At 38.6% G+C, this 144,179-nt stretch overlaps 4 protein-coding genes and 2 pseudogenes across 4 annotated transcripts; 3 read left to right on the top strand and 3 right to left on the bottom strand.

Annotated features, from left to right (window-relative positions):
* Positions 1 to 11,961, top strand: part of LOC148742929 (adiponectin receptor protein 1-like) — a 12,563-nt pseudogene extending 602 nt beyond the window's left edge.
* Positions 11,962 to 28,518: 16,557 nt separating this feature from the next.
* On the bottom strand, positions 28,519 to 30,809 carry LOC111319583 (techylectin-5B). The gene is given in 4 exon segments (XM_088760764.1): positions 28,519 to 28,738; positions 29,015 to 29,429; positions 29,916 to 30,003; positions 30,489 to 30,809. Coding segments are annotated over 4 exon segments (1,044 nt in total).
* Positions 30,810 to 38,495: 7,686 nt separating this feature from the next.
* LOC148742925 (uncharacterized) lies at positions 38,496 to 104,438 on the bottom strand. The gene is made up of 21 exons (XM_088749145.1): positions 104,434 to 104,438; positions 103,940 to 104,011; positions 72,996 to 73,079; positions 70,717 to 70,785; positions 70,190 to 70,261; positions 69,084 to 69,155; positions 67,985 to 68,056; positions 66,950 to 67,021; positions 65,556 to 65,621; positions 55,689 to 55,760; positions 54,858 to 54,929; positions 54,001 to 54,075; positions 50,053 to 50,124; positions 48,846 to 49,866; positions 47,815 to 47,896; positions 47,187 to 47,225; positions 45,807 to 46,060; positions 44,953 to 45,220; positions 40,935 to 40,973; positions 39,338 to 40,177; positions 38,496 to 39,155 (listed from the first exon to the last, which is right to left on the bottom strand). The coding sequence occupies exons 1-21, from the start codon at positions 104,436 to 104,438 to the stop codon at positions 39,112 to 39,114; spliced, it is 3,462 nt and encodes a 1,153-aa protein (XP_088605271.1). The 3' UTR covers positions 38,496 to 39,111.
* LOC148742928 (uncharacterized) lies at positions 43,654 to 44,813 on the top strand (annotated as a pseudogene).
* On the top strand, positions 56,227 to 61,495 carry LOC148742927 (uncharacterized). The gene is made up of 2 exons (XM_088760738.1): positions 56,227 to 57,517; positions 58,229 to 61,495. Exons 1-2 carry the CDS (start codon positions 56,306 to 56,308, stop codon positions 60,050 to 60,052), a joined length of 3,036 nt encoding a protein of 1,011 aa, XP_088616864.1. The 5' UTR covers positions 56,227 to 56,305; the 3' UTR covers positions 60,053 to 61,495.
* On the bottom strand, positions 61,312 to 63,918 carry LOC148742926 (ATP-dependent DNA helicase Q1-like). Its single transcript, XM_088760753.1, has 2 exons — positions 63,344 to 63,918; positions 61,312 to 62,668 (listed from the first exon to the last, which is right to left on the bottom strand). Exons 1-2 carry the CDS (start codon positions 63,901 to 63,903, stop codon positions 61,537 to 61,539), a joined length of 1,692 nt encoding a protein of 563 aa, XP_088616879.1. The 5' UTR covers positions 63,904 to 63,918; the 3' UTR covers positions 61,312 to 61,536.
* Positions 104,439 to 144,179: the final 39,741 nt, after the last annotated feature.

The raw sequence follows: 144,179 nt of genomic DNA, 5'->3' as shown, positions 1-144,179 counted from the left end.
TAAAGGAAATGAGCGAAAAAAAAAAAGCCAGCGTGCAATAAAGTTAGTCACATAATTGTTACATTATTCAACCACTCATTCGGTTCGGTCAGTCAGTCAGTCAATCTCCGTCTGACAGCAGTTAGTCAGTCATTCAATCAGTTGACGAATCGGTCAAACAAAATCTCGCTTTCAGTCGGTCGGTGAGTCAGTCAGTAACATAGTCAGTCAGTCAATTAGTCAGTCAGTCAGTCAACCAGCGGTCAATCAGTCAGTCAATCAACCAGTTAGTCAGTCAGTCAGTCAGTCAGTCAGTCAGTCAGCCAGTCGGTCAATCAGTCAGTCAGTCAGTTAGTCGATCAATCAGTCCGTCAGTCAGTCAGCCAGTCAGTCAATTAGTCAGTAAGTCAGTAAGCCAGTCAGTCAGTCTTAAAGTCAGTCAGCTCTTTAGTCAGTAAGCAAGTCATACTATCATTTACTCAGCTTTTCAGCCAGGTGATCATTTAGCAAGCTACATAGTCAACCCGCTGTTTGACCCGTCTACAAATCAGTTGTTAGTTAGTTACCCTGTCTAGCTAGTGAGCCATTTCCTCCCTTAGTTTCTACGAGAAAGTCTAAGATGATGTAGTTACGAAATTACGTATATGCATACATACATTTTATTGAACACATCCAGGTCTGGGGCTTTTCAGTGAACAATTATATAATTTACATACTTGGTATTATACATACAAAACTAACTAATAACCCGTTATATACAACATAAATTACTTATAACTAAAAATAGAATGCTCATTTAAATAAAGAGTCATTCAGGAGATACCTTTTCAAAGCTCTCTTAAAAGAAGCTGGTTTTTCATATAGTTTCAATCTTAGGTCAAGTTTATTCCAGATGGCTACACTTCTATAATTAAAGGTCCTCTGACCTGTTGTAGTTTTAAAAAGGGGAATGTTAAGTTGTTGAAAGTTTCTAGTTATACGCCCAGATACGCTGCTTCTTGTTAAAAGCTCGGATGTCCAATATTCAAGCGCTTGGTCCGTTATACATTTAAATGATAAGGTAGCATCACGATAGTACAGGATAGTTTTTACCGGTAGCCAGCGTAGATTCCTTAAGGAGGCAGTTAACTCTAAATCAGTCTAATCAGATAAAAATTCATAATTTATTATAGAATTGACCAAACTTAATAAAACTTGGCATATGGAAGTTGCATCAACAGCAGCATCATAGAATCTACTTTTGATGTTGCAACAATCTGTCGTTTCCATACAAACTCCGATAAACAAATGAGAAGGTTGCGCCTTAAGACATGACTGGTACTCCTCAAGGGCATGAAAGAAAGCAAAACGCTGCAAAAGAAAATTGACAAGAGACTAGGAATGGTGTTACAGAGGAAGAAATCATTTCGCCATGAGTCAGAGTTGGTATCTCATAATGAAAAACACCTTCTATGAACTACCAGACTGGCCTTGCAGAAATTAATTTTCATCCAGTTTCCACAGACCACCAGTGCCATGTTTTAGATACTGCTTTAAAAGTATCTTAAAACTTCACAGTGAAACGGGCAATAAATATTTGGACTCATTTGATTGGTTTTATTGTGTTTGTGTGTATTACGTACATGGTACATGCTTGTGCGACCCGTCACTGTCGCGAATCCATTCCCTGGAGACCGGCTAGAAATACTTGTCTTTAGCTGCTTCTTTGTCGGCGCAATATTTTGTTTGGGAGTTTCCTGGATATTTCACACTGTTTACTGCCATTCAAAGACGGTCTCCAAGATCATATTTCGAAGGTAAGGTTGTCTGTATTTCTGTAACTTAACATGTTTTATTTTTCCACGCCGAGGAATGGCGCAGTCACTCGGAGGCTTGAACTGGGTTCATTCGTAAATCTTGTCTTATGGAGTCTTGTTTATATCACTTCTTTAATAAAACGAATGTTAAAAGAAATGAGCGAAAAAAAAAAGCCAGCGTGCAATAAAGTTAGTCACATAATTGTTACATTATTCAACTACTCATTAGGTTCGGTCAGTCAGTCAGTCAATCTCCGTCTGACAGCAGTTAGTCGGTTATTCAATCAGTTAACGAATCGGTCAAACAAAATCTCGTGATCAGTCGGTCGGTGAGTCAGTCAGTAACATATTCAGTCAGTCAGTCAGTCAGTCGGTCAGTCAGTCCGTCAGTCAGTCAGCCAGTCGGTCAATCAGTCAGTAAGTCAGCAAGCCAGTCAGTCAGTCTTAAAGTCGGTCTGCTCTTTAGTCAGTAAGCAAGTCATACTATCATTTACTCAGCTTTTCAGCCAGGTGATCATTTAGCAGGCTACATAGTCAACCCGCTGTTTGACCGGTCTACAAATCATTTGTTAGTTAGTTACCCTGTCCAGCTAGTGAGCCATTTCCTCCCTTAGTTTCTACGAGAAAGTCTGAGATGATGTAGTTACGAAATTACATATATGCATACATACATTTCATTGAACACATCCCGGTCTGGAGCTTTTCAGTGAACAATTATGTAATTTACATACTTGGTACTATACATACAAGACTAACTAATAACCCGTTATATACAACATAAATTACTTATAACTTAAAAATAGAATGCTTATTTAAATAAAGAGTCATTCAGGAGATACCTTTTCAAAGCTCTCTTAAAAGAATAAAGGCTCTCTTAAAAGAAGCTGGTTTTTCAAATAGTTTCAATCTTGGTTCAAGTTTATACCAGATGGCTACACTTCTATAATAAAAGGTCCTCTGACCTGTTGTACTTTTAAAAAGAGGAATGTTAAGAGAAGCCGCCAGGAAATTTCGAGATTCGAAAATCAGTGACCAAAAATCGAATTTTTTTCATTTTGCTAAAACATTCCTTTCTGTGTACTAGTGTCGAAAAAAATATTTTAAAGTTCCAGCGATTTTTTTTCCGGCTGAAATTTTAAAAAGTTTGAAAACTCGTTAAAAAAGCCGTTTTCGCCTTGCCTAAATGGTCAAATCGTCACGCAACTTTAGGAAGATGTTGGCAGCGCTAAGCAAGTCTATTCACCATCAAACTTTGCACAATAATTACAATATCCCTGCACAATAAAAGAATATATAAATTTTTCTGTAGTTTTCTTTGGTATGATTTTTATCGCCGTTTTTTTAGAGGCGTACTTTGTACGATGTTTTTTGGAGAAAAAATGAAGACTAACTTTGACCGGTTTAAACGACACCTGGTACCTAAAATTTCGACACTATAACCATACCAGACGAAAGCTCATTTATCAAAATATACACCAGGAAACTTTGGCCGTTGGAAATTAAGTCTTGTCTCGGTAGTTAAATAAAACGTGATGCCACCCAAGCGCCATGTAAGCGTGCAGAATTCGATGTTCATTTCAAACTAATTATAAAGTCAGTTTTTCGAAAATACACAGAAAAAAATAAATGACCATTGAAAGTAGTCAGTATCGTTGTTTCTTTTGTGCAGCTGTGCATGTTAACTAAAGTCGTTTTCAATTTTTCTTAATCACGCGTTAAGTGCCAGCATGTCTCTTAACGCGACTCAGTGAAGCCGTTTACGAACTTAAAAACATTCCGAAACATTTCTTGACAAAAACATCGCTTCTTATACTTGAAGAAATGATCTGTTGAGTTTATACTGCATATTCAAAAGTAAATTTCAACGTATTCCTAAAACTTAAACTTAGTAAAAGAGAAGTATTTTAGGTTTGGTGACATATATATGACCGAAAACGTAGATAACATTTGAAAATTCTCGTAAGTTGATCCTTAGCGTGACCGTTTTGCGTACGTGACCTAACCCTGATCCAAATTGGGTAATCAGTAAATTTGACCACTTAGTTAGGTTAAGCCTTTTTCAGCTTTTTGCTCACTTCGTCAAACTCTTATTAAAAATATTTGGTGCTACACTGAAAAATCCGCTAAGGAAAGTGCATTGGAAACACGACTGAGAATTTCCCTGGGAAAAGCAATTTGAGATGGGCCGTAAGTGGTCAAATTTAACAGCTGCCAAAACACAGTTGCATATAGTTTTAGAAACGCAAACTTAAACATAACCGAACGTGCAAATGACTAGCACCTTACTGCACTGTTAAAGCAAGTACATACCCGTTTTAGTGTAAAAAAAATATGTGGCCTTGGTCGACGCCGTGCAACATGTACAGCGTAGATAGCCATGAGATTATTCCAAAGAGGGAGCATCAAATTACTGTGAAATCACAATATGTATTTGATTTCTACACATGCACTCATGAAACGCATATGCAATGCGTGAGAAGCTTCCTGGCAACGCACAAAGTGTACCTTACATGCGTGTGACGGCTCGATAATTATTTCAGCTCGCTGCGTACCTGTCGATCGTGACATTCTTTGAACGCGACCATTTTTCCACTTCCCGGGAGGGTTAAGTCAACTTACATGTAATAAGCGCAGTATAATAACCTAAACGAGGGTAGACTTGTTCGGATCTCAAACACGTCTACTGAGAACTAAATAATGAAAGGACCATTGAGAACATTTACGGGGGAATTTTAAAATCGCGCGATTGTGTTCTTTTTGTCCATTGCTCGCTTTTTTCTAGAGTTACATTAAGTTATCCATTTACTCCATTGGCTGCATGTCTTTTTCAATCTTATCTCGTGCGTATATGTTTTTGTTTTTTTTTTGTTCAATTACCCTCTTGTCCTAATTAATTTGAAGTAGCCAAAACAGAAACTCCTAAACCACCTAAAATGCCAAAATTGCTGATTAAAATTTACTTATCTAAATAAAATATCATCGATTAGGCGGTCTGTTCAGCCACTACAGCCCTGGGTATTAACAACAAGCAAACGAGGTAACCGATCAGAATTAATATGGGATACTGGCGGATCTGGCATGTGCACTGGGAAACAGCTTCACCAAGCAAGGTAAGGTATGGTGCTTTTCGTCGAATGGCAGGTACAGGAACATTCAGCTCCAAGTTCTGGCAAATACTCTGCAGCATGCCAAGCTTTAGCTTCTTCAACGTGTCGTTTTTCATTATGGTACAAATATCGAACTGATCGAACAATGCAGTAAATGGCTTGAACCCGGGGGTAACATGCGAAAGTGTAGTGTGATCGTCCGGGTGAGTGTAGTCCTGATTGAGAAGGACTGTTGTCGGTGGTAGTGACTGACGTTTCGACAACCGGTGCGGAAGTCATCAGAGTCAAGTGAATAGTTTTTGTCAGTAGAATGTTCTTATTTCAGTTCGTGTAAAATGATTGGTCTTTTTTTACGTGATGTTATTGACTGTAAGACTCAAGTGGCGTAAGTGGGTGGTGATTGGTCTGTTTCGATCCGTCGGTAAAGTTAGGTCGTTCTGTAGGTTAAGCATTGCGCAGAGGAACTCTGCGCAATGCCTAACCTACAGCATTGACCACTTTCAACGGCTGGTTTACTAAGTTACAAAAGACTCCCCTAAACAGGTGTCAACTTCTACCGGCTCCATACAAACGACTTATTCACAACATAAACATTACAAACGAACCGAACAGAACGACCTAACTTTACACTCACCCGGACGATCACACTACACTTTCACATGATCGAGCAATATTGGGTGCTGAAGAGATATGGTTTCTAGGGCCAAATTCCTTGCCATCGTGAAGTTTGTTTCCTCTTCGATGGCCTGAACATCGCAATCATCCGGTCATGGTTGTTTCCGAACCTTAGCAGCAAGGCGGGAGAAGTAGGAGGAGATCTGCGGTGGGCTCAACGTTGAAAATTCGAGCACCGTCAGGTACTTGGGTACGTCTCATCTCTCTTGCAACTACTTCCCCCTCTAATTTTCTACCTGACGTTTGGCCAATATTGAATTTGGCATTAAGGTATGCCCTCTGCTTCTCACTAAGCCTGTAGGCCTTTTGGTTGACTTAAGAGCCCAGCCTTCCATATTACAGCAATCAAATCGACGTTAACGTCCTGGAACTGGTTGCAGAGTTGGTATAGTCCCCACATCTTCTTCCAATGCAGATTTATATGCGATCTTGGCCAGGTCTAGCAAAGATCTCTTCTCTAAAGACTTTGTGCATTTTTCTGAGGTCAGGTGTTTTTCTAAGGCAGAATACCTTTGAAAAACTCTTACGCACCCGTCTTGAGGGCAGGAAAATGCTGCTGTTTCATCACAAGCAATCACTTCATGCGTCTTAGAGACTTCAGGTTTCTCTGTAGTCTCCGACTCCGTCTGCGTGGGGTGTTTTCTGCTGAGTGATTTAAAACCACCTGCAGAAAATGTTGACCCCATCCAGCGATAACTACACTCTGAAAATGGAAGGATGCTATGGTCCTCAAAAGATTCCATAAAGAAGACGTTGTTAAATTGTGGTAATTTTTTATGCGATTTGGCAAAGAAAATTCGGTACAACATAGACCATGCCTGTAAAAAAAATATTGCTATGTTAATTGTAAATTCACTAAATGAGAATGGCTAACGGATCTGACCCACGGGGATAAAAAAAGAAGCGGTAAGCGGGATGGAAGCGATCAATTAGAAAACACATGATCGACAAGAGAAAGAAAAATCGATGGATGCACGGTCAGACGGTCGGGTGGACACACCCACGAACACGGTTGTGGTCGAGTATGGACAGGGGACTTGTGCGCGGACAGGGGGCAAAGGAGATTGCAACATATCAAAAATATGCTACTTGTCAACGCTGTATGTAGCTCACTAGCACTTACCGGAAGATTGCTTCTCTAATCTGATATCTTTCCCACTCCCGATTTCATAGGCACGCCAAGCTGTAATGCTTTCGGGGTTGAACTTAAAATTGTTGAGCTTGCTGATACCGGGAATCTTCCTTGCCTCTTCAATGACGAAATCCTCCATGCTGTCAGTTGCAACTACTTTCACTCCTTCGATGGCTTCGTGGGAAAGAAGAGCTTCTTGGAATTGACTTCCTTACACATGTCGTTGCCTTCGTTTATGTAGACCCTTGCATGGCCTTTACATTTTGCCGCAAGTCTGTCTGCGGCACCTTTACCTCCCTGCGGGTCAGAAAAGTCAATTCCTATAACCTGGACACTAGTAGCTACATTCTGCAATGGCTGGACACGCTAGGATCGTACATGATAAATGATAGCAACCGGCGTTTTCCTGCCTGAAATATGCTTTCGTTACTTCCCCGTGTTGCAGCTTTAGGGTGTTCAGAACATCCTGCATGATAGCCACCACTTCAGGACTTCTTTGACTGCACGCGCGACTGGATTTCATGAATGAATCCTTGCCATTCAAGAAGGCCATTTACGCGACGATAGATTTTCACACAAATAATTCTCGGAAAGTTCTTTAAAAAATATTATGATAGTTTTCTCGACGGACTTTTATATTGTTCTTTCATCCAAGATTATTAAAGCAGAAATAAAAGAATTTGAGGCCATTCTTTGTTCACCCGAACATGTTAAGCGTCACGGCTTAGGTCACGCACAGGTCAATAAATTTGATAAATTGCATTCGTTGTCTATACCGTGAATGCTGTGAATGATCCAAATAGCTTTCTTTTTCTTCATTTAAACATGAAGATTTTTAGTATATTTGGTAAGAAGCAACTCAACACATCATTAATTTAGTGTAAGTAGCGGCGTTTTAGCCAACACTGTGATTGTTTTCGAAATGTTCTGAAGTTTGTAAATCCCATCAGCCGTGTTAACATGTGTTAAGAGACACGCTGGCACTTAAAACGTAGTTAAGAAAGACTAAAAGATTAAAAACTACTTTGCTTTACATTCACAGCTTCACAGAAGAAACATAACGATGCTGACGTCATTTAATTTTTTCTGTGTATTTTCGACAAACTGACTCTATAATTAGCTTGAAATGAACATCGAATTCTGCACGCTCAAATGGCACTGGGGTGGCATCGCGTTTTATTTCACTACCAAGACGAGACTTAATTTCGAACGGCCAAACTCTCCAGGTGCATAGTTTGATAAATGAGCTCTCCTCTGATATGGTTTTAATGTCGAAACTTTAGGTACCAGATGTCGTTTAAACCGGTAAAACTTAGCCTTCATTTTGTCTCCTAAAAAGGCGTGCAAAATACACCTTTATAAAAACGGCGATAAAACCCATATCAAAGAGAATTACAAGAAACTTTTTATATGCTTTTACTGTGTAGTGATATCATAGTTACTGTGCAACGTTTGATGGTGAATGGACTTGTTTGGCGCTGCCAACATTTTTCTCGAGTTACATGACGATTTGACCGTTTAGGCAAGGCGATAACGGCTTTTTTAACGAATTTTCAAACTTTTTAATTTCAGCCGGAAAGAAAATCGCTGGAACTTTAAAATATGTTTTTCGAAACTAGTTCACAGAAAGGGATGTTTTAGCAAAATGAAAAAAAATTCGATTTTTCGTCACTGATTTTCGATTCTCGAAATACTCTGGCGGCCTCTCTTAAGTTGTTAAATTTCCTCTTTATACGCCCAGATACGCTGCCTCTTGTTACAAGCTCGGATGTCAAATATTCAGGCGCTTGGCCTGTTATACATTTAAATGATAAGGTAGCATCACGATAGTACAGGATTGTTTTTACCGGTAGCCAGCGTAGATTCCTTAATGTGGAAGAAATATGATCATACTTCTTTACATTGCAAATAATTCGGGCGGCAAAATTTTGAACATATTGTAGCTTATGAACATTACAAGCTGATGTGGACGACCATACTGACGAAGAGTAGTACATCTTACTAAAAACAACTGCGTTAATTATAGTTTCAAGCAGATCTTTGTTAGAAGCGAATCTAATGCGGCTTAGTTGGGATAGTTTCGATGTGCAAGATGGGACAGTCGCAGAGATATGATTGTCAAAGGATAGTGTGGGATCGAAAGTAACACCAAGGTCTCTGACTGTTTGAGCTGGGATGATTTCCTTTCCAAGCAGGGACAATTTAAAGTCTGGCATTTTAAGAGACATTCTTCGACTGCCAAAGACCATCAGTCTAGTCCTCTCAAGATTAAGCATTAAGCAATTGTCGAAACACCAATCGCGTATCCGTTGCAGAGCAGAGTTCACTCTCTCTATAGCTTGAATAGAATCATTCGCACTAAAGGATAATAGAAGCTTTGTGTCATCCACATAGCATACAGTTGAACCATCCTGACAGATGTTTGGCAGGTTGTTTAGATAAATGTTAATGATAAATAATAATGCTCCTAGTACAATCCCTTGCGGTACACCACTGACTACTGGTAATCTATCAGATAATACAGAGTTGATGCGGACTGCTTGTCTTCTTTGAGAAAGACAGCTTTCGACCATTGAAGTGCAGAAGATGATAAACCAATATCCTTTAGTTTCTTTAGAAGAATCACGTGGTTGATAGTGTCAAAGGCTTTACTCATATCAAGATATACGATTGCAGTGATTTTTTTCTGGTCGATAGCGCGAGGAATAAAATCAGTAATAGAGATCAGTGCTGTTTCAGTTCAATGCCATCTTTCGTTGCCGCTTTGTTTCGCTGATATTCTTTGATTAGTTGTTAAATATGAAGACAGCTTTTTTTAATGCCGCTCTTTCGCATATCTTAGAGAGTATTGGGAGCAGCGATATTGGTCTATAGTTGTTAGCTTCTCCATTCTTGAGAATTGGCTAAACTTCGGAAATTTTCCAAGAAGCTGGAAAAACACCACTTTCAAGAGAGGCATTAATGATGGAGGTGATACAAGGAGCGATGGTCTGCGGCAAACTCTCCTTAATTACACGAGGTGGTACTTTGTCAATTCCTGGAGCTTTGTTGTTAGGTATTGAATTAACAATGTTTGTAACCTGAGAGGATTCCACCGTGGTGAAAGAGAACTGTTCTGAAGTTGGATAGTTTCTCCGAATGAGGGTGTCCGGAGCGGGCGCGTAGTTAAATTTGTTAGCGAGAAGTTGATTTTTTTCTATCGTAGATTTCACAACCGAGTTAAAGAACTTGTTAAATTCGTTTGCTACGATTTGATCATCTTTAGTGAAACTCTTGACATTCACGGGCTGTTTTGGAATACATGACCTGATTGTTTTCCAAATGCTTCTTGTGCTGTTGGAATTCTGTCTTATTTGTTTAACAACGAATTCCCTCTGTCCGACCGGTATTTGTGCGAGCCGTATATAAATTCGTTTGATCAAATTTTGAAGTGCTTTGTTCCATTTGATTTTCAAGGCTCCATTACGCAGGGAGAGCAATATTCATCATGGGATCATTTCCACCTCCGTTATATTATGGTTTCTACCATTCAAGAGTTTTGAAGAGTGTATACATGTCAATGATCTGTTCTCTTGGTGTGATCTGCATCATTGTTTCCGTATGGGACAAATTCAGCGCGCTCCATTACCGAATATTTAGAGCAGGTAAATTTGTCGTTCAAAACTCAATTAATATAGCAGTTTTCAATTGAGTGTCCAAAAACAAAAGGATAAATAATAATAATCACAGCGACCAATCAAAACAAAGGCTTACATTATCAGTGGCCACTAAGAGTTCAAAGTAAATACCCACAAACTACTTAGAGCGCGGGAAAACGCCGCGTTTGTTTTAGTTTTCCATCTGATTGGATGAAGATTGAATAAAGCTATCAGGTCTTATCAATATAGACTGGTTGGCTATGCGACTGGTGCCTAATGTTCCACATTGCGGCAAGCTATTTCTTTTTCTTTTTTTTACAAAACATGTAAACTAATGAAATTCTTTCGAAAATCACTTTTAATTGGCAAACTTATTGTATTTATTTTAGAAGAGAGTGTCACAGCGACGGTAATATATAACAAAAATGATGATACATTCATAAAATATTTCTGGAGGCGCACGCGCACGCGATTGAGCACAGATACAGTGCCTGAAAAACAGCGAATAGAGCCTTAGTCATGCGCACTAGGTATGTACAACAGCAAATAGAGCCTCTTCTATGTAGGACTTGATCTTTCTCTGAAAATGAAACCTGCATTGAAAATCTTTGATATACAATGTTATGGAAACTAGAACTAGAAAGAAAAAAGTGTCCTTTGGCTCTTTTATACTATTGTTTCATATTCATTCTCACTTCAGTCTCAAATAAAACCATAATTTTGTATGCACCAGCAAGTACTCAATTACTGTTTTCGAAGATTTATTCCCGATTCTTATTCATATCTCTTTACAATAAAATGATAATCTGCATCACTGGAGAGCTCATCTCAGAAAGAATATTCCGCCAATTTGTTAAGCTGGATGCGCGCTAGTCATGCGCACTAGGTATGTAGAATGGAAACATAATGTGATTTCGCACGAAATTTTCGTTTCAGGTATAATGCTTTGATTTGGCTACTGTGGATTTATTCCTGTAATACATCTCATATGTTTGTATGGAGTAACTTTAGCGTACCGGCAAGCTGCGGGCGCCTGGGTCGCTCTGATGTGTCTATTCTACACTGCAAGTGCCGTTACGTATGCCACTCGAATTCCTGAGAGATTTTTTCCCGGCAAGTGTGACATCTGGGTAAGCAAGCCTTTGCGGCTCTTATCATCAGTTTTGTGAAATGTCTTTTGGGCTCTTTATCTTTCGTCAGGTTTAACTCAAACCGCGAACTGGAAGTTCGGTTGCTAAACATCACCAAGAAATCATATCTGTATTAGCATTATGTCTAGTAATTCTTCTAAAACAGATAGTTTAGATAATTCACCGAAGTCCTGCCCTTATGGCTTTAAGTCTACCTATTAATTCTTTAAATTCATTTTTATTGACTTACGCTCGAAATATAAGCTTTAAAAACGATGACTAATTCACATAATCAACTCAGCAGACCAAATCAAATCTTGTAATACCTCCTACCAATGCAGCGCCACAGTTTCTTTAGAAACCGTTACTCCTCTACTTTATATTCAGTTTCAGAGCCGCCAGATCTTCCATTTGCTTGTCCTGGCCGCAGCGTTTATTCATTTGTAAGGAATTTGTCAAATGGCACAGTACAGATTTGGAAAGGGACCTTCATGCGAAAGTTGAACTTTGTCAGAATCATTCTTTCCATTCAGAAGTGCACATATCTTGCTATGAGAGGACACGTATGAGTACTAGAATGCCTTTTTGTGGAGAACTCGTACGAGTACTAGGGTGCCTTGTTGTTTGAATATGAGGTCTGGGTCATAGTCGTAGAACGTCGGCTACAGGTCTCTTCAAACCGTCTTCACGCTAAGCGACCGCAAATACATTTTGAGCTCATTTAAGAGCAAATCAATGGAAAAGCGTTTGAGTGAAAAGTTCCAGTAACTATTAACATCAGGGAAGACACTGCACAACTCAGTTTGAAGTGATGCGTGCGAAAGAACAGCTTGAATAGAGAGTCGAGTTCAATTTTTGCATCTAAGTATTATTAATATAGTGTGAAGAGGATACAAAGGCGATTTTATATAACGCCATCATGGGGGCGTTATGCTTGCGCATTTCTCATGCGCAGGATCCTCAAGACTTTCGCGCTTGTATATATCTTCTCTCCCAATTGCTGGATTTCTCTGCTAAACTGACTTTACAATCGCCTAAGATACGTGGGGTAACATGTTGAAGTTGCTCTGGCTATTTATAGAGTGTTATTCATTCCTTTTTCGACGATTTGCGACAATTTCACATTGAATTCTTATTATGATAAAATAATCAAGCGAAGCTTTATTTTGAGCGAGTCTGTAGATCCTCGTAACGTTTTTGTATTTTAACTGGTCACTGTGGAAGTGGAACACATATGAAGCATGTCTATTTGATATCAAATTTATTGAATCTGTTTACATTGCTATTTAGAACTCTGCTTTTTAAGGTGAAGAATGTCTTTCTTCACATTTAGTTTACTTTTTATCCACCTATACGCACACACCGAAAAAAGAGAATGACAAGTTAAGTGTAACTCACGGTAAATCAAGGACGGCGGAGCCGAAGCGATGGGGCTCCGACTGTAACCTCCCCAATAACATGCAAAAATATGGTAAATTTTTGGGGAAAATTGCCCCCATATCCCTAGTCTGCGTCCACTTGCACCTGTTCAAGACTTTGTGCAGATGAGAAATCAAAATTTTTTGTATTGTTGTCCGTGTATGTACAACTTTGTGGTAGAAATGCAATGTTTTAGTGTAGTGCATTGGTTTCTTGCGCACGGACGCAAAATGTATTCGTTTTGGTACATTTCGTTCTGGACACATGTTGGGTGTGTGCGTAGTTTAGCCCTCTATGAACTACTTATCGCTTGATCTCTTTTGATAACTTCCCAAAAAGTAAACGATCTGTACACGAATTATTTAAATAATATTTTGCTTTCCTTATTGGTATGATCTGATTTTTAATAAAAGATTAATTGCAAGATGTTTGCGAAGAGGTGTAGGATGGAGGAAAGACCCAGAATGTTAGGGCATGACTTGGTGCCCATGGTTCTCCCATGGGTATAGGGGAATCCTTGTTTACAATATTTGCCTCATTAGCATAAGCAATTCAGTTTCTGATGGAGCTAAAAATAAATCAGTTGTGAATCTCGAAAGGTCAAAGTACGATTAACTCGGCCAATGAATACGAGCCTGATGCATTGAATATTTTTTTGTGCAACACTGGTTTGAAAACTCCAAATTTTACATAGAATGTATGAGCTCACTAGCGCTTTTGCCACCAAGAAATTTTGCAGTTTTTGATGGACTATTTCTCCTTGAATATTACACCCAAAGAGCTAAAAATTTCACTATGTACTAAGGTTTTCTAGCTCTTTGGCTGCCTGAAGTCAATTTATATCTCACATGCTTCCTTCTTTACGCAAAGCCGTATGCAAATGAGCAAAAATGTAGACAATGACGTCAGCATGAATCCGTTATACAGAAGTCTCGCGCAAGGTTTCTCCTCTGGCAATCATGTGGCTGTAAGGAATTTTTGCTCCGTCTTCCTTGTTCATGCATATTTCCTTGTCATCTTTAGCAAGTGCGCTAGCCCTGATTCTTATCGTTAAGTGGAGAGGTGTGCTTGTAATATTCCGTCAAAAGAGAGAATTTTTGGGAAAAAAATTTATCACGATATAAAAGTCGGCTAAATTCAAGTAAATAAACCATGCCGCAACATCCTAAACCATTGAAGTTTTTCCAGACATCAAAGTAGGCAATCTGCAAGTAGGGACCTTAAGCATCGATGACTTTGGGTGTCACGGACGTTCGCCGGAAGTGATTTTTCAGCTGTCGTTAGCCGTTGCTATGGATACACCGTCCGTCCCTGATGAAAGGTCATGTCGACAACGCAGGATCACTTAATTTGACGTCCTGGTGAAAACGCAGAAATACAGGTGGATTTGAGATTAAAATTGCCGTACTTCGAAGATGATTTGATGTCATTCACTCCGATAATCACATTAAACTTTCTCCGCTGTTGTACTTGTAGTCATGTCAAGCTTGCAAGTTCCCGGTGAAGGAGGAAATTACGCTGGTCGAAGCAGATCCTCGAGGTTAGTTGTCATGCAGCTTAATTTTTTTTGGACGAAAATCTCTGAAGTCTTGCAAGTAGCTTAGCGTAATGCGTACTTTGAGAAAAAAATTCTTAACCTCAGGTTAAAGTTAACTTCGCTACAACAGATAAATATCAAAAGTCGTCCGTTAGTTTTGTGCAACAAGCAGTCGGCAGTTCCTATTTTGTTTATCTTTTTTGTCCGGCCCGGCTCAAAGTGCGACATCTAGCTATACGAATGTACACACTTTTTTCTCTAGTAATCTTTCTTAAAGGACTATCTGAGATTGACGGAAATTAAAGAATATAGGTAGCCGTGATACCGCCCAAACTGGTTTGAAAATAAAATGTGTGTTGCAGCTATTAAACTTACTCTTACACGTAAAGCATATTATTTAAGCTTAAGTAATAGAGCACTTTTTCCATGTTTATATAGCCTCATCTAAACACGATTGCTTGACTAGCAATAATGTGAAATTGACTGCTTACATATTTTTTATGCTTAACATATTTTTTATTGCTTGTGATGTCTTCATGCTTTCTGTATTACATTTTATATAATTTGTTGATGACACAATCTACTCATACCAGCATATACATTGTAATTACTTATCCTCAAAAGGTATATTACTGATGAGAAACTAATGCCATGTATAGAACTTTAAAATTTACATGACTTGCTATAATATAAAACTGGTTTCATTACTTTGAAACAAAATTTTGATTAAAAACTCTATGAACTTTGCCATACAGTGTAATGAGCATTTATAACACAAGCCCTTATTTTTATTTTGGTACAGAAGATTAAGTGATTAGACAACCACAGTCCCCACAGTTATCATGTTATTTTTAAAAACTTGTAAGTACATAAAAAGCAAATTGATATTAGTTTTTTATTTGTCTGTCCTGTTATTAGCAATTCATTTCGTCCAAATCTGTGGATCATGTCACCCAAACGACATGGGTATGCAAATCTTTTTAGCAACAGTCCCTCTATGCGGTTGGCCTTAGTTCGTTGATGGCAGCACAGACTCGCAGGTAATCCAAGGGCATCAGCAAGTCTAACAATGTCTATTTTTCTTACTCGAAACTCCTGAAAACACTCTGCTTCTTCCATAGAATCGAGATCAAAACGATCGTTGTCGACGTGAGGAAATGATGGATTTTTAGAGAAACTAGCGTCATACAATAACAAAAATTCTTCTTCGGAAATAAAATGATGACTCCATGCTAGAGAAAGCATTTCTCGAGCTTCCTTTAAACTGGACATCGTCAAGATCGAGAGCACGCCAAGGATGTGTTTACATTTTCACGGTCGACCGACAACGTCTGTAAATTAGCGTAATTGTTTTGCTTAACGCAGTCATGTCACGAACTCTGTTGGCGACAACGTCGTTTCCAGGTTCCCCCTCCTGCAAACGATCGAACGTCCGTGACACCCAAAGTCATCGATGCTTAAGGTCCCTAGTGCTTCTGGGATCGTTTGCGCGTCAGTCAAAGTGGCGCCTGATCATGAACGTGTACGCTGTTATGGCCAGACATTGATAATCTCGGCTATTACAGCCCTTAAGTACCTTCTGACACTTCACTTTTTGAAGCTGCTTTGCGTCCAAAGCAGCGAGTGGGATAGCATGTCTACGAAGTCTTACCAAAAGAACGTGAAACGTACACGAAGGGTTACTTGGCGCTTCGCTCGCTTGTTAGGAAAAATTCAGCTTGTGTTGATGCGGGAAGCAGACAGCTTACGATCACAAGTAAGGCTCCTAACATGTATTTTAACCACACTTCAAGTAACATACGCAGTAATGGTAAAGTGTTGATTTCTAAAGATATATGCCTCTTGACATCACAGCAAAAGGTGTCAAAGATCGATCAATGCGTTACTTCTTTTATGGACGCGCTCTAGTGCCACGATCTTTTGCATTTAAAAGAAAGCTCCATGCGATTAAAACGATTAATTAGACGTTACTTAAGATGAGAGATTTAATTTTACTGGCTAGGACCTCCAGAGTGCAAGTTAACTTTGTCTGAAGCAAATAGTAACCCAATCAAGAAATTCAAGGGTGCGACATCTATTTATGGCGACCACCAATTAATCTTATATACGGCATGGCTTTAAAACCTTTTATTGTTTAGAACTTTTTAGTTGTGTTCAATTGACCTGAATTTACAGTGAATGGTTTGAACCAGGGAACAGCAGTCAGTGGTTTAGGACATTTGAAATAAGAGTCAACTGGCTCTTCCTTTCACTCAAATCTTTAAGGGCTTGGTTGCCATCACCCATAACAGTCTATTCCAGAGCCACCGTTATTCAGATGATAACACTTCATACTTTTATTATGCAACTGTCCAAAACTGTTATTTTGGATTTAATGTCTAGAACCTCGTCTGGCTCTTTGAGCACATTTGAGTCTCCACAAAATGACCATGCTAAGGTTTCCATGGATTAAAAATTACTAAGAATAGGAAGTTTGGGATTAGGGGGAAAAAAACAAATAAGACACCTTTTGATCAAACTGTGATATTCTTACTTTATTAAAACACAGGAATCTTTTGTAAATAATTGAATTGAAGGGAAAACATACCACAACATTTTAACTCAGTAAGAATGAAATTTTAACTTAAAGAGAACTGGAAAAAATATGTACTTAAGAACTTAGGTGCTAATTTCCTTTAAAGAATTGGAAACAGTATTGAAAAATTTACAACTAATGACTCAAAAAGTTTCAAATTGATGAAAAACACAGAAGTGAATTTGAGACAACTCAAACATTCCACCTTATTCCTAAATAGGAACCTTAACTCAGCCTCAAATCAATGCCTGCCTGCCTGCCTGGCCACCAAAACTCTAGCCAAACACTTACCCACCATCTCCAAACACCATAACAACCACCCTATTCCTCTTTACCCAAGTTAAAACCCTCACCCTAGCCTGTAACCCTCCCCGTCTCTAACCCAAACCCATTTAATCCCAACCCATCCCAACATTTTACCTCCCCAACCTCCCATGATCCTTTTCAGTCATAGCCGCATTTGTAAACCCCCGCCCACAATAGTAGCCCTCCCTCCGTCCCAATCTGTTTCTTAGTCCTTACCATCACCACCACTGCACTACCCATACCTTCCACCCAAAACATTTGAGTTATCTCAAAGCTACTTTGCTTTGACATCAGTCTGTTATATAGGAACAACATTCTAAATTTCCTCCTGAATGTCTGACAACCTCTAAATTAGTGTAATATGATATCATATATTCAAAAATATAGTTCTTTACTTAATATATGCTGTTTTGGATCTAACTACATGCAGAGTTGCTACAGAAGTCATTTATTAAAAGTTTTCAGCCATTTTTGGAGTTCAAATAATCTATATAACATGTTGATTGAGAAATCTGAACTTTAACCTCAGCTAAGTACTTCAAGAAAATTGTAATGTGCTAAGACTTGAATCATTTTCCAAAAAAAGAAAAAAGCCTTGTTAATTTTGGATTTTATCCCTTGACCTGAAACACTCAGATTTCTCCTTAAGTAATTAGTGGATTAAAAGGTTAGTTGTTAGATTATAAGCTTTAAAGAATATTATGGAGGGCTCAGAATGTTCCAAGTGCAAAATGCCCAAATTTTGGAAATGTCATGTTTTAATTTCCAACACCCCTGATTTTAATTCAAGTCTAAGCATGCTTTCTTGGACACAAAAATTTATTTTATACCAAGTAAAAGTTTTTGATATTTGTTGATTGTCATTCAGCAAGGTGAAATATGTATTACATCATACAAAATATTGAGAGCATCTAATTAGTTCTTGCAGTATCAATTTTGGCTCAAACATTAATTTTTGGCAAGGAAGCTTTTGGTTTTTATTCAAATTCTCCTGGTCAGTGCCTTTGGAAATCTCAAGAAAAAAGTATGGAGAATATGCATACTAATTTTAAGGTGTAAGAGGTGATTGCACCATGGCTGGACATGTAAACCCCAAAAAAACCCCACATGGGGAAAAAATGGGGACCATGTTCTCCAAACCTGTGCTATGGTGATTAAACCTTTGAAGGTTGCTTAACAATGTTTTACCCTAAAATGTTTTACTACTGTAATTGCACAGCCTTTGTTTGTTAGTGTCCTGTATGAAAATGCCTTATCTCCTTCTTAGGCACCAGTAGCTACATTTGTAGAGGCTGAAAAAAAAATAAGACAGCAGATAATTTTAATAATGTTGTGAAGAAAGTAGTGTTAGTTAATTATTGCTAAATTTTTGTAACCTATTTTGAATTATTTGGAATGTTAAAATTTTGCCAACGCTCAAAATTTTCACACACAGTTATATCTTTTAACTGTACATTTGCTGCTTGGGTTGTTGTACTCTATTCAGAAAATCTGCAGATTCTTTGAATTCAAAGTGGAAGAACACACTAACACTCTGTGAAGTGTATGCCAATAATAACAGTACCTCAAGGTACTGTGCCAAAATTCTTTTAAATGTTAAAATCACATTATCTAATTTTTTTCCTTAAAAATAACATAGCAGCAGTGTAAGGAATACATGATTTGTTTTGTTTGAAGATGTAGATTTTTGTTAAAGGATGTTACAAGAGTTAGATTTGAAAGTTAGTCCTAAGCAATGAACCTGTATGATTGCTGGATACTTTCTCTGAAATTATTTTGTCTCAAGAATAATGATTGTCTCTTCCTTATTCTTGTGGTGCAACTTACATGCTAAGAACTCAAAGAGAAAGGACCAACCTTTAAGTTTTCGTTTCCAGCATGGGGCTTTCTAGCTGCTAAGGACTGTTTGCTCATGACTGGTCTGATAGGCTGTCAAATGGGTATAACCAGAATAAGAATTATATGCCATTTTGGGATTCATGCAGTCTCTATATATTTCAAGAGTGTGATAAGTTTTTTTTTAAGTTCCTTTGCCTAACAACTTCTATCTGACAAGTTTGGGTACTCTCATTACCTGTTTGCTGGATATTGTAGTGATATTATTTGGGAGAGTTACATGTTAATAATCTCCTTGAGGTAAAGGGTTCAATGCTGACCTGGATAGGATCTATGAATTCCTTCTGGTTTATTTTGTTGCTTTCAAATGATCAGATTTCCTGGAAACTAATTAAAGCCTTCAGGCTGTTCTGCATACTGTATTTGTGACAGTTAAGCTTACTTACCTTTTGAATTGGCTGGGAATGAGTGTCTGAGCTGCAAAAATAATAAGAATTTGTTTGTTTGTTTGTCTGTAGTCTGAATTCCTTTTCCTGTTATTAATCTAGTTTGCCCTGGAAATAAGACTTCAAGCTCCCAATATAAAAATGTTACCATGACTAACCTTGTTTTGATGAGAAATAGACAGAAAAAAAGAGGCATAAGTAGCACTCACCTTTTTTACTGTTAAAAAAATGTTTGAGAAAATACTGGTTAGTAATGTGATGAGTTATAGAATATATGAGGTATTATTGATACTCACCTTTTTTGCTGTTAAAAAAAATGTTTGAGAACATACTGATTAGGAACATGATGGGTTATTAAGACTGATATAAGAAGTATTATTGATACTCACCTTTTTTGCTTTTTAAAAAAATGTTTGAGAACATACCGTATTTACCCGTGTATAATGCGAACTTATTTTTCCCGAAATGAACACCTAAATTCGAGATGCGTATTATACACGGAATCCTTTGTTTAGGCTGACGCGACATTAGAATAACAAAGACACATAAGCGTGCGATGTAATTGGTCTTTAATTTGAGGGTAAACTAACCTACCAATGACATGTTAACAATTTGGATCCTTGAATAAATTTAACTAAGTATTTAAGCGAACAGCTGATCAACAAAACAGTTACTGTAATCTTGAGCAATCAAACGTAAACATGACTACAAAACTCGCCGGAACCAAGCGTCAAAGTTACACAGTGTCAGATAAGTTACGAATCATCAATTTCGCCGAACAGCATGGAAATCTCGCTGCTGAAAGAGAGTTCGGAGTATCTGAAAGTAATGTTCGCTTATGGCGGAAGAGCAAGGAAAACTTGAAAAAGATGCCTCGGTTGAAACGAGCAAATCGTGGCAAAAAAGCTGCATGGCCAGAACTTGAGGTTGGTCTCCTCGAATGGATCACAGAGAAACGGAACAATGGTCTCGCCATTTTACCATCGCTGGTGAGGCTGAAGGCCCTCGACATGGCAAAGAACGAGAAATATGGGATTCCACAAGGGCAGTTTAAAGCAGGCAACCACTGGTGTCAGCGTTTCATGAAGCGTAATGGCTTGTCTCTTCGCCAAAAGACAACTCTTGCCCAGCGGCTTCCAGATGACTATGAGGAGAAAATCGTGCGATTCCACCGCTACATTATCGATCTTCGCAAAGAGCACAATTATCCTCTTCATGTTATTGCTAACATGGACATGCCTCTAACATTTGACATGCCTCTAACATTTGACATGCCTCTAACATTTGACATGCCTCTAACATTTGACATGCCGCCAAATCGAACCATCAACAACTGATTAGGAACATGATGGGTTATTAAGACTGATATAAGAAGTATTATTGATACTCACCTTTTTTGCTGTTTAAAAAATGTTTGACAACATACTGATTGGGAACATGATGGGTTATAGACTGATATAAGAAGTATTATTACACGACTCGGGCAGTCAGAGGGCCAATAACTAAAATCAACCAATCAAAATACTCTATTGCCAGTCAGTATTCTCTAAGTATTGGACCGGGCACTGTCCCGAATGGTCCCGAATGGTCCCGAATGATACCGCACTTGTGTCCCTTTGAACTTCAGTCTTATAATAAATCTCCTATTAACCAAGCTTGCTCAGGACTCTACTGGAAGAATATCGGCCCTTAGTCTTTTTTGTACGGACCTCGCTGCACTCGGTCCGTACTGTCAAGATCTCAGGCTGATATTCTCCCAGTACAACCCTCGCACTTGGTTAATAAGATATAATTACTGATACTCACCTTATTTGCTGTTTAAAAAAATGTTTGAGAACATACTGATTAGGAACATGATGGGTTATTAAGACTGATATAAGAAGTATTATTGATACTCACCTTTTTTGCTGTTTAAAAAAATGTTTGAGAGCATACTGATTAGGAACATGATGGGTTATTAAGACTGATATAAGAAGTATTATTGATACTCACCTTTTTTGCTGTTTAAAAAAATGTTTGACAACATACTGATTAGGAACATGATGGGTTATAGACTGATATAAGAAGTATTATTGATACTTACCTTTAATGCTGTTAAAAAAAATGTTTGAGAACATACTGATTAATAACTTGATGATTATCCACTGATATCTGCATGTACATGTAGGAGGCATTAGTAGCACTCACCTTTTTTGCTGTTTGAAGAAATTTTTGTTAACATAGTGATAAATAACAAGTAAAATGATGTATGTATTTGTAAGAGAATGATGGTGCAACCAAAATAGGCTAGTACACTTATTTTGTCCTGAAAAAAAAAATGCAGTAAATTAAGTGTCAGCCCCAAATAATGGCACTTACCTTGTTCCTGAAAAAAGTTAGTTGTTAGTAACTATGACTTTCTAAGAAAGTGACACACAGAGACAGTCTTTTTTTATTTAGTTTTTCTATGAACATTATTCTTAAGTTTTCAATGAATTTGCATGTGTATATTTTGGTGACACAATTTTTTGTTATGTTATGGAACCATCAATCTTCAGGTCTGCTCCCAAAAATGGGCTTGGAGCTGCAAGAATTAAATCCCTGAAAAGTAAATAAATTAGTAATCTTGTAGTTAAAGTCTGAAGGAAGGTTTCTGAAGAAGAATGACAGACACACAGGTTGTTTCTCTCTACTTTTTGAAAATATTACAATCAGTTGCTTGTTAAATTCTTGCTAAGGGTGGGATGCACTTTAAATTTCCTAAATGAAAAATTAAGCATCTGCAGAAACCTCAAGTGTTCCTGTGTCAGTAAATGTCAACACCCCGATTGGAAGACTCAGGGTGTCCCAGATCAGGTTTAAGAGGTTGGCTAGTAAACGAGTAAGGGTCGTTATCAAGCTCTTAGACAGTAAATTTGATGCCAATTGATGTTGAAATCGAAAGACGGAATGATAGCCATAGTGAATTTCAAACCGAAAGCCGAACTTGGAATAGAATAAAACATACCCACCTGGTGACAACTTGGAGACCTTGCCCTACCTTTGTAAGGGTTGGTTGCTGCACACATCAGGCCTCTGTGATCCAATTTGTCAAGAGAAGAGTATTCTATTCCCCAACATTTTGAAGACAGCATGGAAGCTGAGTTTTTAAGACAATTGCTTTAATGTATGAACCAAAAGCAATTATTTTAACTGGGCCAGTTAAGACTAATATGAGGTTTCCTCTCCATTGTGACTCATCATCTGCTCCATAATGTTAGTTGATGTGTTCTATTTTTGCCCAGAATTTTAACTGACAGCTGTTATGCTATCAAACAATCATACAAGTAGTTTATTGTCTGTCACCTAAGCTGGTGTGTGCAGTTCCCTATTTCCCACTAAATGAAGTCGTGTGTCCAAGTCTTGTTATTCTGCATTGGAGCTGATGTAGAGGTCTAAAAATTTGCAGTTCTTGCCTCGTAGCTTTAAGTGTTTTAGTCTTCCATAGAAGCTGTAAGGAGGGATAAAAGTTCCAGTTCCCCTCCTAGTCTTAAGTCTTGTTGGTCTTCTAAAGGGGAGACGGAAGGACTTATTATACTAGTTCTTGCCTCTTGGGCTCAATATTGTTACCTTCCACAGGGGTTGAAGTGAAGGACTAGGTGGTGCTTGATGGACTTCGCATAGTTGCAGTTGATCCAGAGAAGGGACATGGTGTTTTAAGGGCTGTAGGCTGGTTTATTCTGGGTAGTAAGCAGCTGTGTTGTTGTATTTCAAGTTAACCATTTTCTCTCTAGTTGCAAAGGGGCTAGTAAGATTAAAACTATTCAAAGGTTTAATAAGAGATTTCCTTCTACAGCATGCCAAGTGTACTTGAACTTTTTGCACGTGATTGACTAATTATATAATTTGTTTTTTTTTAAGCTAACTGTTGATAACTTAGTCACTGAATTTTCTCTAGTGGCTTAATGCCCCCAAAAGAGCTTTAATTATTTTTTTAAAATGAGACCAATACTCCGTCAATCTATTCTGAAAAACTGCCTTTAAATGCTTTGTTAATTAACTTGTTGCAAAATTTACCCCTTAAAAGTATTCAACTGTTTGAAATCTGAATTTTCTATTACCAGGTAAAATGGTTACAAATATCTTTATGCTTTTGTTATTTTTTACCTGATTTTCCATATCCTTGTGTTGATGATCTCACTAAAAAGACGACCTGAAAAAACCAAAGCAGGCATGCTGTTATGTACACACACAAAGCTACAGTCAACTGCAACTTACCATCTGCAGAAAGAGCTTGAGATGAATAGAGTTCTCTTCTTCATATCTATCTTAACTGGTCCATGAGATCAGCTACAGCATCATCTTTCCTGGAATTAGTAACGGTTAGTAATATCATCTTTTATCGAAGTGGAAATGTTAGCTCCCGAAAATGAGCTAGTCTGTAAAGTGCACTTAAAGTGGTTCCTAAGCAGAGCGAGGGTCATTGAACTGCCAAAAAGCACATTTGCCCCCGAAAATGGGCTTCTTCATGCTGCCCTAGAAGAAAAGTTGAGTGCAATTTTGCTTTTAAATGGGCCCAGAAATCCTGAAATAAAAGATGTTTGTAGCACTTACCTTCTTTCTGGAGAAAAATGTGGTATTAGTCAATGTTATGTTAATTGTACTTTGTAGCCAATTTATTTCAGAGTAAGACACAAAAACACAGAGTTTTGCAATTTTTTAATTTCGAAAATGTTACATGAATCGTTTAATTAGTTAATCGTCTAGAGTAGAATGTGCTTTCCTATATGAAAAATTTAGCGTCTGTGGAAACCTCAAGTGTTCTTGTGTCAGTAAATGTTGACATCCCGATTAGAACATTAATGGTGTCCCAGATGGTAGCTAGCTAACGAGTCAAGGTCGTTACCAAGCCTATATACGGTAAATTGGATGCCAATAGGTGTTGAAATCGAAAGCCAGAGTGATAGCCGAAGTGACTTTGAAGCTGAAAGCCGAACTCGGAATAAAAATAATAAAACCCACCCACCTGGTGACATCTGGCAGACCTTGCCCTACCTTTCTGTGGGTTGGTTGCTGTACACACGAGGCTGGGATGTTGAGTGAGGAGTTGATTTTGCAAAATTTGGTGACAGCCTGTAAGCTGACTTGTCAAACAATTGGCTTAATGTATGATTGAAAAGCAAATATTAATAATGGGCCATTTCTTAAAACTATATTATGTTGTGTCCTCTCCATTGTGATTCCTTTTCTGCTCCATGATGTTGCTTGATGTGTTGTATTTTCGACATTAATTGGCCCGCAATTTGGACTGACAGCTATTATGCTGTCAAAATACAGCATACAATTAGCCTAGTTTATTTTCTCTGTGACCTAAGCTGGTGTGTGCAGTTCCCTATTTCCCTTTAAATGAAGCCTTGACAAGCCGCTTCAACTGGAGTTAAACCACTCAACAAGAGAGAAGTGGCAAATGAGCAGACTTCCCAGTTGAATGGCCTAATTTATCCAGTTAAATACATAGTAACTAAATCGATGTCTGGTTGAACCTTTGGCCAAAATGGGTTGCTGCAATAATTTTTACCATATAATTTGGTTGAAAATGCTTCACTAGATTGCAGTCTATGGAATTGCTGCTATCAGGTGAAACATTATGAAATTGGTATTTGAGGCGCTACTAAGCAGGGTGCTCCAGCGCGGAAGAGTGGATGTTGATGTCCATGGTTGAAGAGCCATTGTAGTCCTGGAGGATATGTGCACAGTTGATGCAGTCGTGATGTAGAATCAAGGCCGAAATTGTCTAAAGAAGAATCTTAAGCCTAAACCTAGCCTAAGCCGAACGTACCTGAAAAGGAACCCTATTAAAATTAAGGGAAAAAAAAAGGGAGGCCCAGCCAACCCCAGGGGACCCAACTAACTTAGCTAACTACATTAAATTAAGCCGAATGAGAAGTTTCCAGACTTCTGTCTGAAATTTAAAATGAGGTTCAACCAGTGCTTTATATTATAGTCCCTCTCGTCCAACCCACAAGGAATTCTCTGACCTGTTGTTTTTGTCTTCCATCAGTGTCTTCTTACTGACTCATTCCCAGATGATCATCAGAGTAAATGCATGTAACACGATGTAGCAGACATTGGAAAGAAGTGAAGATAAACTCGAATTGTGGTCTCATCTTCCCAAACAGTCCATTTCCCCACATCTTTGTATTTTCTCCATCACAATCAATCTGGAAGGAGTCGGCCTTGACTTGTTATGTGTTAGCTGGGAAGCAGTGGAGTGGACTGGAGTGGACTGTTGGAGCTTGAAGTGGACCAATTTGTGAGGATCTAGTCAGGAACTGGAAGTTATGGGCAGTAGTCAATGGGAGCTGAAAATTGATTAATGAATACATAGAGTTAGCGATGTAAACTGTAGTACAGTTTTATTTTGATTGAAAGAAATTGTTTGAACATTGGCAATGGGAGGGAGAGCTTTAAAGATAGTTTCATGATAAGGATAGTCTCTAAGGTCCTTTACACATTAAAAAGAGCATGTCAATTTGACACTCAGGATAAGCAAGGACTGGTCTTTTTAGGAGTAAAAGTCACTCTGAAAACTACAAGAATGTTGTGAATATGAAAACTTAAAGTTGGGAAGAATTTCTTACGATTACTTTCATGTCCACTAGATCGCACGATACCACAAATAGCTATGAAAAGATGGCATGGCTCCTAGTTATTTAAGTAACCTGATCTGTGTTAGATCATCGTCTAGATATTCGTTACGCAATAATAATGCTATGATTTAGACTGCCCAAAAAGGGGTTATGCGCACAATTTTAGGTGCCCACTCGTTTCATGCCTCTGCGCCAGCGCTGTGGAACAGCTTGCCTGCGCATATCCGCACGATTGATTCGCTAGAGTTATTTAAGAAATCTCTTAAGATCTATCTTTTTAAGCTAGCGTTTTAGATTTGCACTACAATCTTATCGGTATTTTGAATTTATTTATTTACTTTTTATTCATTCATTCATTTATTGTAATTATATATTGTAAATAGTATCTTTATTGTAATTATTTACTGTAAATGTTAATTCTCCAGGATTGTAAAGCGCCTTTGATCATCCTATAATGCTAAAGGGCCCTATATAAGTAAATAAATTATTATTATTATTACTGTTATTATTATTATTATTATTATTATTATTATTATTAAAAGGCTTAAACGGTATTCGGACAGCAGCCTCCCTGATACTTATTGGGGGGTGCTACCAAAAGGAGATACGTAGCCACACGGTGCATATTAGACGGCGGAAGAATGGACGTCGAAAGTATTCACTAAGCCAGTCAGAAAAATTTTACTCGGAAAACTTGGATACTTCTCCGAAGCAGGAAAAAAACTAGCTTGGATTGCAAAAATAAAGACCAGACTCACTTTTTTTCGGAGGACACTTCCAGTCGCAGTTATGGCAACTTGCTCAAATGACGAAAAAGAAGACAGTTGTATATCACAGGCGGCCCAGGCTCTGTCGCAGGCTCTGTCACAGGCTCTTTCACAGTGGATTATTACAGAGTTTGTATAGTGGTTTAGCTGGACTTGCTTTTGAGCTCCGTAAATATAAAGTTGGGTGAAATAATCAAAGAAATAAAGTCTTACCTTCATGAGGAGTAATCTGTGCCGTTCTTGTCGCGATTTGAGGCTGTTTTGCCGTGTTTCAGCTTTAAGTCCTAGCACTACCAAGTAAAAGGGAAAGTAGGAAAGCTCTGTCTCACACACGCTCGCGAAAATCGTTCGAAAAACACTCTTAAATACTTCCCCTTGAATCGAAACTTGGTAGCACGAAAGCCAAATAGTTGCCCTTTAAGTTCACCAAAACAAATCCCTCAAAAGTTGGGTTGTCGAGCAACCAGCCCAGCGAGAATCTGAAATTGACCGCCATTTCAACGCCGTTAGAATGCGCGTCTGTCAAATCCTGTGCGGTCTTTTTGTTCGTTGCGACGCGGTCGGCCTGGACACTAGCAAAATTAGGCCCAACGGGTAGCCCCACGATATGAATGATTAGTCATGATCAGTGTTGCTAGTGTCTAGTTCGACCGCTTCGTAACGAACAGAGCCTGGGCCGCCTGTGGTTGTATCATCTTTGCAAGAGCAAGCCGAATTAAAGCAATTCTGTGAAATGAAGGCAATAAAACGGTGGGAAAAGTCTTATTGAATTAATTTCAGGATTTTCTCCATATTGTGTGGTATGGATCTTCCCTTTTTTTTTTCGTCAGGACTTTATAAACATTTAATTCACTTCCTCATGTAGCAACCATTAATTGATTACAAAGTTTATTAGTTGGCTTAGGAGAGAGATCAGTCGGCTGTAGCGATGATCTATACAAAAGTACTAATCTATTTTTCTCTGTTCTACTGCATTACAAACTATAAAGCTTGCGGCATCCTTATCATCAAAATTAAGCCCGGTAAACTCCGTCTCGGTTAATGACACCTCACTAAAAGCGATGTTACAATCATGATAAGCCACTGTAGTAAAGAGTCACTGCGCGCATTGCAGATATCTCTAACTCTTGTAAGATTGTGCCAGCTGAGAGCTTAAAGACAACTTGTACAAATGAAATAATTGTCGAGTCGAACATATGAGGGGCTCGTAGCAACGAGAGAAGCCAGTCTTTAGGAGAACTCAACGAGTTTATTTGTACTTCAACATAGCACGCCTCGACCATGGATTACAAGCTGACAGGCCATAATCAAACTGTTCACGACGCAAAACTAGAGTTACCTTAAGAAACAAAACTCACGAAGGAGCTAAAAGCAAAAATAAAGAAACAATCTCACCAAATGATAAGACAAGGCAATATCAAAGCGGCGCGAAATCATTGTTTGAGCACATTTTCTTTCACGAACGCCTCACCAAATGCGAAGAAAAAGCACGCTGGGCATCATGGTATTATGTAATTATAAAACCGGAACAAATATGGACACTGTTGAGGAATGGCCTCAACAGAAATCATGCTGGTCGAAGTTTGATCTTGGTGCGCTTTAACGAATAATCTAATCCTCGAAGTGAAATCCAGCTAACTCCTTGAGCGTGACCTCCACCTTGGTACAAACCATTTGGGTTGGCCCTGTGGCAACTAATGTACCACCAACCACCTTTAAAATACTATGCACAGTTTCCAACGTCACTGAGTTCGTTGTCTCTGTCTCTGGTTGTAAAATTCATATTTCTGTATTAAAAAAAAAAAAAAACACAAAATAACAACTTCTTGAAAAATTTAGAATGAGCTGGATAGTAATGCTGCTGGAAGCATTGCATAACCTGCTGCATTGTCAAAAATATGCAAAAAATGTATCCATGATCCGAGGAAAGTCAAAGAGGAAAGGAACATAGTAATCTGTGTAAAACGCAGTGTACAAAAAGTGAGTCATGGTGCAAGGAACAATGTTTGGTCACCAATTTAAGAAGAGCAATCATGGAATTACCTATGACATACGTCATGGACTGAATTGAAGATAATGAGTCGCCTAGGGTGCCTCGGTATCCGTCGATTGTCACCCGATAATAATCGCTTTCGTCGGCCACAGAGAAAGTCGTGTACTCGGAAAATCTTCGGTAGCCTTCGTAATCCTCCATATCAATGCGAAACACAATGTTGGCTGATGCAGTCAGACGGTAAAGACAATAATTCCCAATCCAAAACTCGCTCTTTAGACTTCCGAAGCCTTCTTTGTATGATTCCCAATCGACATAAAAGTCTACAGAGCCATCCCTGGGCCTTGGAAAGGTGTTCCAGCCTCCGCCATCAGTTGTCATGTCACACACTACTTGGAAGGGTTCTTCTTCATCAGGGCAAATCAAGTACACACCGTCAGTTGAGGAACCATTTTGATAATAGTCAAGACAATTTCTGGGGTAATCTGCGAATGGAAAGGTTACCATCATTCATAGATACACCTTATTCGATGGTTGAAAACGTGATAAAAAAGATCTGATTTACTTGAGCGCTTGTTCCTTTAAAAGTCAAAGCAGATTAACAACCAAAATCATGATGGTTCGTCACGGCCATTTTGTTGCCTCGTCGGTTTTTTTTTCCTTGTTGCACTGTGAAATGCCGAGGCATACTTTCCGCGTTCAGTTACCTTAACGTAGTAAAATGGCGTGGTAGTGGGAAAATAATGTGTCGTAACGATTTCCAGCGAAGGGTAAGATTTGGTCCTACATCTTTCTTTAGTAATTGACGAAAGAAGGTGTTTCAACATTCAGAACATCGCAGTGCTGTGCTGCTCGAGGTAACAGATGAAAATATACGTTTTGATTAATCGGCTTGAGGGGACTTTCTCCTCTGTAACGAAAAAGACTTGAGCTGGTCTTAAACCAAAAAAATCTAACGGATTTCCACTTACCTCTGATACGCTTACAAAAGTGAGTGTTTGATTAGTAGTTTGCGATATATATTTCGTTTTCTTTGCACGAGTCATCTTTGCAGGTGCTCTAACATTAGGGAAGGAAATTGAGAAACGTATGTATTTTCAAATTTAGATAGCAGACGTTTTGTTTCTATTTGAAATTTTGAAGCCTTCTGTCGATTTTGCATGCAGGAAAACGGTTTGCCATTTGAAATAGTCCAAGAGCGAAAGCTATGACACTTAACAAATTGTCAAACATGTCTACAAGTTCTGGGCCTGGAGGTCTAGTTTATAGTTTATGGAGATTTCACTCCATTTCAGGTTCGCCCAGCTTCCATCGTTGCGATTTCAGCCCCCTGAAGTTAAACAAACTCGCTGCCATCTTGCACCCGAACGTACTCGTGCAATTAACGTACCGTGCCAATTCTTAACTTTTTTGATTAGAGCACGATTACTGAAAGAACTATGCAGAGACACTGAAGTAGAGAGATCCAGCTACGATTAGGAACAACAAGATTCAAACTTTGAACTGCAATTAATTTGTGTTGCACTAAGACCGATTTAGCTTGCCATTATTCCTCTGTAAATGAAATCTTTATCCTCAGTAAAATTAGCAAATCCATCAAATCGATCAGAGTCGATTAGCTGACACTTGAATTTCTCTGAGTCTCCCTTCATTGTTCCAAAGTTGTAAGACTGACATCGCTCTTCATCCACACACTCAAGCAGACAGGAACTTTCCGTATCGACTTCTATCTCTTTTATCAGGCTTCCGTTTAGGTTTTGTCCTTCTATCTTGTCGGCGAAGTTAACAGCTCTCAGATCTGGCTCTGAAAGGCGGCTAATGCCGTACACAGCTGCACAGACGAGATTGAATTTCCCCAGATGCATGTTAAGTCTCCATAGAAAGCTTTTCGCGTGTAGTCATGTTGTATCTTGGACTCTGGGCCGCGACCTTGGTTAGGAGGTGAAAATACATCCTTAAATTGATGTAATAGTTCGCAATTCTTTTTATTGCGCTCCTAATACGCGAAGAGTGCACTCGATGAGGTCTTGTAAATAAACTTTTGTCATCATTACAGTCCTCATATCCTAGGTAGAGCGGACAGTCAGAAACTAATTAAATTCATAAAAGGAATAGCCTCCGTTAACCTGTGATATCACCATTCATTTCTTCAACGGCGCAAATAATGCGCTCGATAAAGTCTTGTTAGCAATCCTCTATCATCAGTATTAAGATAATCATCGTTCCCCAGGCAGAGGGGAAAGTTGTTATAAACTATTCAGTTTTATAAAAGGGATACCCTCTGTTAACTTTTGAGATCACCACTGATCTCTTTAACGGCGCAACGAATGCTCACGATGAGGTCCTGTAAATAATTAAACCATTGTCATCACTATTATTATAATAATCGTAATCCAGGCAGAGGAGAACAACTTATAAAGTAATCAATTTTATGAAAGGAATACTCTCTATTAATTTTTGAGATCACCAGCATCTCTATTACGGCGCGAAGAATTCACTCGACGAGGTCTTGTAAATAATCCTTTATCATCAGTATCATCGTAATCATTATACCCCCTAAATGCAGGCAAGCGGAAAATCACTTTCCTTTAATTAACTACATAAAAGCATACCTGTAAGATCATTATTTAGCTCTTTATACGCTCGCTAGCTCTTTATTTATACGCTATATTCCAATCGTTAAAAACTTTTACAAAAATCACTTTCCTTTAATTAACTACATAATAGGCATACTTGTAAGACCATTATTTAACCCTTTATACGCGAAGAACCTCCCACAAGGTCCTTCAAATGAACGGCCGGCTTTTATCATCGTTAATATTATCTCTATTTCCTGTTTTTCGCTATTATATGGGTGCATTCTTAACTTCTGATTAGGAAATTCCATAAAGACTAACCCTAAAGTTTTCATCCGGCTAATAAAAAAGATGTAAGTCTGAAAATCAAAACAACTCTTTTGCAGCTTGGGGCTGACCAGACTGAGTTTTGCCGGTAAACAATTTTAGTCGCACGAATGGTTCGGATCCCGCATCCTTCTCTCATTTGTTTGAACCCCCTATGACAACTAACATCTAGCAATTGGCCGCGCGACAAACACAAAAAGGTAGCTGTACGCAGCTGGCACCAAAGCAAGCTGAATCAGCGCAATATTTATCAAATGAAAGCAATCAGTAACACTGTGGGTAAATTATTGGGAATTAATTTCAGGAACTGTTCCTTATTAGGTGGAGTAGCTCGCAATTCGTTTGTATTTAATATTTAATTTTGTCAAAACAGGGAGTCAAAAGAGAGAATTGGGCAATATAAGCTGATGATTTCGTCAAGCAGCGGCTTCAAGAGGATCCAAGTGGCTAAGAGGACTCTATAAACATAATATGTATTCCACTTCCCTACATAGCTACAACCCCGGACAAAACTGTTGAGACATTTCAATGCAATCTTTAATTTCCCGCCATGCAACAATCGTTTCCAAAAGGAACAAACTTGCCCCCCTCCCCACCCCTGGTACAATGTTGTTGGGGCTTAACAGCTTAAGCATGCATTTCTTGTGTTACCGTAAACAACATTGCAATAGGGGAGAGGGGAAACAATCTTTGAATTTGCGACGGTAAGCATGTTTGTTAGGATGAGTGCAAAAAATAGGTATTTTTGAAATGCATCTCAACAGGTTTTGTCCGAGATTGTAGCACGAAATAATGACAAACTGTAATAGTAGGCACTTAGAAAAACATTCGTTATTTTAATGTTAAATTATTAAAGTACTGAGGTGCACAAGCGAATAATATGTTATATAAACGCTAAACTCAGAATATGTAATTCTATTTTTGTTTCCTTTTGCAAACTGTAAAACGTGCATCTTAAATGCCACTATACTTATGCTATATTACAACCTTAAAATAAACCTTTACCAAAATAAAATTGTGCAAATAGAAGATATCTCCATCTCCTTAAAGGTAGTGATGGCAAACCTCATCTCAGTCAATGCCACTATACTAAGTATAGGTAATCACATGATTTCGTTAATAATATGAATGAAAATATGTTAATAATATAAATGAAAAAATACGAGGTAGCTTCTCATAACTACGCAGAAGAAAAGCGCGCGCATCAGGTGCAAAAATAATATACACAAAGCCTGCAAGCAACACTGACATTGAAATTGACCTTGACATTGACCTTGACATTGACATTGACCATTCATTCTGACCAATCAGAATGTCTGGTTTTTTTCTGTCTTCGCACTGAATTAACTATCTTCTGCACTGAATTAACTCTCTTCTGCACTGAATTAACTGACAACTGCATTCATCTTAACCAATCAGAACTGAGAAATTTTTTCATGTATATTATTATACGCTATACTGCAATCATTAGAAACTTTCCAAAAAAATGTGTAAATGGCAGATATCTTTATCACTTGAAAGGTGGATATTTGCTAGATATATCTGACATTTTTTGTCTACTTTTCTAATGTTGTACAAATAGCATGTTCTGCAACATCGATGCGTATCAAAGTTGTTTTAACAACTTCATTTGTAAAGTCTAATTTAGCTATTAAGATTATAGAGCTCAGAATTCTTCCATTTCTCAAAATATCTTCTTCGACAGAGTAAATCTTGTCTTACTGATAACAAAGTCGAAAACTAATGTCTCTTCTATTTTAGCCATTTATTTTCATTAATTTTCAAATATCCCCACAATGGCCTCCATCGTGTTACCATCATCGACCGAGAAATGGGGGAGACGGGGCGGGTTGGTACATGACGTCATCCTGGGAACCGATTACACATAATTCATATCATTCAGCGAGAAAACAGTCACACTACAGACAAGGAAAGAACTATAGAATTATGCCCGGAAGGCGTGTTGTTAGAGGCTACAGCACTACAGCTTCCTTAGAAGATGGTTCGCCCTCCATACTAGCCGGTATCCGGAGGACAATCACCCTGAAAGGAAGAAACTCGTAAGGTCAATTTCTCTTTTAAGGGTGTCGACGGGCCGGCGTAACTCCTGTAACCGGAAGCGATTAGAAATCTTCTTTCAAAGTTGAGAGTCGTTAAGCGCTAATCAGAATGTCTTCTAACGACTTCACTTTTCGATATCACCCTAATTGGTGTGGCTTCTTCAATATTGCTTTTGAGCGTGGTTACTTTTAGATAAAATGCCACTTCTCCGTCACTGTGTTCTTGTGGTTAGGTAGGGCTAAATGATATCGTCTTACGCTAGGCAAAATTTTCTTTTGTTTGCTATTTTCCCTGTTTCGGAAAGACCTTTCTTTCCCACTAAAATTAAACTTCTTTCAAATTTTGATCTGGGTATCCTCTACTCTTCAAGCGTAACTTGTACATATCTGTACGTTTTCAATGTACGTGAAGCGTGAGACATTTTGATCTTAGGGAGCGTAGCGCTTCCTTTATTACGAATCCTTTTCGCCTGGAAAACGACGCGAATAAAAACTCGTGTATTGGAGGGTCTCCGGCTCTTTGTAATGCGTTTGTACGTCAAGGGTTGATTCCCTGTTAATGTGTCACCTTTACGCCATTTCGTGTCCGAAAATGTAATTTCTGAGGCCGATTTATCAGTCGTTAATTTGTTCATCTTTAAGTCGTTCATTCGACGGGTTCCGAATGTTATGCTTCCGTGACTCAATTTTTTATCCTTCTACTTTAGTCTGTTTTCTTTTGCGACTTTTAACTTCTTCTTTTTTATTTGGGTTACCTGTAAAACATTTGTCTGAATAGAGCCAAGTTGATTGTGTGGGTAGATGGCTTTTCCGTTTGTCACAGCGGTAAGGCAATTACCTAATTAAGGCTAATCAATTTTGAAAAGAAGCTGTTTCATGACACGATATCACTCGGTCGGTCGGGATGAATGTGGAACGAAAGAGGAACAGAGGTATTTAATTGGGCATCAGCTAACAAAGGGTATTTTTTGTTTAAGAGCGTGTCCAAGAGAAAACTAGGCAGGGGGCGATAAACCTCAAATCACCGATTTGGCTCAGACTAAGTTTTTCACCATTTTCTTTTTTATCTCTGTGCTGATTGGAGACCAATATATCACCGGTTTATTTCCTTTTGGGTAAACCAGCAACTATCTCAAGCTTAACAAATAACTATTCAAATATGTTGGTAACCGTAAATCCTTGTTATATTTTAAACTTTGTAGACTACAAACACAACATGCCAAATGAATGTCAAAGTTGACCGCTGAACAAAACTGCAGGCGCGATCTCATCAAAGATGGCGAATTGTCCTTTTGAGTAACATCAGCTTTTAGAGCAAATTATCTTTTTGTCACCAACACATATCATGTAAGTCGATAACTATCACGCCGTAAAAGACCAATCATTTAGGCGGATCTTTCCGAGAGCTCTGTCTGGGTTTAATATTTCAACAAGGCAATGAAGCAAATCGAATCTGGTACATTGTTGACATAATGGCTCCTTATCTACAAACGATATCAAGCCAAAAGTTGCGACTGAGGCACCACAGAGACATCTACGTACTATCAAGTTTCTTCCTAGATTTCTTTTGTCAGAAAGTTGGAGTACCCGCCCCTTTAATGTTCATCATCAACTGCTGCGTTTCCACGAGAATAATCCAAATATGGCTGCGAAATAATTTCTAAAAAATGGCTCAACTTGCGCTATTCAAATATTCTCTCCTCGTTCTTGTTTAAACGATGATCTCTGGGAAATTTCTTGTAAATTTCAAGTTATTTTAATTTAAAACAAAGATGTTGTGTACGGAATTAGCGGGAGGTAGATGTAAATTTCACGTCATGACGGGCTATAAAATAAATTGCCCAAAAATTTCATTACTGATTTTGGATGTCCAGTGATGGCTTTCACTGCTAATAAAGGAATAATGATCAGAAGTGGTTGCCAATCGGAGGTACTGGGTCTTAAAGTACCCTTATTTTCGGACTTTGTCAAAAATAGAAAAAGTCTTCTTTATTTAAGCGTGAGGTAAGAGAAGAAATGAAATGAAAAAGTTAAAAAAAATTCAATTTCCTTGGAGCGTCGCGCTACGAATCGAAAACACCTGGACCGATAAAAAGTAACAAATCTTGAAAAACAACATCACTACATTGCTTTCATTCAGCAATAAATGAATTACAGCTTTCGTTGCTCTGGCTTGCAGTTTTTCATTTATTTTTTATAGCGCAATTTTTGATGGGTTTCATGAGAATCAGCGACTAGATCACTAAACAAGGTGAAATTTATTATCCGCTTTGACAAACGTCACCCATATTCATGTCATACAAGCTATGAAACACACTTTCTATCAGCTTACCCGCTAATAAACCACTAGAGATGTTGGAGGAACACGAGAAAAAGATTTGTAAACTACCCGGTTGCATTCATTCTTTTTAATACTGTTACGAGGATCGAATTATTTTCACTGAATTTGTCACGCAGTCCCAGACTTTTCTAGAATTGTCTTTAGTATGTATATAGTTCATCCTTTGAAGTTTGCCGGGTTTCATAACCAGTCCCCTCGATTAACTATGGTCTGTAATATTCCAGAAACTGCTTTCATGTGACTACAGGTGGTCCAAGCTCTGTCACAGGCTCTCTCACAGTGAATAATTAAAGAGTTTGTATAGTGGTTTAGTTGGACTTGCTTTTGAGCTCCGTACATGTAAAGTTGTGTGAAATTATCAAATAAATATAGTCTAACCTTCATAGAGAGTAGTCTGTGTTGTTCTCCTCGCGATTTGAGGCCGTTTTGATGTGTTTTAGCTTGACGCCCTAAATCACCGCGCACAAAATACGGGAAGGTCGGAAACTTCTGTTGACATACGCTCCCCCAAATCGATCGAAAACAATACTTAAATACTTTCCCTCGAATCAAAACTTGGCAGCACCAAAAGCCAAATACAGACTTGCCCTTTAAGTTCACGGAAAAAAATCCCACATAAGTTGGTTTGTCGAGCAACCAATCCAGCGAGAATTTCAAATGAACGGCCGTTCTGAGTTCTTTTAATGCGTGGAAGGGACATCTTGTGCAGCTGAGAGACCGTTAATGTACGGTCAACCTGGACCCTAGTCAAATCTCACTCAACGGGTCCTTCTCATAGTCTTCTAACACCAACTCTTCACACATACTAAGGTACCCCGGGTATCGACTTGACTGGAGCGTCGATACTGTCCATCTTCACTATTTTCAATGGATTTTTACAAATATCCTCTTACCCGGGGTACCTTAGTATGTTTACCTCAGCATCATTTTGTGCAATGTTAAGGTCAAAGCTACTCTGAAACAATGTTCACGGATTGCCCTGTTTTCTGTGGTGCTTGTCAGAATGTGTCTGTGATCAGTATGTGTGCTCTTTTAACTGACCAAATGATTATTCTACTAGTGTTTGCTTTAAATTGCCTGGGCTTCGAGTACTTTGCTGAGAGAAATGTCTTATTACTTCATTGAAGAAGTAAAATTTCATAATGACATTCGATTCATTTTATTTCTGGCGTTGGTATTACTTTGTAACGAACACATTTTTGTTCAAGCTCTTGAAGACTCGGTAAACAAAGAAAATTGAATTTAAGTAAGGGGACGCTTGCAAACAAGTGATTCCAATCTCTGACTGAAAAAGCACGGAAAATATTGACTCTATGTAGTCATGCATATGAAAAAGCAAGAGAACGCAAGAAAAAGGAAAAAGGTAGGCCGTCGCACTTATTTTACAGTAAAAAACCTTGCTCAGAAAGCTCCAGGAAAAGTTATTTGGAACCGCATATTTAGTTGGTATAGGAAACTTATCAACGAAGCTTCAGTGAACAAAGCTTGTTGAAAAACAAAATTGAAAAATAATGAACTCCTCACCTGTGTCCTTGTCAGAGCAATAACCCGTACAGATTTTTTTATATTGGGAGTTTGACATGACCACCATTAGGGGAAGGTGGGAGGGTCGTGATGATCATAATTACCAATAGGGGGAAGGGGTGGTTACAGAGCCTTAGTCGAGGGTAGGGTAATTTTATTGTAACATAACCAAAATAAAACGACATCCCCCGCAGCCAGCTGATAAAATGACCGATGGTAAAATATGTATCTTACAAATGTGTCGATCTCCAAATGTCTTATTTCTGCCGATTCACGGCTTCTATCTCGCGTTCAGACTTGTCTATTTCAACAGAAAACCGTTAGAATCTGTTTTTGTGTATTGGACATAAGAGGTTTTTCAACTGATGATTTGATTCGAGAGAGAGAATATCCGGGAGACTAGTTCAAGTACTAACTATCCATAGCCGCCTAAAAAAATTCTAAACTAATTCTAAATATTTGTACCTAAGGAGGAATGGAAGGCTATTGGAACTTAACGGGGAGAGTAAGAGTGGAAGCTTGGTGCTAGAAGCGACACCATGTCCGAAAACAATCCTTCATCAACTGAAATGTTTTCCAGGTGACGTTTCAGCTATGAGATACTCTTTAAACTATATTGAACTCCAGGATGGTTCAATTATTAGATAACAAAAGAAGTGAGGGATGAAATATTATCATTATTTCTTTTAATAAGGCAAGAATATTTAACACTTTTAATAAGATCCTCACTTGGGTTACACTTTTTCAATACATTTTTTTTGTCTTTTTTGTTCAAGCTCCTACAAAATCAACTTAAGTCATAAATTAACAAGAATTGTGAGTAAGTAAATAAGACAGACTGATGAACATGCATTATCTGACCTGTGCATTCAATACACGTGTAAATACGATTAGTGGCTTAACATGGTCATAACACAGAAGCCACCTAGTAAATAATACACTAGGGCTGAAGTCAATAATGAGTAATGTATGCAACTGAATGCTCAGTTAATAGCTAAGTCGTGTTTGTAAGTACATGTAAACTTAATAATATTGAAATAAAATAAGTTATTGAAACCTCTGACAACACTGGAAGCACGATAAAACCGTAAGCATGCCTTCAAGAGATCTTATTCCGCATACCAAACTCACTCCCTTTCGGACAACCTGGACGATCAATCAATGAAAACAAACATCCCAGGTTCGCACTAGTTACTTTGAACCTTTTCTTATCTTATCTGACTCTGAAAGTGTTTTTGGTTAAGTAAATGTATTATTTTAATGATATAACAGTATGCAATCTTTGTACTTCTATCGCAATGATTAGAACTAAAAGGACTTAATAAGTCAGTGCTACCGGTTACAAATGTGTGTCCAGCACCATATCATCTTCTTCATCTTGTTCTGTTGAACAAAACAGTAACTCACTATCAAGACACCTAAATGACACATTGCTAGCTAATAAAAAAGGTAAAACCATGAGTTTTGGAATAACGAAGAAATATTTCCTCCCCCCAGCCTGATGAACGAGAAATTAATTCTCCAAAACTTTAAATTAAGCCGAAACGGAGGGTTGTAAAACATACCTTCGTCCATAATCAGCTGCTGGTGTCGTGGTGACTCATTTTCCATAGACTTTTTACCCCGTTGTTGGGGGTCCTGATTGCCTCGCTTTGAAGTTTCTTGGTTGGGTTCCTCATACATTCCTCTTGGTTTGTCTCGTTCATTTTCTTCATGTTTAGGATCATCATGGACTTTTTCTCGGTCCTCTCTATCACAATCAACTCGCTGCTTTTCAGTTTCTTCATATTTCTTTCCTTGTTCTTGTTCATCTTGCTCATTTTCTTCTTGTCGCTGTTCACCTTCCTTTTGATTTCCTTTGGACCTTTCGTCTTCTTTAGCACCATCCTTTAGCCCATGGTCGGCTTTAAGTTCTTTTTTCTCTTCTTGTTGAGTGCGCTGCTGTTTGAATTCCTGGTTGTCTCTTTTTGGCTCTTTTTCCGCAGTTTCGGCTTGCTCCCGCCCAGGTTTTTCATGGTCTTCTTTCAGCTCTTGTTCTTTTGGCCGCTGTTCACTTACATCTTCGTTTTCCTTTGATTGATCTGGTTCAACTTCCTGCTTTGTAGTGGGTGCTTTGTTGTCATCTTTTGGTTCTTCGTCTCGTTTAGATTCAACTTGCTCCTGTTCGTTGGCTTCCTTTTGACCTTGTTTTGGTTCTTCGTCTTGTTCTCGTTCAACTTGCCGTTGTTCAGTAGGTTCGTCTTGGCCTTGTTTTGGTTCTTGGCCTTGTTCAGGTTCAGTTTGCTGAGGTTCAGTGGGTTCCTCATTGTCTTCGCCTGATCCTGCGTGTTGCTCACCCTCTCCTTGTTCTTCTTGCGATTCGTCCTCACTATCGTCAGGGCCCCCCGTTTCTTCTTGATTTTGTACTGTGTTCAACAAAGAAAACACAAAAAGGGGAATAAGTTTACGAAGTTCTTCCTCTCGTGGCTTTACTTCGCTGGATAAGCCATGTCGTTCCTTTCAACATTTGGTAATTGCATCGTGTAACTTCTCCATCCCTAATCATTTGCGCTCCGGTTTTGCTCTTTCCGAATATCTCTTTTCTCTTTAATACCTTAAAACCGTTATTTCTAGAATTTTCACTGTCGAACAAACAAGTAGATTCCATGTTGCTAGGCGTCAGTTCAGTGGTAAAACATACCTTCGTCAAAACAGATGACGTGAAAATGTGATATACGGGGCTTAGCAGGGTGTGTCTGGGATGTTCCAAGCCCATTTTGACGTTCTCTATGAGCAATTTCAAAGTAGACCCACGGCAACATGGAATCCATTTGTTTTTATAATAAAAATAGACGCATTGTTGGTGGTGACTTCGTCTATGAGTATTTTCTTCTCTAGATAACAAATGAGAATCAATTTAGTTAAAATCAAACTTATTATACAGCGGAAAATTGCAGTCCTTAAACTGGCTCAAAATATGGAGGTAGGTAAACTTCAAACTGGAGGTCAAATAACCTTTTACACGTTCCTTAGATTATGGCAAATTGAAAGAAAAGGTCATCCCAAACTTTTTAAGTTACATGAATTTCTCAGTGTTCATTGGTTTCGTTTTTGGTTTTCGACAACCAGATGTTGCGCTCTCAAATTTATTGTAGTCTGTGGAGAGGTAAATTAAGTGCGTACCTTCTCCGATAACTCTCATTTCCATTCCCTGATGTTGAGCTGGCGAAAAACGAACAAACAAGCAGAGAAAAACGTTAGCAACAACCGCGTTATTCACTCATGAAGTAGTCATTATTTTCAAGGAGCTTAAGCCGAACTTCGTCTTCAGTAGCAAGAACTACACAAGCCTGCGACTGGATATAGATACCTGTCTCTTTCTTATTCACTTGATTAATAAAATAGATAAATAAATGAATAAATAAATACATTAGTTGTAGCTCTTCCGTAGGGGCTTTTCAGCTACAATGTAGACTAACTAGGTGCTTAAAAATCCTCACAGGCAGGAGGCAGACCGGTGGGTTATTTATAGGGCGCAGCCGAAGAGTTGAATTAGGGGCAGCCGAGAACTAATCTAGTGAATGGCAGGGTAGAGAACTCGAGCCCGGGACACCGGATTGCAAGTCCAGCACCTTAATCACGCGGCCACGCCGCCTCCTCCAATTTATTATTAATCAGTTAATCTGATTTATAAACACGACGCCGCATATCTGTGCTTAAGAGTGAATGTTACTAACGGGTCACACATTTGGTGGCAAGAGCTGAAAAATAAATTTCGCCCATACTGCAAAGCTAGATGGGTCTTCGTTTGGCTGAATATCGATTTATTATCGAGAAAATCCATGATAACTGAATTCCGCCAAAATGCCGCTTTTGAAGCTGAAAATTTTTAACAACTCTTGATTGTTTATTTGCACCATCTAATTGAAGTTATCCGATCATCTTCTAGCAAGATCAAAAATAGGTCAAAAGTAACCGGTTATTTAAGTATGTGCTAAACAAAATAATCGACTGAAAATCTGGCTTTTGGAAGCCGAAGGTCTTCACAACACTAGCAGACAAAGTAAGTGTGCAATCGCGGTTCACCACTATTTAAAACAACGACAACTTCGAACTTAAAAGGAGTGAGGCGAAAAACGATTCGTTAGATTTACCCCAAATAGCAATAGATATAAAGCTAAATAAATAAGGAATAAAATCCCCTTTCATGAGGCCGATTTGTTCAAAGCCTACAGAAGAAACGGCCTACGTTTTGGTTTGTTTTGATACGCGCAGAAGTAAATATGGCGGTCAGCCGCACTCGTCCCGAATAGTATTTGGTGAAATTACAAACAAACATTTTCACAAGTCAGTACTTTGTTAAATTCAGGTCATATTGGCAGTGATCATTTGACGGCGGCTTATACCAGAGAACGATAGAGCCTCCGCCTCTTTCCTAGGTGATGTAAATAATTTTGTGAGCTCATTATATAGAGAAGTACGTGTGAAGCTCTCAATGCATATGATTAAGAAATAGAAACGATAATAAAAAAGTATAAATAGGTGAATAAAATACAAGCGTGGTGCGCTTAAACTCTCCGATAAAAATTTTTGCTGTTATGGAGACAGATTGAGTGTTAAGTGTTGGTTTTCTGTCTTTGATAACGAGCATTTCATAAATTAAACAATGCAACTTCCGACGGCATTTCTTGAGGATGGTAATTTGTTCACGAAGATCTTTGTTCCTTAGATTGTGTACGTCTCGTAGGTGTTTACCAATGACAGAGTGCTTGTGCTCGTTGATGCGCTGAAATAGGTGTCGGCACGAAGAGCCGACATAATCTGCGTCGCACAGATCACATTTGTATTCATAAACAACACATTGTTCGTCAACAAGAGGTGGTTTGGGTTCCGTCACTTTGATCTTATCAGCAGTTTTCTTGCTCGTAAACACCGGGCACACATCGCTGCTAATTTTCTTCGCGAGATTGGAGAGCTGTCCTCGTACTAAGTCGGCTGACCGTTGATTTTTAAATGATATAATAATCCGAACCGGGCTTAATAACCTCAAGCGCCTGTTTTCGGTCTTGAGTCTCTTTTCTGTCTCTGACGACAAAAAAGAGTAGATCGCAGCCACACTCCGGTCTATTGTATTTAACTACAGTGAACGGAAAAGTCCAAGACCGCCTAGAACGTTACAAAGATCCCTCAACCAACTGAAAAAAGGGATGATATCAAAATCTCGAAACCGGACAAAGGTGCTGGGTGTCAGGTGTTGTCGTCATGGACAGATCTGACTATGTATGATTATTAAGTGTGGCGTTCATCGATCAGCGATGAAACGAAATTCAAGCCAGTATCCTTGGAAAAACCAAGTACAAGGGGTAGACCACCCCAACATTATCACCCTCTACTAGGAAAAGAGAAAGATCTGGAGTCCGTGGTTCAAAAAGTTCTTCCTAAACACATCGCTGATTCTATTTGCCAGAAAGGCTCGAGACTGGCACACTTATACGGTCTGCCCAAGAAGCATAAACAACGATTGGCTTTGCGACTAATCTTGTCTGCCACAAACACATATAATTATGCTCTTGCGAATTGGCTCGATGAGAAACTAAAACCGCTTTCGGTTAACACACACTGAATCACTGATGTTTTCCAGTTTGCCGATGATATCAAGGAGGTGTGGTTTAGTGAGTGTGATTTTTTAATATCATATGACGTATCTTCTCTCTTCACTAATGTGCCCCTCGAAGAAACAATAAAGATCCTCACTAACAAAGTTTTCACTGAGAACTGGTTCAATGTGACATACAACCTGAACATCAGCCGAGATGATCTCGTTGCCCCTCTAAGAGCGGCTACAAAACATCAACTTTTCTAGTTTAATGGCAGCCTCTACGAATAAATAGATGGTGTAGCCATGGGATCACCACTACGACCGCTCATGGAAAATACATTCATGTGTTCCATTGAGGAGAAGCTTCAAATAGAAAGGGCACTACCCTATTTCTATAGAAGGTACTTGTATGACACCTTAGCCGTGGTACAGGGCATTCCAATTGCTAGTGCCTTTCTTGAAACGCTGAATAAAGCCCACCCTACACGCAACTTTACCGTAATGGAAGTAGCAGTCAATAGAAAACTTCCTTTCATCGGAATGGAACTTACGAAGATGGGTAGCCAAGTTAGAACATGCTTCTACAGGAAAACAACAGATAAAGGTCTTCTTCTCCATTACCAAAGCCACGTGGATAATAGGTATAAACGATCTCTTCTAAAGACTATGTTAAATCGTGTACATCGACTCTCATCTTCACCTGACCTTTTCGTTGCCGAATGTGACAACCTCAAAGAGAACTTTCTCAAGCTTAAGTACCCTGAGAGACTCATTAACTGTGCAATCACAAGATTCATCGCTTCTCAAGACTGAAAACAAGCGCTTAAGGTTAAGAAGCCCGTTGGAATCATTATACCATTTAAAGATCAACGGTCAGTTGACTAAGTACGAGGACAGCTCTCCGATCTCGCGAAGAAAATTAACAGCTATTTGTGCCTAGTGTTTATGAGTAAGAAAACTGCTGATGAGATCGAAGTGACAGAACCCAAACCACCTCTTGTTAACGAACAATGCGTTGTTTATGAATACAAATGTGATCTGTGCGACGCAGATTATGTCGGCTCTGCGTGCCGACACCTATTTCAGCGCATCAATGAGCACAAGCACTCTGTCATTGGTAAACACCTACGAGACGTACACAATCTAAGGAAAACAGATCTTCGTGACCAGTTTACCATCCTCAAGAAATGCCGTCGGAAGCTGGATTGTTTAATTTCTGAAATGCTCTTCATCAAAGACAGAAAACCAACACTTACATACATACCTACATACATACATACATACATACATACATAGGTTAACTGTGAACTCCCCAATGGGGCTTTTCAGGGCCAACACCCACCCATCCCACCCAAGGGAGGACATCCACCACACAGTAATCTCGTGCGTGGGAAATTAACGTTTCCTACCCCTAACCACTTAGCACTCAATCTGACTCCATCAAAACAGAACTTTTTATCTGACAGTTCAAGCGCACCACGTTTGTATTTTATTCGCCTATTTTTATTTTTTGTTCATCGTTTTTTATTTCGATGTAGATAATTACACAAAATATCACCGTAAACACCCTTCATTTCCTGATTGTAATGTAAAGAGTTGTACCTTGTGTGGAGTGAAGGCTGACATAGTGTACTTCATGGATGTGTCCCAACACAAGTGTCCTGCTTTTGTCAACAGGACATTGAGGCCGTAAGATAATATCGTGAGTAGCATTAAGACTGCTGACCACACGAATGCAAGTTTTGTAGCGATTTGCAGCGGCACTTAGAAAAACATGGTCACCCCAAGCACCATCTTGCTCCATGTACGTTAAGTAATCAGTCCATGATTGATGTCCATGGACGAAGTTAAACAGATTTGTTCCATTCGGCTGAGAGGATAGTAAAATAGAGAGAAAAACTTAGAGTGTAAAGTTAATGGTAGACTGGATCAGTTTGAGTATGTTGGAAGGAGTCATCGAATGAGGAATTAACAAAGAGATACTAAACAACGGTAAGAACGAATAATAACCAATCAGAGTAATGAACACAAAGATCTACATTGGACGTTGCAGTCTCAACTCCTGAACATCTAGCGTCCACCTTATCCAGAGTCAAGGCTATCCAATTAGGATTGTCCCGTCTGTGGGAGATTCAAGTGAGAAATACTTTTAAAAAAGCTTGGGTTAGCCCTTTCTCCGCAAGACAGAGTCCTTTAGTTTTCACAAGGAGGTGTGAATTCATCCGTGACCCGGACATGGTCTATACTAAAACACTTGAACAACACAGAGTGTTTTCACGATAAATCCAGAAATATTACAATATCATTCGTGGAAATAAAGGTGAATAGCGGTGGGTATGTACCAAGGCAAAGAGGCAAGGTGATTATCCATCATTTTCACCGACACTGAGGTAGTTAATGTTTATGGTGCTCCTAATTTAAAAGTGGTTAACCCAGAGTGTAAGACATCAACTTACTAGCTCCGGGTGTTTTCGGAGGTACTGGACCAACATTTGTCTTAATTCGTCATGCTTGATCTTGATTCTCATAGCAATTTCCAGTTGATCTGACAAAGCATAGAACATGCAATTTCCTGATCCGTCATTGTCAACAATTCTGAAGCCCTTGTCTGAAGAAATTTTCTTCAACTCATTTTTTAGGTCTGTCTTGTCATTTACTTTGCTTGCATCGACTTGCATCTGCTGAAGCTGAGAAATTAACTCAGCAGAACCTAAGTGAACAAACGGATGTATGAACAGAGGATAAATACCACCATGCCCGTGATTAAGGAGCACCAAAACAGAAGAATACTACATTATAAGTACTTTTTCTCTAAGCTTCTACAGGTTCTTGGTAATAAGTTTCTTTGATGTATAGAGGAACTTTATAGAAAAGGGAGTAAAAAGGAATCCTTAACAGCCAACTGAGCCTTCCATTGAAGAAAGAAAACGAAAAACTTTTACATCCTGGTTCGAGGTACTTTAGCTTGGTTTTCACGTAAATTGGGGTCAAAGTGGCAAATATTACTTAAAGTAACTAGTTAACTCTCCGTATTTCATCCAGATCAGAAAATCAGAGAAACTAAATTCTCTTACACACGACTAGCGTTTGAACACAGCTCAGGTATCCATTTCAGCACGTCTCACTTGTTCTAAACATCATTTAGGGGCAGTCTCTCCAAAAGCGGTAAAATGCATTTCGGCAACCTTCCGCTTACAGTTGGTTCGCGGTTCGGTTGAAGACTTTTTTTTTTATTTTTTCCTTTATATATATATATATATATATATATATATATATACATACATATATATATATCCTATATATCTAAACAAAAATCTCTCGAAGTAATTACAGCCTCCTTTTCAACGAAATTGGACAGGTATAGAGAAAACCCGAGACACGATTTGTAAACAATCGTTATCAGGAGGTGTTGACTATTCTTCCCAGTTACATTTAGGTTGAATTCAGCTACTATCGATTTTCTAGAAAATAAATCGATATTCAGCCAAACAAAGCAAGCAGTATATATTTTTCTTTGTAAGGCCCATCTAACTTGAGAATATGAGCCGAATCGATTTTTGGCTGTTGCCACGATATTTGGAAAGTAATCGATTTTTGGCCACATTTGCTCTCAATAAGGGAACTTTCATCTTTGTTATTGCTACTATTGATTGTATGTCAAAAATGTGACAAACTAAGCAAAAATTTCTCCGTTAGGGAAAAAAAGGGTTTGGAAGGGGTTCCCACTCCCTAAATGTGCCTTACCATAATCTTGTGTAGCCGAAATACCCGAACAATTCAGAAAAAATCAAGCGACTTTCCCGCACGTTTTCTTGAGCTGAGTAAATGTTTCTTACCTTTTTCGATGACTTGCATTTTCATGCCCTCCTCTTGACCTTTGGAAACAGCGATGACATTTATTTAACACGTTTAAATGCTTTTAACCTTACTCCTCATAATTGTAAAATCGGTGTTTCATATATGAAGCAATAATCAGCATCATCAGAGATAGTAATTTTTTAGGCTAACCATAAAGATGTCCAATCGCCAGGAAGTAATCGCGTGGCAATAAAACTCAATCAGATTTGCAGAACTTATGAAATTGAGTGAAACAAAATTGTACGACCAGTACTGTACAATCAATTTAACCTCTGACATCACAGAAGACAACTCTTAACCCTGCAACTCCTCACTGAACTCTGATGACGACTTCGAATTCCGCACAGGTTGTCGAAACGTCAGTCAATGTAACCGGCACTGAGCAGTTCTTTCCTGTACTACCCTCAACCGATGAAAATCAAACTAATTAGAGGTACCTTTTAAAATGTTGTACCTGCGCATTTGTTCAAGTGAGAAACTAACTCTCATACCTATGGCTGTTCGCGAGATAAAAGCTGTTCAAAACATTACTTGACGTAAAATAATTTTTACTGCACAAGAAAATAACTGTCCTCATCTCCGAAGGATAGTTTTCGATAAACCTACCTTCATTGTTCAGAGTTCGTACACATTTTCCCATCAAATAGCTCCTAAACTGCTGGAATTTAGCGTTCAAAACACGTCGTACCTAAATGTAAGTCATCAAGAACAAAAAGCAAAGAAAATATTTGAAATACTATGCGTGCTGATTGGTTAAACACCTATCGTTGCCTGAACTGATCAATCCTAAACTAGTTTTGAAAAATAATAACCACACAACTCTCTTAGGATGTCTGTAAAAAACTCGAAAATGTAGTAGATCCCTCGCTTTTGATTCCTGATTTAAAACTCTTTTTTTAAGTCTTCCCAACATCTCGCGTGGAATGTTATGCTGGTAAGCCCACCGAGAGTGCGGTCTATTGTTTACATGATCGACATGAAGGTTTCAAATGCTCAGAGTACTTTGCCACTATTGCCTGGTGTGAGATCTAGAAACAGAACCGATTTTGATTGGTTGTGACTCATTTTGTTTCCGTGAGATCTTTTCACCTCAACAGAAGTTTTATACCTTGAAAACAGACAACGTTATATTTCACTAGCTACGCAATTTAAGACATGTGCAGAAAAAAAAGAAGCCGCTAGTATTTTAGTTTATGGAACTAAGCGGCTTAATAAGACTGGTTTATCTAATATCGAGTGACACTAATATATTTTTCGTTGTAGATGACCGAACAGGGAAGGGGCATCAAGTTGGCAACTTTTAACTGGTTAATTCCTTATAGCACGTTCCATTTACTATAAAATTTTCCAGAGTTCTATAATACACCTTACTACTCAAAAGGATAACACGAACTGTAAGAGTTTTTTCTACGTGAATCTTTTTTTTTTTTTGGCAGATCAAAGATACTCCGCAAAACATTCAAGTATCAAAGCCCGATAAATTTTCTTCGTGCCAAACGGAATGCTTTTGCTTAAACTAGTTCAGCTTACATTCTTTACATCATAGAACAAAACATTTATAAAAGTATCCTTTAATTTCAGCTGATGCAGTGGCAGAAAGAAGTTTCAGTAAAGATTTGAAGGTTGCGTGTTATTACCTGTTTTGTTGATAAAGTGTAGAGAATGGGATTGATGGCAGAGTTAACCGGCAGAACAAAGACTGCGATCCAAACTGCCAGGTCACCAGGTGTACGGAAGGATTTTTCCAAGAGAGACCTCAATCCAATTACCGCAATAGGCAGCCAGCAGACACAGTCGGTAAGAACAATGAAGAACACTCTTTTGGCGAGCGAGGCCTCCCTCCTCAGATCGGCTGCCCTTTGCTTGGCTTTCATTTTCCTCTCTCTTTCGGTCCCTTGCTGAGCCAGGCGCCGGTTTGATGTGCAGGATTTGTAGATAATCATGGAGTAGGTCACAATGACGAAGAACACAAGAGTAAAGTTTAAACCAACAAACATGGCAACAGAGTACTCCCAGCCTGAGGGCTTATCAGCAGAAAGTTGCAATGGGAGACATACAACTGATCTGCCATAAAAGTGGTGACCTTTTTGGCGACTACCAAAGTAGTCGATGCCCACCGTGGGAATAAATGCAACTAACCCACCAACAATCCAGATAAGGAAACACAGAAAGTGCGTAACCTTGATTGTAAGGGACTTTCCACGATAGGGGAACAGAATATTCTTAACCCGGTCGGCGGATATCAAACAAATCGTCATAACAGACACCTCACTTGACAACACGGCAATGGCACCTGTTATCTGACATGACAAACTTGAACGCCAGTTATAGTCATGCAAGAAATACTGCCCTGCCCAAATGGCATCCATTAAACCTATTATGATAAGGTAGATACCCATCAGTCCATCAGACCCGGCCAAATGTATCAACATGATAGACTGTATCTTATTCTTCTCCTTTGTCTCCTTAAACACCAACCGCCACACGATGACAAACACAGCACCAACCAACGACATAATTCCGACCACCCAGAGACATATCCTGGGGGCTTGATCTCTGAACATAGTTTCACAGCTGGCGAAGCTGTCGACATAGGCAAAGTCGCAATCTGCGTCCTCCTTCGTCAAATGGCAGCACATCAGGTTGGTGTCTACAGTCCTACGGTTCATAAAAAGAGTTGACATGAGTAACAAAAGGGGAAGAAAATAGAAAATTTTGATTTTTAATTTAAGACAATAAAAGGATCGATGATAATAATACTCTACATGTTGCTTTAATGTATAAAGATAAATAAAATTTCTCAATTAGACATCTCCAGACATCGAGAATATTTCAATGACTTACGCTGTTATTAAATATTTCATGTTCGAGAAGAAACCGGCCGGTAGTTCTCGCATTTCGTTGTAATGGAGGTAACTGCAAATTAAAGGAAAGCGATTCAATTCCACATCACTCGCTGATTTATAATGATGCTGCTGTCTTAAGGCTAAGTATTTTGAATCTTTTGGGTTCTCTTCATTTTGTAGCTCCACCTAGTTCTCACACCCTCCAAAAAATTCAATTCTTAAGAACGACTTTTTTTCAAGACCGCGTGAGAGGTTCGACCGAAAAATGACAATCCTCATATTTCAGTCAGAGATGCCTTATAGTGAACTCAGAAACTTGGTAAGGTTTTTTCCCAGACTTGCTTCTTTATCCTAGAAAACTCACGAAAACTGAAACGAGCGTCATTAGCCGTAAAATGGCGGAGATCAGTGCCCCGAGTGGTGGCAAATCAACTTTGCTCGTGAAAAGCGCAAAAGAAAGCAAGCTCGTATCAGTTTGACAGATTTGTATATATATAGGAGGGATTGAGGTATGGCTTAAGTCTAAAACGGGACCGTTTCATTTAATTTTGACATCACGGAAAGCTTTCAAAAATCCCCGATATTTCAAAATCCAACGGAAGCACGAGGGAAAAAGTTGCAAGGACATGTATTTTCAAACAAAAAAGCCCAGGGAGAAAATAAACTATTAATGAAAATACCTGGAGCTTGGAGGTTATAACAACTTACTATATGGTAGGACAGTCTTGAGGTAAATCCGAGCATTCTGATTAGTTCTTACTTGGTCTGGATCTTGCCAAACGGACCATTTCCACGGACGCTGTCATTAGCCGAATATTTTGGTTCGCGAAAGCCGAGAAAATAAAACTGAAGAAGTTTTCCCGAACGTCATGATAAAATACTTAGTAACATCGCTTACTTGAGCTGTATTGGGAAATATTGGCCCTCGGTATTTTTGTACCGACCTCGCTGCGCTCACTCCATACTACTACGATTTTGGGCCAATAATAAGTACGACCCTCGCGCTTGGTTAAGAAGTAATTCTTTGCGCCAACTGCTCAATTGTGTTCCTTTCCACAGCCTCTGTAATTAAGAAGGCTGTCACATTAAGTCTCTCTAAGCAAACCACAAATTTAAAGAAAATCCGGAACAACATGCCGCGCTATTTTGGCAGTTTGACTAGACCGCCGCTTTATAGCATTTTGGAAATCCTCCTCGAAATGATCATTTTAACAATGAAAACCTGAAAAAAGGGTTAGCTAGAAAATTCATCTCAAAAGTGCCTTACTAATTCTGCGATAAGGGCTGCGCGTTTTTCCTTTAGCATGGCTGGATAGCTCATCTAGAATGCGTGGCATATTTGTGACCCTCTCCTTCATCCAACGCCTAAAAAGAAGTGATGCCCGGAACTGGTGATCTAGCCTGATTGCTGGAAAATCTGTTAATAATTGCCGCTCAATCTAAAATTAAAACTATTTCGGCCTCAACATCGGTACTGTCGACAGTCTTTAAGTGTTCAGAAATGACTTTACGGAACGACATTAGCTCAGCATCGGTATATCAAAAGAATTACCTTTTTCTCAACTTAGTTGGTTTAATTTTAGAACAGTTTCGAGCCCAACCAATTTCCGTGAGTTTTGTAACCAGTACTTTCAATTTGGGAAGAACGTTCTTAAATCAGCTATGATTCTTTGTTTGTGGTAGTGATTTCAGATCTCACATTTTTTATATTGTTTATCATACATTTGTCCTCAGGTCTAGTTTACCCTATCTATTTTATTCTGTTTCCCGCTACATACTTGGTATTCTTCTGCTATTCCAATCATTTCGTACTTTGCCTCTATTTCGCCCTTACTCTGACCTTTGATCCTTTCCTTATCCTTTATTTATTTAGCTATTTCTTAGTTTTGCGTTCTGCTTATTAGCTCTTCCAAGTAATGTTACTATTACATTCAACTCTACATGAGATCCGCTCTGCTACGTTAACAAGTTTCACAGCAATGAGTAACTGATAAAAACAATTATCATATAAACAAGTTTCTTAAAAAACGCTATTTAAGAATTACTCACCGAAGTGGAGGTGGTTAGGGATGGATACTTTACCGAGCCGCGAAGTGGCGAGGTAAATATCCACAGCTAACCACCGACACTGAGGTGAATAAAGGCTGATAGTTTCTAAAGAAACTGTTTGGGGCTGCGTCGGTGGGGGTAACGAAATAATTTCAATATATCAACAAAGTTGAAATGGTAAATTGGCCACCGTTACGATTATAAAAGCTGACGTTTCGAGCGTTAGCCCTTCGCTCCGACGAAGGGCCAACGCTCGAAACGTTGAAATAATTTCAGCTTTGCGTGACAAATGCGTGAGTACGTGACATCTACACACAGATTGCTTCCCGTCTTCAACGTATTCGGCAGAGAAAATTTAACCTGCCGTTATAAATGATTGGATTGTCCTCTTTTAAGTCCACAATGAGGCTCAAGTTTACCCCAGAACTTTCTTAGGACTTATAGGTGTTCGAATACCCAAAGAAAAACAGACACCTTCCGCTCGCGTAAGGAATGTGTTATTGTAAACTTTTCTGCCAGGGGAAATGGATGAGAATTTGAAACGAAAGCAGAGATAAAAACCGGCAGTCGGCCGTGGTTAGCTATGCAAGGCTAGCTTACTGTATTGATCTCCTGATCGACCACGGTGCTAACTTCTAAAATGTGCTTGAATTCCGGATTTAACCACGGGGTGCCTAATTAGATTATGTCGTGACGTAAATGACGATGTTGCGATTTTCACAAAGTTCAACCTGGTTTTTCCGTGCGGAAATGAAAAGCCCCAAATTAATTTTTATATCCTCAAAAACAGCACTATTTCCACTTATCATGAGCTTAACCTGAATCGATTCTGAGTTATACCGCATATGTTACAAAATGCGATATTTGGAGTTTGAAATATCGGTAAATTTAAAAGCGTTCCGTGATGTCAAAATTAAATGAAACGGTCCCGTTTTAGACTTAAGCCATACCTCAATCGCTCTTATAAAAATTTGTCAAACTGATACGAGCTTGCTCTCTTTTGTGCTTTTCACGAGCAAAGTTCATTTGCCTCTTTTCTGGGCACTGATTTCCGCCATTTTACGGCTACGGACGCTCGTTTCAGTTTTCGTGAATTTTCTAGGATCGGATAAAGAAGCAAGTCTGGGGAAAAAATATCCTTACCACGATTCTGAATTCACCGTAAATTATCTCTGGGCAAAATTTGAAGGTTTTCAATTGTTCGATCATGTGCCACATTTTTCGGTTTTAACTCGGTCAATTCAAACATTCGCACTTAACACCTTATGAGACTCCCTAAGATTTAGGGGGCTGGAAGGAATGGAATGGTATACCATTGTCAATGAACAATGTGGTTTCAATTTCGTCGTTAACCATTCAGTTAGGACCCTAAGTAATAGGAAAAATGGGCATTTTAGAAGACGAGAGAGTAACCAACCAAGACCCCCTTCCCAACATAGTCGCACTTATCTGAATAAGAATAATTCGTTACTGAGTACGTAAAACATGCCTAATATCTCGAAATGTGTATCCATGCAATGTTACAACTGCAATCTACTTGAGAGGGGACGTTTAATTGAAAGGAAGCCCTAATTCAGTTTTCCTAAAAGTTCTCGGTGGCCGGATCTGATTGGTTTTAGGATTATATTGAAAACTCGTGTGTGAATAATGGTATAAACGGTGCATTAATATGCAAAGCCCATCCTTAGTTTTACACTTGTAGAGGTATCTATGGGCAACTCGAACAACGCAATTCTCAACTTGCATGATTAGGCTGACTGGATTACTTTTCCGCAAAGATGGAGAAGGGACGCTAATCCGAGAGTTATGGGCATTTTCTTCCTTGAATTTGTAATTAAATCTCCGTGAAACTTAATCACGCGTACACCTTGAATAATAGTAGTTTGTTCATACTCACAGGAATCGAATACTTGGCGCGATATCTTTAAATTGCTCGTTGCTCACTGTACGGATTTTGTTGGAATAAAAGCTCCTGTAAAATGACGATAGAATGAAAGGGTAACTCGTTAATGACAAACATGAAAACATTGATTTAGATTTTAAAAAAAGCATGATAAGTGATTGTGAGAGAGCACGAGCAACAGCGAATGACCACGAGTGACCATGAATGACCTCGAATAACCCCGAGCGATCATGATTGACCACTAGTGACCATAAGTAACCACAAGTGACCACGGTGACCACGAGTAACTACGAGTATGCGGTTTCAATCACTCGTCACTCTTCTCCGTCAACTTTTCATCTTTGCCGTTTTTGTGTTTTGTTTTCATCTTTTATTTTATATTGTAACATATTTTTGGTATTTATTGCTTGTTTTCTTTCCATTCATTTCCCTAACTTCCTTCCTTCTGTCTTAGGATTCTGGGCGGAAACGGGCCCATTGCGTAACAATTTTTAAAAGCGAAGTAGCTTTGGGAACCACGCTTTTAATGAAGGAAGTGATACATTGTTTGCATATGTCAGTCTTCGTGAATGGATTATCTACGTTGAAATCATAAGTTTTTGGATGAGGTCACCTGATGATAATGAGATTATAATGTCAGCCAAATATATAAGTTCTTGGTCACCCATGGTTGTTAGTGTTCAATTGTGGTCATTCGCTGTCAATCGTGGTCACTCGTGTGTAACTTTTGACACAACCTACTCAAATGACGGAGATGCAGAACATGTAGGCGACTGCACTTTCACAAGACCCCAGGTTTGCAGTGCTTCACTAGCGTCGATCAAAAATGATAATGAGAAACAGAGACTTACATGGACTGCATGTTTGTTAAACCTTTAAAAACTCCACGCGGTAGATACTGAATATTGTTCTCATAAACAGCCCTTGAACGACAAAGAAGACAGATCATTATTACTTAAAGTACAGAAAACTCTAGAAGCAAACCTCCATTGCAAAAAAGCCTTTTAATAGCTTTATCGACTCTTCCATGTCTTATTACAAAAATATCTTTATAAAATATGTGACACCAAAAAGAAGATTGAAAATAATTCACTCAGTGCTTAGGACTACTTAAAAAAATTCGTTAATGGCAGTTAGCGGTTGCCTCGCTTAATCCGAGTATGAGTACGCGCTGATTCATATATGGTAAAGAATTGCTACATCCTTTTAATAATTGTCTTTTTTTTCTGTCTTCTGACATCATGCCAATGAGATCAGAGTTGGCAGTTGCTATCTTGGATGTAATAGCAACTTCAAACTCGAGCAACGTCATACGAGACTCTGGTAACTTCCAAGGTTTCGGAATCTAAGCCAGCCAAGGCACACTAGTTTGAGTAATTCAACGAAACTTTAAGCAGAAGTGGGTGAAGGAATAAGTCTGCTCACTTTTTGTGTCACGCTACCGCAGATACAATTTAACTTACAATTTAGAGTTACTTATTCCTCAAGTACGTGTTCTTTTTTTTCGCAATCGCACATCCCCTAACAGAAGATTTAAATGAACCAAATAATACGACAGCCGCTAATTAACACTGATTACAGACGATCAGATATCTCATGTAAGGTCAAGAAGTTTTACTAGTGCAGTTAGGTATAATTTCCGTCCGCCATCTCGTTCATATAATATTGGTAGGTTTACTTACAGGTCTTTTAATTTGGACAGGCCTTGGAACTTATCCGGTGACAGGGTTACGAGGCTGTTTTTCTCCATGTATCTACGCGATAAATGAAATGCATTAGACGCTCTGTATCACTATTTAAATGTAAAGATAGTTTTAAATAATTACTTGGGCTAAGAAACGTTCATCGTCGGATCTGGCTGAGATCATTCGTATCATTTATTCAATTCATATAAACGTTCTCCTTTTAAATTATTCGTGCCTTGTTCTTCAGCAAACTGTTTTACTGTTCATCAAAGTTGTCCAACCCTTCATTAAGAGAATCACCAGACTGCTTTCACCGAGACGAAAAAATTTTGATCACACCGCATCGATTGGTCTGACTGCGGGTTAAACAATGGCTTAACAACGGTATATACCCGGGCTGCACATCGTCGTTAAGCCGATGTCAACTAGCTGTGATTAGTTAATTTTGCGATCGAGCAAAAGCTCCTATTTAAATTCAACCTCGTTCCCAGGGCCTTTTCCCTTAGTTGGGGGTGGGGCGGGAAAAGGCCCTGGCATCGGCCGGTCAGATCAACATTTTGATTGGTTGATTGATTTAAATAATTTATGTGAACCTTGGTCATAAAATATAATTTATGCATTATTCCGAAGTCATAATGGCGGAAAGTATGCCTACACCAACAAAGATTTCTTCTAGAAATCCGGTTCGCAGACTCTGCGGTGATTCTCGCGAGAGTCGTCATATGCTTCGAATATTTAGCAAAGCTGGTTCATCAAAAGATCTGTGTGCAAAAGTCCATAAAACCTGTGGTATAACTATTTTTGAGGACGATACGAGATCAAAGATCGCATGTCGGAGTTGCGTTACATTCGTAAACAAGATGGAACAGTTTATTCAGAGAGCTCAATCCATGGACAATATGTCGTCCGATCAAAGTTCTGAATATGCTGTAAAGAGATGTGTACAACTTTCACCTTCTTCGCTTCAGCCGTCGAAACGTGTATCAAAGAATTTGCCATGCGAAAGCTCATGCGTCACCTCAGCAGATGAGCTGTCGAAGCGAATCACACCAAAAAAATCTGCAAAGCAGCTTTCCTTCTCAACTCCCCAAGTTGCGACTGTTTTAACGCCTATATCATCAGGAGATAGCTTCAAAATAACTTCTATTGATCAGGCGAAGCGAACAACATCAATTTTTGCAAAACAGCCGTCTTTCTCAACTCCCCAAGATGCTAGTGTTATTGCCACGTCTACAGGACATGATTGTGCAGCCACTTCGGTGGATCAGTCGTCGAGGCTAACAACACCAAGGTCTGAAGGGCAGCCATTTTTTTTAACTCGGCAATCTGTTCTAAGGCCTAAATCAATCGGAGATAATGATTGCACCTCATTAGAAGCTCAATCGTTATTGACTGAAAGACAGCAGAAAATGATTCTACAAGCTGTCAGTAACAGGGATGCAACTGTGTTGACGGCTATCTTGAAAGATTACTGTCCAAGTGTTGTGGACGAGTTAAAAAAGACCAGCAGTGAGGAGTTGAAAACGTCGTGTGCAAAGCTGTGCAAACGTTCGCAAGGTTCCGTTTTATATGGAAATGAATTTGAGAGCATGAACAGTTTCGATTTCAATAAAATTTGGGTCGAATTGAAGACGAACCACCCTTATCTTGTCGAGATTATGAACGCAGTGTCTGGCAAAGAGAAGTCCGTCTCAGACACAAAGCGTGAGCTTCAAGTAAAGTACAGTTTTCTGTACTCGATCCTCATGAACGAGAGATGGCACGAACTCAACCTGGTGAAACGTGTGAATACAGTTCTCATCAATGAAGGTGGATGTACCAAAAAGGTAATTCTTAGCTAAAGATATATATAACATTGGATTGTTATCCTTAATCAACTGCTTTAGTCGCACTGTAGTATTTATTATTCACCAGTGCAATCATGCATTGAATACAATCTGCATTTTATCCTCTTAATTATATAAAGCTCTGCAGAAATTTGATCCTTGTGAGGTAGTTTTGTGTTAGGTTGTGATTGTGATTCTAATTGAAAGATCCATTCAGAAATATATTGTGAGTGATAGGATAAGTATAGGTAATTGCATGACTTGTAGTGGTATTTGGCAATAATACCGCGATTAATATTTCAAAATTGACCGAAATACCACGAGCCGCGAAGCGGTGAGTGGTATTTGGATAATTTTGAAATATTACGAGCCGGTATTATTGCCAAATACCACTACAAGTCATGCTATTATTTCTTTATAACAGAAGCCGAGAAATTTTCGGAAACGCACACGAGTCCTTTATTTCGCTACGGTTGAAAAAACAAACACAGGCCAAAAGGAAAAGGCAAAGTAAAAGGTTGTCATGGTAACCTTGTTATACCATCCATTTTTATTCTGTTTTACCACTATTACGCGAAAATAGGGCCATTATCAACCAATCAAAACTCCGAAATTTCTTGGCTTATATTATAAAGTTGTGAAACAGGAGGTTACTGCATGTGCATGTGTAGTTAATTTGCTGTTAATTTCTGATTCCCTTGTAATCCCTAGCTTCAAGAACGACTGAACAAACTTGGTGTGTGCCTATCATCTGGGAGAAGGGACACCCTGCTGAAGCTCTTAGGGGGTCATTTTTCAGACAAAGTGGTTCAGCAAGTAAAGAGAGGTAGTGTGTTCCGAGGCACTGGTGACAACTGGGACCTGAAAATTTTGAAAGGGCACATGAGAAAGGAAATTCAGAATGAGGATCTACACTTATTTGCCAGTAACTTGATTGAGAACCGAATTAACTTCAATCACTTGCCTAATGACAACCCTAAAGGAAACATCAAAGATTTCCCTCGATATAATTTTTCCTTGAATGTTCCTGAATGGAAACGTTATGCAGAATGTGCCACAATTATTTTTGGTAGAATTGTTCTTGAGTTTTTTCCCAAATTTAAGTTTTTGAAATCTGTTATACCAGATCACATTCCTCATGAGTACAGCCAGCAAATGTCACAGAAGTCTACCATAGTAAGTTTGCCAATCATCAATGCAAATGAAGCAAAGTATGATGATTGTGTTCACATATTAAGAACTTATGAAAAGTGGATTGCTGAAATCTATGTTCAAGCAGGGTTGCTAGATGAACTGCCACACACTGACAATCCACTGATTCCCGACGGGCCTGCAGCATCTGGACAGACAAATGCGCACCAACCAGACACCCATGATGATGCAATGAGGGAGATGAAGATTACATTTGCAGGTGATCAGCTCACTCGGGTCAGATTTGCAGGTGCCAAAGATCTGCTATCTGGTTCTCACACAGCAGCTGATCGTTTTGAACATTGCTCACCTTTTAAACCAGTAATGTGGCATACAAAAGCATCCCTTCTGCAGTATTCTTACTCGTTTCTTCACAAAGCTGAGTCTGTGAATCAAGTTGGCACCTTAAAGTACTTCAGAGAGAAGTACAATAGGAGGAATGCTACCCCATCCAAAGTTCTTGACTCCTATGAAGGAAGTGAAGAGTTGTTCCTCAGCGTGGGGAAAGCTTACATCATAACAGCTGCCCTGAACTTTTTTGGGATGTCAGACCTAGAGGACACTCCCTCAGCACATAAATTCCCAGAAAACATTGCACATAAGAGCTCAGAAAACAAGAAGAAGTACTTTGATGATGCTTTTGGAAAGTTCACTGACAAGTTCCTATTACAGAAAGTAGATGTCAATGACTGTGACGATGAAGATGATTATATAAGAAATTATGCCCTTTGTTGTATTTTCCTGGCTACTCTTGTCATGCAGATGAAGGACACTGCAGGGGAGGGAGATGGCAACAGAAATCTCATCAACCAAAAACTTTTGCTGTCAGTTTTCAAGTCTATGGGGGCTTACAGCAAATATGCTATTGAAATGTTTGTGAGTATAGCTCAGATTGAGTGCCTGCTAACCCCACGCTTATCTGAACAGTTCAAATGGGGATTTTTTGTTAACTGGAGGGGTGGTGCCGGAAAGAATATTGAAGATGATTTGGCCCAAGAAATTTCAAATAGATGCAGTAAACACATTGTCCAAAGGCAGGGACCAAACAAGAGTCTAAACTCAATTAGCAAAGTCTGTAAAGCAACTACTGGCATCCATCAGATTGTAGAGCAGTTTGACTCATCTGTGGGCATCCATAAGACATCTGTGCAACATACAATGTGCAACTCACTTAATGATGAGAAAGAAATGGTGAATGACCTATTGCATTTGAATCCTTTTAATCATGTGCCTGGAAGAAGTCATGACAGCTTCCCTGACATTAAAAGGTCTCCCTTAAGGTATTTGAACATTGTTGACTATCATCAGTGGCTGGCCAAACACATGGGAGAATTATCAACCTAGATACTACTGAGGATGATTGTAGTTATTCACTGACTATTGAATCGCCAAATTCTGCACAATACAAGTAGTAATGACGTAACTGACCTCTCTTAGACCCTTATCTTTCAGTTAAGACTAGTGAGCCACTGAATTTCTGCTGAGATCGATATTTATGGGTTACTGACCAAGTGCAAGGTCGTGATGGCTGGGTATTAGCCACTTTCTTTTTTTGTCTTTTTTTTGCATGTTTATGGACTGAGATGGAGTAAAGCTCCATAAACAGATTTCCAGTATCCAGCCATCTTGAAAGAACAGGCTAGGTCAATTTTGGATTTATTACATGGCTTTTAAGGAAGTTTCGTACAGGACACAGCAGTTAATCACAAGTGGGTTAGAAAGTGCCATCTTGCCTGCTCACCAAGCTAGTTCTATAATTATATCGTTGAATGAAATATATATACCGTAAGACACTGACTTTTAGTTAAAACAGCTGAATCTCTGAATTTAGCAAAATACAAGTAGTAATGCCTTACTTAACATCTCTGGGATCCTGAATTTTTATTAAAGACAAGTGAGCCATTAAATTTCAGCTGAGATGTTATGGCTTTTATGAGGATAGCCAATAACCTGAAATAATAGCAATAACACTACTAGTACTGTGTAGTGTTGTGCTATTCATGGATCATAATCAAAAACTGATAAGACTTAAAGTGATGTGGCAGTTGATCATGCTTGATATATAATCAATTATTTTGGGAAACTGAAAAATTTATTGCAGTCAACTTAGAACAAATAAAACTAGGGTGTTTCCTTTCTCTAGGACCAACATAACAGCAGATTTAATCCATTAATATGTCCTATTAATTGTGTGAATTGTACCTTGTTTACTTGTAGCTTATGAGTTCAATATGGTAAACATTTAGCAAAATCTGCAAGTATCGTGGTAAATAAGAAATCTTATCTTAGAAAATAAGAAATTTATCTTGGTAAATAAGAAATTATTTTCGCTTTTACAATGTGACAAGGTCCTGTTTATAAGGAAAATATGTGGGGTACTTATCAGCAGACTCATCCAATTGTCATTGATGGCTGGTTGGTAAGGACAGTGTGTGTGCTTATTTCCAATGACCTACTACAAAATCTCAGCAGATTTCCAACATTAGTACATGTAATATGGGGTTCACAGATCCTTGTGAAGTTTGTGTACTAACAAACTTTAAAAGGTAAACAATCTGATCAGTACCATGGTAGCAACAGAGATAATTAATATCAAAAGTGACTTTTGGTGTGTGAATCAAGATCTATTTAGAGTTGCCCACAGTATTTACAATTTAAGTTGACTTTCTCACCACATTATTGTGCTCAGACATAGCAAAAAGGAAACAAAGGTAAACAAACTGATCGGTATTGTAGAAACAACAGATATAATCAATATCAATATTGATTTTGGTTTGAATCAAGATACCTTGTAGTAGTTTGCAGTCTTTATAATAAGTACTGATGTTCTAATCATCATCAGAGTTCATTACAGTTCTACACAGAGTAGTGTGCTTGCATATTAGCGAAAAGATCTGAGAGGAACAGATTTCATCCCAGATACCAAAGGTCTTCAATAGGTCTGTTTCTGATTCAATATACTCCACTCCCTCCATAACTTTTGTAACCAGATTGTTATCTACAGAAATGTCAAATAGCATGGAACTCTCTGATGCTGCTTGGGACTCTTGGGCAGAAATTGCACCCCTGATTAATCTTTCAAGGATAACACTGTTATTGTTGGGCAGTAATCTCACCTTGCTTTTAACAACATGAGGTACATCCTCCTCAGTTATTTTGAACTTTCCATCACATATACAGCAACAGTTATCTTGCTGAACACAAGAGAATCCAAAGTAATCTAGAAGAAGTTTCCTCTGACAGGTGTCTTGTGATTTGCAGTAAGTTTTCATTGATTCTTCTACATGTTTCATATTATTTCCAATATCAGAATTATTGTAGTAGAGTGTAGCACACGATGAAAGTCCTGTGCGACCGGCCCGACCAATTTCTTGCATGTATGCTTCAAGGCTACTTGGTGGTGTTATGTGAATAATGTTCAGCACATAAGGAGCATGAACCCCCATGCCAAGTGCTGATGTTGCAAAGAGCACCCTCACCCTCGAATTTTCTTTCTTTATTTCTGACAAAATATCTTTCTTCATGCGACTTGTTTGGGGGGCATGAAATTGAGCAAACAGTCTTGCAGTGGGTTCTGAAGTTTCTCCAACATACTGCTTGTCTCCCAATATTCTTTCAAATAATCCATAAGCATATCCACAATATTTCAATTTTAAGTAGACAATTGTCATGGGATAGTTTTCTCTTTGAATTGCTAGTTGATTGGCAATTGGCCCAAGGATTTGATCATAACTTTCATCCCCATGGTGGTTACTCCATCGCAATTTCTTATTCAGATATATGTTTACCCGGTTGGGGTTTTGTGCAACAATTTTGCACTCATCTTTTAAACACAGACTTCGCTTCAAGCCCCTCAATAAATGAGGTGGTGCTGTTGCTGTTAGAGCCATTGTGGGTACATTAGGAAAAAAGGCCTTCAACACCGAAAGATCTTTGAAGTCCTTTCTAAATTCTTCACCCCTGAAAAAGAAAAGTAAACCCTGTAATATATATATCTATATCTATAACGTTTTCTTTTGAGTTAACATGTTTCTGTAGAAGTATCTTTTGTATTTCATAATAGCTCCCTCATATGGATGGATGTCTATTAATAACTAAAAAGTATACTGTGTATACTGGTATATTTATTTTATCTTGAATTTATCTTTTAGCAAATGGCTTTATCTCCTTATTTACAGGTTATTTTAGGTTTGGGGGTCAACTTAATATAGAGCTTAGGTTCTTCCCTGTTGGCACCTTCTTTGTAATTGTTCAACTAAGAATAGTTCAGTTGTAGGGGCATGGAGACAAAGGTGAACATTCCACTTCTAAATCACAAAGCAATGCATCAAGAATTTGGAAAACTGCATGCCAGAATAAAACCATAGACAATTAATCTTGTTTCCTTGTACTGGCAAATAAATATAGATCAGTGAGCGGTGTAAACGTCACAGGAATCATAGATGAATTAGTTCCTAGAGAAAAATCTATCATACTCTATAAATAGAGAATACAGCAGAATTTCACCGTAAATACAAGTCAGTGCTGCAACCGTGCTTTAATTAGTTTTCCGAGACATAAGCTTATATAGATAATTTACTCTCTGAAACAAATATGAAATGAACAAACAAGAAATTAATAAATTTAGGCACTTACCATAATTCAACGCAGTGTGCTTCATCAACAACACAGGCCACAACATTGTCTTGAAAGACTTTGCTTCCCATCAATTCTCGCCCTTCCTTACTTAATAGAGTCTCTGGATGGGCGAATACGATCGAAGTGTTGCCGTTCACTACATCCTGAGGAAACTTTGTTGTGATCACGGCCACATGCTCGCTTGTTTCTTGTTCATTTCCGAACAAGTTCTCGGCCGTTTCTTTCGCGTTTACAGGTACCTGTAACACATCAGCGGTTATCCTCCGAGCTTTTAAAACTTTCAACTGGTCTTCAATGATGGAATTCAAAGGGCATACTACAATAACTATGTTCTTGGTTGTCTTGACAGGAAAGAAATTCGGTAGAAGGTGAAAAAGAATCGACTTGCCAAATCCAGTAGGTAGGACTCCGATAACATCCTGGCCTTTCAGCACATATTCAAAACACTTCATTTGAAGAGGTTTTAAATTCAATGATGGAAAATTACCTATATTCAAAGAAAATCCGACTCGGCGAAGGACTGACAAAAACTCTTCTGCACTCGGCGGGACCACCATCTTGAATATTTCTGTTAATATATGAATTCAGTACACCCAAGATTTTTGGGTGTTTTGAGATCATGTGACCGGCCGATCCCAGGGCCTTTTCCCGCCCCACCCCCAGCTCCACCCACCAACAAAGGGAAAAGACCCTGGGAACGAGGTTGATTTAAATTTCTTATTGAAATACGGATTTCGAAGCTTTTGAACAGCCCTTGTTCCTTGAAAAAACCTGAAAATTATAGACTTTGTGTCCTGATTAAGGCTCTGTTTACATGGGAAGAGGGTGCCCCTAGGGGATAGGGTTACCCTACTTGGTAGGGTTGAAGATACCGAGCGTTTACATGGTAATTTGAAACCCTAGGGGCGAGGGCTGACACTATAGCCAGGTCACCCAGCAAGGAAAACAATCAAAATGACGGCGGGAGATAAAGTTTTGGCGGTTAATTCGATTCTTACGGCACTCGCTTCTTTAGTTCCTTCTTTTCAACTTTGTGCTTTGTTGTTGATATCTCTAATGGCTGAAAGACAGCGTTTACAACTGGCTAGCCAGCACATTTCAGCCCAATATAACATTTCACCTGTTTTGTAGCTAACACTAGCTGTGGATGCTGTTCCACTGTCCGCCATTTTGTTTCGCTGAGATGCTTGCGCTGTGTGTCAGCGGTATGACTGGACATAGCTCTACCCCTAGGGATAGCCCTAGGTTTTGCGTTTACATGGGCTAATGGCGGCAAAACTCGTCCCTACACAGTAGGGTCACCCTACCTCTCAGGTAGAGTAACCCTACCCCTAGGGTCATCCTACCTCACATGTAAACACGCAGTATAATTACAATAGAGAAGGGTCACCCTACTAGCTAGGGTAACCCTACTATGTAGGGGCACCCTCACTCATGTAAACAGGCCCTAACATTCCACGTTAAATTCAGATTTTGAGATGAATCCTTACTATCTGGTAGACGTTTTTTCCAAGAGATTTTGAATAGCAATGAACTCAAATTTTTTGTGATAACTATTAACCCACTTGATTAACCGCGCTGTTTTTTCTTTGGTACGATTTTCAGCATCATTATCATTATCATATATCGCTTATAGCCTCATGGGGAGGCGTCAATAAAAAAGTGTGTGGTATTATATTTTGGTGTATAAACACTAATGAAATACCTTGCGAGCTTTCGCGCACAGTGAAAGTAACCTGAAGTTATCTTTCCAAGAAAAAATATCGCCGATTCTAAAGTTCCATTATAAATTGCACCTTTTTGCAGCCAAAGCGAAATGATTAGGATTTTTATTGGTGATTATGTGATAAATAGCATATTACATGGCCACTTAAAAATACGAAATTTATTGTCTCGTGCCGAAAAGTAGTTTTCAAAACTCGAAGGGAAATTTCGTATCTTCGCGCGGCCATGTAATATCCTCCTTATGTTGCGTTATTTTAATTAAGAAAGATGATAGTTAATGATTCTTACTTTCTGCATCTATTTTAAAAAGTAATTTTTTCCATTAAAATCCTTAGACCGGCTGTTTATTAGGTCATGAGAATATCAAAGAAACAATGGATAGACACACCGATCCTCTGTTTCTCGCTAAAGCTCTCTTTTTAGTAAGGCTCATAAAACAAGACAAATACTGAAGAAGTTTTCATTACGAACACGAATCACTTACAATGTTTCTATCTCGGAGAGGTTTTTGAACTTTGGCAAACGCTGAAGTTTGTTATTAGAGAGAAAGCTTAAAAAGAAAAAAAAACAAATTGGAATAAAAAAAATTGAAAAGTAAGTTAACTGCGTATGATGCACGATCCTCGCAGTGGATAGCGCTATTTAAGCAATAGCGAAAATCAGACCTGAAAAAAATCAGGCCTGTACGGGACTCGAACCACTGACCTCTGCGATACTAGTGCAGCGCTCCACCAATTGAGCTAAGAACCCAACTGGGAGTAGGCCGTCAAGTTGATTCGTAATAAACCCGTGAAAGTGATCAATGAGATACAATGAATATATGAAGATCATATATTTTGAACTGCGGTATTAGATACGTATGATGCACGATCCTCGCAGTAGATAGCGCTATTTAAGCAATAGCGAAAATCAGACCCGAAAAAAAAAATCAGGCCTGTACGGGACTCGAACCACTGACCTCTGCGATACTAGTGCAGCGCTCCACCAATTGAGCTAACAAGCCAACTGGGAGCAGGCCGTTAAGTTGATTCGTAATAAACCCGTGAAAGTGATCAATGAGATACAATGAATATATGAAGATCATATATTTTGAACTGCTGTGTTAGATACGTATGATGCACGAACCTCGCAGTAGATGATTTTCGCTATTGCTTAAATAGCGCTATCTACTGCGAGGATCGTGCATCATACGTATCTAATACCGCAGTTCAAAATATATGATCTTCATATATTCATTGTATCTAAATTAACTGCGTTGGTATTTGAGACTCTCGGAGAGTTTTTTTTTTTTATCACAAAAGGGACCTCGTGAACTGACAATAAAACTTAACTGCTTATTTTCAAGGTAATACATCTTAGCTGAGTCGCTAAACCTTCTATTCCTGGACTTGAGAATGTGAAAAAAAGTGCTGCCATTTGTATTTCCGCTGTTTAAAGGGTCGTTTGCATATCATGACATGAATTCGCTTCTCTGTATTGGTACATTGAAACTATGAATTCGAAGAGTTGCTCATATCGCAAGTCAATCTTGTGGTAGTTGGGCTGTAATATATTAAAGCTTCCCTGATCACTTTGCGAAAAAAAAAAAAAAGTCACAAGAGACAGTCAATCTCACTTTGTTAATCTATATTTTCTTCTCACCGCTGATGGTGACCAATTCCACTAAAGTCAGCACTGTATACCAGAACGCGGAGAGGTTTCGACCTCTCTTCACTATGTTATATACTGGAGCTAATGAAGCGCATGCAGCAGTTTACTTTGATGTGTTTATTGTAATAGCATTTTATTTGGAATGGCCACAAAGCAAAGGCTTACTAAAATCTCTAAAATAAAATGTATGGTTTCACTTGCTGTAAAGGTGTAAAAAATGCCACTTACAGCCTTTTTAACTGAGGAAGGTTGCCAAAAACATCTTCGGGAAGACGCTGAATTTTGTTGTTTGACAAATCCCTTTGAGGCAAATAGTAAGCTAACATTTAAGAACGTACATTCTACTTGGAAGATGGGAAATTCCCGCTACCTAACGTTTCTGTAATGCGAGCCAAATCGGCTAGCTAATTATACAATACAAGTAATTTTTTCCCAAATCAGGATATGAAAAGCTCTTTGTGTGTCTCTAAATATATCAATTATGATCAAGAATCTCCAGTATGCAGCAACTGTACCCAAAGAACATATTTATTCCACGCTTAAGGCAAAGAGACCTTCTGTTGAGACAATAATGGCTGGGAGACACTTCATTATGTTATGCCATCTATCTCTAATTATAGTTCACCACTAAATTTTCTCCGGTTCTTGTTGGTTTAAATCGATCACTTGACGCGATAGTGTTCATCCGTGGAGAGACACTATCAGCCCATAGTGCCCGCCCGCGAAAAATACCCGGATGGATGGTGCCCGTCCGCGGAAAATACCTGGATTGATAGTACTCATCCGTGAAAAGTTCACAATAGTTTGACGGCCGCGAAGTTAGGCAGATCGGAAAAACAGTGACTTTTCAATTCTGACAGGTATAACGTATTATTTAGCCAATGTACGGTTGCGAATTATTGACATTTGTGACAAGCTGTAGGTGCGAAAGAAATTTTAGTGGTGAAGAATAAAAGCAATAGAGTGTTTATGTCTCGGAACTATCGGTCTGATAGTTGCCCCTTGGAAATTTGATGTTCTTAAAACTAGCATATTTGTTTTAAGAACATCAAATCTCCGCGGGGCAACTATCAGCTGATAGTTCCTCGACAGAAACACTCTATTGTTTAAATAACACTCCATAATTTCCAAACGAGCAAACTCAGTTCGAGAAAGGCAGAAATAAGCGATATTCTCAACTAGTTTGGACCATCATCTAAGAATGGCCACACTGACCTATAAGGGTCTTTCTTTTTTTTTTGTACAAAAAAAAGTTCTACTTACAGTACTTTCAGTTTGGTATTACTGCTTAGTATCTCTCGAGGCAAACTCTGCAACTGATTGTAGGACAAGTCCCTAAAAAAACGTGTTTGGAGATTGGGATAATTTCCGGGTAGGAAAAAAAATAAACAAACAAACGTAAATTCATTTAACAAACTAGATTTCCAATGGCTATGCGGATTCCTGTCATTTCTGTCTTGGATTAATTTTTTTGGGGCCAAAGTTCTTATCTGATAGAATCTAGGCAGATGCAGTTCTTTAATCAGTTCCAGTAATTGTTGTATTAACAACAAAAATCGCGCTCATTTATTAAAAAAAAAATTTAAGTAAGAGATATTAGGATGAAGTTGAAAAAAGGTGTTCACAGCAGTGTCTAAATTTTACTACCAGCTCATGATTTTATACTTAAGCCTTCCTCTCTAAAAAAAATCTAAATAAATAAATGCATCTTATTCGATGGTTTAACCGCTATATTAAATATTGTTTAACAAACTTGTAAGGTAGACGGATGATTTGCGAGTTGCGTAGTATTTTTTTTTTTTTCATATTAGCGAGGAAAGATGTAAGCATTAAACAAAATGTTTGCTTGTCAATCAAGGAGAAGACGGATTCCGTTGGCCATAACTCGAGGTAATTTTTTTGTTATTGGACTAGCTTCGGACAGTTCTTCAAGGAAGTGAGTGCAGGCTCGCTGGTGAAGTCATCTGGACACGCCCAATGTCACGTGACCCATAAAAAATGTTCTGTTAAAATTTACGATTTGAATTTTTAAAGTCTCCTTTCAATATGTACAAAGAAAGTGCAACTTTTCGTTTTGGAGATCGGTACGTTATTTGTCTGCAACGAAAGTAGAACTTCATCGTGCAGTTCTATAATTTTGGAACGTCCTGTTTATTAACTACTCACACAAAACTGATCAAACTCCGTAACCGACTGGTTAACTACTGGACTACTACCCATCGATAAATCAAGTACGAGAGGTTTTTAAACCATATTTTGAACGACTTGAGAGCGATCGATCACTTACAAATGCAATGCAGAGGAAAGGAATGTTTAACTTTGAGGAATAATTTTTAAAAAGAAATCACAAATTTACACTTACACTTCCTCCAAGGCGTACATTTCTTGAAGAATGTTTCGAGGCAGCTTTTCTATCCGATTACCACTCAACCGCCTACATATAGATAACGAAAACAAAAGATCTAGTTAGATTAAAGATGCTTCAAACTTAGCACAGAGACTATCTGGTTATTTTATTGTACTTAGAATATCCACATCATAAGCACTATCCCCATTTTCGGCGTGGTTTTTTAGTTTGAGTTTGTATTAGACCGCAAAATTTTCATTACATCATTCGCTTTTAGTTTCGGGACATCTTTGCAGTTTTTTCGCCTTTGAATACGATCACTGTTTAGTACGTGTTAAAGGGAAAACGTGGAAAACATTCTCTCGAAAAGAGCCCTGATTCCTTTGTTTATGTTCTGCGGGTCACCGTCAGCCTCGCTATGGTGTTTGCGCGGTTTATTTTCCAAGAGGGCACCGGGGATTTTAAAACAGGTTTTTCAAAAGGTACTATTCGGTTCTTACCTTTTAACTCTAATCATCAATTACACTACAACTGATTTTCATCAAATAACACAGCGTTTCCAATAACCTCTTTGTCCACATGAAGTAGTCTTGAGCATGCTTAGAAAGTAACGTGCTACCGCACACTAATCCCTCTAAATTAGCATCGACAATTTATTGATAGAACCATTGTGTTTAACATCTTTGTTTGTTCTTTTCATCGACTCTTAATAAGATACTTGAGCCCGAAGGATACAGCGGTGTTGTGCCTTTCAAAAGACCTGACTGTGTAACTTGTTCGAGATTTTCATGCTGAATTGTTTTTCATTCTGTAGTGCTGGTCACGTTTAGATATTTATAAATGTGTTGTATGACCATTATAATCCGGACACCCGCACAAGCACCAAGAAATGCGCACGCAAAAACATGTAACTACCCGGTACCACCATCACACATACGACCTACTTAAATCTGAAAACGTTACGCTTTTGAATGATTACACTTTGGATTCAAAACTAAACGTTTTCAAATGAGATCATGTTCACGCTGCTGACATATGCTATCCCGTCAGAAACAAAAGAGAGAAAACTGAATTACTTCTCTAATGTTTGTTCGAAAAGGTGCCAAATAATTGCTACTCACAAATATTTTAACCAATATTGCCCAGCGAAGAGATCTTCAGATAAGTTTTTTAAGTTGTTATTTCCCAGCCACCTGTAAAACACATTTAAGTTAAATATCCATTAGTATCAGAAAGAATTTCACTCCTTGCACTGACTATAACTTGCAAAATGCGCAACTATTTGGCTAAGGCTTGTTCTCGATGGACAGAGGAACATTAAGGGATTAAACCTGAGGGCGGTGAACATGGAATTATTTTTGAATAAATTATCATACGTCTAAATGATATGTCATCCAAAGTAAAAGAAAAGATATCTTTATCCCCCCTAATTATTTACTGTGTTGTTCAACAGAATTTATACAAGTGCTTGATGTTTGTCAAATGCAGTTATTCGCTAGTATTTGTTCCGATTTTAAAAAACAAAATAAAAAAAGTTTGATTCGGTCGTGGGTGAGATTCAGTTATAAAAAGAACGACCATATAGGAAAGAGAATCGATCCATGTCAGCGACAGTCAACTATATTAAGCTTCAGAGCAAATAACTTACAGATCATTTAGCCTGTAGTTCTTGAACAGATCACTTGGAAGAGTCTCCAGTTTGTTGAAGTCTAGAGTTCTGTTTAAAAAGATAACTTATTTTATTTTCTCGACAGTCTCGATTATTCAGATGAAAGTGTACGATTATCTTTTGATCTTGTCCAGAAATGTAAACAAAATAGAGATCGGCTGCGGTTGCAGACTAAAGTTAACATTGAAAGTTACAAGAATGAAGATTTTTGAACAAAAGCCTGCGCACTTCTCAACAATGCAATCGAAACGAACTAGTTGCAACGTCCATTGATGATTTAAAAAGAAGGAAGATTCAAGTGAATTTCAAACTAGTCTAACTATGTTACAGAGAACGGTTTGACGGTCAACAACAGTTATCAATAATAAATGAGAAAATTTTAAATATATTAAGTTGATCAGCCAATGGCCCTATTGTTCGTCAACCTCCGCAACCTTTACACCGGATGGTTTAAATCGCCCTTGGCAGGCATCGAGTTGGGACAAGAATGCTTTCGGTGTAACAACTTTCGCCTCGGGGTAGTATACTTGGAAATTTATGTAGCCCAAGAGATTTGAAGTAAGAAATGGTGTGGGAGAGGGAGAAGTGATTGATTGCTACTAAACGAAGGATAGCGCTGATTTCACAGCTTTTGTTGTTACGACCATTTTCTTTTTCGTCTTCTCTAACTTGTTCACTTTATAGCTCGAATTTTTTCTTTGGTAATTGAAGAAGAATCAGATTGCATTACATCCCCTGGAAGGGAAAACACCTGTTATACCACAATCTAAACATCTTCAATAAATACTGCGAGGAAACCGTGGTTTACCACAATACAGCTGACGAAGGTCTCATGGACCTCTAGCTTAATATCATAAGATGACTCAATAGCATTACGATGCACTATAAACGTAACTTTGAGTTATTTTTTAAGTAAAGAAATCGAGAAAGAGATATCCTTTTGGCTATTCCAAAGGTGCCAAAAAGAGAAACCTAAGGAAATTTGTTCTTGCGTTCTTACTTTCCTAATAGGAATCTAAATCTTTCTGGACTTTTCGAAAGTTCTTTATGAATTCGCTCTAATGTGAAAGAATCAAACTGATTTGAAATAAGCTTTTAAGCTGAAATGTATAACTAAAAACCAGATGAATGCAAAAACGAGTGACGTCCCAGGCTCGGTGAAACGTGTAAAAACCTGTTTGTTTGTTTGTTTTTCTGAGAATCCTTCAAAATCAATTGAAGGCACTAACGTTAACTGTTTTTGAACTGTTTTTGCCCTGCTATCAAAAGATTTAGATGCTTTTAGCACTATAATACCTGCCTTTCTTCAGCGGTAAAAGCTGTTTCAAAATCTCAATTATCAATTTACAATTCATTCTTTGCAGATATTTTTGATCCACTTAAAACCATTATATTAACCAGGCGTTGACTATGTACGTCTGAGAGCTGGGTTTTTCTCTTTTTATAGCGCTTGCTATTATGGAGTTGTTTATCCTTGGTGATTACTTAATGAGCGAAACTTCTTATCATGATCAATACTGATACATCGTAAAATTGCACTTTTCATACCACAAACTCGACCATAGTTTAGAAATCTGACCACATATATATTCAGAAAAAGATGCAGATGCAAAGTCATTATTTAAGTGCTGTGCTCGCTCCACGAGTTCAATTTTTAAAACTCAAGCGACGGATGCGTCACTGCGTAAGCGGCTCAGAGCAGAGCTACTTAAATAACTTACTTGCAGTCAACTATGGAAATTTAACATCTAATAGCTTTTTAAATGAGCCACAAAAATCCAGTAACGTTTCAATCAGCATTAAACAAATAACCCACTCATGATCATTTTGAGGCGTAACAGGGTGGAAACTACCCTCTTTCGCGGTGAAGATAGACAGTTTTCTTTCCAAAGTTATGACCACATTTTTCTCAACTTCATGTTTTACCAACTAAAATTCTTTAGTTCTAGGAATATGAGGCTACGCTGAGCACGCTTCGCCTGCTGCCAGTTCCAAGTCATGAATCCTTCCCAATGTGGCGACCGCAACTTCACAAGTGCAGTCATCGCAATTCCTTTTCAACAGTTTTATGGTTCAAGAATCACCAGCACATTCAAACCAAAATTACTCATATTATCCTACAATTGGCAGTGCAAAACTTTTCATTTTTCCACTCAGTATCTCGGAGGAGGATATGTTGCTAGATGTATTTTAGAACTTTAGATTTGGTAGAACTACTGATCCAGTATGGGGAAAGAATCCAAAGCCAAAGAACTTACAGGTTTTGAAAGAGTTTCGACCACCAATATCTTAGGGGTAGTTGGTCAGAGGACAAGTTCTTTATGTTGTTGTTGTTCAGGAAACTGCATTCATTTGGAAAGAAGGAAAATACAAGAGTTAAAAACAACTGGGCTGACAGTTTGATTTCCCTGTATGCTGCTATTGCAGTCTTAAAAGATAACAAGTAATGTGACAACATCAGACATCTTTCTGAACGCTTCGTACAACAGGAATTAATAAGTGCTCTTGAAAAGATTTTCCTTAAACTAAGGCATAAATGACCAGACTGCGAGCCCAGTCTGTATGGCTTTTCTCCTGCCAAAGAAAGGAGACAGATGGGAATCCATTTTCAGAATGCTTCCTTACGATGAAAATGTTGCCTTTTTTAACATGATAATATCTGCCGCACACAGTTTCAAGCTACTTTTATCACTACTTAAGTTACTTCTGTGTTTTAAAGAGCTCTCTTTTTACTGATGTATTGCCACGTTATATGACACATGCCAAAAGAATATTAAATACTTTTCTTAATTTCTTTGTATTAGTTGGTAATTAGGAGGTTAAACAGATTAGTGATGGAAACAGACCAATCAAAATAGATTAGATTCCATTTACAAAAGACGTTTGCGCGAGAAACGTCCGAAGAATAGTATTTGGACAAGCTGGAAATAAATTGCTTAGTGGTTTGAATTCTCTGTTATCTAACTGAGAAAGGAACGCTCCCCAGGTATCCGTCTGCTTAAAAATGACAGAATCAATGTCAGGTAAAGACCTTTGCAATTCAAAAAGGATCAGCCCCATAAAATAATTTGTTATATGTCTGGGCTCGCCAAAAAAGACAAAAGGGAAGCCTAGACTTTTCTTCGACCATATCTGCTTCACTAAGATATGAAAATGATCATAGATATTTTTTCCATGTTGAGGTTTCAAATTGCCTTTATACTTGCCTCTGACAGGGCGTGGCGTTCAACTCAGAAAAGCGATGGAAAAGGAATCAAAAAATAAAGCTGCACAGTGCTACATGTTGCTAAGAACTTGTACCAACTAGCACTGTATGACCTTTAAGTAATTTATAGGTGAAATGGAAACCTGAAAAAGCTTTATTGCGCTGTCAGTTTATACTCTGTTCTGTTTACCAGAGCGGGTGTTCTACAAGGTTGAATCACCTTGGAAGATAGAGATCTTATAGAGAATGTACACAGGGATGATTTCTGTGTGAACAAACGAGGTCATAACTCTCTGATACAGACTTAACTGGCTCAGTTTATAATAGGGTTATCGTATGGCCAAACAATAAACAAAGTATCCGTCCTAGTAACCACATGGGCGCAATAAAAAGAGAAAAACAAAACAAAACAAATAATAACACTCCTCTGCTCTAGGTGACCTCTCTTTTTTTCCTGTCTGTTGCGTTTTTAAAACATATGTTAAAAGTTATCGCTCTAGATGGGAAAAATTTAAACCGCGATCAATATCGGTTTTAGCCATTCGAATAATTCAAGTTGGTTTAAACCAGTCCTTCTGAGATATGGCTATGAAATAAACAGTTATTTTTTTTTATAAAAATTGTACGAATAGAGTTATGAAACGTGAGAAAAATGATCTACAGCCCTATATCAAGCGAAAGAAACATTTACTTACAGTTCTCGAATAACCCGATTACGAAGTAAGACTCTTGAAGGTAAATTTTCCAGTTGGTTGTAGGACAAGTCGCTACACGAGAGTAAATAAGGAAAATTCTAGTATCAGGAGGTATTAGGGATATGAGAGTCAAAGACTGAAGAAAATCATCGTTTGAAATGAGTTTCTATATGTCATGGAATTATATTTTCAACTTGGGAAACAGGCTGTCTACGTATTTTGAAATGCAAGAAAGTGATGTAAGAGGAACAGAAAAATTGATGGGAATTTATTCATTAAAATCAAGTGAACGAGGGCAACAAGGCTGCGTTAGCTATGATGTAGTTATAATGAAATATATCGCTGGAGTGTTATTTACAAGTATTGAAGTTTACTACGCGACAAGCTACCTAAAGCCAGATTGAGAGAAAAAAAAAGTTCCAATTTAAAAAGACGCAACTGAGAGGAATAAAAGAAAGAAACAGGACGAGTCGAATGACTTTAGGTGATTGCGCTCCTTTGATCCCCTACCCCATTTTCCCTCATTTTTCAAAGGTTTTCTTCGCTTCAGACTTTAATACTCCTTGTACTGTTATTGTAACCAAGTAATCCATGTTCTTTGATAGCCATTGAACTAAAACAAGTCATCTTTTTCATGACATAAGCTTTCCAGTCTCTCCCAGCCTGAAATGCCACCCAATATACGTGGTCTGGCACGCTTCACCACCTGTGAATTCCTGCACCAATCAGTTGACTCTGGATCACCCACCTGTCCCGGTAAGTTGTATAGAGTCAGAAACATATCACACGTTTTCGAGATATTTCTTTTGGTCCGAATGTTACCGCTTATAGCTTGTATTCTTAACTTCACTTAATATTGCCAAAGAAATAAGCCTAGGATGGCTGAGCTATATGACACATTGGAACTAATGATATATTTTAAGTAATATATCAAAAACGCGTGCTTCGTGTTTCATCAGGGGTTCCAAACACCGAGAAACAGATGAAAGTACGAGGCCGCAGGCCGAGTTCTTTTATTGTTTCGAGGTGTTTGGAACCCCTGATGAAACATGAAGCACGAGATTTTGGTATAGCTTCTGAATCGAGTTGCCGATTATTGTATGTAAACAATAGCTAGAGAATGTGATAAAAATGGTTTCGTTGGAACGTTCCATTTGGGAGTTAGCCAACTTATTACAGTTTATCAATTCAGTTTACTGTGCGAGATGGATGAGTCAAGTTCAAGGTTTCGGATTCCCAAAACTTCTGACGAGGAAAACGCGTCTATTATCAATTCTGTTCCGAAATCTACGATTTACAAGAACAAATGGGCGATACAGATTTTTCGAGAATGGCAAGTCCAAAGAGCAAACAAGTTGTGCTCCATTGAGCCAGGCGGCGTGTTCAAAGCTGAAGACATTGGTTTGGATGTTCAAGAGTTGACTGAAAGCATTGAAAACATGAATGGCAAAAGTCTAAACTACTGGCTATGCAACATGCAAATTTCCACTGATTTTCCTAGAATCAGTGGACATTTGGATATTGTATCCAAATCTCTAAAGATTTTCATCCAAGTTTTTCATTGGGTATCCAAACACATGCACGTGATGAGGTATACACGCAGTGATTTGTAGTTGACTTTATGAATTATTAATGAGTTTGAAAAAGTCATTTCGTTGTCAAAACTGGTCATTGAGAATGACCCAGTGATGAGATAGTTTTCAATGAGAACTAAAGCCAGTCAACTATCCTCCCTTCTCTCTTATATTAGATACAAGGGAGTTTTGTGTGGATTCTCAGGATTAGAGAAAATCACATTAAAAAACAAATACAAATTATTGTAGCATATGCCGCACTAATTGCCACTCATCAGATCAGCATGACACATTCAACTACGTCGAGGAGTCCCTCCAAACAGGGCATTCTGTACATTGAATAGTCAGGAGAGAAAGCTAAGGATGAAAAAGCTGAGCAGACTAATCGCTAATTACTGATATTTTGACGCTCTGGGTGAAGTACTTCCGGCAGAATTGCTAGCGTTTTATAATCCTTTCAAAAACATGTCTTAGGGAGTCGACACTCGAGATGAAGGAAAGGTATCAGCATACACAATAACTTGTTTAAATGTGCGTTACCCTCGCTCTGGAAGTCTCAGCATCTAAACTGTGAGATTTCTTTCTTCGGCGATCGAGAGTGCTTACTGCAGTATTTAGCACGCACCAACAAAAACACACATAAAATTATACGAGTAATTGGTGTGCCCCCTGCTCTTTCACACAGAAATGTTTGATTAAGCAAATTTTCAGTTACTTCGGTTTCGAATACTGCAGTTTGAACCATCATACTTCAAAAATCCAGAACAACGACCAGGCTCTAGCCTTGTGCACATTGTTCGTAATGCACGCACTTATAATGCAGGCTTTTTCTTCGGAGGGCATGTAGAAGATCTAGAGTGCATTCTCAAAATAAGGGTCACACGAAAATGTCACGAATCCTCCATACGACATAAGTATAACTTTTTACAATTTGAATTGACATCAAAATCGGCCTGCAGAGAATTGTTTTTCAAAATATTTTCGACTACCATAGAGGTATTTTTCAAAATTCCTATTCTGGACATTTTATTTCAAATAGAAAATGGTGTCTAACAGATTTTTTCTTTTACCCTTTGATAAATTTTGTTAATATTCCAGGAAGTGTTAACGATACAGTTCTAATATAGTGTGGTAAAGGTGGTTTTAACGCAAACACACCATAGAATAAGAAAGAGGTCATCATATGCACTCATCTTGTGGTGGTTTTCGGTCACCTCGAATACGAAACTGTAGGTTAAAGTTACTCATGCTCGTTGTTACATACAATAAGCTGACTTTTAGTTCCCCCATCTCTCATTGGTCATTATTGAGGGAGGGGATTCCTTTACTCGTGGGCGTGCCGTTTCAGTGAGACAACTGTGAAACACAAAAGGACTTCCGAGTAAAGTGACGTTTGAGGATCCGAGTGGGTGATTTAAACATGGGATTACCATGGATTATTGCTCACTATTTCAAGATTACAGAATAGAGCCCAAGCCTCATACAAGGTGTTAATCCACATCAGGCATAATTATATAACGGAACATGGTTCGTGTTGTATTTTCAGTTTTCAGTGGGATTGAAAAGGCTTCCCGATGCTGACGGATTTTCACATCCGTAAGACCTGAAGCAAGGCTTCTCGTGGACTATGCAGCATCAGATAGAGCAGAAAATTCCTCTGCGTGTAGTCGACAAAGACAATGATCCTCGCTTTTGTATCTTCGTACTGTACCGCTATGTTGTGATACCAAACTTTATTGAACTATAGAAAACAAACTGTTCAACGACACGCTAGAACCGAACCGAACACGAAACTGAACTAACTATGCCAGTCTCGTCCCAGACTACTGCGGACAATTATTACAGTACCTTGATTACTATGACTCATTTCTTTTTGGTCTACCTAAGTATCAGTTTAATAGTTTACACATGGTTCAGGAAGCTGCAGCTAGGACGACTGTCGAGATTGTGAGATTTGAGCACATCACACCAGCTCTCATAGATCTATACTTGCTTCCTATATCATTCAGAGTTCAATTTAAAATTTTCTTCTTTCTGTTTTTATGTCGTTAGACGATCCAAGATTTGTTATCTCTAAAACCTGCTTCCAACTATGCTCTTCGCTAGTCTACACAATGTCTTCTGTTCCACGGTCACCTGCTCTAAACCTGGGGATAGGGTATGATAGGATAACTTTATTTATACAGGGTTTTTCCATCAGTTGATTTAGTTAATTCTATACTAGAAACTTTTCTATCTAACTACAATAATAATTTGATAATAACAATTCAAATAAAAGAAATAAATAAAAAATTCTGCTTTTCATGGAGGCCGTGTCTAAAGTTTACTTAGAATGAAGATCTTACTCTAATCGCGCTGCTCCTGCCTTATGGCACTCGTTGCCGTACGTTACCAATTAGATCCTTAAGCCGCCTAGCTACTTTTAAGAAAGAACTCAAAACTTTTCTTTTTAGGGAAGCGTTCAGTACCAGTTTATGATGCATGATAAAGCGCTTTTAAAATGTGCGCATAGTTTTTAGCGTTACTTCAATGTCTTTTTTTTTGTTTTTTATTTATTTTATTAATTATATGGAAGAACCCATTTACGATACGGGTAGAGCAAAGCTCATCAGAACCAAAGTCTATGTCTCATCCCTTCCTGCTTCTTTTCCTTCCTCTTTTTCTTTCCTTTTAATGGATTCGTTCATGTGCGAGTTGACATGTGCCTTGTATGAGAATGTGGGGTGGGGTTATCTGCAACTTTATAATTTAGCGATCAGTTCTGCCTCCCATAAATTACTTTTGATACCGCCTGAGTTTACTTCCAACTTCCAGTTTACTCAATAAAATTGCCGTTCCTAGTCTGTTACAACGCTGCTGACATGGCTTAAACCACAAAGCTAACCTCAGACAGTTTTCGTTCCTCAGGATATTGTCTATCCGATGCCAATCCGCCGGAAGAAATTACCTAAATGTACATCTATTTGTGAAAACATCGTTTCTCAGAAGCGGTTTTGGAAACTACTCGCTCCAATGATTGGCAATATCGATAACGTTATGTTTTGTACAATGTAAGACGGTAATTTTGCGGTGCCGTTTCCATGGTAATCAGCCGGCAACAATATTTTTTTCCCTCTGTGTAAATCCGTGATTCAATGTACCGAGTTCCCTATATGCCAAAGCTAGTTCCAGATCCCAGATGGCGGCAAAGTTTGATAAGGTTGTTGTCAATCCATGGTGCATTTGTGGACCTTATAACTTGGTGTTTTGGAATACATTCGTCAACAGCCGATAGTAGTAGATCCGACCATGCAGACCAAACAAGGTCGATGTTGTCTTCAAGAAAAGCACAGTGCCAAAGGATGTAATTCAAGAGATTCCGAAGATGTTCCCAATCTGCCTTTCTGAAGGAATAGGCCTATTTCTCGGACCTACGATACCCGTGAGGGGATCTGGATAGAAAAAAAATATCGAGTTGTGATCTGAGAAAGGTTGACCAATGGTTAGGTCGTGTACTAAGTCAGGCGAAGAAACAAGAACTAGGTCTAAGATGCTTTCTTCTCGAGTCGGGTCCTTGACTAGTTGGGTAAGGAAGTTGTCGTAAATAATTTCGCATAACAGCGTGGTGTGGCTCGAGCCCCTCAAGGCACAGATAGTTTCCCAGTTTATTTCAGACAAATTGAAGTCTCCCAAGAGTAGTAGGTCGGAGTTAGGTGTCGAAAGAAGACTGTCTAGGGCTGTTTGCAGATCCAGAAGAGGATTAATGTCGCTTTTGGGTGGCCTATAAAAGACCCCCAAGTTAACTTTCCTGTTTCCTGAAACAATAATGTCTGCAAAAAGTAATTCGGAATCACATAGAAAATCTTCTCTTTGGAATAATTTTACTTTATCCCGCGTAGCTATTAACATACCACCACCTTTACGGCCGTTCTTCTCTTCTGAACACCGTGTAATTTGAAGGAAACAATTCGCTGTCTATTATTGTTCTGTCTAAATGGGTCTCCGTGAAGACCATAATGTCATAACGATAAGTAGTAATTTCCAATTCCAACAGAGCCGTTTTGTTAACTAAGCTTTTTGAATTAGCATAGAAGACGGATATATCAGGTTTGCGATGTCGATTTTTATAAGCCACGTTGCCGTCATGATTCCGATGACTTACACGGCTCGGACCAGGATGAGGATGAATATCTCCATGGGAGCAAATAATTTCAACATTGAACATCGCGGAGTGATTGCTGTAGTGGGATATCCTACTTTTAGCAAAGGACCTTTTCTTCGTTCTTCTTGTCACGACAGCAAGGCTCCCAAAATTGCGGACACAACACCACGGACTGAAGAGCACATGGCCATTTCTTTGCTGGTTTTCTCGTAGAAAACCAAAAGAAACACTACAATTTGTATAGTCATATGGTTTCACCGTATGGTTTCGGAGCGATAAGAACAAGAACCATAAGAACCACAAGCAAGTCAAAAGGATATTTGGCAGAGCAGCACTTGCACTTCCGACCACCATTGAGGCCTTCAGGATGCTGATACAGCCATTTTACACAATGACCCACACGCCTCTGTTCTCAGGTTAAATATCTCGCTCATAGTGAGATCGATTTTCTCCAAGTTAGAAAAAAACCAAATTTGAAGAAAGGTATATCATGTGTGTGATTGACACTTCCCAATTTGGACAGGCCATGTGCTAAACAATTTCTCGCTGAATGTGAGTGAATCTATAGAGAGGAATCCCTTAAAATTGAAACAAGAATATGATGGGTCATCACCTATAAGTCTCCGTGCCGGTGAATTTGAATTTTCTCAAAGAACAGTGATTACAATCAAATAGTGCCAACCAACGCCTTATTGCTGACACTTAGCCCAGCGTAAACTGAGTTATACATGAAAGTTATAAATCTCCTCAGTATCGCTTAGCCGTTCCTCGTCGATAAGTAATAGCTTGGATTGTAGAGGTTGTCTCAGTTTCTTAAAATTTTAGCCATTTTCGTAATACCAATCATTTTTAATGATGATGTACATTATCGCTTTGGCGTTACGCTGTATATCTCCATAAAGTTTACATCGGTCGCGCTCCGAAAAAAGACGACAATAGGATATTTTTCGATATTTCTGCACATTTCTGTGCAGAAATATTAACACCTGTTAACGTTCTGTGAACATTCTTTCATTTTTAAGGACCTCTTGAGGTAATTGCTCGTACTGTTCTCAAGAAGTGTTTCATAAATTTGGCTTTCCTCAAAGTGCCAGGGTGTGGCAGTCAAAATCAATTAACAAAATTATTAATCTAATTAACAAAAATCATTGATAAGAGTGCAGTTTTAACTCATTTACTCTCTAAATTATTGACATGCGAATTTTCCATATAATTTCGAACCCTTCACGAAAGCTCATGAGTAACGAAATTGCGACAGATGAAAATAGGTAAACTAGCTATGGGGGTTCAGTTGTGATTAGACATCAAGAAAGTACCACATCACAACCATTTGCTTTGAAGCGTGCGCGTGCTATTCCATTCAAAATGCAAATATATCTATCCTGTCAAAAGAGGTTATCTTGACTCTGAAAATCTGTGTGCCTCCCAACAGCTTCCACAATTTTTCTTGGGTTATGTATATGGAGTCAGTAAACAACTTGAAAAGATTGTTGTTGAGATTATCGACACGATTTAAAAAGTTAAAGGAAAAACTTTTGACCCCTCCCTCTATTGTCTGCTAAAGGATTTCAACATTATGAGAAGCGACCTGTGTTATTCCTCTCCACGGAACCGTTGAAAATGAGTTTAAGAACAAAATTTTACATTTAGAAGTGAAAATTATAAGACATTGTGTAAATTAATAGTCAACAAGTGGGCAAATTTAGTAGAATTCAATTTGCATTATGTATGTAACAGACCTCTTGCTGTAAGATCATGAATTGATTAAATAGGTATATTGAAAAAGTTCTCTTTCTTGGAATATAGATTGGAGCAAGCTTAAGTTTGACAATGACCACCTGGCTCAATAATGGTCGAATGGGCCTGCGATACTGCGCATTCGGAGCCAACATTTTACTCTGCTCAGTGGTTAAGTTCCCAGATATATTGCGTTGCTAAGGTAACTTAGAGAAATGTTAATATGATGAAAGAGGATTAAATTATTTCACTTCTAGTCCTAAAAAGTGAAATAACTGTTAGAGGATTGTAACAACTCTAGTAGAAAGACCAAGGTCGGATTGGGATGACAAAAATCGACAGACATCACAGTACAATGCATATGAAGCTGACGCGCAAGATTAAATGAGATCAATTAACGATTATCTTTAGCAAAACAAAAACTTTTATGATCAAGACGAATTAAACCGATTCACGTAACGATTAATACGCCCGAAACCTATGTAATTCTCACTTTTATTTACCCAGTTAAAAAGGAATCATCAAGTGAGAAAGCTAAAAATGCGCCGTTAGATAAAGCTTTGAAATTGCCCCTCCCCACTCCTCCTCCCTCGCTTTCTTGAACAAAATAATTAGAACCTGTTTCTATTGCCACTTTATCTACAACTTTTTTACAGCTGAATCAGTACAAGCTAATAGTTCCTTAACAAGTTGTACACTCCTGTAAAGCACCCTCATTCCAATAGGTTCCCCTTTTCTTAGCCAAGATTTTGAAGTGCCTAAGCACTTATTCGAGGAAGTACGGTGAACAGTATTGAATGATTAGGTTTGACAGAAACCATGCAATTTCTCAAGAAAATATTCTCTGATAGGATTATTACATTTGCAAATTATTCAAGATTGCTCTGAGTTTTTGCAAAGCAGTTTGACTCGTTTACACTCAAAAATTTTAGTAATTATGCCGGAATCATGTTCGATCCTCTGACTACAGTAGTATACACAAAATGGGGGTGGTGCAGTTCATCTGAGCTTATCAGTGACCGTCAAATATGGAGAAACGAGTGAGTTTTTTAAGACGTTTTGAATTGTTTGACTGCTTGGCAATGTTATTGCAAGGCTGTTGAAATATTTTTGCCAAATTTAAAATTTTAGCATTAAAGAAAGCTCGTCAAACTTGATTGACTTTGGATCTCAAACGCGAGGGTTGAACTCTGAAACGATATCTGTTTGTGGCGGTAATTTGGGGGATTTCTGAGAATTTCTCCAACGGTTGTGTCTCCCAAAAGCACTGGCATTGACAAATATGGCATGGGAGTCAATGCTGAAGCTGACAATCAAAGAAATTGTTTGGTGATGTGCCTGGATCAAATGGCGTGGTTTGCTATAATAAGTGTCGCGCGCTCGCGGTTTCCAAGAAGAAGCATATCATTGGCGTACTTTCTAAGGACAGAACATTCGTAAAGGAGAATTTTGGATACATTTGATAGACTTAATTAAACAATTTAGATAACTTATTTCTGAAGAAAAAGAGCAAACCTTGCCGCCGCGGCCGCCATTTTTGTAAACAATTGTTACAAATTCCTGCGTGTTAACTCTTCGGGTATCTTGATCAAATTAGCTACGCACGTGAACATTTTACGTGTACGGGTACACTACCCGTACCCGTACACCGATTTCGGGGTATTTTAAGGTCTCTTTTCTCTGCAGAGGTAAGCTTGGAAAACATAGGTAAGGATGGACCCTAACGTTAACAAATTTCAGTTCACTACGATTTCCTATCTCATTTGAGACGATTAACATTGATGGATTAGGTTTAAAGGAAGATCTTTTCGATGAATATGAAGTGGGATCCTCCATACAACTAGCCAAGATAAAACTCTTTGGTAGAAGTATGCTATGGACAGATAATTGAGGATTTTTCTGGCTTAGTGCAACAAAAGGTAATAGTGAAAATTTAGAATTTTATGATTTTTGAAATATGAAAAAGAAAACTATATGTCAGCGTAAAGAGTGGTATGTCACTCGCAACAATCAGATTGCCGCATTTTTGTTCTATCACAAACCAATCAGACTGCCGCATTAGGGTGTGAATGACGACCAACCAGATCACAGCATTAGGGTATGCTTACACAATTCAGAATGCTGTCCCTCATGCCTATCATGTCAGAAAATTAGCGTGCCAGGATAGATTGCGATGGAATCAACCCAATATTAACGTACGGCCAAGAGTGGCATTAACAAGAATCGTGAGCTCATCTACCCAGTATAATGGTTCATGTCCTTCATGAGAACTTTCTCGATGTGACCGGTCAAGATTAGAGAGGTCGTCAGGCCGGAATTTGTCCACCATTAGTACAAGTAAAAACGTGTTTAGTGCACTGGTCTTTCACTAACAGTGCAGACAATGTTTTGGAAGGGCTAGTTTTACTGACTCAGGTAAAAGTTGCGAATAGCGTTTGCATAAACCATATTTGATTGTTAATCTAATTTTGCCTCGTGGTTGCTCTTGTTGCAAAGTTAAAAAAGACCACCAAGTTATTTAATTTCTGCATGGCAATCTGCGGTCTTTCCTTGCACTTAGGTGGCACGGAAAGCCGTAAAAATCTTGAACAAAAGCTCATCTTTCAAACCGGTAGTCTAATTCCCACAGGGATCAACGAACGCTTTTCATTCCACTAATTCATTCATGTTTACCTCGTTGCCATGCTCCCACCAATAACGTAGCTCCATTTTCTGCCTTTAAAAGCACACACAACCCACAATTCCTCTATTCGCTCCGACGAAGGGCTAACGCTCGAAACGTCAGCTTTTGTAATCATTACGGTGGCTAAATTACCATTTCAACTTTGTTGATATATCCAAATTATTTCGTTACTCTCACCGACGCAGCCCCAAAGAGTTTCTTTCGAAACTATCAGCCTTTATTCATTTAATTTCTGCGTCGAGTCCCTCGCTAATATCCGTTTTTTTGCCTCTAAAAGTTCTCAGTGAACTAAATATTGTACTTTGTGGCTACATTTACGTGTTTATTTTTTACTCGCCACTATGGACAAGACCTTCTCAGATGAAGTGCCATTTTTCAGTAAACATCATACGTTTTATGACACATTTTTCTTTTGATTTGTGTCCATTTTTCTCTTATGAAGGTCACTTTACTTATTCATACAATATAAATATACCCAACGTGAGCAACTAATTCTGAGTGGTCCAAGCGAGTTAATTATTAAAGGAAAGGATAACCCCCACGGGCTGTAAGAAGACTTTTAAGTCTTAAATTTGACCGCTGACGTAAACCACATTAAAATGTGGTTTACGTCACCGGTCAAAATTAATGAAAACCTTATTCTCTCTAACTTTTAAATCATCTCAGCCTTTTCTAGTCTTCAAAGGTGAAACGGTCAAGACGGACTCATTCTGAGACTCAGCTAGAAATTTTTCGCTGGATTGCTGATTTAGGGTTACTGTCAAAATGAGATGGTGCTGACCCGGAAACATCGTCTCACGTGCGCTTCTATACAATAAACCATGATGCCTACATACATAAACTTTATCTATACTCGAAGTTTAGGGTAGCTATATATAGGTAATGTATAAATATAAAGGTAATCTATAGATATTTGTATACAAAATAGTGATAATAACGATAATAATAATAAAAAAACGCATAAAAGTAAGGAAAAGAAAAAACTATTTACAAATTCTCAATCTTGAGTTTAAGTATGTCAAACAAAAAATAATCCGCTTAAAGGTAGCATCCTGTATTTTGCTTTTAAACTCTGCAAAGAAACTGTTACGAAAATAGTCTGGCAGTGCATTCCACTGCTTAGCTGAGAAGTAAGAAAAGAAGTTAAGACCAAAGGTAGTTGTTTTAGGTTTACTATGTGGAAGAATGTAGTTGCCACGAAGACTATGGGAAGAGTACCGGAGTGAAAACATATTCTTCGTATAAGCAAGAAAATGAGCGAAAAACAAACTCTTAAATAACAGTATGAGGAAATTCTGAACGCGCTTACAAAACTAGTGCTAATAGCGTATAGAATTAAAAAAATAACAAGAGTTTTGATGGGTTTTTTTTTCTGCCCGTGAAAACCTAATGAAACTGACGGCGTTTGTTTAACTGAATTAACAGCCTTCAAGCTACCACGGACATTCAAACAAACTGCACTGTATACCTTAGCAGATGAAAGGCTAATAAAGATCTGAGGCTTTTTTGATATTCCCATTGGTTCCAGAGATAATCGATCGATAGTGAGGTCGGACAAAAGAAAATATTTCGACAATATTCTGGCCCGCAACTTTCGTCAAAATCTGACAAAACTACATACCCTTTGAATTCGTTTAATTAGATTTAGCTCGCGTTAACTAAAAACAGATATCAAGTTTGCGGCCTCCAAAGAAATTGAGTTTAGGTTTTTGTCGAAAGTCAAGAGTGAAATGTCAAGGGTTCAAGAAGAGTAATTGTTATTTATCTATTCATTTACTTTTTTTTCTTATTTTTACACGTACCTTGTGGTCAGAAATGTCCGGAACTTAACTCGCGCGTCTCTTCTTTTCTACTTGCACATGTCTCAGTGCGTTACAAAGTTCGTAGGGGAAGGATTTTTGACAGCGTATTACTGTCTAAGTAGTCTTTTTTCTATTTGTTGGATGTCTTTTGAAAGCTGGAAGCTAGATATGGAACAGAAACTAGAGAATTTAGGGTTTGAAGTGACATTCAATCCGCCTGAATACGGGGATTGCTTCTATACCTCGGTTGCATAGGCTCTGGGCATTGAAACCCAGAGCTTGAAGAACATGACTCCTCTATCTCAATGTTTTGGGAAATGTGACAAATCATAATTCACTTCTTTTGTGCAGTGCAATACAACTCTTAACGAAATGTGCAAATCGAGATCCTAGACAAAAGTCCGGGAAAACCCTCACAAATTGCCAGACTCAGTCCTAAAAAAGAAAACAATTTTTCACTGCAAACGCATCTCTTTTGGAATTACGTTTGTCCAAAAAACAAAAAAAACCTAACGGTGGCCAATTTACCATTTCAACTTTGTTGATATATTCAAATTATTTCGAAACCTACTTAACTCTCACTTTTATTTGCCCAGTTAAAAGGAATCAAGTGAGAAAGTTTGAAACGAGCTGTTGCATAAAGCTTTCAACTTGCCCCCACCTCCCCTCCTCCCTCGCTTTCTTTAACGCAAATAAAACTTGTTTCTATCATTACTTCATCCTCAACTTTTTACAGCTCAATCTGCACAAGCTAATAATTTCTTAGTAAGTTGCCACTCCTATAAAGCACCCTCATTCCGACAAGCTCTCTATTTTTCAGCCAAGATTTTGAAGAAGTGCTCAAGCGTTTATTCGAGGAAGTGCCTTAAACAGAATTGGTTGACCAGGTTTGACAGTAGCCATGCAACTTCTCATGATAAAATTCCCTGATAAGATTAATGCATTTACAAATAAGTCAAGATATCATTGACTTTTTGCAACGCAGTTTGACACATTTACGCCCAAGAATTTATTAGTAATTATGCGAGAATCATGCTCGCTCCTCTAATTAAGGTATTATACACAAACTTATGCCAGTATAATTCATTTGAGCTTATCCGTGACCGTCAAATAGCTTCATTTAAGGTCTTTCAGATCTCACTATTTTTACTGGTCGTCAGTCCTGGATCTCAAAGACTCTTTGCATCTGAAGACTGGGAAGCCAGTCTCCAAATGTTTCTAAATATGCTAACTTTAAAATCATTTTTCGAATTACAATTTTCGCCCAAACGCATATTTCATTGAGAAACACACCGTCTCTTCGATCCTTACAATTAGAATGTTCTCTGCCTAGCATACGAGAGAATGGCTCAGACTGGGTGTGTATCATCCCCTCAGCGAATAAAGTGACACGTGTCTCTGGGATATTAAAAGAAACGTCTTGCTATCTAATTTTTAAATTGAATCAGCTCTTTGCTAGATTCAAAATCCGAAACAGTAACATCGGACAAATTCCAAGAATCAGCAAGATTCTTTTTGTAGGATTTCTGATTTTAGCAAACAAGAGGCTTTAACTAATATTTCGGTAGGGATGGGTGTCAATCAGCCACAGTTTAAAAACCAGAAGGCAACAGTGTATTATGAAGGACAATGGAGTTACCGGCAGCTTGAATTCTCCGTTCTATTACCTCAAATCGCTTTTATACGAATTTGTGGCTGGATAAATGGCGATCGCTAAAAGTGCGAGAAACACTCGTACAGATGTAATTAAATGAAAAACTCTGATCTTTGAAACCCAGTCTAAGACTTCAATAGAGGTCACTGTCAGGTTATATTCGTACGGCACGCGAACTAAATTATTCCTGAGATACCGATCGAGAACTAGAGATTATTCAAATACAACTGAATCAATTCACCTTTTTTTTCGGCCTTCACATATCGGACTGTCATCGGAATTTCACTGTCGGGTTATGGTTTTAGCCAGCCAAATGATTCAATTTGGTTTAAGCCAGTCCTTCTGAGATATGGTCGAGAAAAAAACAGTTATTTTTTTATAAAAATCATATGAATAGAGTTAGGCAAGGTGAAAAAAATGGTCCACAGCCCTATCAAACCTTCAAGGTGTTGTTTTTCAAAATCTGTAAGTCTACTTAAACGGCATTTTTCGAAATTCCTACCCTGGGAATTTAGTTTCACATAGAAAATAGTGTCTAACAGATTTCACTTTCATCCTATTTTAGAGTTTATTGATATTTCAAGGTGTTAATGATAACGATCTAGAATAGGGTCGTAGAGGTGGTTTTAACGTAAAACGTATCTCATACAATAGGAATGTGGTCAAGATATATAACTGAGGAGGGAATCTCCATGTATGCAGACGATCATCAAATTTTTGCATCAGGCTCGTCTGCTAGTATTGTTAAAGAGAAACTGCTGAGTGAAGGTAGCAAAATTACTAAATGGTACAAAGAAAACCTGCTACAAGTGAATGTTCAGAAATATCAATCCATGCTTATGGGTTCTGGAACTGAGGCCAAAGATAGTATAAACCTGCATATAGATGGGACTGACATTGAACAATCAAAATCTATCAAACTGTTGGGGGTACTCCTGGACTCTGAACTAAATTTCAGTGAGCATATTACCTTAGTCTGTAAAAAGGCAAGTCAACAGATAGGAGTTTTACGTCGTCTAAGAAAACTAATACCCACTTACGCTAAACTACAACTTTATAAAGCCGCCATTTTACCTCACTTGACCTACTGCAGTATCATCTGGCATTTCTGCAGAGCCTCAGACAAACGTAAAAGTGAAAGACTACGGGAAAGGGCCTTGAGAGCAGTTTTCAACGATAAATCACTCTCTTATCACAGCCTACTGAAGCTGGTTGAAATTCCATCACTGGTGAACAGAAGGCTCCAGGACATAGCAATCCTTATGTTCAAGGCAAAAAAGAACTTACTTCCTTGTCAAATACAGGAAATATTTATGTCAGAAGTAAACTGCGATAGAAGATATTCTCTAAGAAATGCAGATTTTAGAATCCCTTGCTTTAATACAGTAGAATATGGTAAACACTCTATAAGATACTATGGCCCTCTCCTCTGTTCGAAACTTACAAAAGAGTTACGCAGTGAAGACAGCCTGCACGGATTTAAGAGCAAAATCGGGAGAACGGACATGACTGTCATGATTGATGATGGATGTAAAAAATGTGCGCTCTGTGATAGTTGATTTTTAACTCTAGGACATTGATAAATAATTTTAACTGTTAATAGGTTAGGTAAATAATTCTGTAAATATGTTCCAGATTTCTTATTTTTAAAGCTTTTACCCTGTGTCCCCAATTAGTGCTATGCGCTAGGTTTTCATGACACATTAATAAAGTTCACTACCACGACTACTAAGATAGGCACTCGTCCTCTAGTTTCCCGCCATTTCGAATACGAACATGCTCCTTGTTGCGTACAATAACTTGACTTTTATCTCTCTTTGGTCAATATTGAAAGCGGAAATTCTTTACGCGTGGACGTGCTATTTCAGTGAAACAACTGTGAAACACACAAGAATCTCTGAGTAGAGTGACGTTTGAGGCTCCGATTGGGTGGTTTGAATACGGACTAACCGAGGAATGTCGCTCACAAGTTCAAGATTACAGAATAAAACCCGAGTCTTATACTTAACAATTATTCGCCGAAGGCGAGGTGAATATCTTCGACATTATTATCCAACTACACCTAGACGAGTACAAATAACGCCATAGACGAGTACAAATATCACGCGGTATTTGTACTTGTCTATTGTAGTGCCGGTTAAACAGGTTTTCTCGCATCGCGCAAGCGAAGAATTGGATTGTAGTTACGAAAAAAAAAAAAAGAAGTGGCGGACAATTATAATCATATTTCCGACGAAGAAGAGTCAGAATTGTAGTGTCTAGGATGCCAACGAGCATGTAATATGCGCGATGTAATGTGATGCGTGATGTGTGATGTAATACCCTCGAGACCTGCTTATAGACAGCATGTGTTTAATTATTTAGTTAGTTCTCATTGGTACGTGAGTAAAACCGATATCATTTTAACCAAAATGCTCTTTCGAGAGAGCTTTTTTCAACTTTGTAAATCCTTGTGGCTCCGAATAGCTTCCACACATTTCCTGGGTTATGTATATGAGAACGATTCTTCGCAGTAAAGCACTATTTGAGCAATAGTGAAAATCAGACCTGAAAAAAATTTCAGGCCTGTACGGGATTCGAACCACTGACCTCTGCGATACTAGTGCAGCGCTCTACCAATTGAGCTAACAAGCCAACTGGGAGCAGGCCATCAAATTAATTCGATATAAACCCGTAGATGATAAATCAAACAACAACAAACATATGAAACATATGTGTGAACTGCGGTTATGAGACGTATATGAGAACGATTCTTCGCAGTAAAGCACTATTTGAGCAATAGTGAAAATCAGACCTGAAAAAAATTTCAGGCCTGTACGGGATTCGAACCACTGACCTCTGCGATACTAGTGCGGCGCAGTTCACACATATGTTTCATATGTTTGTTGTTGTTTGATTTATCATCTACGGGTTTATATCGAATTAATTTGATGGCCTGCTCCCAGTTGGCTTGTTAGCTCAATTGGTAGAGCGCTGCACTAGTATCGCAGAGGTCAGTGGTTCGAATCCCGTACAGGCCTGAAATTTTTTTCAGGTCTGATTTTCACTATTGCTCAAATAGTGCTTTACTGCGAAGAATCGTTCTCATATAAGTCTCATAACCGCAGTTCACACATATGTTTCATATGTTTGTTGTTGTTCCTGGGTTATGTTTATGGAATCAGTAAGCAGCTTGAAAAGATTGTTGTTGAGATTATAGACAGGATTTAAAAAGTTAAAGGAAAAACTTTTGACCCCTCTCTTTATTGCCTGCTAAAGGATTTCAACATTATGAGAGGTGAATTGTCTTATACCTCTCGAAACGTTGAAAATGAGGTTCGGAACAATATTTTGGTTTTAGACATGTATTTAACAATTATTCCACGAGCGCGCGTTGGATATGAGATGATAGATAGCCAACGAGACGCGTAGCACCAAGTTGGCTAGAATAATGTCATATCCAACAAGCGCGAGTGGAATAATTTTTTTAATTAAAAAAACGCCCCCAAGATATTAGAGAAGTCTTCTAGACTTCATTTTGTAAGAAGAAACCGGATTTGACGATGTACTGATATTAGATTATGGTATATTGGCTCGTATAGCATAGTGGCTAAGCCAATAAAAGGTCTTGAATTACATTATCCAATGATCCAGTTTTGAATAAAAATGAATAGCCAACAAGTGGAAGAATTTAGTGGAATTTAATAAGTATTACATACGTGAAAGACCTCGCGTTGTAAGATATGAATTAATTAGATAAGCATATTGAAAAGAGTTCTCTTTTTTGGTATATAGAACAAAGCGGGTTTGACAATGATCATCTGAATGATGATCGAATGAGCCTGCGATGCTGCGCGTTCGGAGCAAACACTTTATTGTACATAGTGACTGAGTTCTCAGATATATTGCGTTGCCAAGGTAATTAAAAAAAGACTTCTTAACAGGGGAGACCCTTAGACTTCTAAGAATAAACTCCTCTTAAATATTCGAGGACAAAATTACAAATGAAGCGTATTTGCTAAAGAGAGGCTACCCAGAGGACCCTCATCAGCAAAACCCTCTCAGAAGTGAATTAAAAGACAGGAAATTAGCTCTTCAACAGAAACAAAAGACGAACCAACGAATCTTGCCTTTTGTTACACAATAGGATCGGGATGACAAAAACCAAGAGACATTACAATAGAGTGCTAAGTAAGTGGACGCGCAAAATTGAATGATGTCAATTAACGATTATCTTTATAATTAGCGAAACAGAGACTTTTGTGACCAAGACGAATTAAATCGATTCCTATAAAGTTGAATGCGCCCGAAACCTATTTAGTTCTCAATTTTATGTACCCAATTAAAAAGGAATCATCAAGTGAAAAAGCTTCAAATGCACTATTACATAAGGCTTTCAACTTGCCCCCCACCCCCTCCCTCGCTATCTTGAACACAAATAAAACCTGTTCCTATTGCCACTTTATCTACAACTTTTTAATTACGGCTGAATCAGAACAGGTTAATATGTACTTAATAAGTTGCCACTCCTATAAAGCACCCTCATTCCAATAAGCTCCCCTTTTCTCAGCCGATATTTTGCAGAAGTGCCCAAGCGCCTATTTGAGAAAGTACATTAAGCAAAATTGGTTGATTAGGTTTGAAAGAGGCCATGCAACTTCTCAAAATAGGATTCTCTGATAGGATTATTACATTTACAAATAATTCAAGATTTCACAGAGTTTTTGCAACGCAGTTTAACGCATTTACGCCCAAGAATTTTGGTAATCATGCCGGAATCATGCTCGTTCTTCTTACTACCGTATTACGCAAAAAATTATGCCGGTATGGTTTATCTGGACATATCAGTGACCGTCAAATAGCTTCAATGAAAGTCTATCAGATCTCACTATTTTTACTGCTCATCAGTTCTGAATCTCAAGGGCTCTTTGGATCTGAAGACTTGGTGGCCAGTCTCCAAATGTTTCAAAATATGCTAACTAAAAATCATTCTCCGTATTACAAATTTCGCCCAAACACATATTTCATTGAGAAACACACCTTCTCTTCGCTCTTTGCAACTGGAATGTTCTCTTCTTAGCATATGAGAGAATCGCTCAGACTGGGAGTAGATAATTCTCTCAGCGAATAAAATAGCACGTGTCTCTAGGATATTGAAAGAAACGTCTTGCTATCCAGTCGAATCAGCTTTTTGCTAGTCTCAAAAACCGAAACAGTCACGACGTACAAATTCCAAGAATCAGCAAGATTCCTTTTGTAGGATTGCTGATTTTAGCCAACAAGAGGCTCCAACTAATATTTCGGTAAGGACAGCTGTCAGTCCGCCACAGTTTAAAAACCAGGTGTCAGTGTATTATGAAGGACAGTGGAGTTGCCGGCGGTTTGGATTCTCCATTCTATTATCTCAAATCGCTTCTCTAAACGAATTTGTTGCTGGATAAATGGCGGTCGCTGAAAGTGCGATAAACACTCGTACAAATGTCATTCAATGAAAAACTCTGATCTTCGAAGCCCGGTCTAAGACTTCTATAGATGTCGTTGTCAGGTTATATTCGTGCGGCACCCGAACTAAATTATTTCTGATATAGCAATCGAGATTATTCAAATACAACTGAATCAGTTCACCTTTTTTTTCGCCTTCACATATTGGACTGTCATCGGAATGTCACTGTCAGGTTATATTTTTACAATTCTGCGTGAGACTTTTTCAGTCCCTCCAACGTTACAGCGATAAATAAAGATTTTATGTCGTTTGGTACTTACAGTATTTCGAGCTTTGTAGTCCTGTCGAAAACTCCCAGGGGTAAGTTCTTTAACTGATTATTGGACAAGTCCCTGTCAACAAGATGTCATCCATCACGTCAGATGGTTAGATTTGCAATGTCAGAGAACGCGTAGAACTTTATATGTCTCTTACCGGGTGGAGGGGACTAAAAAAAGCTACTGATTTCATTTTCACCTTGAAACACATAAGTAAGGATGGGCCTTAACCTTAACAAATTTCAGTCAACTATGATTTCCTATCTCATCTGAGACAAATAAAATTGATCGATTAGGTTTGAAGGAAGGCTTTTTCGATGAATATGAAGTGGGAAGCTAGAATGGTTACAATCCCATCGATAAAATTTACGTCGCGGACAACGAAAATAGAGCAACATCTTCTAAAGCTCACCAAAGACTTGATAGCGGATTATTAGGTAAACTGAAGCTTTTCATACATCGTTTTTCACACATTTACTTTTTTGATATTATATCATTATACCCAACGTGAACAACTGATTCTAAATGGTCTAAGCGAGTTAATTATTAAAGCAAAAGACCACACTTTCTATCGCTTTACTGGCTTAATAACCCACACAGGGTGTAAGAAGTCGTAAAGGGGTTTAAGTCAGCGGTCAGAATTAAAGAAACCTTATGCTATCTGACTTTCTCAGCCTTTGCTAGTCTTCAAAAGTGAAACAGTCAAGACGGAAATATCACTAGAATAAGCGAGTATCTTTTTTTTTCCTTTTTTTTTTCCTTTTTTTTTTCCTTTTTCCAAAGGCTTGCTGATTTCAGCAAATAAGAGACTCCAACTCATATTTCGGTGAGGAGGGTTGTCAATCGGCCACAATTAAAAAAAAAAAGCAAAAAACAAAAACAAACAAAATCAAAAACAGACAATGAAGTTGCGGCGGTTTGGATTTTCCGTTCTATATCCTCAAATTGAAAGTGTTCCTTCATAAATGGCAATCGCTAAAAATTGTGAGAAACACTTGCACAAATGTAGTTAAATGGCATACTCTAATCTTTCAAACCTGGTTTAACATTTTAAAAAGTGTCACAGTAAGGTTATATTCGTACGACACCCGAACTTCATTCTTCCTGAGATATCGATCAAGATGGGAAAGGAATTAACTGGACTTACTGCAATTACTAGAGATTATTCCAATACAACTGAATTCACCGTTTTATCCTTTTAACCATCGGACTGCCATCATGCATTAAAGTAACTTACGAAATTCATATTCGTCGATTTGATTTTCCATTTCCTCGAACAGCATATATTCGGCATTAGGCCCAATTTTAACATCAAAAATGAAATCAAGAAAGCCGTCGAAGCTCCTTTACGCATTGCAAGTGTTCCCATCAGGTAACTTATCGAGTCCAAGTGGTATATTTTGCTTAAGCCATAAATCGCGATAACGTGCTGGGCGCTCTTTGTTACATTGCTGTATGTCAGTGACATATATCGGAAGAAAACTACTTTTACGCTGTACTTTTAATCATCTCAGTTGATAGTCTCTCACCCTTAACTGTGCTGAAGTAATTTTTTCCCTTGAGAATATTTTCTCCATAAAGGTTTTGTGATCGATTTTAATTTGACCAACCGTAACCCTAACCTAACTGTAACCCTAACCCAACTGTAACCCTAACATCAAAATACTGGAAAAAGGTCGATGGAACTCAAGTGATTTCTGCAACCCCAACCCTAACCATAGGTTTAAGTCGAGACTCGCCATAGCTGTCTCCCAAGGTGTCAAATACCTTAGTCACGTGATGTTAATTTTTTTCAATTTAAAGGATTGTAACATTTCTAGTAAAGACAAGGGTCGGATCGGGATGACAAAAACCGATAGACATTACAGTAGAGTGCACATTGAGCTGACGCACAACTGAGGTTGAATGATATCAATTAACGATTATCTTTCGCAAAACAGAAGCTTTTGCGACCAAGACGAACTAGACCGATTCACATAATGGTTAACGCGCGAAACTTTATCTACAACTCTTTGCAGCTGAATCAGTACAAGTCAATAATTTCTTAATAAGTTGCCACTCCTATAAAGCACCCTCATTCCAATCAGCTCCCCTTTCTTTCAGCCGAGACTTTGAAGAAGTGCCCAAGCGCTTACTCGAGGAAGTATGTTCGACAGACTTGGTTAACAGAAGCCATTGGACTTGTCAAGGTAAGATTCTCCGATAGGATTATTGCAATTACAAATAATTCAAGATTGCTCTGAATTTTTGCAACACAGTTTCATACATCTACGCTGAAGAATTTTGGTAATTATGCTGGAACCATGCTCGATCATCCTCTGACTACAGCATTACATACAAACTTTAATTCATCTGAGCCTATCACGGGTGTCAATCAGCTACTATTTAAAAACCAGGTGTCAGTATATTATGAAGGACAAATTAAAAGAGTTGCCGCTGATTTGCATTCTTTATTCTATAACCTCAAATTGCTTCCATGCGAATTTTCTATTAGATCAATAGCGATCGTTAAAAGTGCGAGAAACACTCGCTCAAGTGTCATGAAATGTAAAACTCTGATCTTTGAAGCCTGGTCCAAAATTTTAATGGATATCATTGTCAGGATATATTCGTATGACACCCGAATTGAATAATTGTTTTATTAAAAACACCCCCAATAAATTATTATTTTGTAAGAAGAAACCGGATTTTTTAGCTCCCGTTTGATTTTAAGCTGACGGGTACGCTTAACATACTTGTAGATTAAGGTATATTGGCTCATATACCATAATGGCTAAGCCAATAAAAAGTTTTGAATTGCATTATCCAATGATCCAGTTTTTAATCATTTCTGAGAGAGTGATCAAGAACTAGAGAATATTCAAATACAACTGCATCAGTTCACCTTTTTTTTTATTCGCCTTTGCATATCGGACTGTCTGCGGAATATCACCGTCAGGTTGTATTTTTAATGCACCCGTGCTTAATTATTCCTGAGATGACGATGAAGATGAGAAAGGAATTCATCAGACTCAAATAACTAGAGATTACTCAACTACAACTAGAACACTTCCCTTTATTTCTTCACTTTTGCATGTCGGACTGTCATCGTGTATTAAAGTTTCTTATGAAATTCCTAAGGTCGTCAATTGGAGGTTCCACTCACCTTAAAAGCAATTATTTGGGATTCGTTCCCATCTGTAACTATCTAAATATTGTCCATAAAATCAAGAGAGCTGTCGAAGCGCCGTGTCTCAGTGCAATTGTTTCCATCAGATTCTTTATCGAGTTCAAGTGATGTTTCGCTTTAGCTATAAATCGTAATAACGTGTTCTCCACTCTGTTATATATTGCCCGAGATCCCAAGATCGCGATCGACATGTACCGAACAAACGCTGTAGTTATCATTTCTAGTGAAGGTCATATCCAGTGTATGGTTACAATCAGCAATCGCTTCCGGCAATTCTACGTTCAATAAAACTTAGTTTTAGAAACTGCAAAACTCCGTCAAAATCACCGTTATGATACTCTTTTTACAAACCAAGCGATAAATACGATACTTTTTTTATCGATTGCTCTCGTCTTGATAAAACCTGAAAAAGTGCTAACTTTCTCCACATAAAAACGATTATTTTCAGGCAAATTTAAACATCGGGATTCAACAATCCAGAACTACCAGACTCTAAGCTGTTGCATATAGTCCTTACCGCGAGCGTTTATAGTGCAGAGTTTCTTTCCAGAGGCATGGGCGTGAGGATGTAGAATTAGACCGGCGATGTTTCATTTCTTGCCATAGATTGTTTTCTCCACCGAATTTACATTTTTCCTTTACAAAGAGTGGAATTCTGCGTGAAACTGCTTCATTCCTTCCCATTGCTTGCATGGATGGTACAGTAGTAAATAATGAATAACGTTGGCACTTACAGTCTTTCGAGGCGCGAATTACTCCAGAAAACTCCATGGGATAGGTTCTTTAACTGATTATTGGACAAGACCCTGTAAACAAGAAATCATTACATCGGATAGTTAGATTTGCATTGTTAGATAAAGCTTAGAACTTTGTAAGATTCTTACCGGGTGGAGGGGGCTCAAAGAGTTCCTGATTTGATTTTCACCTCAGAATACATAGGTAAGAATTGCCTTAACGTGAACAAATATCAGTTAACTTTGGTTTCCTTTCTCATCGGAGTCAAATAACATCGGTCGATGAGGTTTGTAGGAAGGTTTCTTCGATGAATTCTGACGTGAGACTCTCCAAACAACTAGCCAAGATAAAACTCTTTGGTAGAAGTATATAGAAAGATTATTCAAGATTTTTCAAGACTAGTGCAACAAAAGGTAATAGTTTAACCGGCTCTCGATTACCCTCCTCCCCTCCCCCCTCACTCGTGATCGGCGACTTTTTTAATAAGCTACAACAATAAGTAAGTCGACAATGTGTTAGAGATCATAGTCCACTTTAAAAGCCTATCCCTCCTGTGTGAAATATTTTATTGCCACCACTTTCGCCAGAATGGTTACAATCCCATCAATAAAATTTACGCCGCTGACAACAAAATTAAACCAACACTATCTAAGGCTTATCAAAAAGTTAATAACGGATTATTAACTGATTCTGAATGGTGCAAGCGAGTCCGTTATTAAAGCAAAAGACCACACTTACTATCGCTTTACTGGTCTAATAACCCGCGCGGGGTGTAAGAGGTCGTAAAGAGGTTTACGTCAGCGGTCAAAATTAAAGAAACCTTATGCTCTGTGATTTTCTCAGCCTTTGCTAGTCTTCTAAAGTTAAACAGTCAAGACAGACAATTACCTAGAATAAGCGAGTCTTTTCTTATCATAGGATTGCTGGTTTGAGCAAGCAAGAGACTCCAACGTATTAATATTTGGGTTAGGACGGGGCTCAATCACCCACAATTAAAAAAAAAAATAGACAATGAAATTGCGGTGGTTTGGATTTTCCATTCTATAACCTTAAATAGAATGTGTTGCTCAATAAATGGCAATCGATAAAATTGTGAGAAGCACTTGCACAAACCCGGTCTAACATTTCAATAGATGTCATATTCGGGTTATATTCGTACGGTACCCGAACTTAATTCTAACTGAGGTGTCGATCAAGATGGGAAAGGAATTAACTGGACTTACTGCAATAACTATTCCAATATTAGTAATAATAGTCAAAGTCAATTAACAAAATTCTTGACCTAATTAACAAAAATTATTGATAAGGGTGCAGTGTTAAATCATTTATTCTCTGAATGATTGACACGCGACTTCTTCATATAATTTCAAACCTTTCATAAAAGCTCACGAGTAATGAAATTGCAACATATGAAAATGGGTAAACTAGCTATGGGGGCTCAGTTGTGATTAGACATCGATATGAGAGAAGGTACCATGTCACAATCATTTGCCTCGAAAAGCACTTCTAAGGTGTGTGTGTGCTATCTTATTCAAAATGCAGATGTATTTACCCTGTCGAGAGAGCTTTTTTCGACTTTGTAAATCCTTGTGGCTCAGCTAAGCAAGTTTATCACCAAAATAGTTTTAATAAGCAAACCAGCGACTCCCGAAAGACCTGGCTGACTATAAACGAGCTAACCTCTCGAAAATCTGGCAAAACGCCAGTGGCGTCACTAAAATTGAACGGACTAACGATAACTAATCCGTTGGAGCTATCAAACGAATTCAATAACCACTTTGCTAATATTGGTCCAAAACTTGCCAGTGAGATAAATTGTGATAGTGGTAGCTATCAAAGATATCTTACCGCAACAGATAAACGGTTTAAGCTCCAACCCACCAATCCAACTAAAGTATTTTCACTTTTATATAAACTAGATAAGTCAAAGGCAACGGGCCTTGACAAAATATCTGCTAGGTTTATCAGGGAATGTGCTGATCTTATTTGTGTGCCGATATGTGATATTTTCAATCAATCTATTAGCCAAGGGACGTTCACAGACGACTGGAAATATGCAAGGATTACCCCTCTTTATAAACAGGGTGACCGCGGTGATGCTAACAATTACCGCCCAATATCGGTGATTCCAATAATGGCGAAGGTGTTTGAAAGGATAGTTTGTGAACAGTTATATGCCTATTTGGAAGAGCACGATATTCTTTGTCAAAAGCAATCAGGGTTTCGTGCTAATCATTCAACTGTAACAGCTTTGTTGGAAGCGACAGATTCTTGGGCATATAATATTGATAACGAGAAAATAAGTGGAGTCATTTTTCTAAATTTGAAAAAAGCTTTTGCCACTGTTGATCATCAGATCCTTCTATCGAAACTAAACTATTATGGTATACATGGAAAATATTTCAGATGGTTTCAGTCACATTTGGAAAACCGAACACAAAAATGCCCTGTGAACGGGTCGCTATCCAGTAGCTACTCGTTGATTTGCGGCGTCCCTCAAGGGACCATCCTCGGTCCATTATTGTTCTAATTATATATCAACGATCTTCCAAATTGCTTATCAAATTGTAAACCGAGAATGTATGCCTATGACACGCACCTCACATATGCGGGAAGCAATCTTGAGAACGTTCAGTTTTGTCTAAATGAAGATCTAGAAAACGTCTTCAACTGGCTACAAGCGAACAAGCTCACGTTGAACATGACTAAAACCGAATTCATGCTAATAGGGTCGAGGCAAAGACTGAATACTCTCACAGCTTCACCAACAATTAGAATGAACAATACTCAAGTGAGCCAGGTTACAGCTACAAAATCGCTTGGTGTAATAATAGACGATAAACTCGATTGGCATAGTCACATCGAAAAACTAACGAAAAAGATCGCCTCTGGTATCGGGGCCCTAAAGCGAATTAGGCACCTGATCCCAGCATCAACCTTACATCTCATCTACCAAGCTTTAGTAAGACCTCACTTTGATTACTGTGACATTGTTTGGGGTAGCTGTGGGAAAACGCTGCGAGACAAACTGCAGAAATTGCAGAATAGAGCAGCCCGTGTGTTGACATTCTCTAACTATGATGCTGATCCAACTGAGCTACTCGAGTTTTTAGGGTGGAAAAATCTTGCACGCCAGCAGGAAATCCATAAAGCCACCATGATGTTTAGATGTCTGCACGGGCTAACTCCAAGGTATCTATATTCAAAGTTTACGTGGCGTGACTCTGCTTATGACCTCAGGGACTCTGAAAATAAGCTTAATGTTCCACTACCGCGCACTAATTATTACAGAAAAAGCTTTAGCTACAATGGCGCCACATTATGGATCAGTTTACCACGCTATATAAGGAACACAGAGTCTCTGGGGTTATTTAAACGTAAGATCAATGACATTCTTTAAGTCTAACGCACGGCATTCACGGAAAACAGGTTTAGTGTTATAGTATGTAGTTTTAATTTTAGATATCTTAGCGTATGTGATATGTATTTTTATAGGCTGATGAATTGATCGTGTTTAAATAAAGATTAAATAAAATAAATAAATAGCTTCCACAATTTTCCTGGGTTATGTTTATGGAATCAGTAAGCAGCTTGAAAAGATTGTTGTTGAAATTATAGACAGGATTTAAAAAGTTAAAGGAAAAACTTTTGACCCCTCTCTTTATTGCCTGCTAAAGGATTTCAACATTATGAGATGTGAATTGTCTTATACCTCTCGGAACGTTGAAAATGAGGTTCGGAACAATATTTTGGTTTTAGACATGTCTTTAACATTTTTTCCACGAGAGCGCGTTGGATATGAGATGATATATAGCCAACGAGACGCGTAGCACCAAGTTGGCTAGAATAATGTCATATCCAACAAGCGCGTGTGGAATATTTTTATAATTTAAAAAAACCCCCAAGATATTAGAGAAGTCTTCTCGACTTTATTTTGTAAGAAGAAACCGGATTTGACGATGTACTGATATTATATTATGGTATATTGGCTCGTATAGCATAGTGGCTAAGCAATAAAAAGTCTTGAATTACATTATCCAATGATCCAGTTTTGAATAAAAATGAATAGCCAACAAGTGAAAGAATTTAGTGGAATTCAATTAGTATTACACACGTGACAGACCTCGCGTTGTAAGATATGAATTATTTAGATAAGCATACTGAAAAGAGTTCTCTTTTTTGGTATATAGAACAAAGCGTGTTTGACAATGATCATCTGAAAGATGGTCGAATGAGTCTGCGATGCTGCGCGTTCGGAGCAAACACTTTATTGTACATAGTTATTGAGTTCTCAGATATATTGGGTTGCCAAGGTAATTAAAAAAAGACTTCTTATAAGGGGAGACCCTTAGACCTCTAAGAACAAACTCCTCTTAAATATTCGAGGAGAAAATTACAAGTGAAGCGCATTTGCTAAAGAGAGGCTACCCAGAGGACCCTCATTAGCAAAACCCTCTCAGAAGTGAATTAAAAAACTGGAAATTACCTCTTCAACAGAAACAAGAGACGAACCAACGAATCTTGCCTTTTGTTACACAATAGGATCGGGATGACAGAAACCGATAGACATTACAGTAGAGTGCTAATTAGGTGGACGCGCAAAATTAATGATGTCAATTAACGATTATCTTTATAATTAGCGAAACAGAGACTTTTGTGACCAAGACGAATTAAATCGATTCCTATAAAGTTGAATGCGCCCGAAACCTATTTAGTTCTCAATTTTATGTACCCAATTAAAAAGGAATCATCAAGTGAAAAAGTTTCAAATGCACTGTTACATAAGGCTTTCAACTTGCCCCCCCCCACCCCCTCCCTCGCTATCTTGAACACAAATAAAACCTGTTTCTATTGCCACTTTATCTACAACTTTTTAATAACGGCTGAGTCAGAACAGGTTAACATCTACTTAATAAGTTGCCACTCCTATAAAGCACCCTCATTCCAATAAGCTCCCCTTTTCTCAGCCGAGATTTTGCAGAAGTGCCCAAGCGCTTACTCGAGGAAGTACATTAAACAGAATTGGTTGATTAGGTTTGAAAGAGGCCATACAAATTCTCAAGATAGGATTTTCTGATAGGATTATTACATTTACAAATGATTCAAGATTTCACTGAGTTTTTGCAACACAGTTTGACGCATTTACGCCCAACAATTTTAGTAGTCATGCTGGAATCATGCTCGATCTTCTGAGTACAGTACTATATACAAAAGTATGTCGGTATGGTTTATCTGAACCTATTAGTGAGCGTTAAATAGCTTCAGTTAAAGTCTATCAGATCTCACTATTTTTACTGCTGGTCAGTTCTGGATCTCAAGGGTTCTTTGGATCTGAAGACTGGGAGGCCAGTCTCCAAATGTTTCTAAATATGCCAACTTTAAAATCATTCTCCGTATTACAAATTTCGTCCAAACACATATTTCATTGAGAAACACACCCTCTCTTCGCTCCTTACAATTAGAATGCTCTCTAACTAGCGCCTAAACGTTAACAAATATCAGTTCACTATGATTTCCTATCCCATCTGAGACAAATAACATTAGTCGATTAGAGGGTGGTCTACGAGGTTGAATCACTTTGAACGACAAATATTCTTCCATGGAGTTCTGTGGCAACAAACGAGGTCACAACTCTCCCATACAGGCTTAACTGGCTCAGTTGATGATATGGTTATCGTATGGCCAAACAATAAACACAAAGTGTCCGTTCTAGTAACCCCACGGGCGAAATAAAAAGAGAGGAACAAAACAAAACGAACAAAAACACTCCCTTGCTCTAGGTGAACTCTCTCTCTCTCTCTCTCTCTCTCTCTCTCTCTCTCTCTTTTTCTGCCTGTTGCATTTTTAAAACATATGTTAAAAGATATCGCTCTAGATGGGAAAAATTTAAACGGCGATCAATATCGGTTTTAGCCAGCCAAATGATTCAATTTGGTTTAAACCAGTCTTTCAGAGATATGGCCCTGAAATAAACAGCTATTTTTATAAAAAAACCATACGAACAGAGTTAGCTAAGGTGAGAAAAGTGATCTACAGCCCTATAGCAAGCGAAACAAACGTTTATTCACAGTTCGTGAGTATACAGATTACGAAAGAAGGCTCCTGAAGGTAACTTTTCCAGTTGGTTGTAGGACAAGTCGCTACAGGAGAGTAAATAAGGAAAATCCAGTATTAGGAGATATAGGAATATGAGAGTCAAAGACTGAAGAACATCATGGTTTGAAATGAGCTTCTATATATCATGGAATTATATTTTCAACCTTGGGAAACAGGCTGTCTAGGAATCTTGAAATGCAAGAAAGGGATACAAGAAGAACAGAATATTGATGGGAATATGCTCATTACAATCAAGTGAATGAGGGCAACAAGGGTAAAAAAGAGACTCCGCTATGATTTAGTTATAGTGGAATATATCCCTGAAGTGTTATCTATTGAAGTATACTACCCGCGAGCTACCTAAGGCCAGATTGAGAGGAAAAAAAGTTCCAATTTAAAAAGACGCCACTGAGAGGAAAAATAAAGGAAACAGGACGAGTCGATTGCCTTCTCTTCAACCCCTCACCCCATTTTCCCTCATTTTTCAAAGGTTTTCTTCGCTTCGATCTTCAATACTCCTTGTACTGTTATTGTAACCCAGCAGTCCATATTCTTTGATAGCCATTGAACAAAAAACAAGTCATCTTTTTTATGACATAAGCTCTCCAGCCTCTCTCATCTTGAAAGGTCACCCAATGTACGTGGTATGGCACGCTTCGCCACCTATTTACTCCTGCATCAATCAGTTGACTCTGGATCAACCACAAGTCCCGGTAAGTTATTTGGGATAAAAAGTCGTATAGAGCCAGAAACATCTCACACCTTTTCGAGACATTTCATTTGGTCCAAATGTTAACGTTTACAGCTTGTATTTTTAATTCAAAATAATATTGCCTAAGAAAGAAGCCTAGGATGGCTGAGCTATATGTCACATTAGAAGTTAATGATATATTTTGAAGTCAGTTCGTTGTCAAAACTGGTCAGTGAGAATGACCCAGTGATGAGATATTTTTAACGAGAACTGAACCCAGTCAACTAACCTCCCTTCTCCCATATAAAAGATACGAGGGAGTCCTGTGTGGATTGTCAGGATTGAAGGAAGTCATGATCAGATTGAAACAGAAGTGAATTATTGCATTATATACTACATTAATGGCTCCCTAATCAGATCAGCATGACGCAGTCAGCTGCGTTGAGGAGTCACTCCAAACACGGCATTCTGTGCATTGAATAGTCAGGAGAAAAAACAAAGGATGAAAAATCTGAGCAGACCATCGCTGATTCCTGACATAGGTGGCCTACGTCCGGCAGAGTTACTACTCGAGATGAAGGAAAGGTATCAGGATGCACAATAACTTGTTTAAAATTGCGTTAACCTTGCTCGTGAAGTCTCAGCATCTAAATTGTGAGACTTCAGTCTTCGGTGATCGTGATTACTTACTGCAGTATTTAGCACGCAACAACCAAGGCATCTAAAAACCACGCAAGAAATTGGTGTGCCCCAATGCTCTTTCACACAGAAATGTTTCATCAGGCAGTTTTTTAATTACTTCGGTTAGAAAAACTGCAAGTTGAACCATCGGATGATAAAGTTACTCATACTTGTTTCTGCGTACACTGAATAAGCTCCGAGTGGGCGGTTTAAATATGGGATTACCATAGATTATTGCTCACTACTTCGCGATTACAGAATAAAGCCCGAGTCTTTATTAAGGTGTTAATCCACACCAAGTACAATGGACATGGTTCCTGTTGTATCTTCAGTTTTCAGTGTCTCTGAGATTTAAAATTGCTTCGGATGCTGATGGATTTTCACATCGGTAAGACTTGAAGCAAGGCTTTTCGTGGACTCTGCAGCATGAGACAGAGCAGAAAAGTCCTCTCCATGCAATCAACAAAGACACTGGTCCTCCCTTTTGTATCTCTGCACCTTGATAACTGCAACTCACTTCCTTTTCCTCTACCTAAAAATAAATTTGATCCCTTACAGAAAGTTCAGAACGCCACAGCTGGGGTGATTGTCCAGATTACGAGATTTGAACGCATTACACTGGCTCTCATAGACGTTCACTTGCTTCCTGTATCATTCAGAGTTCAATTCTAAATTTGTTTCTTTATGTTTTTAAGTCGTTAAACAATCTAAGATCTGTTATCTTTAAAGCCTGCCTCCAACTATGCTCTCCATTAGTCTACACAATCTCTTCTGTCCGTTCCACGGTCACCTGCTCTAGACTTCGGGATCGCACTTTTGCTCATGCTGCTCCTGCCTTATGGTACTCGTTGCCATGTGTTACCAATCAGATCCTTCAGCCACCAAGCTACCTTTAAGAAAGAACTCAAAACGTTTCTCTCTAGAAAAGTATTCGGTAGTAGTTTATGATACACGATAAAGCGCTTTTGAACATACGCATAGTTTTCAGCGTTATTTAATGTTTGTTGCGTATTTTATTAATTTTATTCAAGAGCCCATTTACGATAACGGAAAAATAAAGCTCATCCGAGCCAAAGTCTATGTTTCACCCCTTTCTGCTTCTTTTCCTTCTCCTTTTTCTCCCCTTTTTATTGCAATCGTCGGTGCGCTAGTTGACAGGTGCCTTGTATGGAGGTGGCTGTCTGCGACTCTATTATTCAGCGATTAGTTACGCTGCCCATGAATTACTTTTGATACCGCATGATTTCACTTCCAGTTTACTCAACAGAAGTGCCGTTCCTGGTCTGTTACAAAGCTGGTGACGTGGCTAAAACTGCAAAGCTGACTTCAGACAATTTTTGTTCTTCTGTATATTGTCTATCCGATACCTAAGTGTGCATTTATTTGTGAAAAAACCGTCTCACATGGGCGGTTTTGGAAACTGCTCCCTCCGAGGATCGTTAATGTCGATAGCGTCATGTCTTGTATAATGTAAAAATAGTTTTCTTATGCCGTTACCATAGTAATCACCGGCAAACAATAGTCCTTTCCCTTTGTGTAGCTCTGTGATTCAATGTGCCGAGGTCCTTATATGCAAAAGCTCATTCAAGGTTCCAGACTGTTGGATTTTTAGGCCTTCAGGATGTTGATACAACAATTTTACACGATGACCCACGCACTTCTTTTTGCAGGCTGAATATTTCGTTCAGAGCGAGATAGATTTCGCCGAAGGTAGGAGGAAACAACAAAATTTGAAGAAAGGTATGTCATGTATGTGATTGACACTTCCCAATTTAAACATACCATGTACTTAGTGATCGCCTGTTGAATATGAGTGAATCTGTAGAAAAGGAAGCCCTTGAGATTGAAACAAGAAGATGAAGGGTAATTTCCTATAAGTCGCCGTTCAGGTGAATTTAAATTTTCTCAAAGAACAGTGATTAGAATCAAATGGTGCCAGCCAACGCGTTATTGTTCACACGTAGTCCATCGTGAACTGAGAGTTATACATGAAAGTTATAAATCTCCTCAGTATCGCTTAGCCGTTCCTCGTCGATATGTAATAGTTTGGATTGTATGGGTTGTCTCAGTTCTTAAATTTTTAGTCATTTTAGCAATATCAATCGATTTCAATTACCATGTACATTATCGCTTTGGCGTTACGCTGTTTTCTCCGTGAAGTTTTCAATCATCGTGCTCCGAAAAAGACGAGAATTGGACATTTCTCGATAGTTCTTCACATTTCTGTGCAGAAATATTAACATTCTGTCAACATTTTGTTAACATTCTTTCATTTGTAAGGACCTCTTGAGGAAATTGTTTGTGCCGTTCTCAAGAAGTGTTTCATATATTAGGCTTTCCTCAAAGTGCCAGGTTGTGACAGTCAAAATCAATTAACAAAATTATTAATCTAATTAACAAAAATCATTGAGTGCAGTGTTAACTCATTTACTCTCTTAATGATTCGCATGCGACTTCTCCGTAAAATTTCAAACCTTCACAAAAGCTCACGAGTAATGAAATTGCGACATGTGAAAATGGGTAAAGTAGCTATGGGGGTTCAGTTGAGATTAGAAAGTACCATATCACAATCATATGCTTTGAAGAGCACTTCTAAGGTGTGTATCTGCTATTTTATTCAAAATGCAGTTGTATCTATCCTGTCAAGAGAGGTTTTCCCGACTCTGTAAATCCGCGTAGCTCCCAACAGTCTCCAAAATTTCTCCTAGGTGACGTCTATGGTATCAGTAAACAGCTTGAGAAATTGTTGTTGAGATTATAGACACGATTTAAAAAGTTACAGGAAAGACTTTTGACCCCTCTCTGCATTGTCTGCTAAAGGATTTCAACATTATGAGAGGTGTCCTGTCTTATACCTCTCCACGGGACCATTGAAAATGAGGTTCGAAACATAATTTTACTTTTAGAAAATGTTAAGACCTTTGTAAATGAATAGTCAATAAGTGGGCAAATTTAGTAGAATTCAATTAATATTATATATGAGACAAACCTCTTGTTGTAAGATCATGAGTTAATTAATTCAATAAATATATTAAAAAAATTTTCTCTTTCTTGGTATATAGATCAAAGCGAGTTTGACAATGAACAAAGATCTCCTGAATTTTGGTCGAATGTGGGCCTGCGATACTGCCCATTCGAAGCCAACATTTTACTCCGCTTAGTGATTGAGTTCTCAGATATATTGCGTTGCTAAGGTGACTCAATGGAATATTTAATTATTTACTCATTTATCAACAATATTTTAGCAGAGATACCCAGTTCAGCATATGCTGGCTTAAATGGTTTAAATGGGGCTCTGCGTACCCACCCATCCCACCCCAGGGGAGGATATCTATCTCACAGTAATCTCATGTGCGGGAAGTTTTTATATTGGACTGTCATCGGAATGTCACTGTCAGGTTATATTTGTGAAATTCTGCGTGAGACTGTTTCAGTCTCTCCCATGTTGCAGCGATAAATAAAGATTTTCATGTCGGTTGGTACTTACAGTCTCCGGAGCTCTCTATTCCTGTTGAAAACTCCCAGGGGTAAGTTCTTTAACTGATTATTGGACAAGTCCCTGTCAAGAAGAAGTCATTATATCAGATAGTTAGATTTGCACTGTTAAACAACGTGTAGAACTCTTTTGGACTCTTACAAATAACATTGGTCGATGAGGTTTAAAGGGAAGTTTTTTCGATGAATATGAAGTGGGACTCTCCATACGACTAGCCATGATAAAACTCTTTGGTAGAAGTATTTTTAGACAGATAATTCAAGATTTTTCTAGATGATGCTACAAAAGTTAATAGTTTAACCGGCCCTCGATTACCCTCCTCCCCTGCCCTTAACTCATGATCGACGACTTTTTTAAAGAATTATGTAAATAAGTAGGTCGACAATGTGTTAGAAATCATAGTCCACTTTAAAGCCACTCCCTCCTCCGTGAAATTTTTAATTGCCGCCACTTTCGCTAGAATGGTTACAGTGCCATCGATTCTGAACATTCACGTCGCTGATAATGAAAGTAAAGCGACATTGTCTAAGGCTTACCAAACACTCAAAAACAGAGTATTAGGTAAACGGGAGCTTTTCACACATTGTTGTATTGATTTGTGTCCATTTTCTCTTATGAATACTCTGATCTTTCAAACCCGGTTTAACATTTTAAAAAGTGTCATAGTCAGGTTATATTCGTACGGCACCCGAACTTCGTTCTTCCTGAGATATCGATCAAGATGGGAAAGGAATTAACTGGACTTACTGCAATAAGTAGTGATTATTCCAATACAACTGAATTCACCTTTTTTTTCCTTTTAACCATCGGACTGCCATCATGCATTAAAGTAACTTACCAAATTCATAGTCGTGGGTTTAATTTTCCATTCACTCTAACAGCATTTATTTCGCATTAGGTCCAATTTTAACATCAAAAATGAAATCAAGAAAGTCGTCGAAGCTCCTTGTCGCATTGCAAGTGTTCACCAGCAGGTACCTTATCGAGTCCAAGTGATATATTTTGCTTAAGCCATAAATCACGATAACGTGCTGTGCGCTCTTTGTTACATTGCTGTAGAGATATATCAGTGGCATATATCGGAAGAAAATTACCTTTACGCTGTACTTTTAGTCATCTCAGTTGATAGCCTCTCACCGTTAACTGTGGTGAAGTAATATTTTGCTCTTTGGACTATTTTCTCTATAAAGGTCTTGTGATCGATTTTAATTTGACTCCCCTTCAAGAAGACTTTTTTATTCAGTTGCGGCACAAACGATGTTTATATTTCCCATGTAATGCACCTTTTCGCGTGACCAAATGTAGTTATTTAAGCTAAGAGGACTTTTCCACTACTGTGTATAAAACTCGAGTCCCGGAGTTGCCGAACAGAGCATTATGATGAGCTTGAACCATTTTTAAGGCTGACATCGTTCTAGACAGGTTTTAAGGAAAAAATTTCAACAGTATTGCGTAACGGTCTAAGATCCCAAGATCACGGTCTACCTAAGTATCAATTTGATCGTTAACAGAAATTTCAGAACGCCACAACTAGGGTAATTGCACAAACTAAGAAATTTGAACACACTACATCACCTCTCATAGACCTACACTTGCTTCCTGTATCATTCAGAGCTCAATTTAGAATCTGCTTCTTTCTAATTTTAAACATGCGCATAATTTTTAGCGTCATTTAAATGTTTTTTTTTTTTGTTATTTTATTAATTTTATTCAAGAACCCATTTAATTACGATACGGGCAGAACAAAGGTCATCAATTTCTTCCCTTCTTGCTTCTTTTCCTTCTTCTTTTTCTTTCCTTTAATGGAACCGTCGATGCGCCAGTTGACATGTGCCTTGTATAGGGGTGGTTGTCTGCGACTTTATAATTTTGCGATTAGTTACACCGCCCATAAATTACTTTTGATACCACATGAATTCGCTTCCAGTTTATTCAATAGAAGTGCCTTTCCTACTCTGTTACAACGCTGATGACATGACTAAAATTGCAAAGCTGACCTCTGACACTTTTTGTTCTTCTGGATATTGTCTAACCGATACCTTAATGTACATCTATTTGTGAAAACACCGTTTCACAGGGGCAGTTTTGGAAACTGCTCGCTCCAAGGATCGGCAATGTCGATAGCGTCATGTCTTGTACAATGTAGGAATAGTTTTGTTGTGCCGTTACCATGCTAATCACCCTTTTCCCTTTGTGTAGCTCTGTAATTCAATGTGCCGAGGTCCTTATAAGCCTAAATTCATTCCAGATTCCAGACTGTTGCATTTTGAGACCTTCAGGATGTTGATACAACCATTTTACACAATGACCCACACGCTTCTGTTTGCAGGCTTAATATTTCGTTCATAGCGAAATAGATTTCGCCAAAGTTAAGAGGAAATAATCAAATTTGAGGAAAGGCATGTCATGTGTGTGATTGAAACTTCCCAATTTGGACATACCATGTGCTTAGTGATCGCCCGTCGAATGTGAGTGAATCTGTAGTAAAGGAAGACCTTGAGATTGAGACAAGAAAATGATGGGTAATTTCCTATAATTCGCCGTGCAGGTGAATTTAAATTTCCTCAAAGAACAGTGATTAGAATCAAATCGTGCCAACCAACGCCTCATGATTGTTGACACTTAGCCCAGCGTAAACTGAGAGTTCTACGTTACGCTTAGCAGTTCCTCTGTCAGACCCTTGTGATGTTGCTTTTGGTGTGCCGCAAGGTTCAATCCTTGGACCATTGCTGTTGGTGCTGTTCATCAATGATTTACCTACTGCTATCAGCAAATGTAATATATTATTATACGCTGATGATGCTGTTGTTTTTGCAGCCCGCAAGAACATTAAAATCTTGAAGGAAATTTTGAATGCAGACCTAGATGAAGTGAATAAATGGACTCTCATTAATTTTCTTTTTATCAACAAAAGAAACACAGAATTTGTAATTTTTGGAACTGATGCTTGGCTTTCTAAAGCTACTGACACAGTAGTTGTCAAAATAGGTGATTATGAATTAAATAGAGTTTATGATTTTAGGTATTTAGGCATCGTTCTTGACGATAGTCTTACGTGGAATGACCATGTTCGCTATGTTATTTCTAAGGTCGGTAAAAGAGTTGGTGCCTTAGGGCGCCTTAGAAGGAATATCACCATACATGCAGCTCTTGAGATGTATAATTCATTAATTTTGCCCATTTTTGATTATTGCGATGTTGTTTGGTCCAGCTGCAATAAAGCAGATATGGAAAGTCTTGAATCTTTGCAAAGGTGGGCCTCGAAAATTGTAGTTAAATCTAAATGGGGTACAACATCCACCCGCTATCTTAATTTTCAGAGTTTAGAAGATCGCCGTAACGCTCATATTTTAGGTTTAGTGAAGAGGTGTTTAAATAATAATGTACCACAGTTTTTAAAAAATTATTTTAAGTTGAATAAGGAAGTCATTTTAAGAGAAACAAGAAGAAGCAATTTTATATGCTTACCTTCAGTAAGAACTGAGACCGCCAAGAAAATTTTTTATTATAATGGCTCAGTTGTGTATAATAATTATTTATTAAATAAGAATCAGTTTTAATTGTTATTTTGTACTATTTTAACTTAGTTACTTAGTTTCTTATTATTTATTTTTAACACTTTTTGTTAGCTTTTAACTTAGGGCTCCTATTGATACCAGATATATCTTTAAGTATTCTGAAGGGACTACCCTGTTAAATAAAGGTTTACAACAACAATATGTAATAGCTTGAATTATACGGGTTGTCTCAGTTTCTTAAACTTTTAGTCATTTTGGTACCATCAATCATTTCCAACTACCATGTACATTATAGCATTGGCCTCACGCTGTATTTTTCCGTAAATTTTTCATCGGTCGCACTCCAAAAAAGACGAGAATAGGACATATTTCGACGTTTCTTCACAATTCTGTACAGAAATATCAACAGTCTGTCAACGTTCTGTTAACATCCTTTACCTCTTGAGGTAATTGTTTTTACCGTTCTCAAGAAGTGTTTCATAAATTAGGCTTTCCACAAAGTGCCAGGGTGTGGCAGTCAAAATCAATGAACAAAATTCTTAACAATTGAGCTAACAAGCAAACTGGGAGCAGGCCGTTAAGTTGATTCGTAATAAACCCGTGATAATAAATCAGATACAATGAATATATGAAGTTCATATATTTTGAACTGCGGTATTAGATACGTATATAAACACGGGTTTATTACGAATCAACTTAACAGCCTGCTCCCAGTTTGCTTGTTATCTCAATTGATAGAGCGCTGCACTAGTATCGCAGAGGTCAGTGGTTCGAATCCCGTACAGGCCTGATTTTTTTCAGGCCTGATTTTCGCTATTGCATAAATGGCGCTCTCTACTGCGAGGATCGTGCATCATACGTAAAATTCTTAACCTAATTAACAAAAATCATTGATAAGAGTGCAGTGTTAACTCATTTACTCTCTGAATGATTGATACGGGACTTCTTCATATAATTTCAAACCCTTCACAAAATCTCACGAGTACTGAAATTGCAACATATGAATATGGGTAAACTAGCTATAGGGGTTCAGTTGTGATTAGACATCGGCATGACAGAGAGTACCATATCACAATTATTTGCCTTGAATAGCACTTTTAAGGTGTGTGTGCTCTCTTATTCAAAATGCAGATGTATCTACTCTGTTGAGAGAGGTTTTTTCGACTCTGTAAATCGTTGTGGCTCCGAACAGCTTCGACAATTTTTCCTGGGTTATGTATATGGAATCAGTTAAAAGCTTGAAAAGATTGTTGTTGAGATCATGGACAGGATTTAGAGGTAAAAGGAAAAATTTTGACCCCTCTCTTTATTGTCTGCTAAAGGATCTCAACATTATGACAGATGACCTGTCTTATACCTCTCCTCAGAACCGTTGAAAATGAGGTTCGAACAAAATGTTATTTTTAGAAATAAAAGTGTTAAAGTGCACCTAAACCCAAAAATCTGTTTTCGCTTAACGAAATAAGCTTATTTTTTGGAGCATTTCTGTACAAAATTTTTTTAATTTGCTCAAATCTTTAATTTTCTGTGCCCAGTCAAAATACGGAAAATCGGCCGCCATCTTGCCCCACGACCGAGTTTAAAGAGGAATGGCTCTAGCGGGTAATGTGACGTCAAATCGAGAACACGAAAGTCTGCATTTCAAACATTTTCACCTGTTTGGGAAGGCTGTCGTCGATATTGTCCGAAATATGCCGACTAGGTGTGTTATATGACGAATGTATGAAGCGCGATACCTTCTTGCAAATTTCGCACGATTATTAAGAGGCTGTCTCTCTTATTTCCACCCGGTCAATTTCGCGTCAAAAATAATTTTGCCTGAAACTCTGTCAACAGAAAGAATTTACTTAGGAAAGAACTAAATTAGATTTCGTTTGACTGCGTTAGGGGCCCTAATTATTTCCCAGTTCGTATGGACCGTCGCAACGCCTCGAAAATTGAAAAATAGGCATATTTTGTAACATTGTGAACTATTTGATTCGCATAGTTAAGCCACCGAATTGATATCAGATTGCTTAAAAACCTCCCTAGTTTTCCAAGAAGGTTAGAATTCGCCCTCTCAATATATTTGAAAAGGCAAATTTTAATATATTCTGACCACTATAAGTCGCCATCGGCCGATGACTGTAAATAACCTTTATTTAGACGTTAATTTTTGGGATTTGGGACCTGGTTGACAAGTCTATGCTACACAGCCGTTACGTTTAGACCTTTATAGGCAAAAGAATGCAGAAACCCTTGTACTTTTCGATTTTTCAAAAGTTATGACCGTTTGAATCAGCATATGCATGGGCATTCGCGATTTTTTCACCTACACCAAAATCAAACTCGTGGAGCAGATTTAGTCATAAATATAGCTTACCCGCTTTGCAGCCCGGCTTCATTGCTAACTTCAGTATTTTTCAAATAACCAAATGGCTGAAATTCATGACAACCTCAACAAATAGCTAGGTATTGCCTTGGAAAAGTAGGCGGCATCCATCCTGATTCGTGGTATCAAAACAAATGGTCGGAATTATGGCCACATTTCGCGGTTCATGATCACCTATTTAATATCGCTTCTGAGCTGAATTTTTCCAGAATCAGAATATGAACTCTCCATATCTAAAAGCTGAGGGTAAAATGAGGGTTTTAGGCTTCTGAAACGAAGAATTAATCGCCTAACTTTAGATCACGACGATCCCGTTCGATGATATACTGTTCTCACAAAGGTTCGTACAAAAGAGAAGACCGCTTATAGTTTGTGTCGCATGATTTTGTTCTATCCCAATTTACACCCCAAAGTAATATTTGGGGAGAAAATTGTGGCTGAAAAGAATAAATGGTTTTACTTGGAGTTTGATCTGATATAATTAATAAATTGATTTCAAATGTCCTGAGCTTGCTTCTCTCGGTTCCGTGTCGATTGTGTCCACAGACCAGCAACCTGTCAATAACCGGAGAAATCGGCTACCAATGTGATAAAATCTTTGACATATGCTTGGTAAAAACAGATGTTATAAGTGTTGCTTCTAGTATATTTTTTATCAAAAAATCGTGTTTATTAAAAAAATATATCACTGACTGCGAGAAGCTGAACACACTGATACCTGTTTTTGTTAAAAATAATTTTCACATGAAGAGCAAGGCTCAGTGCGATGCCTATATCGTATATCAGACACTGCTTGACATGTCGTCAAACTAGGTACTATATTTCACTGATTTAGTTATGAATTCTAAGTGCGTCAAGCACGACAAAATTGAATGTCAGAGATATTACAAGCTTTGAGTATTACATTATAGCAACGCCGTTAGAACTCGATATAGGAACTAAAGGCAGGTTGTATCTGTAGAGCATATTCTACACTTTCAGCAACTGGATAAGACATGTTTTACATAATTCTACTGTGAAACACATTGAAAATCCCTAATCCAGTCCGAAATTTTGTCTACAAGGATCTGCTTTTTGTCTGTCAGTTTTACAGGGATCTCAAAATGACGACAGATGGCTCGCAACAAAACCACATCGAATTTCTGAAGTGTGTTACAGTGGTAGCGTTCACAAAGGTCATACGTGTCGTAGCAGACTGGATGCGAGACTTTGATCTCTTTGTTAACTTTGTCTAGCAGACCTTGTCTTTCAGAATTCTCCTAGACACATTGGACATCTTCCTCCTCGTCCAACGATATCCCGATCATACCCTGATCTTTGTGTCGCATTGTTGCTAGCCAGGAGAAAAAGCTCTGAACCTGGCTCTTTGTCAGACACTGTTCTCTAGTGAACAAACGTGCATTTGACTCGTTTTTCGCATTTCGCATGTCCACCGCAACTTGGGCGGGGTCTACCTTTCGCCCAGTTCTTTTTCCAAGTGTAAACCGTGCCGTTAGGTATTCTTTTATATTATTTGAAAATCTAACACTGCCCCTCGGTTTGACTACGGCCCATCCTGTTCGTAGAGGCGAGTGGCGCGAAGTATCCCCAGGAAAAGTGAGTGGTGTGCTGGAATCTGACGAACAGCTCAAACACTCGATACCAGCGGTGGATACTCTCTGTTTCCTTGCTGTCCTTTGAACCACGCTTGACCACACGCTTCTCAGGATGATCATAAAACCCATGAGACTCTATGTCTTGAAGGGACGTTTGACCTTGGTGCTTGATATAAATGACGTCATATGGAATATACTTCCCTTTACCGATGCCATAACATCTCCAAACTCTATCTCAGACCGCTATCTCCATATTCGAAGTTGTGGAAGCTACTAAAATGCTCAATCTCATTTATACAGAGAGTGTTCTTTGATTCGTCGACTATGCTAACTGCAGTGGTTGTTCCCTTCACTGGGTGTTGCGTCAAGGCATCTCTCATGTCCAAGGCAGTTAGAACATCGTGCCCTTCGTTGCAGTAAGCACGAATAGAGGACCTCATAAGGCAGAGGATACGATCGCAAATGTCTTCACCAGACTGCGATTCCGAGTACTGATAACTATGAACTTCAACCCCAACTCCTTTTGCGACATCTCTCACAGCGGTTACTATGGAGCTGTTGTGATAGCAACCGGCTTCATCTGACCTCAGATGGACTTTTTGCAGCATGACCTCAGATGAACTTTTTGCATTCTGACATTTATCGCACCTCAATATATGTGTAGATCTTATCTTGATTTAAACCGTGCTCCACATTTCACGACAATACCTGATTGGTAAGCTAGAATTTACCTAAGAATCATATTTACGGGAACCTGTTGGAACGAGTTGTGCAAAGATAGTATTAATTTTCCTTGACATGTCGAGATGAACTGCATTTCTAGTATTTAGCCGCTTTTTCCGGCCGCTGTGCAGCGGGTACTGGCAAGTGCGACGTGATCGCCAGTTTTTACCCATGTTTTCTCTATGCTTTTCGCATATCCAAAATTCTCCAAGTTGATCATGATCAGGGGAAAGATAGCGTGGCAACCCTGACCTGTTAACGATAAGCTCATATTCTTGTACCTTTCCTCTGAGCTGACCTAAGTGACATGCTTGTAGATGATCACTGATGTCACCTGTACATTCTGAAAGCTTTATCAATCTCGCTGAAGACTCGCTACAGACTGGCGCCTTTCTAGTTTCGAAAAAGCACTTGCATGCCATACTACACTTGCAGGCCTTCCAGAAAAAAATAAAGGGCCAGCGGGTTCACCCGCAATGGTTAATACGGACCTCTGTGAAAATGGAACGACGGCTGTGTTCCATAGCGCTATCGTTCATCTTTATTTTCAAATTTTAGCCCCCAAACCTCGGCATATAGACGTGTGGAGTTCTATGACTGATTCTTGAAGAGAATGCAGCAGCGATCCAAAGTTTCAACAGGACATTAAGCGCGAAACATGGCTTTAGTTTTCGAGTTTAGTTCGCAACAACCAGTTAAAGAAGAGTGTCGATAGATGCCGACCGCTGAAGTTTGGAGTTATTAGCTGGGGTTATCATTAAGTTCACTAGTTTAGGGAGCGAGGAACATCTGAGATTTCACATAAACCCAAGATGCGCCGAAGGTAAGCTATATTTATAACGAAATGCGCTCCAGTGGTTCGATTTTAGTGTAGGTGAAAAAATCGCGAATACTCGTGCATGTGCTAATTCAAACGGTCATAACTTTTAAAAAATCGAAAGTGTACAGGGTTTTTACACGTTGTTGCCTATAAAGGTCTAAAATTCACGGCTGTGTAGGCTAGAATTGTCAACCAGGTCGCAAATCCCAAAACGTAACGTCTAAATAAAGGTTATTTACGGCCATCAGCCGATGACGACTTATAGTGGGCAGAATATGTTAGAACTCGCCTTTTCAAATATATTGAGAGGGAAAATTCTAACTTTCTTGGCAAACTAGAAAGGTTTTTAAGCAAACTGATATAAATTTGGTGGCTTAACTATGCGAATCAAATATTTTACAATGTTACAAAACATGCCTATTTTTCAGTTTTCGAGGCGTTGCGACGGTCCCTACGGACTGGGAAATAATTAGGGCCCCTACCGCAGTCAGAAAATTATTTCGAATTAAACGAAATCTAATTTAGTTCTTTCCTAAGTAAAGTCTTCCTGTTGACAGAGTCTCTGGCAAAATTATTTTTGACGCGAAATTGACTGGGTGGAAATAAAAGAGACAGCCTCTTAAGTCTAAAGCTCGCCAAACACGACTATTAATGATTCAGTAACGATTAATAGCCGTACTTTCGACGATTATTAATCGTAATAGAGCACTCTTTGCGACTAATGATGGCAAGAAAAGCCCTTTGCGATTAACAATCTTAATTTTAGGACTTGACGCCAAATAATCGTTGAATTTTTCTCTCCGCAAATTAATTTTTAATCTTAATTGTTAAGTTTAACATCATGTCTAATGTTGCGTGCGCACTCTGTTTAAGTTTCTTCATCGCATTTATCGCAGTGATTGTTATTTTAAACATTCAGTTAACTTGACGCGTAATTTAGTTTTTCAGTTGTTCTCCCGTAATTGCTCACCCTTTTTTTGCTACATATATACCTTAAATATATGAACGTCATATATACCATAAAATATATGAACGTCATATATACATTCTATCTGATATATACCTTAGTTATGGAGGCAGTCAAGGCATAAGTTTTGAGTTAATTAAAAAGACTTTACTAAAGTTAATTTTTTTTGTTTATCTTATACACTGAGGCCGAGAGCCAACGTAGCTCCTTTGTACTTTAGATCAAATTGTGTAATTAAAAACGGATCTTCCTCTGTATTAGCTCTTTTGTCTTCTGTTCGAGGAGCAAAGGCTACTTTTTGTACAACGGGTGGCCCTAATTAAAGTGCCCCTGAGACGAAAATTGACCATTTTATTTTGGATTAGTTTGTTCGCAGAATGTTGAATTGGGTCAAGTTAAAACCCTTTTCGCCTTTAAAAACTCAAAACAAACCTCCGAGGACCAATTTTTACGACTTCAAAGTCGTCCAAAAATCGTCCGCCATTCCTAAAAACATGTTCCAGCCGAGCCCGCAATTGTACAGCAGAAAACGTCATCATGACGTCAAAGGCTCAAAAAACTTATGTTTGCGTTGTCACAACTCTTTTTGTTCGTTGCACAGAGAATCACACATATTACTTTTTTGAGAACTGCTTCGTATTCAGTCGTGAAATGACAATGCCTCCCGTTTAGCTCAATGGATAGAGCGCTGGACTGTTGTGCGGGAGGTCGAGGGTTCAAGCCCCGGCCGGACCAACACTCAAGGTCTTATAATAATTGAGAAGAATATGCTACCTTTCTATAACATCAAGGAATTGTTAGATATTCTACTTTTCTCGGATAGGGACGAATAAATGAAGGTCCCGTCTCCTACAAGGTTAGGGGTAGGAGACGTTAATTTACCACGCACGAAATTACTGTGTAATGGATGTCCTCCCTTGGGGTGGGATGGGTGGGATTTATTGGGTAGACTACTCGCATGGTTCGCATATGTTCCGTTCTAGTCCTACCTGTAGTACACAGCGGTTAAAATGAAATCGGTTTTATTCACGTACCTAAGAGAACTAACTAAATAATTAAACACATGCTGTATATATGCAGGTCTCGAGGGTATTACATCACACCATCACGCCTCGCATTACATCGCGCATACTTCATGCTCGTTGGCATCCTATACACTACATTCCCTCCTTTCCTAAATGTTCAACATACAAATCAAAGTCTTTAAATTAAACCAGTCGCTCGATAAAAGGACAAGAAGTTGAAGATATTCAGTTCATATCATATCCAGTTCATATGGCTTTATAACGATCGGGCGGTCTTACAGTCCGGGTCGACCTCCGAACAGGCCTTCCCACTCCGGTATTTTCATTGTCTGGGAAATGCCTAGGTTGTTCTTGAGAATCCTCAGACGTTCCAGGAATCTCTTTTGGCACCGGTACGACTGTCGTCTCTGAAATTTTGCTTGCCCCTGGGTCATCCACTCGTACTGCAGAACCTGCCTGTACCACTTGGTCTTCGTTGCCATTGGATACATCTCCGTGCTCGTTATACTTCTTCACAAACACAGTGTTTCTTTTCAGTTCAATGCCAGTCTCGTTCCTGAGCGTTACCTCTGACCCCGTCTTATGAACAACCTTAAAGGGATCAGGGTTAAAGTTGGTAGACAGCTTGTTGGTTTTCTCTGCTTTCACAAGAACCGTGTCGCCAACACTTATGCTTTTGGGCGTGGCACCCCTCTTAAGGTCAGCGTAAGCTTTTCCCTTTAATTTACATGACCAATCTCGCTCTTGCACTTCCTCGCCTGGCACACCAACTGTCTCTCTCTTTAGCTCTGGCAGCTTGGATCTCATTTCGCGACCAAACATCATATAACAGGGTGTAGTCCCTGTCGTCGTTTGCGGAGTGGATCTGTACGCCGTCAACCATACCAGCAACTCAGTTCTCCAGTTCCTTCCTTCCAAATGTGCGATCTGTATGCATTTCAGTAACGAGCGATTCTGGCGTTCCACCTCTCCATTGGCTTGTGGCCACAATGGAGTCGTTTTCCGATGTTCGATACCATTCGTACGTAAAAAGGCTTCAAACTCTTCAGACACGAATTGGGGGCCATTATCTGTCCTTAGCGAGAATGGAAAACCGAATCTTGCAAACATGGGTGCAAGTGCTTCGATGACCTTGGAACTTGTCGTAGACTTCATTATAGCAACCTCTAGGAATCGACTATAGTAATCGACCACCACCAAAATACTCTCTCCTGTGGGTAGGGGTCCTAGTAGATCTGCTCCACAGTCCTGCCAAGGGGCACTTGGAGGAAAAACGCGAGACATCGGCTCTGGGGGGTCAAATCCAGAAGTGACCTGGCAGCCATGACAAATTCTACAAAACTTCTCAACGTCTTCGTCCATTCTTGGCCACCAAACTTTACTGCGGAGACGATACTTCGTTTTGACTATACCCTGGTGCCCTTCGTGTGCTAACCGCACCATCCTGTCGCGCAAGAGCCTGGGAACCACAATCCTTGTGCCTCGAAGCAAGAGTTCACCATACAGACATAATTCGTCCTTGACCTGTGCATACGAGGGAAGTATACACTGGTCCCAGTTCCCTGTCTTAACACATTTCTTCACCTGGGTCAATTCCTCGTCATCATAGGAAGCTTCCTCAATCTCTCTAGGTGATAGAGCAACGGGTACACAGTCCTCAACAATTGCTCTAACATAGTCATACTCCTCTCCATGGTCCACGTGATCCGAATTCAAGCGGGACAACGCGTCTGCTATATTAGTCTTTCCTGGGCGGTACACTACTTTAAAATCGTACCCTTGTAGCCTTAAGACCCATCTCTCTATCCTGGCGCAAGGTCTCGAAGTACTGGAGTAGATACGCTCCAGAGGCTTGTGGTCGGTCTCCAACTCGAAGTCCTGTCCAGAAACATACATGTTAAACCGTTCACATGCCCAAACCAAGGCCAGCGCTTCCTTCTCCGTTTGGCTGTAGCGCCGTTCGACGTCAGTTAAGCTCCTTGATGCGTATGAGACAACTCTCCACATGCCTCTCTGCTGCTGGGTGAGAACTGCCCCTAAGCCAACTGGGGATGCATCAGCAATGATTCGCGTTCTGCAGCCAACCTTAAAATAAGCCAGTGTCTCCGCCTGGGTGATTAGACGCTTTAGTTCCTCAAAAGCTGCTTGTTGCTCATTTCCCCAGTGAAACACTACGCCCTTCCTGGTCAACTCTTGAATAGGCTTCGCTACGGACGCTACGTCTGGCATGAACTTCGAAGAATACTGGACAATACCCATAAACGATCGTACTTCGCTTGCGTCTTTGGGAGGTCTTGCATCTCTAATAGCGGCTATTTTCTCTTCGCATGGATTTATACCGTGACTAGTCAACTCATGGCCAAAGAACGTAAGCTTCGACAACCTAAACTGGCACTTGTCTTCGTCCACCGTCAACCTCACCTCACTCAGTCTATCCAACACAGCGAAAAGACGCTTGTCGTGTTCCTCCACGTCACCTCCATGAACAATAAGATCGTCCGCAATGTTGGCAACCCCAGCACAACCCCTTAACACGTCTCTGATGATTTGCTGATACTTTTCTGGTGCCGATGTCACCCCAAACATCAACCGCTTGTACCGATACAGCCCTCGGTGCGTGACGAAAGTAGTAATGTGACGACTTTCCTCGCTGAGCAGGATCTGGTGAAAACCCCACTTGAGATCAATCTTGCTGAACATAGTACTTCCATTCAAGTCATGTAACAGCTCCTCGACGGTTGGAATTGGATGCCGCTCCCTGACGATTGCTTCATTCGCTCGGCGCATGTCAACACAGACCCTCACGTCACCGTCACCTTTGGGAACAACCACCAATGGCGATATCCATCCTGACGGCCCTTCCGGCACTTCCTCTATGATATCCAGCCTCAAAAGTTCATCAAGCTTTGCATCAACCTTCTCTCGCAACCCAAAAGGAATCCTACGTACATGCTGCGCTACAGGCTTCACTGACTCATCAACATGCAGTTTTAATTCGTAACCCTTCAAAAGACCAACACCACTAAATAACTCCTTGTATTTTCCTCTAATGCTGTCGTCTGGTCGTCCTCCGTCAACACTGTTTGCCTGAAAAGGACCAACACGTAGCAGGTTTAGCACCTCGGCAGTTTCGCGCCCCAACAGCGTACGACCATCGCCTTCAACCACTATAAATTCAGCCTTACTTCCGTCTTTAAACTCACACCCAGCGTGCGTGACATCTGCTGTAAAAGTTCCTAGGGTCGATAAAGGTTCTACGCCACCATAAGCAAAAATTTCTTTCGCAGACTTCCGAGATTCACACTTGATCCCCTTCTGCTTTAGTAATTCCCAGGTCCGCTGTCCCATAACATTACATGAAGCTCCCGAATCAATAAGAACATCTGGTACGTACACACCACCGATGATCAGCGTTACCAACGCACTTCTTTCGTCCCTGTGGTCATCCAACTGTTCCACTGAAAAGGCATAATCGGGTCTTGACTGACGAGCTGGTGTTGCAAAATCTTTTTTGTCTTCTTCTCGGGAGGCAGGTCCGCGAGTCACTAGATTTGCCTCTTGCCCCAGTCTTCCGCGTCCACGTCCACCCCGACGAAATCCACCTCTGCTATTCCTCGTTCCTTTGGATCCCGACTGGGCGCCGCCTCGCTGATGGAATTGGGGGCATTTGACTTTGAAATGGCCTATCGCACCGCACTTCCCGCAAGTCTGACCTCGCGCCGGGCACCTCCAATCCTGACTAAAGTGTCCTTCCCGTCCGCAACTAAAGCACGTCTTCAATTTTCTGGGATTCTTGTTTCCATCCACTTTTCCTCTCACTGCATTGACCCGGTCTACCTGGTCCGTGTTGAATTGTTTCAGTTGTCTATCAACTGCTTCTTGGGATCTCGCAACCCGCAACAAATCACCCAAAGTAACAGTCCCTTCCTTTTCCAGGAACCTCCGGCGCAAGTGGCTGGAGTAACACTTGTCTATGAGTTGATCCCGAATGTAGTCGTCCTCGTTGACGCCAAACTCACAAGTCGCTGCTCGCTGACGCAATCTGCACACAAACTGGTCCACAGTTTCTCCACTCTCCTGCGAAATTTGTCTAAACAAATGTCTCTCAAAAGGAACGTTTGACTTGGGAACAAAATAATTGTCAAGTACCTGAAGTGTTGCCTGAAAACTCACATCCTCGCCATCACCGGCTAATGTGAAATAAATTTCTTGAACGTCCATACCAGCAACGTGCAACAGAAGAGCTCGCTTTTGAGCGTCGTTCGAAACACCTTTTCCCGTCACGTACAAATCGAACGCTCGCTTCCATCTCTTCCACCGCTGACTTAAATTGTGTGCCTCTCCCTTCGGATTAAATGGTTCCAATCCACTGACATCTAAAGCAACTGTAGCCATTCCAGAACCATTAACAGAACTGCCAACAGCACCGCTTGTCGTTTCGTCTGATCCACCGTGTCCCGGCATCTCTGAAATAAATCCCTGGCGAAATCACTTACGAATTCTCGGACGAAACTCCTGAAACCTTGGACAAAACCTCGAAATCCTTGAAGTCCTCTAAATCTTCACAATTCTCGAAATCCTCGTCGCCAATGTAGTACACAGCGGTTAAAATGAAATCGGTTTTATTCACGTACCTAAGAGAACTAACTAAATAATTAAACACATGCTGTATATATGCAGGTCTCGAGGGTATTACATCACACCATCACGCCTCGCATTACATCGCGCATACTTCATGCTCGTTGGCATCCTATACACTACACTACCCTAGTGGGGTAATGCAGTGAAAATGGTTAGAAATGTCGACTTTCTTTGAGGATGAAATGTCTCAGAAATCATCTGAAACTTCTGTGGATAGTTTTGCGCCGGCAAACGATGAATTCTTGCCATGCGAATAGAGATAAACATAGAACGGCACGGACTCGCCCTGTGGCTTTTGTGGTCGCATCGCTTTATCGCCTTCAAATTGTATATTTGCTTGTCGTAAGGGATTTTCGTTTTTTGTAAGAAATAATCGGATGATATATATAACTGTTTCCGGCAGTGGCTGATTGTGTATCAAGACGGATATTGGGAGTTTGTGAAAGCCATTTCCAACCCATCAATGTGTTTTCACCGATGCATTTGGTCAATGATCTCATTAACCCTTTCCTGAGTATTTTTGACTATCGCTGCTTTGACAGGTTTGAAGTGAACTCTGTTGTTGAGTTGTACTTTGGCCTCTTTTGTTTTTTCTGTCTTATCCATGATGACTATTGTTGTGCTGCTTCGGTGAGGTTTAAAGCAGAGTTTGTTTCAACTCTTTTAGAGCCGTGACCTCATTGCGTTACAAAGTATTTTTTTTGGCTTAGATACAGTCTGCAAGTTGTGTTATGACAATTTTCCAAGTAGCTCTGAAGGGCGATAGAAGACTGAACCGGCGGCATTCACTGAGATATGAAATGGAAGTGGTTCTTTGTTTTATCCGAGAAAGGTGTAACGGAGGTGCATTCGTCTTGCGAATAAATCTCGCAAGGTTGGCCTGATTTTGCATTCGTTTGTCACGGGTGTTGATATGAATTTGAGACCGTTTGATCGCACGCTTACTTGGCTGTCAGATGGTTGATAGTTTGAGAGGTTTTTTAAGAAATTCTAATTTTCTCGGCTCTTTGGCGTCAAGCCTGCATTTTGAAGTGTTTCTATGCTCTGTGTGTCTTAAGCTGTTTGTTCTACTTTCGCTGATATTGAAGCCACATTTTTTTACAGTCAGAGCTCACAATTAAGTTTTTCATCTCTTTTGTATAAAAGTGAGTTCTTTAAGGTCAGAAATCTCATTCCTCAATTTGGCTATGTCATCATTGTTATTTACAATGTTCACCGAGTTCTATTCTTTGTGTAAGGTATTCTTCCAGAGAGTTGTTAACGGCAGATAATGATCAACTCACATGTATAGGTGACAAAACCCGTGGAGGTTCGTAGCTTCCCTTTCGTCGAGATCGCACTGTGGACGGTTTTTCTTGTCCCTCTTTTGAACGGTAGGCACTGAACCAGACAGAATTCTTCGCCTAGATCCTTCAAATTACACAGATCTCTCGAAACAGTCCTCCGAGGAAGTGTTCGGAGCAGATCCCAAATGTTCCTGCAGGATTGAAGTTTACTCGGCGAGTTCGCGCAAATCGCATCCGTTTATCCCGCTCTGACCCATTTACAAGGCTCCGATGCAGAGAAATACCTGCAGCATGGTCTGCACGATTACTTCAGCTTTGAATTACGCATCGATGCCTCGTCATTTTTATTTAGTTTTTGTGAGAATAGAGTAAAGCACTCTGTTGTGTTTGCTTGACATTTTGCCATGTGAGATTTTCGCGTTGAGCCTTTGACGTCACCTCCTCTGTCTCCTGCAATCAACTTCCGGAGCATGGTCAAATAATGGCGGAAGCGAAATTGCGAATTCAACGGCCCGAAAAAATATAGTTCTGGTGCTCGGTCTAGACTGAAATTTAGCAGAGTATGCGAAGGAGACAAACTAAACACAAAAATTAAAAAAAAAAAATGATCTACGAAAAATTTGATCTCAGGGGCACTTTAAATATCAAGCTGTACTTTTCGCCACTGAAAGGCACATCGAGTTATTTCTTACCACGAAATGCATAGCGATAGGTAGCCTTTTAACTGCATGCATTTTACTTTGGTGGATCCAAACTTTTTATTCCCTGCTCTTGAGAATGAGACATCCCCTAACCCATCAAGCCCGGTTATTGATGTAAAAATATCGGATTAAATAATAAAGTTGAGAGGGTGCTATGGTTTCTTTACTCGCAAACCATCTCTAGCCTCGTTTTGTTCGCCAATGATAACGAGATAAATTTTAGCTGGAAGAAATTTGCGTTCGAGCTTTGCAAATGGCGAAAAGGCAGGCAAGTGGTGGGCAAAGCTTTGACTTAGGACTCTTAAGACTTCTGACTTAGGATTTTAAACCAATCAGAGTCAGCTTTTAATGAAATTAAAAGATGCTCTAGTTTAGTCATGGAGTAAAGACCCAATTAATAAGTGCATAATGATTATTAATAGTTATGTGAATATTCACATCAGCATCACTGTTTTGACTCTTGCAGCTTGCTTGTGTTCTCTCGTTCGTTTGTGGAAAGTTTTACCAGTCTGGCTGATAATGAAGTAAGACGATTGAAGATGTGATGTCGTGATCAAGTTATGCATAGGGCTTCATTTTCATTGGCTCTTATGGTTCAAATCAGGAATCATTTTTGTATTGTCATCGGTTTCTGTGCCACGTTGATATTACTTAAGGGCTATGGGGTGTCCTAGGTGAGTAAAGAGGCACTGGTGCGAGAGGGCAGAGATATGTCTAATTCTGCACAGGAAAAGAGCGAAACGAACTGAACCAGCGAAACATATATCCTGGCGCGGAACTGAGTACTGTACTACATCTAAACATCATTTAAACGTTATATGAAGTCCCTTAATGCGGCTAGAGCGGCATAGAGCTGGAGCTCGGACAATCCATTAAATATTAACTTATGAAGGTGTTACTTACAGGTGATACAGCTTGGAGTTGTAATTGAAGACTCCAGGTGGTAGCTCCTTAATTTGGTTATCATTCAAGGACCTAAGAAAATGGAGATAGCCTAATTTAAGATCTCTCCTCGATTCCAAGAGTTAGTCGATGTCATTGAGTCCTTTTCACTATTTTTTTGTAAAAATTAAGTTAGATAACTTAGACTGGGTATGTGTCAAAGTACCATTTGAAGAGTGTTGCGAATTCTCTTAATGGACAAAAATGAAGGAAATTAGTTGTCACATTCAGTGCATCTGATCAAGATTTTGTTCTTAATATTTTCCCCCACCAAGTTTAGGTTTTTCAAACTTCTGAACGATATTCCAGACAGAACCCTGCTTTACTTAATTGGAAATTGCTAAACTCAATCCTACAAAAAACATTGTTTCACTGAAAACAATGGAATGACGTTTTTGCAAACAATGGAAAGACTCTTTTGGAATGACGTTACTTTGTTAAAAACAAAAAAGGGGGAAATCAGTGAGACATTCTTCCTTTTTAGGATTGAGTATCGAAATTTCCAATTGATTAAAGCCGGACTAGAGGAGTCCGATGCATATTATCCATGCCTGAAAGAATTTATTACATCCATCACCGCCGCCCGTTTCATCTGTCACTTGCTCACAAACATACGTTTCAGCTTCGCAAAAGGCTGTTATTGGGAAGCACTTGTCGTAATCTGACCTATTTAGCTGTTTGTTTGCAATTGTATTCGGTCAAACTTTATTCTGTTTAAACCCTATCCGAATTTAACATATTGACTTGCATTCTCATAGAGAAGAAACGTTAGTCAAGCGTAGCACAATATCGAAAGCATGTGCTGAACCTCTTCGAAAAGCGAAAGAAAAGAAAAACGTCGTTGGTAAACACAGTTTTTAAATAGAAAGGAAGTTCACTGAGAACCTAAACCCGAGAAGACTTCAAATATGTGACATGTACCTAAAAAGCCAGGTGCGAAGAAATAATGAATTCTGAATTTTTTAACGTAATGGCGGCCGTCCATAAAAAGTTTGCTTAAACTTTCTTTCGAGAGGAGTACGATCAATAAAAACATCTGCTGTCAGATGCAGTTATTCACCATACAATGCACGATTATTAAGTCAATAGCTCGTCAAACTCGACTGTTAATGATTCAGTCACAAATAACAGCCCTACTTTGCGCAATTACTAATTATAATAGAACACGCTTTGCGACAAATAATGGCTAGAAAAGCCCTTTGCGATTAATAATCTTAATTTCAGGACTTTACGCCAAATAATCGTTGAATTTTCCTCTCTGCAAATCAATTTTTAATTTTCATTGTTAAGTTGAACATCATGTCTAATGCTGCGTGCGCACTCTGTTTAAGTTTCTGCATCGCGCTTATCGTAGTGATTGTCATGTCAAACTTTAAATTAAAGACGCTTAATTTAGTTTTTCAGTTGTTCAGTTCAGTTTCAACCAGGCTAATTAGTTATTGTAATTGCTCACACGTTTTATGCCTCATATATACCTTAGTTACGGAGGCAGTCAAGCTATGAGTTTTAAGTTGATTTAATAGGCTTTATTAACAGTCAATTTTTTTTGCTTGTCTTAAACACTTGTAAGGCCGATTGCAAACGTAGCATCTTTGTACTTTACATCAAATTGTGTCATTAAATACGGCTTTTCCTCTTTATTAGGTCTTTGGTCTTCTGATCGAGAAACAATGGCTACTTTTTGTGCAATGGGTGGCCCTATTTAAATTAAATATCAAGCAGTACTTTTCGTCACTAAAAAAAACATCGAATCATTTCTTACCACGAAGGGCATAGCGATGGGTAGCCTGTTAACTGGTGGCATTTTACTTTGGTGGCTCCAAACTTTTTATTCCCTGCTCTTGAGAATGATAAGTCCCCTAACCCATCAAGTCCGGTTATCGGCGTAAAGATATATGATTAAATAGTAAAGTTGAAACGGTGTTATGGTTTCTTTACTTGCAAACCATCTCCAGCCTCGTTCTGTTCGCCATGAATAACAAGATCAATTTTGGCTGGAAGAAATTTGCGTTGGAACTTTGCTAATGGCGAGAAGGCATGCAAGTGGTGGGCAAAGCTTTCACTCAGTTAGGACTCTTAGGACTTTTGACTTAGGATTTTAACCAATCAGAGTCAGCTTTTAATGAAATTAAAAGGTGTTCTGGTTTAGTCATAGAGTAAAGACTCAATCAATGACTGCATAATGATTATTAATAGTTCGATGAATATTCACATCAGCACAACTGTTTTGACTCTTGCAGCTTGCTTGTGTTCTGTCGTTCGTTCGTGGAAAGTTTTACCAGTCTGGCTGATAATGAAGTAAGACGATTGAAGACGTGATGCTGAGAGAAAGTTATGTATAGAGCTTGATTTGTATTAGCTCCAATGGTTCGAATCAGGAATCATTTTTGTATTTTCATTGGTTTTTCTGCCACGCTGATATTACTTATGGGCTATGGGGTGTCCTGAGGGCCTGAATGGGGTTTAGTGTTTGGTGTTATTTACCCATATTTTTTAGTGTTTACTGTTTCCCACGCACGAGATTACTGTGTGGTGGATGTCCTCCCCTGTGTGGGATAGGAGGGAAGGTGAGATCGTTACATGGACTGAAGCGGCTGCCAAGGGCGCCTGATAATGCTGACGTCCGATCTCAACCTTATCATTGTAACTAGACACGTTTGTTGTTTAGAGTGCTTAAGACTTTCTACATTCTACTTTCTACTTTCTCTTTCTGTTAAATTATCCATATTTTTAACCTTTACTGTTCTTGAAAAAAATACTGTTTAGTGTTTGAAAGGAAATCCCAAAGTTCTTTTAGAATTTTTAAATCTTATCTAGTCTTTTAAATTCTGCATAAAAATCAAGAAAATCACTCGCGAATAGTGAGCCAAAGCTGAAATGCTCTTGTCTACATTCTGGGGAGTACTAGGACGAATCAGTGTTAGCGAATGTAAAGGGAAATGGCGGTAAGCAGCGAAACAACAAAGAACAAAGCGGGAGCCCTGCTGCCAGCTATATATTCCAGTACGCCATCGTGTACAAGAGTAACATTTCAAGAGGATGCTCAAGACATTCCAGGGACAGGCAATGAAGAACGAGTCGACCAGGATACAAATATTCCACGAGCTATAGACGAAGTACCGAGAATCACCTTTGTTGACGAAAGCATTCTCGGAGTTGTCGCATTTGGTGACGTGACGGACCTCCCCGAGCAAGAGGATGAATTCGACACCGACTCGGAGAGCGATGCGGACAATGCTACAGACATAACGTTCAGCACAATTGGTCGCGCCATCCACGCTCATTTCTGCCTTGATCTCTAGAAACATCTGGGACTATTATGACAATGAGGACTATTTAGGTCTGGAATATACTTAAATGCTTTTGGCCAGGATGGAGTAACATGTCTGTCATTTTTTGTTGACCATTATGTCAGTATTGTGAATACTTTAGCCAGTCTTATTGGTAAAAGAAATAGTCTGTCATTGTATTCATTACTAGTCAAATTTAAACACTCATTTATGTTGTAAATTGGCCGAAAAACCTCTTTGAAACGATAAACATGGGCCGAACATAAATATTTCCCCTTTTAGGCCGTGGTTTGTTTGATTATAGGCAAAAAAAAATGTTACAGTGAATTTTCTAATGTTAGTGTTAAAATTACTAAAAATTGAGTGTTTAATGTTATTTAGCAGAAAAAATAAGTATTTAGTGTTATCGAAGTACCCCCATTCAGACCCTCTGTCTTAGGTGAGTAAATAGGCACTGGTGCGAGGTCAGAGCTATGACTATTTCTGTAGAAGAAAAGAGCGAAACGAGGAACTAGCGAAACAGATATCTCCTGGCGCGGAACTGAGTACTGTACTACATCTAAACATCATTTAAAACGTTTTATGAAGTCCCTTAATGCGGCTAGAGCGGCATAGAGCTGGAGCTCGGACAATCTGTCAGTTATTAACTTATAAATATGTTACTTACAGGTGATACAGCTTGGAGTTGTAATTGAAGACTCCAGGCGGTAGCTCCTTAATTTGGTTATCATTCAAGGACCTAAGAAATGGAGATAGCCTAATTTAAGATCTCTCCTCGATTCCAAGAGTTAGTCGATGTAATTGAGTCCTTTTCACCATTTTTTCTAAAACTTGGGTTAGATAACTTAAATTGGGTATGGGTCAAGGTACCATTGGAGGAGTGTTACGAATTCACTTAATGAACAAAAATGTAGCAAATTAGTAAACTCCTAACATTTTTAACACATTTAAAGTATTTCATATAAAACTTCTTTCAAAATAGAAAATAATCCCAAATTTATTTCCAGTTCTTCATCATGTGGCACGTTGGGAGTGAATCAAAGTTTAGAGGCTGTTTGGGATTAATGATTAACTGACGCTTTGTCAGCCAACAGACATGCTGAAAATTTGCATCTGTATTTTCATAGACCAAATATTACAAGTTTGTGGGATACTTTACTCGCGAAAGGACATGTGTTTCGGTATAGTTCTTAAATAGTTAACGTAAAGTTAATAACTTGCAGACTACTCAGGCTGAATAGCTTCGCAAATCAGTCATCAGGCATTTTTTCTTAACTTTCTGAGTGCGTATGGAGATTTTAGCGAAATATTTTAGGGGATAACATACGTCGTTAAATAGCTACAGTAGGCTGAGGTACTGATTGGAACCCAAATCCCAATAGCAAGAATAATAATTTAGGTGCGCATTCAACATTTTGTTTTGTTTTGTTTTGTTTTGTTTTGTTTTGTTTTGTTTTCTTTTTTTTGCATTTTGTTTTGTTCTGTTGTTGTTTTTGTTATATTGTTGTTTTGCTGTTGTTTCTCTTTTGTTATATTTGTTTTTCCACCTTGAATGGCTATTTTTACTTTCGTTGCTAAAGATGTCTGACTGAGCATTCCTTGAACCTTGCAAAACATCTGCACCCCTGATACATTTTGATTTGGTACACTTATTCTAGAGTATTTGACATTGAGAAAATGCCAACTAACTGCAAGTGGTCTTTACCACTAAAACAAGAAGCCCAATTGACGCAAAACATACATAAGCAGTACATTTCGCCATTGAAAAGCGCAGCGAATCATTTCTTACCCCGAAACACATGTTGATATGTGGTCTTTTAACTGCGTGCATTTTAATTCGGTGGATCCAAAGTTTTTATTTCCTGCCCTCGAGAATGATAAGTTCCCCAGCCTATCGAGCCTGATTATTGTTGTGGAGATCTCTGCTTAAATAGTAAAGTTGAGAGTGCCAAGAATTTAAGATTTGACTAAAGTTTTTAAACCACTCAAAGTCATCTTGTGTTTTAAAATTTAACAGAGACCTAATCTGTAAGTGCACAATGATTACTAATATTTATGTGACTATTCACATCAGCATAAATGTTTTGATTCTTGCAGGTCCTTTGTGTTCAATCCTTTTTTTGTGAAAAGTCTAACCAGTCTTGCTGATGATTAAGTAAGGCGATTGGACATGTGATGTTGTAAACAGTTATATCTAAGGCTTGATTTGTATTAGCTTTGATGGTTCGAGTCATGAATTATTGCCGTATCGTTCTCAGTCTCCGAGCCACAGATATCAATAATATGACGTGCTAGTGAGCGGTCTAAAAGAGTAAATAGGAACTAGGACGAGGGGACAGAGATTGATATATTTTCGCACGGGAAAAGAGAGAAACCAATAACTACAGTTACCCCCTAGCCTGTTACGGGACTGAGAAGAGAGCACTGAAGTAACATCATTTCAAAATTTTTATGAAGTCCCTTAATTCAGCTGAGGCTGCATGGAAGTGGAGTTTGGAGAAACATTACTTAGTTCAATTTTTCAAATAGCCAACTTTTTTCAGTTCAGCATATGCATTCATTGTATGCAAAAAGTCCAAATCATTCAATTATTTTTATCATGATTGCTCGCGTCGAGGGAAAAACCACATGGAAAGTGTTCCTATGACTTGTTTTGAAACTAAATGAGATAAGTCAGTTACGATTGAAATCGCATTTCTGGTAAATACAAAGCCGTGATTTGAAGATAAAGGTATATTTGGCCTTCAGAACAGTTTTTTAGATGTATCGTAGTGATGTTATAACTTTTGATGAGGTGATGACATGGGTTGAGTAGGTTAGACTAATAAAAGTAAAGAGTCTCCCTTCAACAACTTTTTTGAAAGGTGTGGTACAGATGACAATGAGATTCTTGGTATTTGAATCAAAATTTGGAATCTTATTTTTGGTAAATGATTTGAGTCAATTCAGATGTTTTAAGCCTGTGATGGTATAAGTCCCTTAAAATTTTGTGTCGTGGAACACGCAATGGATGTTTTTTCACGCAAAACTCTTAGAGCTCGAAAAATCGAATGAATAAATCATTTCGCAGTTTCTTTGATGTTGTGCGTAAACGTTCATTGGGGTTTTGAAATGATTTTCCTTTTTTTTTTTCTAGAATAATTCGTTGTCAATGGTCATTAAGATGTGTTCGCTTATGAAAACGAAATAGATGTCCTCAAAGAGCTGAATTCGTCAGCTCTCATGGTTAGAAATCTTATTTAAGTATCCAGAAACTGATGAGAAAAGACACTTGCCTCTGTTTAACTCACACGCTCTAACAGTCATGCCACTCTCTTTTAATCGCGTAGTAAGGCTATCGGAGACCCTTGAACTTAAATACTTTAAGACCCAGCTTTTAACAAAAACTGTAGCTTTACAAACTCTTTCTGATGTAAGAAACCAAAAAAGGAGCTTAACATCAATGCTAATGAGATTGCACTGTTAATGAAGAGATTTTGAGGTCATATTCTAAACCATCCATCAAACATTAACTTATGAATGTATTACTTACAAGTGAGTCAACTCGGAGTTGTTATTGAAGACTCCAGCTGGTAGCTCCTTGATTTTATTTCCATTAAAGTACCTAAGAAATGGAAAAGATATATGCGTTATTAACCAAGCGTGAGGTCAAGAGGGCTGGATATTGGCCCAGTTCTGTTTTTGCATTTTTATTGACCGAGATTTTAAAGAAGTGCTCAGGGGTTAATTCGAGGGAGTACGTTAAACAGAACTAGTTGATTTGGTTTGACAGAAGCCATGCAACTTCTCAAGATATAATTCCCTGATAGGATTATTATATTTACAGATAATTCAAGATTTTTGCAACGCATTTTGACGCATTTACGCATAAGTAATTATGCCGGAATCATACTCGATCTTCTGACAACAGCATTATACACAAACTTATGCTGATATAATTCATCCGAGCCTATCAGTGAACGTCAAATAGCTTCAATTAAGGTCTTTCATATCTCACTATTTCTACTGCTCATCGGTTCTGGATCTCGAAGACTCTTTGGATCTACAGACCGCGAGGCCAGTCTCCAAATGTTTCTAAATATAATAATTTTAAAATCATTCTCAGTATTACAATTTTCACCCAAACACATACTTATTTTATTGAGTGACCGTCTTTTCACTCCTTAAAAATGGAATGTTCTCTGCCTAGCATATGAGAGAATCGTTCAGACAGGGTGTATATCATCTCTTCAGCGAATAAAGTGGCACGTGTCTATGGGATTTCAAAAGAAAGGTCATGCTATCTAACTTTTTTGAACTTACTCAGCTATTTGCTAGTCTCCAAAACCGAAACAGTCATGACGAAGAGATTCCAAGAATCAGCAATATTGTTTTTGTAGGATTGCTGATTTGAGAAACCAAAAGGCTCCAACTAGTATTTCGGTGAGGACAGGTGTCAATCAGCCACAGTTTAAAAACCACGCGTCAGTGTATTAGAAAGGACAATGGAGTTGTCGGCGGTTTGGATTCTCTATTTTATAACTTCAAAACGCTTCCCAACGAATTTGTTGCTGGATAAAGGACCACCGCTGAGAGTGCGAGAAACACTCGCACAAATGTAATTAAATGATAAACTCTGATCTTGGAGGGCCGGTCTAAGATTTCAATGAATGTCACTGTCAGGCTACATTCGTACGGCACCCGAGCTACATTATTTCTGAGATAGGGATCAAGAAGGGAAAGGAATTCACTAGACTGAAACGAATCGGACTGTTATCATGTATTAAAGTAACTTATGAATTACATAAGGTCGTCTATTTGAGGTTCCATTTACCTTAAAAAACAATTATTTGGGTCTCGTTCTAGTCTAAATATTGTCAATAAAATCAAGAAAGCCTTCGAAGCTCTGCGTAGCATTGTAAGTGTTTCAAACAAGTTCTTTATCGAGTTCAAGTGATGTTTCGCCATAAATCGCCGTAACGTGCTGTGCGCTCTTTTTCATATATTGTCTGAGATCCCTATGTCGCGGTCGACATATACCGAACAGACGGTGTGGTTATCATTTCTTGTGATAGTCATATCCAGTGTATGGTTACAATCAGTGATCGCCTCTGGCAGGTCTACGTTCTATAAGACATAGCTCCAGAAACTACAAGGCTCGGTCAAATCACCTTTTTGATGTACTTTTTACACACCAAACGAGAAATACGACACTTTTTTATCGGTTTCTCTCGCCTTGATGAAACCTGATATAAGTGCCAACTTTCTTGACAAAAAGTGGATTGTTTTCAGGAAAATTTAACCATTGGGATTCAACAATCCAGAACAACCAGACTCTAAACTGTTGCATAGAGTTCGTACTGCAAACGTTTATGGTGCAGACTTTCTCGTCTTCGTTTGGTGGGGAGATAGGGTTTGTGAAAAGGGACTGGGGGCTTCGGGGCGGGGATGTAGAGCTAAACCGGCGGTGTTTTATCGCTCGCCGTGCGTTGACTTTTTTCTCCCCCGACTTTATATTTTTCATTTGCTAGAAGAGGAATTCTGCCCGAAACCACCTCAGTCCCTCCCATTACTCACCTGGATGTAACAGCAGTAAATAAAGATTTACGTTGGTTGGTACTTACAGTTCTTTGAGCCATGCAATCCTTTTCAAAACTAACAGGGGTAAGGTGAACTGATTAGAGGACAATTCCCTATCAACAAGAAATAATTCCATCAGGTAGTTAGATTTAAATTGTTAAATAATGCTGAGAACTTTACATGACCCTCACCGGGTGGAGAGGACTCAAAAAGTTGCTGATTTAGTTTTCACTTTAATATAAATGGTGAGGATGAGCCTTAACGTGACCATATATCAGTTAACTATGATTTCCTATCTCATCCGAGACAAATAACATTGCTCGATTAGCTTTGAAGGAAGGGTTTTCGATTAATATGAAGGACTCTCCAAACAAGTAGCCATGATAAAACTCTTTTGGTAAAACTATTACATAGACATAAGATTGGTACCACCCCTGCAAATGACACTACTTGTAAGTTGTTTGGGAAACGAGCAGAGAGTATGACACACGTGGGGATGTTCAGCGTTGGCCCAAAGTAAATACCTGGAGTTTAAAGGTGTTATACTTTGAGCTTTTGCAAGATCTTAAGCTGGTTGACGATGTCCCCCCGTGGTACTCCAAGATAAAACCCAAGCCACTGTGCGAATCCTAAGATGTGCAAGCGTTTGAGATGTTCTCGTCTATGCAGAGCATAACGAGGTGAGGGCAAACCGAGTGGATGCGAGGATGGTCAATCAGTTGGGATAAGACAGTGAGTATCATCGAGATGAGCTGCCCGTGGGTTGAGAATCGTGGCAAGGAATATGAAGAGAAAACACTCAAGTATGGACCGCTTCGATGGGATATGAAAGCACAGTACAAAAGAAAATATTTCGACGAGTATTCTGACCAATATTCGTCAAAATCCGACAAACTACATACCCTTTTAATTCGTTTAAGTAGAGTTAAATCGCGTTAAAATAGACATCAAGGTTGCGGCTTCCAAAATTGACTTTAAGTTTTTGTCGAGAATCAAGGTTGAAATGTCAAAGGTTCAAAGCGAGTTAACGCCATTTATTATCTATTCATTTACTTAATTTTTTTTTATTCTTACTTGTACCTTGTGGTCAGAAATGTCCGGAAGTTAACTTGCGCGTTTCCTCTCTTTAGCACTTTCTCACATTGTCATTTTTTACTTGCGCATGTTTCAGTGCGTTATAAATCTCGTCGGGGAAGGATTTTTGACAGCCTGCTACTGTCAAAGTAATCTTTGTTTCGATTTGTTGGATGTTTTTCGAAACCTACGATGCTAGATATGGAAAAGAAACTAGATAATCTAGGGTTCGAAGGGATGTTTAATCCGCCTGGGCACTGGGATTGCTTCTATACCTCGGCTGCACAGGCTCTGGGCATTGAAACCCAAAGAATGAAGAACATGACTCTTATTTCTCAATGTTTTGGGAAATGCACAAACTCATTTCTTTTGTGCAGTAAAATACAACTGTAAACGAAATATGCAAATCAAGATCTCAGACGAAAGTCCGGAGAAAACCGTCAAAACTTGCTGAAGACTTGCGGATTATTACACGGTCCTAACTACGCTACAATAAAAATGGCAATTATTTTTCTTTAATATATTTATTTATTTATCTTTTTTTGCTTTTGTTTTTGCGATGTACACTCGACTATTTAGGTTTTATGGGTCTTTTAGTGGTCCAAAGTCCTAGTCAAGAGATACGAAAATCCGTTTGCTTTTTTGCACCTTTTATTTCATTTGGCGAAGTGTTAGCTTTTCTTCCAGCCCATAACATCATTCTACTCATTTCATCTATCTTAGCCCATTCCAGGGAGGTGGTCCATAGTGAGGGTGGTGTCATTTAAGTTATTTGTTCAGTATTTAGGATGATTTGTGCACCATGTTGTCACCTTATGCATCTGTTTAAGATTTTGTTCGTAGCATTTTCCCCCACCAAACCTAGGTTATTCAAACTTCTGAGTGATATTCCAGACAAAACCCCGCTTTTCTCAATTGGAAATTGCTACACTCAACCCTAAAGAGAAAGTATTGTTTCACTGCAAACTCATATCTTTTGGAATTACGTTTGTTCAAAAAAAAAAAGGAAAGAAAAAAACGGGAAAAAGAAATAAGTGAAACATTCTTCTTATTTTAGGAATGAGGACGGTAATTTTCAATTGAGTAAAGCCGGGACTAGAGGACTGCGATGCGAGTTATCCACGCCTGAAATAATCTTATTACATCCATCTCCGTGTGACGAATCCGCGCCACAAAGGTGGGTGCCCCCTAACACAAACAAAACACAGAACATAAACGAGCCCGAGAACACACGCCACAATACAACTAAACGTAGGCCTAGAGATATTTATTATGCTAATTACAACAATAAAGCGACTAACAATAACGATAATACAATGATCTAATTAATTTACAGGAATACGCTAACTTAAACTACAGTACACTAAAACTATTTACAAGATTATTACTATTAAGATAAAAAAAGGTTTTTTTTTTTTTTAGTTCAGTTCGGTTGGGTTTCACCTTACGCCCGTGTTCTTCTCCTGTCCACAAATCACCACGCTCCACCAACAAACGACTGACAAACCAAATTCACAATTCACAAACCGAACTCACGTTTAACCCAGCTAAACGTAGAAGTTTCCAACCTCACGTAATTCGGTCTTCGCTCAGATCTTTCTTGACTCAGTTGTCTTCACTGGCTTACTGTCTAACAGAAGATAATCTTCTCCTTTTCCTTCAAGTTCTGCGCTTTAATTTCTTCGGCCAGCTTCTCGGCACACATGTGCTCCCCGACAAATGGATCTTTTGTCGTGTAAAGGAACGGTTTTGCTGAATGACTCTTCAGTGATTAAAACGTGCTCTGATCCGAACGAGTCTTGGTAACTTTCAAACCTTCACCGCCGGTGACCTTCTCTTCAAAAACAAAACCACCCCGTATCAAACCACCCAAATCCTTAAATACACATGGACGCAAGGTGCCCGAAAAGAATGAAGAAAACTATTTGATATACACAATAAAGGTTAATTACACAACAGTTTACACAAGTGAAGAATAAAAATTACGTAACAGATACAAATAATCACGAACTACACTGATCCTAAGAGAATAAAAAAAATAATTTACATTTAATAAATAAATTCCTAACACTTCCATGACACTCCGCCGCCCGTTTCATCTGTCAGTTGCTTATAATAAGCATTTGTCGTAATTTGACCTATCTAGCTGTTTGTTTGCAATTATATTCGGGTAAACTTCATTCTGTTCAAACCCTATCCGAATTTAACGTACTTACTTGCATTCTCATAGAGAAGAAGCTTTAGTCAACTCTCTCACGATACCGAAAGCCCGCGCTTAACCTCTTCGAAAAGCGAAAGAAAATAAAATCGTCGTTGGTAAACACAGTTTTTAAATAGAAATGAAATTCAATGAGAATTAAACCCAACAAGACCTAAAAAGCCATTTGCGAAGAGATACTAAGTTCTGAATTCTTGATCGTAATGGCTGCCGTCCAGAAAAATTTCTGCTTAAAATTTCTTTGGAGAGGAGTATGATTAAGAAAAGCATTCGCTGTCAGATGCGATTATTTACCATACAATGCACGATTATTAAGTCTAAGGCTTGTCAAACACGACTATTAATGATTCAGTCACGATTAATAGCCGTACTTTCCACGATTATTAATCGTACCGGAACACTCTTTGGGACTAATAATGACAAGAAAAGCCCTTTGCCATTAACAATCTTAATTTGAGGACTTGACGCCAAATAATCGTTGAATTTTTCTCTCCGAACTTATTTCTAATCTTAATTGTTAAGTATAACATCAAGTCTAATGTTGCGTGCGCACTCTGTTTAAGTTTCCTCATCGCATTTATCGCAGTGATTGTCATGTTAAACGTTCAGTTAACTTGACGCGTAATTTAGTTTTTCAGTTGTTCAGTTAATTTCAACCAGGCTAATTAGTTATTGTAATTGCTCACCCGTTCAGTTTTGCCACAGATATACCTTAGTTACGGAGACAGTCAAGGCATAAGTTTTATGAATATTCACATAAGTTATGTGAATATTCACATCAGCATAACTGTTTTGACTCTTGCAGCTTGCTTGTGTTGTCGTTCGTTTGTGGAAAGTTTTACCAGTCTAGCTGATAATGAAGTAAGACGATTGAAGTTGGGATGTTGTAAACAAGTTATGTATAGGGCATGATTTTTAGTAGCTCTAATGGTTCGAATCAAGAATCCTTTTTGTATTGTGATCGGTTTCTGTGCCACGTTCATATTCCTTAAGGGCTATGGGGTGTCCTAGGAGAGTAAATGGGCACTGGTGCGAGAGGGCAGAGATGTGTCTAATTCTGCACAGGAAAAGAGCGAAACGAGGAACTAGCTCAATGGATAGAGCGCCGGACTGTTGTGCGGGAGGTCGAGGGTCCGAGCCCCGGCCTGACTAACACTCAAGGTCTGAAAATAGTTGAGAAGAATATGCTACCTTTTTATAAGATCAGGAAATGGCTAGATATTCTAGTCTTCCCGGATAGGGACGAATAAATGGAGGTCCCGTCTGCTGCAGGGTTAGGGGTAGGAGACGTTAATTTCCCACGCACGAGATTACTGTGTGATGGATGTCTTCCCCTGGGGTGGGATGGGTGGATTACTGGGCCCGCAGTAATTGATGCAAAGCTGTTGCAGTGTCCCTGCCTGTCGGCAAATCTAATAAATCAGATATCTCCTGGCGCGGAACTGAGTACTGTACTACAACTAAACCATTTAAAAACTGTTATGAAGTCCCTTAGTGCAGCTAGAGCTGCAAAGAGCTGGAGCTCGGACAATCTATTAAATATTAACTTATGAAAGTGTTACTTACAGGTGATACAACTTGGAGTTGTAATTGAAGACTCCAGGCGGTAGCTCCTTAATTTGGATATTATTCAAGGACCTAAGAAATGGAGATAGCTTAATTAAAGATCTGTCCTTGATTCCAAGAGTTAGTCGATGTCAGTGAGTCCTTTTCACCATTTTTTGTAAAAATTGAGCTAGATAACTTAAACTGGGTATGTGTCAAAAAACGATTTTAGGAGTGTTGCGAATTCTCTTAATGAACAAAAATGTCGCAAATTACTAAAATCCTAAAAGAAAGCTTTTTTCAAAATAGAAAATAATCCCAAATTTTTTTCCAGAAACTTCATCATGTGGCACGTTGGGAGCGAGGTAACGTTTAGAGGCTGTTTCGGATGAATGATTACCTGACGCGCTGTCAGCCGATACGCAAGCTGAGAATTTTACATCTTAAGTTTCATAGACTAAATATTACAAAAGTGTGGGAGTGAAAGATTTGAGGGGATAACATACGTCGTTAAATAGCTACAGTAGGCTGAAGTACCAATTGGAACCCAAATCCCAATAGGAAACAACATTTTGTTTCCTTTTTGCGTTTTATTATTTGTTTTTGTTTTTGTTTTTTGTTTTTTGTTTTTGGTTATTGTTTTGTTTTTTTTTCGCTTTCGTTACGTTTGTTGGTCCATCTGGAAAAAAAATGAAGTTGTGTTTTTCATCCTTTTTTTCTGTGCAAAAGATGTCTGACTGAGCATTCCTTGAACTTTGCAAAATATCAGCACCCTTGATACATTTTGGTCTGGTGCACTTATTCTAGAGTATTTGACATTGAGAAAATGCCAACTAACTGCAAGTGGTCTTTACCACTGAAACGAGAAGCCCAACTACACACAACAGACATAAGCAGTACATTTCGCCATTGCGATTGACAAACGGAACGAATCTTTTCTTAGAGCAAAACACATGGTGATACGTGGTCTTTTCACGCATTTTAATTCGGTAGATCCCAAATTTTTATTTCCTTCCCTCGAAAATGATAAGTTCCCCAGCCTATCGAGCCTGATTATTGTTGTGGAGATCTCTGCTTAAATAGTAAAGTTGAGAGAGTTCCAAGAATGTAAGGTTTGACTTAACTTTTGAAACCAATCAAAGTCAACTTATGATAAAATTTAACAGAGACCTAATCAATAAGTGCACGATGATTAGTAATATTTATGTGACTATTCACATAAGCATAAATGTTTTGATTCTTGCAGGTCCTTTGTGTTCAGTCCATATTTTGTGAAAAGTCTAACCAATCTTGCCGAGGATGAAGTAAGGCGATTGGACACGTGATGTCGTAACCAGTTATGTCTAAGGCTTGATTTGTATTAGCTTTAATGGTTCGAGTCATGAATTATTGCCGTATCGTTTTCACTCTCCGAGCCACAGATATCAATCAAAGGCTCTGTGAGCCAGCTCGAGAATTGGATATAAAGCCAATGTAATTTTTGTCGTCAATAGAAATGGGTGTTTCATTTCCATGCTAGGGTATGAATCGTTAGACTAGTAAATGAGCATTATGAGGAATATGATGTGAAACTAAATTAGGCCTCAAAGACAGAAAATATGGCCTGATTGGGATTTGGTGCAAGACAATCACTGTTCCAGATTTTATTGTTAAGGTTTGTGGAATGAAAGTTCAAATGGGTGCTGTTTTACCATAAAACTATTGTTCCAATATTGAGCTTAGTATTTACTTGCGATGCAAGCATAGGGATAGGCACGTAAAAGCTAAAGCGCTGGATGGAATGCACGGACATAAGGATAAGCATATATGCATAAGATTATCAAAACGTTGCCTTCCTTTTATGCTTATACTGTCTAGTTAAGACTTGGTTGCCGGCGTAAGCGTAAGGATAAACATAACCGAAAGACTTTCAGGCAATCAGCAAGCACTATACTGCTTATAACAACCATGTCCCTATTTAACATAACATCGATTGAGCGCTTGTGCTCATGTTTATGCTGCAGCTGTGGCAACCTGCGCATTAGCTTGTTATGTTTACGTCTATGCTTGTAATGCAAATGAGTACCGCGCTTGAAACTTGTTTCGCACTTCTGAGATAATTATTAGCACAAGGATGAAAACAAGTACTAGGATGTTCACACCACTCTAACGTTTATGTTTTTCGGAATTCTTATTGTAAGTCAGTGGATACTCAAACAAAGATTTCTTCCTTATTTGAGAGTCCATTCATATAAATGTAAGGATCAAGATTTCTGCTTTTAAGAATTTTATACTCTCCAATGAAATTTCCTCAGTTTAAGAGTACCACCGCTAAAAATAAGATTTACATTCCTTGTTTTAAGAATTATGACTTTGAATTCTCATTTTAAGGGTATTTCCACTATTGAATAAATATCTCAAATCCTTGCTTTTACAAGTATTCATTCTATGTAGAAAGTTCTTCTTCCAAGTAGATTTTTTATAAATACTTGCCAACATTTCAGAAATATCTGTGGTATTGTGCTTGTCAAATTTCCAAGTTAATATAACTAAATATAATTTGAAAAACTTTTTTACATTAATTTTTGTTTCAACACACTCAATATATGTGACTCTTCATGAAACAAGACCACAGTTTTGATTGTTCCTAGCTTACCCTAAATATAAAGCATTAGGAATATCCTTGCTGCATGTAATTCACAAAAATTGTTAATTTCAAATGACAATCAAAGTGGTTGTCAAAATAAATCATAAATTTATAACCTCCAGAAGAATAAACATGGAATGTAAATGGCTACCATTTGTAATTTTTACTTACAATCATGTGATTATTATACGGAAAATTACTGAACCAGAGTAAAGAATCTCAAACTAAATATAAACCCCTTGTTGACAGAGGTAATTATAGTCATACACCAGCAAGGATATTCATCCTTGTAAAGCGATTGTTGTTGTCACTGTCAACTTATAATTGTTTTAATCTTTAATATGAGTCAAAAGATAAATTGCTCTATCAATTTCTTGAAGAATATGTCCTAGGTGTAAAACCTCTATGACAAACAGTTAGGTACAGGCAAATCTGTAGCAAGA

The sequence above is a fragment of the Stylophora pistillata genome, chromosome 1 (assembly GCF_964205215.1).
Source record: "Stylophora pistillata chromosome 1, jaStyPist1.2, whole genome shotgun sequence".
Lineage (NCBI taxonomy): Eukaryota > Metazoa > Cnidaria > Anthozoa > Scleractinia > Pocilloporidae > Stylophora > Stylophora pistillata.
The sequence above is the reverse complement of the archived record's forward strand: the minus strand, read 5'-3'. Positions and strand labels throughout refer to the sequence as shown.

Bases quoted from the DNA above. Each gene is read 5' to 3' on its own strand.
- LOC148742925 (XM_088749145.1), bottom strand. The intron at 67,022-67,984 runs GTAAGTAGAACT...TTTGCCTCAAAG, and splicing joins AATACCAAACTGAAAGTACT to GGATTTGTCAAACAACAAAA. The intron at 50,125-54,000 runs GTGAGTATGAAC...TTTAATTTGCAG, and splicing joins GCGCCAAGTATTCGATTCCT to TTACCTCCATTACAACGAAA.
- LOC148742926 (XM_088760753.1), bottom strand. From the start codon at position 63,903: ATGGTGGTCCCGCCGAGTGCAGAAGAGTTTTTGTCAGTCCTTCGCCGA. The intron at 62,669-63,343 runs GTAAGTGCCTAA...TTTCTTTTTCAG, and splicing joins GCACACTGCGTTGAATTATG to GGGTGAAGAATTTAGAAAGG.
- LOC148742927 (XM_088760738.1), top strand. From the start codon at position 56,306: ATGCATTATTCCGAAGTCATAATGGCGGAAAGTATGCCTACACCAACA. The intron at 57,518-58,228 runs GTAATTCTTAGC...TGTAATCCCTAG, and splicing joins AAGGTGGATGTACCAAAAAG to CTTCAAGAACGACTGAACAA.